This window comes from Rhinoraja longicauda, chromosome 8, assembly GCF_053455715.1.
Source record: "Rhinoraja longicauda isolate Sanriku21f chromosome 8, sRhiLon1.1, whole genome shotgun sequence".
NCBI classification, from domain to species: Eukaryota; Metazoa; Chordata; class Chondrichthyes; order Rajiformes; family Arhynchobatidae; genus Rhinoraja; species Rhinoraja longicauda.
Window position 1 is genome coordinate 38,229,989 of NC_135960.1, and position 144,179 is coordinate 38,374,167.

The following is a 144,179-nucleotide window of genomic DNA, read 5'->3' on the forward strand; positions in this document are numbered from 1 at the left end:
ATAAACTAAACTGAAGGACTGGTAGCATGCAGTCTGTCACTCTAGATGTTTCACAGCCGATGCATGTGAGTGATAGATCCCCAAATTGCCCAACCCCTCCCAAACTCCCCGCAATGTCAAGGCTCCTTAAACTGTTTCTGAACCGATAAGGTAAAGGCATATTCCTGAGGTGGTGCGTACGCGCGGGAGGATGGCTGTCAATGTGACTTCTATTTATTGGTCTGGATATCAAAGGCACATGAAGAGCAGACACTCCATCACCACCAGCTCATTGCTGGCACAAGCTAGGTTTGGTACAGTAGAGCGAATGGCCAATGTTTCAAAGTCCAAACAGCCAACAGCCAAAGGGGCTTCACCTTTCCTGAGTCATTGCTTTGTTCTGTATCTTCCCATACCTCTAGTTTCCTCCTCCCTGACTCTCAGTCTGATGAAGGGTCTCGGCCCGAAACATCACCTATTCCTTTTCTCCAGGGATGCTGCCTGATCCGCTGAGATACTCCAACATTTTGTATCTGTCAACTGTGAGCTCTTGTCGGCTGCAGGTACAGGACACATTTCACCACTCTGCGGACCTCTTCTGGGTCTGAAAGAGCCTGCAGAAACTCCATTGCAGGGAGACCCAGTTGACATCTGCTACAGTTATGGTGAATTTTTTAAAACGTGGGAGCTGATTCTAACATCAGGTCCGATTGTGAAGTCCTGAGTTCATTGCAGAATTTACCACCCAGTTCGGTCAAGGATGTTCTTGTGACGGAGAAAGGGGATCAAAGGTTCACCCGGTCTATTCCTGGGGTAGAGTGTTTGTCAAAGAAGGAGACATTGCCCACACTAGTGATGCATCCCCTTTGGGTTTAGAAGAATGGCATAAACTCATTGAAGTGCGCTAGAATTCTCATGGACTTGACGGGTGAATGCAAGATCGATTCTTCTGCTCATCTGGATGCCTAGAACCAGAGGGTCAGAGTCTTAGAAGAAAGGGTCAGCCATTCACGACAGAGGTGAGAATAAATGTTCACGCGGAGAATGGCAAATCTCTGGAAGTTTCAACCCAAGAATGTTTGGAAGGCTCATTTTAGTATAGTTTTAGTTTAGAGATGCAGTGTGGAAATGGGCCTTTCAGCCCACCGAGTCCACCGACCAGAAATCCCCATTACACAAGCACACACTCTACACTAGGGACAATTTACATTTTACAATTTTTACCAAAGCCAGATGAACCTACAAAAATGTACGTCTTTGGAGTGTGGGAGGAACCTGGAGCACCCGGAAAAAACCCCACACGGTCACGGGGAAAACCTATAAACTCCGTACAGACAGCAACTGCAGACAGGATCAAACGTGGGTCTCTGGCTTTGTAAGGCAGCAACTCTACCACTGCACCACCGTGCCAACTCAGTTGCCGAATGTATTCAAGGCTGAGATAGCTAGATGTTTAGATGTCAAGGGAGTGAAGGGATATGGGTTTGGTGCAGGAGAGTGGAGCTGCAACACGATCTGAATGGTGGCGCAGGCATGAGGGGGTGAATAGCCTACTCCTGCTTCACTTTCTATTATCCATATAACAGACAGGTCATGGTGATAGCCAAGATATTGAAAGAGAGTTCTCTATTGTCAGTGCCAAATACAAGGTGACGAACCAAAAGTAAAATATTCCACATGTTGAAAATCTGAAATAAAAACAGAAACTGTCAAAAGCACTCAGCAGATTAGCCAGCAAACATGGAGAGAGAAACAATTAATGATCTAGTTCTAGATAATGACACTATGCCAGAACCATATTTTGAGTGGAATGCATTTTAAACTCTTAATCAATGGTTATTTGAATTGCATTCGATGTTAGCTCTGGTTTCTGTATTACATCTTTTAATACATAGGGAGTGGAAAGTTTAAAACATGGTTTAATCCAGAAAACTCTATAAGTGGGGTAAATATTATTTTATTGGTTCTCCAACTGTATAAAGAATAAAATGGTAAATTGATCACTTCCAAATTATGGGGTGCCAGACAAGACGTTAGTCTATTGAGAGCAGTTGTGTGGGCACAGCTGTAAAGCTGGTGGAGCCACTGCCTCACAGCTTCAGTAACCCAGGTTCAATCCTGACCTTGGGCATTGTCTGTGTAAAGTTTGCATGTTTTCCCTGTAACCGTGAGGATTCACTCCCACATCCCAAATATGAGTGGTTTGTGGTTGCAGTAAATTACCCCCAGAGGGGAGGATTAGTTATTAATTAATATTCTAACATCACAGGTCATGTATGATTCTATCTCCCTCACCCTCTCTCCCATTTTTGTTTGTCTCGGTCTGTCTCTCTCTGTTTCCCTCTCTCATCCTCTGTTTTCCTCTCTCATGGGAAATAGAACGAGTGGTAGGCAAATAGTTGGGGAAACAGAGTACTCCAAGAACCAGAATTAGTGGACTGAACAGCCTTTTCCGGTTGTAGAAAAATATGAAAAATTTAAAAAACAAGTTTTATATTTTTAAATTAAAAAATGAAAGTTGTCTCAATGGAAAGTAGTTATTTCTCACCACGTTACATTCACACAGCAATTTCTTTAATTTTAGCTTTCATTAAGCTTCTTCGTTGGTGTATTGTCTACATAGAACGCTGTTCACTGACTAATATCGAGAGACCAATCGTTCTCTAAACACAGAGGCACAAAGGGACTGGGTGGAGGGGAGGCCTGAAGCTTGTGGTGAGAGAGCTTGTGGTGCCTTGTGGCCAGCTTTACTGCTACTGTTTTCTCAGTGAGTGGCTCCCAGCGCACCTCACACACGAAACAAACCCAGCCTGCCTGAGACACTAGCAGAAGGCCATGGAAATAATAAAATACTGCTGGAAAATCAAAATAAACACAGAAAATGTTGCAACACAGGTGGAAAGAGAAACGTTTAGTGTTTCAGTTCCAAGATTCTTCATCAGAACTGCGACAGAGAAAAATCAAGTTAGTTTTGGCAGTAGTGATTGGATGGTTAGAACAAAGCAAACCGGACTGATCTGAATTGATGCAGAGCTGCATTTATTGGACCAATTTTAAACTAATCCTTTCCACCTGTTCGTGATCCACATTGCTCCACCCCCTGCCTCAGTATCAACGGGAAGGAAATATCAGCCAGTGTTCCAGTTCTTGATTACTATGGAGTCATACAGTGTGGAAACATGCCCTTCAGCTACTGAATCAGTTCCAGGTGTCAAGCACCCTTTTACCCTGATCTTTCATAAATCTCATTTTATTTTTCCATATTGCATCAATTCCTCCCAGATTCTGCCACTCACCTACACATTATAGGCAATTTCCAGCAGCCAATTAACATGCTGACCCAGGAGTGGGAAGAAACCGGAACACCCAGAGGCAACCCATATGGTCACAGGGGGGACATGCAAACTCCACACAGACATTATCAGAGGTCGGCTTGGAACCTGGGTCTGTGGAACTGTGAGGCAGAGCTGTGCTACTGCATTGTAACAGCTGGATGACTGTGGAAGTGGGGACGAGGTTATGTTTGGTTTTGTTTCAGACAGCTTCTCTCACATTGTCTGGATGAATACAATGATTCAGGCTGTCAGATCTGCTCCGATTCCATTCTCCTGCTAGAATCCATGATTTGTGACCTCAGAAGATCACTGACATGCAGAGCAAGCAGGGATAAATGTTACCCATGCCTTTCACTGCTGAGACCTTTCTCATTGAATTCTTCCCCATAATAGGGGTTCCTTCTTTTGGCTTCACAATTCCAGTGAGTGTGCCCTCCAGTATCGGGACACACTGAATGTATGAGATGATTAGCTATGATGGAAATCAATTATTCAGAACAGCCTCTTGTCGTGGACTTGTAATAATTCACTGTTATATTAATCAAAACCTCTCCAACTAGGTTAGGATTTAAAACCGACTGCAAGATAAATGAAGCCATAATTAAGTCAGTGTTTATTGGATGGGAGTAATTAATTTTACACATGTATGTGACATTATGGTCAATGGAAGAGGCTGTGATTTATAAGTTGGAACGGAGGCTATTGTCAAGCATCATTATAGTTTTAGCTTTCAATATGTTCTAAGCCGCAACCAAGGACCCTTATGTTCCAGCATATGGGCTCCTGCTCTCCACTCCCACATTCAGCATTGACATATAGTTTAGTGAAGGTTGGCAATGCAGGGTCCACTGAGCAGATGGGTTGCAGCAAGCAGTTGGTAGGATTAACCCTGGTGTATTTCTTTCACCAGATTAACACTCTTGTCACAAAAGTTACTTATCCCAATTTGATTGAATGTAAGCAGTACAGGAGAAATAACGAGATGCTGGGGTGGGAGTTGAGAGAGAGAGATGCATTCTGAATATGCCATCACAGTGCAGCACAATGGGTCGAGCTGCTGCCTCACAGTGCCAGAGACCAGGGTTCCATCCTGACGTTGCGTGCACGTTCTCCCTCTGACTGCATGGGTTTCTTCCAGATGCTCAGGTTTCCTCCTACACCCGAAGACGTGGGGGTTCTGTAAAATTGTCCCCTATTATGCAATGTGGATTGAGAAGTGGGATAACATAGAACTTACGTAAATGGGTGATTGATAAGTCAGCATGGACTTGGTGGGCAGAAGGGCCAGTTATCATGCTGTATCTCTATTTATTCAGTGCTGGAGTAAATCAGCAGGTCAGGCAGCATCTCAGGAGAGAAGGAATAGGTGACGGTTCGGATAGGTTCTTCGGCCCACTAAGCCTGTGCTGCACACAAAACCAGGTTAAACTAATCTTTTCTGCCTGTACGGGATCCATATTTCTCCATTCCCTGCCCAATTATGTGTCTTTCTAAAAGCCTTTTTGAAGTCACTATTCGATCTGCATCCATTACCCCTGGCTGCAGATGCCAAGCACACACTACTTCTGTGTAAATAAAAATTGCCCAGCTCATCGTTAAACATTCTCCTTTTCAACTTCAAAACTATGCTCTCCAGTCTATCTATTCTAACTAGGCCTCCCACGGTTTTACAAATGTATCGGATCACCCCTCAGCCTCCAATGCTCCAGAGAAAACAACTCAAGTTTATTGAACCTCTCACCAGTTTCCATTTTGTTGGTCACCAGCTGCTGAAACGCTCATCTATGCTTTCAATCCAGACACACTAGGTAATTCCAGGACTGCCACCTGCTTTACCTGGGGCAGACCTCTGCAGTCCTATATTGGCCTCATCAGAAGCCACCGCACTCGAGTGGAAGTAAATCATCCTTGACCTCAAGGTACTGCCCAAGAAAATATATTGCTGTATACTTTTTGATGCCTCTTTATTTTGAGTGAGCACATCACCGGATGTTAGCAATACTGCTTCAGGGATGAACCTTGCCCCTTCCTTAAAGGCTGGCAATAGTTTATTAGTTTTATTCTCAGTTCTAACATGATCCATTAACAGCAAGAACAATTTCAGAGGAAATATGAATGCACAGTAGTAGAGCTTTATGACAGCCAGACCTGATCAATTCTTACCACCTGGTGTCATATGTGCTCCTCTTGGGCTTGGATTCAAGGGATGCGATAAAGTGAGAGGGGATTTGTAACACACGGGGTAACAGGAGCCACTCTGCTGTCCTCGCACTCATGGGCTGATAGACACAAAAAGCTGGAGTAACCCAGCGGACAGAGAGAAGGAATGGGTGACGTTTTGGGTCGAGACCCTTCTTCAGACACCCGCTGAGCTACTCCAGTTTTTTGTGTCTATCTTCGGATGAAACCAGCGTCTGCAGTTCCTTCCTTCCTTCACTATATGGGCATCTTCTTTGAATACAGGTAATCCTAATGACTTGATATTTCAGGTAAATTGGAAAAAGGCAGAGAAAACATCAGAATTTTACAAAGAATCCAAAAATCAACAACTTTACAGACTAGTCATTGTGCAATACAAATTTAATCACAAGACATAATCTATCAAATCAAATTCCACAGTCAGTACATGATACAGATTATATATATACATCCCACAAATAGCTGTTGTACAGGTTAGACACACTGGCCAATGATGATGTACTTGATGTTAAAGGTGGTGGTATATAACAGTCACTGTACCTTATTGAACCATTGTTGGAGATTGTAAAATACATATTGGTACAGAAATATTCATCATTTGCGAGTACTAACTCTTGGTCAGTTATGAACTAAAACCGTGTTCACTTTGGTCCGGTGCCCAACTCTGAATGAAAGGCTCGCTCTGCAGCAGCCTGGCAGTCTGCAGACCGGACATCCTATGTTGTATTTCGTATGCATCAGCGGCAGGGTTGGCTTCACCAGCTGGCAAGGACGACTCTCACTCTTTCCATCTGGGTTGGATGGACAGAGCCATAACTCATACTGCCATCCTGCCTTGATTTTACTTCTCTTGTGACAACACAAGCGACAGATCCACAGGGGATCAGCTTGAGTGGCCATATGACCAGATCATACTATGGTAATACATAAAGGGAAATGCCACCGTAATATTTAAACAAATGTTTATTCATTTGAAAATAAACACTGGAATAAGTGTAATATGTATTATTGAGGAGCAACAATAATACTCCATGGCTGTGTCCTTTAAAGATTGCCAATACTTTAAGATAAAATAACTATAAGATTACTTTGGATTTAAAAAATCTTGTTATTAAAAGAATCGTGTATAATCAGCCATAATTAATCCCAGGATCAATACATTTCTGGTAAAGGGAATTACTTGGAATTTTTCACTTCCGAGGCCTTCATTGCAATGAAACGGATGATCCCTGTTAATTTCTACAGTACGTTATCAGAAGATGTGAACATTATAAACTGTATTCAAAACAGGTATTAATGTAGGAGTGTACAGGACAGTTACAAGCAGCCAGAGGCTTGACTAGGATTACATGATCAACACTCAGGTTACAGCATGCACAGAACACAACATTTATTGTTTAAGGCTTACTTTCAGGAGATGCCTTTCTGTAATTAGACATGGGAAGGTAGTCATATCAGTGCTAGCCCTGCATTTCCTATGTGCGACTGGAGAGGTTGGCGAGGGTGCTTAGTTTCAGACTGAATTTACTTAAATATGCCTCCTATACCCATCCCCACTCATTCAGTCACGTTTGCTTCACCAGAGACATTTAAAGAATACTTTCCCAGCATCCCTAACTCTTGCTTTTATGCCTTGACCCCCCAAGACAGCCTCCAGTTGCTGCGCTGAGTGGAAGGGGTGGTGTTGGATTATTTATACCCGAGATGGGTCAACTAAAAACACTGAGAACACTTTACTTTGTGTCAAGCTCCTGTGGTTTCAGGATTACTATGGACGGGAAAGGAAAGAGAGAGCTGGGGGAGGGGGAGGGAAAGGGGAGGGGGAAAGGAAGAAAAGGGAGTGGGAATAAAAGAAATATGAGAGTGAGAGGATATGGAGGAGTTGGCATCACATCCAACACAAGTTGTCCTCTTGCGTGTTTAGTGAACAGTAGAAGGTAGAGGTGTGGGAGTCAGTTCAGATGTGTCGGAAGGGACATAGTGATCAGAGACATGGAGACACATTCAAGTACCAGAGCTGCTGCCAACTCGGCTGAAAATCCCCATTAGTCTGAGAGTGAGTCTGAAGCACCCAGGGATGTATTAAGTTGAAGTGCTAGTGCAGGGCAAGCTGTTGTACACTAATTCACAGTCAACATGGTAAAGGGATGAAATACGGTAGGAAGAGACGCATGGAGCTGCTCGTCTCAGAAGCCAGACTCCACGCTGAGGCTCCTCCTGTTGACGTGCTCGACCTTGCCGGTGATGTAGTTGTCAAAGCGGGTCTGGTACTTGGCCAGCATCTTCAGCAGAGGCCGCAGCCTCAGCCACCACTGCTCCTTCGGCAACCGGTGCCTGTCCAACACACACATGCACAATTAAATGGCCCATTCCAGACTGCAACACCCTCCATGCCAACCCTTCCAGTAGACCTCTCACATCCCCATCTCCAGCAACAGTGCCCGTTCCCACTGGTCTGTTCACACCTCAGAGTGCAGCAACCAGGTCGCCAGGTTTCTGGGTAACTCCCGGCCCCAAAACGCACAAGTTGTGGAGTCAAAAGATCCAGCTCAGACTGATGGGTTCCCGCTGGCACTGGGGATTCGTATACGCAAGAACAAATGCAACCTGAGCAGAATTTCACAGGATGAAGGTTAACCTTATGCTAAACTCCTGTCCAATGCCTATATCTGGACCAGTGTCTGGTCCAACGGCATTTGATTGCACCGTTCTGCTTCATCGTTACAGGACCTGAAGGGGAACTGCAAACCCTGGAGGGAGAACTGTGGGGTCAGTGACTGTGAGGGACAGCCTGGCACCACTTGACCTGCATTCTCTGGGAGCATGGCAGCTACACTGGCAATATGGACTGACTTCTCCGGTGACACAAAGCACGGTGCTGAACCAGTGGTACCTCTTGTATTTAATGACCACCCGCTGATCTCTGGTCTGCTAGCCGTGCCTTGACTGCTGAGGAACCAAATCCAGGGACACCCTCTCTCTCTCTCTCTCTCTCTCTCTCTCTCTCTCTCTCTCTCTCTCTCTCTCTCGCACAACCCAGCTTTTTGCCCCAGCCTTTGACAATCTACCCAATGCCTCAGAGTAAAAATGTTGTCTTTTACACTCTTGCAAAATGCATGGATACACTTTTATTATATAAATAAAGACGAGTGTATAATTAATCCAAAGCTGGGATATGACCTCTTTGGTGCCAGGAACCATCCCCTCTTCCTTCAGGAACATCCGTTAAGCTCACCACCGTCCCACGCACTCCACCAACTCAGGCATCACCTATGGTTTCTTGCTTTCGCCCGAAATGTCCTTGAAGTCTCAGCATCCTGACCCCTGAACCCACCCCAAAATCCCCAGCCACTTACTCAAAGTCGGTTTCTCCTTTCAGCTCCGTGACAGGTTGGAACACCAAGGCCTTCCTATTCATTCCCAGGACACAGGCCGTCTCAGGAGAGTTTGCAAAGACTCTACCTATCCAAGAAAAGGCAAGCAGGTTACATAGACAATGATCACAACGTTAATACTATGGAAGCCCCAACCGGCTCGCCCGGGCCGGTGATGGTAATGCTGTCAACTCCCTGTCCCATTCCTGGTCTTCCTTTCCCATTGCCAAGGGGACATTCCGCTGCTCAGGAAGCCCAAAGGGAACATTTTCTAGATTCAGTTTTCTTAAAAGATCTGAAGTGACTCCCAGTTCCAGGAGCACTGCCTACGGTTGCTTGCGACTCCCTCCACGTCTCACGGGGTTCTGTTGGTTGCCTCCCTCTGCTCCGGTTCTACATTCTCACCGCATACCCCCTAAACTGCATGGAAGCCAAGGCTTCTTCACTGCCACTTCTTCAGTGGTTCCCACTGTACAACTGTGCTGTGCCTGACCCAGCCCAGCCTGAAATATTCACCTCCACCACCATCCCCACCCCCCAGCCAGCTCGCGCTACAACACACCTTTCCTGTGGGATTCCTGGAGCCTCTCCGTTAGCCATTGCACAGCTTTCACGCCCAGCTTTGTCCCAAAGTTCCTATCAAATGGGGTAGGTGCTCCTCCCTGTGACACAGAGCAAAGAACATAGAACATGTTGCAAAGGAACAGGCTCTTCATCCTAAATTATTTGTATCAAACATGATCCCAAGACCAACTTTTATCTGCCTGCACATAATCCGTATCCCTGCATATCCATATGCCTGTCCAAAACTCTTAAATATCACTATTGTATCTGCTTCCACCACAGTCTGTGTCTTGAATTTGGAAACATTAGGAGCAGAATGTGTGATTGGGGATTATTGGGAATAGTGTATGTTACTGGGAATCCCAGAGCTTAGACTGGGAGAGGTATTGTCAATTTATTGTCCAATGGTTGTGATGTTGTTCCCTTGCTGAAGCTTTATAGTCTGTGCCCCGAGCCTCACCTGTTGCATGTGGCCCAACACGTTGGTACGACAGTCAAACACGCCCTTCCCTTCAGCAGAGTACAGGTTGTACAAGAATTCCGTGGTGTAGTGTTGGTGGCATTTTTCATTTCTTGAGGAGGAAGAAAGATCATGTCATGTTTATATGGAAACATTAGAGGCGTCATGTCCGATAGCCCAGTGATTGGTGGCGGGGTGCGGTTTGCAGGTGGAAGGGAGGGTACACCATCTTGTTTCACTACCAAGGATGAGATTGGGAGTCACAGGAAGGTAGCTGACTGGCACACACCCTGTATGTGGAGCTCTGACTTCCAGACCTAGGCTCAGGCCCAGTGTGTTGGCCCAGGATGGGGAGGGCCTCTCACAGGCGTATTCAGTAGTACAGGAGCAGAGCAAGGGCAGTACGGGTGGGCAGGAAGGATGGACTCGCTTCCACCCACGACCAGAGCTGCCAATCAGGAAGGTAGGGAAATTTGCCGAGAGGTTAATAACCACAGCAAATCCCCCATCCCCCCATCAAGGTGAATGGCCCTAATATCTGCAGCAGCAACTTTCCCCACAATTGATCATGGGATAAGTTCGGCTCAATCCTCTTGTCAGATTCGAGTCCCCTGAAGGAGGTCGGCTTGAGGGAACAGGAGAGGTGACCTGCTCCATGGCAACCAGCTCAGAGGCCCCACCTGGTGGCCAGCTCGGAGCGGTGCCACTGCTGCAGGGTGGGGAACTCGGCTGAATGTTCAGTGAAGGACTTCTACTGGAGTACATCACTGTTTTGTGGGTCACGCTGACCTGCTCCCCGCAACAAAGGGAGCAAAAAGGCAGAATCAGCTTTCAACGGTGTCTTCGGAGGAGGAGGGCAGAGAGGACACAGACTGTACCTGCATTGTACATGTCACAACTCCTTGACTTCATTGGTTACAACAATGAAATACTCATGTCTGTCTACTGGGCTCACAGCAGCTACAGCCAGCTGTGATCTGTGTGGTGCAAACGGATAAACTGCCGACTAGGACTCCAGAATCACTTCCTGCACCTCAAAAAGTCTGAATATTCCCCATCACATCTCTTCTGAAAGGCATCCCTGATGTCAGAACCATGCTCCCTGAAACACCAGTATCTGGGCCTCTGTGACTGAAGACCATGGGCAGGTGAAAGTGCTGGCAGGTGACCAGCGGGGCAGGTGAAAGGTAAGCACCCTCCTGCGTTTAGCCAGCAGGAAGCATCCAAACTCCACCTCCCCACTCCATCGGCATTTGCCCGCGGAACGCACCTCAGCACCAGTCCTCGCTGCACTGTTGTCTTCATCTTCCCCGTCAGATGCTCCACGTTAGCCTGGGGAAACCCAGTGTCAGAGGGTGAATACCACGGAAAAGAAGCACTCACTCCACACCCCCAGCCCCTCATGACTGACAGCACACATACCCTCCCCCCCCACTCTTCGTGGCCCATCCCAACCCTCACCCTTCACGACCCACACCACCCCTCCCCCATCGACACACATTCCCACCCTCCCCTCGTGGCCCACCCCCTCCCCATCGCAACCCCAACCCCTCCTGGCCCAGCCCTATCCCCTCGTGGCGCACACCCCAGACACAAATGGCCGGTTGTTGATAGAATAACGCCAGAGGAAAGGCTCTCCCAGCAAAAGATTTTCAGAATTGGAGGGCAGAGATTTCAGAGCATCCGGGAAGTGGGAGAGGGAGGAACAGGCAGAAGATCTGAAATGCACGGCCAGAGGGTGGAAGTGGGTTAAGAGAATTGCATGAATAATTGAGAAGGGAGTGATCTGCAGAGAAAAAAGCAAGCCGGTGAACAGTCAGAGCGCTGGCATGGTTATCATAGGCCAAATGACTTTTCTTATACAGTTAGATGTTGGAGACATGGCTGGGGGGGGGGGGGGGGGGGGGGGGAAGAGAACACCATTCATGCCAGGGCTTAGCCTGAAACACAAAGTAATCAAGTTGCCGGTAGGAATGTGTGAAATGGTGGGATGTGATGCCCCAAGCAGTTGATGATCCGTCCGCTGGACACGGTCCCTCGAATCATGACGGCAGATTGCAGCAAGTGAGTGCCATCAGGGCGGGGGTCAGAAGAGACTGAGCACCATGCCTCCTTCACTGGGAGGGAAAGTGCAGAACCCACCGTCAAGTCGTGGATGTTGATCAGGTCTTCGTAGATGTAGGCGGCGTCGGCTCCAACAGCCAGGGCAGTGGCAGAGGCCAGGTAGCCGCAGTAACCCCCCATGGTCTCCACAATGAAGACTCGTCGCTTGGTTCCTGAGGCCGACTGCTTGATGCGGTCACAGGTCTGTGGGGAGGAACATCACAGTCAGTACAGAGTCCGACCCAGCTCACTGGAGAACCGAGCTATCCTGACCCGTCTACCACATCAAATAGAGACCGACTTCTCCATAAAACTGCCAGAGGATCTCACGCAGACCGGAAGGCAGCAACAACTACACCTCACTGACCCCGTGATGAGGGAATCCGAGGGATTTACCTCCCACATCGGTCACAGGGAACTCAGTTAGTTCGACTGTGTCTGCTGTAGGTAAGGGGTAAATCCCCATCAATCTTTCCCTCAACTACTTAACACCAACATCCAGCCTGCCCCCCACAGTCCGCAGGGCAACATTCCACCCCACCAACACCAGGGCCCTAATCATCTTTCCAGTGCGAACTCCTATCCTGGAGGGGTACCTTCTTCAGAGAGACCTGCTAACTACAATTGGATAAACAAGCTCAATGGGCTTTGGTGATTTTTTTTCTAGATGGAATTGATTGAAAGATACAGCACGGAAACAGACTCTTTGGCCCTCCAACACGCTGAACAATCACTCACACTAGTTTTACGTTATCCCACTTTTGCATCCACTCCCTACACAAAAGGGGTAATCTGCAGAGGCCACTTAAACCACAAACCTTGGGGTATGGGAGGAAGTCAGAGCACCCAGAGGAAACCCACCGATCACAGGGAGAACGTACAAACTCCATACAGAGAGCGTTTATGATCAGGATCGAACACGGGTCTTTGGCGATGTGAGGCAGCAGCTCTACCAGCTGCACCACTTTGCCGCCCCATATACATCAATAGGTTAGAGAGGCTGAATGACCATCCATTCTATTCACAAAATGCTGGAGTAACTCAGCAGGTCAGGCAGCATCTCGGGAGAGAAGGAATGGGTGACGTTTCGGGTCGAGACCCTTCTTCAGACTGAAGAAGGGTCTCGACCCGAAACGTCACCCATTCCTTCTCTCCCGAGATGCTGCCTGACCTGCTGAGTTACTCCAGCATTTTGTGAATAAATACCTTTGATTTGTACCACCATCTGCAGTTATTTTCTTATCCATTCTATTAACCTGCTCGCTGGGTTAAATGACCCCCAATTCCTATTAACCAGCTCAACGGGCTGAATGGCCTCCCAGATAGGCCTTCTCAATGGGCCGAATGACCTGCACTGCCCAGTCTTCCCCCGACCGTACCTCCATGGCTGCGTTGACAGCGGTGTCGCAGCCCAGGCTGAAGTCAGTTCCCGGCACGTTGTTGCTGATGGTGGCGGGGATGACACACATGGGGATGCAGAGCTCCTCGTAGAATTCTCGGCCCTCGGTCAGTTGCAGGGCTGCGACAAAGGCCTGCGGTGGGAGAAGCAGTCGCCATTAACCTGTGCATGCCCACCACCAACGCATACAAACCTGGGTGCCCCCTGGACGAGGAGGCCGGCCGCTGGAAACGGAGAGCGACAAGAAGGCAGGAAACCTCTGGGAAAGGAGGGAGGAAGAGAAAGGTGAAGGGCAATGGTAACTGAGACATTTCGCAGGTCATGCAGCATCTGTGGATTTAGAAACAGAAAAAAAGAAAACTTATGCCCAGAAACTCCTCCCCAGTCACAATAGGTCATTTCAGGTCAATGATCTTCCAACAGACCTGGTGAAAGGCCTGAGGAATGGTCTGACCTAAAATATTCTTTGATTTTCTCTCCCGCAGATGCTGCTCGACTCACTGAATTATTCCCAGCTGTTTCAGTCTATTTCAGACATTTCTGTAGTCTTTTCACTTCAAAGTGTGAAAAATGTAGAGAGGTTGGGGACGATTAAAAATTCACTTAATGCCCCTAAAATCTATGGTGGGAAACAATGCGGTAGAGTGGGAAGACGTGTGTGCTCGTCCATGCAGCAAGCACTTGAAGCCATACACAGTGATGCTCACCACCACACATGGCAAAGAGGGCTCTCCCCACCGTGGTGAAATACCCCACCAGTCCATGCTCCAGCTAACCTGGTGTTGTATCACACCGTCTGACCTTTCAGCAGAGGGGTGCGAACCAGGAGAGGGATTAAGAAAATAACCTTTTAAAGTTAGAAGCAACTAATCAATCATATTTCAAAATGCTTAAAGAACTCAGCGGGTCAAGCAGCATCCATGGACGGAATGGATAGGCAAGTCCCGACCCGAAAGGTCACCTGTCCATTCTCTCCACAGATGCTGCCTGACCTGCTGAGTTCCTTCAGCATTTTGTTTTGCTCAAGATTCCCGCATCTGTAGTTTCTGACATCTCCATACTTCATATTTTGAGTTTTTCAGACTGCTTCCAACAAAATTAAAATTCAATTCTGCAGCACTCTAAAAATCATGGCTGCAGTGCCATTACACATCAGCAGATGGCAGTGCTGAAGGCTGGCTGCAAGCAGCTCGAAACCTCCCCCTGGCAGCAGTCTCGTGATACTGCACGAGCATAGAAACATTTGGATGGAGTGAAAATGGCTGGGAGCAGAGCCGTGATTGTCATGAGCCAAGGAAAAGGCGACAGGGAAGCACAAGAATGAGAACGTGCACTCACCTCAAAGCCTCCGACGATCAGGAGAGCGTGGATCTTGTAGTTGCGTATTTGTTGCACAAGCTTTTCCATGCACTTTTCAGGGAGTGTTCTGCAAACAAAACAGATGAAATAAGCCCGATGGAAGTAAGCCGTTGATCAAAAATTAGAAGAGTTAGCACTGTGTGTTAGAATGCAACAGTTACAAGGAGTAATGCTGAAAATTATGAGGAACAAGCTTTGTGCAGCAGGAGGGTCAGGAGGTTTTTAGTTTAGTTTAGAAATACAGCACAGAAATAGGCCGTTCAGCCCACCGAGTCGACCAACGATGCCCGCGCAATAACACTACACTATCCTATGTATACACGAGGGACAATTTACAATTTTTACCGAAGCCAATTAACCTACAAGCCTGCACGTCTTTAGAGTGGGAACTGGGAATAAGGTCAATGCTGGAAGGGACAGTGAGTTGCTGCAATATGAAGCCCACTACCTGAAGCAGATTCAATTGGATAAAGACCATTGAGCCACTGGGAAAAGGACTAATTAGATCTCTCTTTCAGACAGCGTAATGCTGATGGACCGATGACCTGTTACTGTGACCTGATGGACAATTGGGCAACCACTGCCTACTGTGTGTGGCAGGTCAGCCAGAGGAGTTGCTAACTTCAAAGATAGAACTAAGCAGATGTACAACAGGCTTTGGGGCGATCGGCATGGATGCTTGTATACCTCCAATGTCTCTCACTGCCTGAATTCAGTCTACCACATGAATGCAGATGGTCATAGAGCGAAGGACTTGTCTCAGTCAGCAGTCACCCCTCAAACAAAATTACTGTTCGTGGAGGATGCTGTTGTACGCAGCCCACTGATGAAACCAGGATCTCATTCTTAAAGTGGACAGCATGAAGAATCTGGGGTTTTGGCCCTTCCAGATTCCAGAGCACCAATGACTGATGATGAAAGGGAATGGATTTGGAAGGGGGGAGGGGTTTAAGAGTTTAAGAGCAGTGTTCGCCCACCTCCTTCGAGGGCATGGGTGAAAACAGTTTGGACTGAGAACAGACAGTATGAGATTGAATATCCTGCAGATTTGTATTTGGCCAAATTTGTAATTGTACCTGCCAAATTTGATACTAATGGTAAATTGGTGCGATACTGGACAGTGTAGGTTGCCAAACGTTAAAATAGAATACAGTAAATCCTCTCAATAATGGACGACGGGGGGAGGGCATAGGGAGAGGATTGTGTCCGTTATTGTCGATTGTCCGCTATAACTGAGTGAGGGGGGTAACGTTTAACTGAAGGCCAGGAGGGAACAGACGCGGCATCGGGGGGGGGGGGAAAGAGAGGGATTTAAACAATTCCCAGAATTCACAGGCCGGGGAGCCTGACGCCAGCTCATTGGGCAATTGGTGGAAGGGTGGGGGGTGCAACAGGAGCCCTGGTCCATAAGTAACATAAGTGTAAATGGGTTGTTTATGGTGGTTGGAGTGAACAGGGGGCTGTTTCAGCGCTACATCTCTGAGATTCTATGATTTATGTTACCATGAGGGGGTATTGCCATAACCATGACAAACTGATGGAGATTCTGGCTCAATCCTTTCTTACAGACACCACTGCGTTAGAGGCCACTTTGGCCGAGTGATAGTAGCTAATGATTAAACACCACCATTGAAACTAGCAGTATGAGTAATCCCCAAATCAACCACTTCTGTTTTTGAGTTAATGTACAGTCAGATGCTGCAGAGAATAGCATAGCATCCACACAGTCAATATAGATCATCAAGGATTGTGGTGATAACTACCGTTTAGTGCCCAGCAGTGACCCGCCCTGTCCAGTCCAGCCTCCAACATCACGCCAACTCACTTCCTTAATCTGCGGGAGCAAGAGAAGACAATCCCTGGGTTACTTTCATAAGAGTGAAAGCTTATTGGTAATTCCATGCGTTGTACCTCTCTTCTGAGATTAGTCATTACCCCCAAGAAATAGCAATTGATACAGCATATCTATCTCCAGGTAAACATATCCTACCTCCTCCATGATCTCAGAACAGGAGCAATGCCAATGCTGACAAACTCACGTCCACCTGGATAGTTAAATCACTGCTGTGACTCACACAAACAAGATCACGGGAGGGTTGTTGCACTGGACCCAAGAGCCTCTTACCTGTCCTGTGGCAAAGCCTTCCAGCCCATCGCTAACAGTGTAGACCACGTGACCTGCTGATAGCCCAACTCGGACTGCCGAACGTACAGCTGCGTTCATCCCTGCCGCTGGAGCGCCGATATTCACGATGGCCATATTGAAATTACTCTGGAAATGGGAAAGCACAGGTGTCAGAAAGGCATCATTTTAGACACTCACCATTTACTGAGGAGGTAGACACAAAATGCCGGAGTAACTCAGCGGGACAGGCAGCATCTCTGGAGAGAAGGGATAGGTAACGTTTCAGGTCGAGACTCTTCTTCAGACTGATGTCAGGGGAGTGGGCGGGACAGAGATAGAATGTAGTCGGACATAATAAGACTGGTGGGAGAACTGGGAAGGGGATGGAGTGAGAGAAAGCAAGTGCTATTTGAAGTTGGAGAAGTCAATGTTCATACTGCTGGGGTACAAGCTACCCAAGCGAAAAATGAGGTGCTGTTTGCGCTGGGCCTCACTCTAACAATGGAGGAGGCCCAGGACAGAAAGGTCAGATTGGGAATGGGAGGGGGAGTTAAAGTGCTGAGCAACCGGGAGATCAGGTAGGTTAAGATGGAGTGAGCGGTGATGTTCAGCGAAACGATCGCCGTGCCTGCACTTGGTCTCGCCGATATACAGGAGTTAACACCTGGAACAGCAGATACAGTAGATGAGGTTGGAGGAGGTGCAAGTGAACCCCTGCCTCACCTGAAAAGACTGTCAGGGTCCTTGGATGGAGTCGAGGGAGGAGGTAAAGGGACAGGTGTTGCATCTCCTGCGGTTGTTGGGGAAAGTACCTGGGGAGGGGGTGGTTTGGGTGGGAAGGGACAAGTTGACCAGGGAGTTGCGGAGGGAACGGTCTCTGCGGAAAGTAGAAAGGGGTGGAGATGGGACAATGTGGCCAGTAGTGGGATCCCGTTGGAGGTGGCGAAAATGTTGGAGGGTTATATGCTGTATGCAGCGGCTGATGGGGTGGAAGGTGAGGACAAGGGGGACTCTGCCCTTGTTATGAATGGGGGGAGTGGGAGCAAGAGCAGACCTGCGGGATATCGAGGAGACCCTAGCGAGAGCCTAATCTATAATGGAAAGGGGGAACCCCCGCTCCCTAAAGAATGAGGACATCTCCGATGACCTGGTATGGAAAACCATCCTGGGTGCAGCTGCGGCGTAGACGGAGTAAATGGGAGTTGGGGATAAAGTCTTTACAGGAAGCAGGGGGGGAAGAAGTGTAGTCTAGATAGCTATGGAAGTCAGTGGGTTTGTAATAGATGTGTCCAGATTTGCTGAGATTTGGAAATGTACAGGCATAAGACCAGAGGAGATCTCCATATTTCACCAGATTTCAATGATATCATGGTTCTTGATAAGAGATCAGTTCACTCTCTGTAGTAAAGGGGAGGGTACTTGCCAAAACAATAGCTCCACTGTAACAGAGCCCTTTCACATGGTGTTGAAAAGACTGAGATAACTCAGTCACATCAGAACTGGTGACGAATAGCCAGCAACAATCACCACATTAGCTATGCCCACATGCTGGATGTAGCAGAAGAGGAGACCTGTGCTTAAAACCAGATGATGCTCACAAGAAGCTACTAAACCTTTCAAGCATGTTCTGCCATTCAATTAGTTGGCTGATCTGTATCCAACTCCTGTTACACCATAGTTCCATATTTAATATCCAGATGCAATAAAATAAAATTAATCTCACTTCTAATTGACCTCCAGCTCAACAATTTTGGGGACAGTTGGTCAGTTCATTGCCTGTTCAGTAAAAAAAAAAAAAATGCTTCCTGAAGTCTCTCCATTTGGTCAAACCTTCCATTTTGTTATTCCCTCTCTTGTCAGATTCCCCCACAATAGGAAATAGTTTGCTCGAGAAATAAGAACTACAGATGCAGGTTTACACAAAAGAACACAAGGTGCTGGAGCAACTTAGCGGGTCAGGCAATATCTCTGGAGAACATGGATAGTTGATGTTTCAGGTCGGGATCTTTCTTCAGACCGATCATTAGTCTGAAGAAGGATCCCAACCCGAAATGCCACCTATCCATGTTCTCTAGAGATGCTGCCTGTCCTGCCAAAGTTACTCCAGCACTGTGTCCAATAGTTTACCCTACACTATTAAATCCAGTCTTTTCAAGCAGCTCAATTGGACGATTTCATAATCATCTCCTTACAATGAAGCTTAAGCCGAACCAATGCAGCCAATCCACATGAACCCTTTATCCCCAGTTATACTGCAGTGAGTCTGACCTTCACTGCCTGCAAGGTTAACATATCCCTTCAATGGTGCAGGGCCCAGACTTGAAAGGTGTCAGGGGTTATGGGGGATTATTCTCCTGTGGAGAATGGGTTTAGGAGGGAGATAGATCAGCCATGATTGAATGGTGGGGTAGACTTGATGGGCCGAATGGTCTAATTCTGCTCCGATCACATGAACTTGAAAGGAGGACTTTCCTGAAACAGGACAAAAATGTGCATTCAGCAACACTATCTATAATTATTGAATAACAATTCAACAAGTATGTTGTGGATAAAAATAGTCCCTTATGAGATTTAATTCTGCAGTTGGGGGAAGCCACATGTTATCTGCAATCAACCACAGCCCACACATTACTTGCCATCTTAGCACCTACTGGTGACCGAATCCTGTGCAATGCAAGTGCCAACGAACACTGTGGCTTTGCTTGTGGTTCTCCTGATGCTCTAATACAAGAGGTCCTGTATACTTGACGCATTGTGGTCATAAATTTACCTTAGTCCCACAAGGCTTCTGGTGAGCCAGCAGCTTGTAGATATTCCAGTTATTCTCAAAGCTCCTGCAACAAAAGGAATAAGAAAGTGTTCAATTAGGGTTTGGATTCCACCTGGATTGTATTCTAAATCACAGGGCAGGGCTTGAACTTCCATTTTAATTTTAATAGAGAAATAGACCAAGTTGGGCCCAAACCACTTCTGCATTGGTGCAGCACCCTCTCCTCCCCCCACTTACATAAGTAATTGGTCATCTTACATAAGTACCAGATCAACGGAGCCCCAACTGCACATGCGCAGTTTTAAAACTTAAAAATGTGAATAACTTTTCAAATATAACACCGATTTCAATTAATCTTCTTCCATAGGACCACGGGACGACAGTGAGTAAGGTGGGCCTAAATTTGTCGCGCTATTGTGTACCGTTTTGGCTGTAGTTCAGGAACAAGCGAACAAACGAGTTTTGGTATATAGATATTCAAGAAAAGTATTGCTCCATAAACTACACCAAACAAGCAAACCATGTGAAGATCAGTTGGAAAGCTCATCGTACAGCTGCGAAGAATGCATGGTAAACTGGAGCTCCTAAATATCCATGCTGCATTTAATGCAAGTTTAAGCATCTCCAACAAATTGAAAAACACAGCCTTTACTACATTTTCTTGTGGCTGCATAATATTAAGTTCTATTCAGATCCTTTAAACAAAAAGACCATGAGTAAATAACGGTGAATTTTTAAAACTTATTGCCTACAAATTGGATTTCAATCTTACTTGGTCTACTAAACATGTGCTGTCCATAATGCTAATGCTTAACTGAAATAAAAACGTACGAAATTGAGCTGCAATACATTAAAAAAAATGATGTAGTGTTTAAGTCCAAACTGTGTGCCAAAACATGGCTTGTTTGCCATGTTGACCCCTGGGAAGTAAACCAATGCTTAAAGAACTCTCCTCCTGGCTGTCACTATGCAGCATTGGGGCAGGCTGCCATTGAGGGAGGGAAGATGCTGACTTCTCCAGTGTATGTGCATATATGCATCCCCTAATCACACAAGCATTCTCGTGCTTCTAGTGGCCACTTCTGCCTCAGAGCTGTTTAAGGGGACAATGCAGGTCCCAACTGACAGGATAGAGCAGCAGCAATCAATGAAAGGAGCTGCAGCTAAACCCTTTATACAATGCAGATTACTGAACAGTGAGATGCTTTTCCTAGTACATCAATGTGAGAGCTCACAAAATGCTGGAGTAACTCATCGGTACAGGCAGCGTCTCTGGAGAGAAGGAATGGGTGACATTTGGATCGAGACCCTTCTACAGAGGTCCTTTGTACAGAGGTCAACCAAATGCTTTCCCAAAACCTACACTTGACACCTACTGCAGTCCTTTAATCAACCTTCTCTAACACACTGACAGAAAAGCCAACCAGGTTAGTCAAACGTAATTTGCCATTAAAGAGTCCACACTGGCTTGCCAATAGCAACTCAAATCTTTCCAAGTGCCATAGAATGATTCACCAGATTGCCTCCAATAGTAGTTTTTCCCATCTGATCTGCAAGGCAACAGACCCCAAACTGAAGATTACTTGATCCAGACATCTGACAACTGTTCTGTATCTGGGAGGATCCAGAACATTATCACAAGCCCTTCTGTAGCCTTCAATTCACTTCCTTAAACAATTGCATTATATCCAGACCCGGAGACTTGCTAACTTTAACACCCATGTCCTTATCAATCTTCACCTTATCCATGATCTCTCTCTATTATTTCTGTTTCTACATAGATTTTTGCAGCATCATCTTCCTTGGTAAAAAGTGATATGTAATATTTGTTTTGTATTCCAGTCATACCCACTGTCTCTGTGCAAAGAACACCTTCTTTATCCTAATTGATCCCTCTTCTCACATCAATTTATTACTTATCCAATTATAGAATTATTCTAAAGTGCTGGGTATTTATTCCCATTGATGTAATGAACATTTATTCCTCAACCTATATCAATAAAGTAAACCATCTGGTCACCACCACATTAGAGTTGACTGGATCTTGTTGTGCACAAACTTGGCTGCAACATTCTCTCTATCACAACACTGAATATACTTTTAAAAAGTACTCAATTGTTTATAAAGTGATTGCAACATCTGGAGGCCATGAAGGGTGGGATATAAATGGAAGTTTAACCGATAGATTACAACCGAGATCGAGGAGAACAGAAGCAAGGCCTTACCTGCCACGTAGTGTGATGGCTTCATCAAATCTCCTCTCATCCATTGATTTCTGAACATCCTTGGTCTAGAAATGAAGCAAAACGAGGAAAGTAAGTTTCTGGCCTTTGCACAAGTTCAACCAAATTGCCCAATGATGTAAAAATACATTTTCTCCTCAATCTCATCCAAATATGTTGACCATTGTTTGTGTACAGTTCCATGATACCAGCGCTGACTTCAGCAAGTGAGCTACGGAATGCATCATTGTCGCAAGTCTTGCTCTCACCCTTGATGAGTGGGAATGGGAGGCAATTATACGAGTCAAGAGACGAGTGTTTTATTGTCATATGTCCCAGATAGAACAATTAAATTTTTACTTGCTGCAGTACAACAGAATATGTAAACATAGTACACTGTAAACAATATAATAAACTAAACGAAAAAAAAACTTCAATGTGTATATATACACATACTCACAAGTACACACACACATATATATATACACACACATATATATATATATATATATATATATACACACACACGCACACATATATATACACCGATCAGCCAAAACATTATGACCCGATGAGCCAAAACATTACGATCGCCGGCCTAATATGCTGTTGGTCCTCCGTGTACAACCCCATGCGCAGCAGGGTGCGATGCACTGTGTACTGTGACACATTCCTCCCATGACTACCATTAAAATTTTCTGTGACTTGTGCCACAGTAGATCTTCTGTCAGTTTGGACCAGATGGGATAGCCTTCGTTGCCCTCGCACATCGATTAACCTTGGGCGTCCAACACCCTGTCGCCGGTTTGTGGTTTGCCCCTCCTCGGACCACTGTCGGTAGGTACTCACCACTGCTGACCAGGAGCACCCCACAAGCCTTGCCATTTCAGAGATGTTCTGACCCAGTCGTCTGGCCATAACAATTTGGCCCTGGTCAAAATCGCTCAGGTCTTTACTCCTGCCCATTTCTCTTGCATCCAACACATCAACTTCAAGAACTGACTGTTCACTTGCTGCCTAATATATCCCACCCCTTGACAGGTGCCATTGTAACAAGATAATCAATATTATTCACCTTCGCCTGTCAGTGGTCATAATGTTTTGGCTGATCGGTGTATACACACACACACATACACACGAAACAAACAATAGTAGTGCAATAATAATAATAATAATAATCTATTGTAGTTCAGAGCTTATTTGAGATTGTAGTGTTTAATAGCCTGGTGGCTGTAGGGAAGAAGCTGTTCCTGAACCTGGATGTTAGTTTCAGGCTCCTGTACCTTTCTCCCGATGGCAGGGGTGAAATGAGTGTGTGGCCAGGATGGTGTGGGTCTCGGATGAGGCTGGCTGCTGTTTTGAGGTAGTGGCTCTGAGAAATCCCTTCAATGGTGGTGAGGTTAGAGCCGGTGATGGACTGAGCATATATATGATCAGGAAGATATAAAATTTAAACCACGTACAATAACAGCACTATGATATGATGTTTTATGTATCCTTAAGGGAACATGACTAAGATTACGACACAAACCGGGAGGAATATACCTCTGATATTTTTCCTTCATTAGCTCAGAAGCATTGGTCAACAGAGCGCAGCCAAATCGTCAGAGCAGAGGTCTAATGTCAGATCTTGGAAGATTGGTTATTACTATTTTGATCTTAAAATTCCCATCCTTTCATTCCACACTCCAAAGACGTACAGGTATGTAGGTTAATTGGCGGGTAAATGTAAAAATTGTCCCTAGTGGGTGTAGGATAGTGTTAATATCTTATCATATCATATATATTCAGCCGGAAACAGGCCTTTTCGGCCCTCCAAGTCCTTGCCGCCCAGTGATCCCCGCACATTAACACTATTCTACACCCACTAGGGACAATTTTTTGTAATTACATTTTACCCAGCCAATTAACCTACATACCTGTACGTCTTTGGAGTGTGGGAGGAAACCGAAGATCTCGGAGAAAACCCACGCAGGTCACGGGGAGAACGTACAAACTCCTTACAGTGCAGCACCCGTAGTCAGGATCGAACCTGAGTCTCCGGCGCTGCATTCGCCGTACGGGGATCACTGGGCGGCACGGACTTGGAGGGCCGAAAAAGGCCTGTTTCCGGCTGTATATATATGATATGATGATAAATGGAATCTCTACACTACTCTTATTTTGATCTCCTCCATATCCCAGTTTTTCTATGCTCTGCATTGACAGCTGAGTCTTCACCCTCAGTCACCAATTCAGTCTCTAATCCTTTCTGCCTCTCCTGCTCTCTCTCCCCTCTCATTCACGCAGTCAATCTCTTTAAACAACCCTTTGGAAACATTGTCTCTATAAACATTGATCCTTTAATCTTCTACAACATATTAATTAGTTAATTGTTAATTTGTTAACATTCTAGGATCAAGACAATGCAATCTTCAACCATGCGTAAATTAACCCTATCAGCTCAAGTATCACAATGGCAAACATGTATAGATACAAGATTAAAAGGCACACTTGAAGTGCCTAGACCTCTCATCTCCAGAGTCTTGCAAGCCTATATATTTTAGTCTGCTTGAGCTAATTCTACCAATCGCTTTTATGGTTATTAATGATACCTACCACTATGAAAAGGAGAAGATTGTTATTGATGCTTGATGTACAAGTTGATCTCTCACAACAAATTATGCCGTTTGGCCTCATAGTTGCACTTCTGAACAAAATAGCCACATACTGTGCAGCGGTATGGGCCAGTTGCAGTCTGAACAACCTTGTTTTTATACCACTTAAATTCTCAAATATCTCTGCTTTATCCAAGTTTCGAACTGCTCACTCTCTAGAAAGTACTCTGATTTATAGTTCCTTGGGTCCAAACATTGGTGCTTGACATCAGGTGACCAGCTCGGTGAGTTACAAAGCAAAGGAATGAAGGGGACAGCATCAAACTCATAGTTTGGAGCAAGAGACAGGCATTGGCGTAGTCCCTTCAGAATAAATCACAACAGGGAAAGCATCAAGCACCCACCAGCTGCACACACTCCATCAGCGGCAGTCGCAAGGCCTGGTTACCGCAGAGGCTGACGACACAAGACGAAGTCTCTGGCGAGGCATCCAGCAGCGTGAGTACAGCCTCCATGCCCATCTTGCTGCTCTGAGGATGGAGAAAGGAGAAATATCACCAGGCAGCATGAGAAAACAACTAGAGGGAGAAACGATTCAAAAGTTAAGACTGGATAAGATAAACTGGGGTTTGAGCAGTTTCATATAGAGTGCAAATACCATCACAGCCATTTGGGCTGAATTACCCAACTAGTAGCAACATATTAATGGGCAATTGATTGCATACAATGACTATAACATTAATATTTATGAAACCTGGCAACCTTACACCTCAGCTTTAACCAATTCAAATATCAGCAACAAGAGTAAGGCATTTAAAGGACATTGTCTGATCTTCCATACCTTTGGGGATACTCTTGGGAAATAACTGTTCTGACAAACATACAACAGGGGAATTTCCAGCTTCCCAAGGAATATCACATCAGAGTTTTTTTTTCTCCAAACGGTATAAATATCTCTTATTGGTCAGATAACTTCACATTTGTTAATTTTTTTTAGCCATATACCAAAGTACATTTATATCTGTTTTACTGCATCTTTGTAATGAGTGAAATAAATACGGGAGCTTTTCTGAATTTACCTGACTTTATTTTGATTTGCTTTAAAACCAGATCTGAGAAATATTTTATCCAACTATGAAGTATGAAATATGTTATCATCAATGAATAGATACCTTAAATGAGAATGTACAAGGCATGATTAGTAAGTTCGCAGATAACACTAAGCATGTGGTAATGTAGAAAGAGTAGACAGAAACATAGAAAATAGGTGCAGGAGTAGGAGTAGGCAATTTGAGCCAGCACTGCCATTCAATACGATCATGGCTGATCATCTAAAATCAGTACCCCGTTCTAGCTTTTTCCCCATATCCCCTGATTCCCTTAGCCATAAGAGCTAAATCTAACTGTCTCTTGGAAACATCCAGTGAATTGGCCTCCATTGCCATCTGTGGCAGAGACTTCCACAGATTCATAACTCTCTGCGTGAAAACATTTTTCCTCATCTCAGTCCTATCCCTTATTCTTTAACTGTGACCCCTGGTTCTGGACTCCCCCAACATCAGGAACATTTTTCCTGTATCTACCCTGTCAAATCCTCTAAGAATTTTATGTGTTTCTATAAGATCCCCTCTCATCCTTCTAAATTCCAGTGAATGCAAGCCCAGTCGACCCATTCTTTCATCATGCGTTAGTCCCACCATCCTGGGAATTAACCTGGTGAACCTACGCTGCATTTCCTCAATAGCAATAATGTCCAAGATGGTTATCAAATATCACAGCAGATCTTGATCGGCTGGGCAAGTGGGCTGAGGAATGGCTAATGGATTTTAATGCAGATAACTGTGAAGTTTTGCATTTTGGGAAGTCAAACCAGGACAAGACCTTCGCAGTGATGGTAGGGTCTAGGGGTATGTGGTAGAGTAGAGGGAACTAAGAATACAGGTACATGTTTCCTTGAAAGTGGCATCACGGGCAGATAGGGTGGTAAAGAAGGCTCTTGGAACATTAGCCTTCATCAATAAGAGTATTGAGTACAGTAGAGTGTTCTGTTTCTGTTGTGCAAGATTTTGGGGAGGCTGCATTGAAGTATTGTATTCAGTTTTGGTCACAACTAGAAGCATATCATTAAGCTGGAAAGAGTATCGGGAAAATTTACAAGGATGGTGTCAGGACTCAAAGGCATGAGTTATAGGGAGCGATTGGGCAAGCTAAGACTTTATTCTTTGGAGCGCAAAACCAGAGGACATGGGTTTAAGGTGAGAGGTGAAAGATTTAATAGGAACCTAAGGAGCAACCTTTTCACTCAAGGAGTGGTGGGTATATGGAACAAGGTGCCAGATGAGGTAGTTGAGGCAGGTACTATAACAACATTTATCCAACTGCAGTTAGGAAATAGAACTTGAAGTTTCCCAACTAACATGTTCAGGGTGTTTGTAAGAGCCATTTGGGGAAGTCGCCTGGTGAAGGTGTTACTGGCCAATAACACTCAGAATAATTGCATTCACTCACCAGAATTCGATCGAACGCAGAAGGTGTTCCTCCTCGCTGGACATGCCCCAAGACAGTGACCCGTGTGTCAAATCCGAGGCGCTTGGAAACAAGCTGGGTAAAAAAATAAAACAGAAAAACAAAAATTACTTGGAGAGGAAGGGAAGGTGGATCCAAGAACCATGGAAAAGAGAGGTTATCCTCATAGATTACTACAAACTGAATCCATGTGCTAAACATCCATGAACTGGAACCTAATCATGTAGAATCCAGTCTCCACAGTCCTTCAAATAACTTGGCTGTTACCCCAAGAATTATATTAATTCTACAAACAATTCACTGGCCTTGTGTGTCAAGTAGTTAGGATCTGCATTCTTTTTGAAGTCCAATAATTAAAATGGCAAATGTACACAAGGACATTTCCCGGGAACAGTTTATTTTATGAAACCATTTCAATGATGCTCTCAATGCCTCTGATACTCTCATACCTACATCTTTTACATAGTTGGAGCTGATGGGATTTCCATGCCGGTCCATTGCTCCCTCTGCAAGGATGATGATGTTCAGTCTTGAACCTCTACTGCGACTCTGGAGAAAGGACACATTAGTTGGTTAATCAGACTTGGAAATTAGCTGGTATCACCCGTGGCTTAGTTGATAACATTCGCACATTCAAGACCATCATTATTCCAAAGCAGCCTATCAAACTACCAATGTGTCCTCAACAGTTTCTTAAAGTGTGTTCTACTCACATCGAACAACACATGCTAACCTTGGCAGTGATATTCCTGATGTCAGAAATGGATAATAGAACTAATCAATATTCAAACTTGATCAAGGTGTATTATTGGGTTTGTTCCCTGAAAAACAGGGTGGTCATAATTCAGACTTGCAGAAATTGCAAGAGACTCATCATCATCAAATGTCCAACTCTTGCATACCTCTCCAAGTCTCTGACACATAGAATCTTCCCAGCCATCCTCCGGAGGGGCCTCTGGGATGAAGAGCCAGTCGGCACCAGAAGCCAATGCAGACACCAGCGCAAGGTATCTAAAAAAAGATTGTGGCAAACAGTGAATGAAAAACTCTAGCTGATAATGCAACCATTATCACAAAAGCAAGCAGCACAATGAAAGGACATTCTTCTCAAAATGATCAATATATATTCGCTGCTCAACTTGCCTTAAACAGCATACTTTTTTCTCTTTCGTGCAAATCAAGCTTTCTCCTTACAATAGGTTATGCTTTTATGGATATTGCATGTTGTGATAATGAAGGCTACATTTTCAACACCTTGAGAGAATGGTTTCATTTGGTTGGGACAAGCAGATTTAATCTCCCCAACTCATTAATCGGGAACGCACGTCCAATGTTACTCTTTACAAACTTCAAATAAGAACAAAGATCAGAAAACATGTCAACCCATGATGAGTCTCTTGCACTTTGTGTATAACAAACTGGACACTGAGCAGCAGCTCTGCAGTAATAGCTCTTCATAGCTCAGGTCTCTTTGGAGTTCAGCAGATTTACTTGGGGATTGGAGTTAGGGTCAACAATCAGAATGTTTGCACAGGAGAAGACAAAATTACAAGTTATAGCAGTGAAACAAGTCATGAAGCTTACTGATGTACACTGGCAACTTCTTAGCCCATCAGAACTACCTTGTAATTCTTTCTCTCACATTCATTTGACTTCTTATTGAGTCCACATCACATGATTAGAAATTGTTCAGCCAGACCTGAACACACGTCTCGGCATCTGCATACAATGGCGTCTTGCGTTACTTGTGCATAGTGGTGGAAAGATTGGTGGATACAGGGCCGCGACGTGAACGCTTTTTCCTTGACCTCATTCATTTGACTAACCATTGATTAAATGTATTTAGTATTCACCATAACTACTCCTTGTAAATAATTTGTTTCTGCATTGTGTGCCTTACCATGTGTAAAGTGACCATCTCATTTCCTCTATCATAGACAATAGGTGCAGGAGGCCATTCGGCCCTTCGAGCCAGCACCACCATTCAATGTGATCATGGCTGATCATTCTCAATCAGTACTCCGTTCCTGCCTTCTCCCCATACCCCCTGACTTCGCTATCCTTAAGAGCTCTATCTAGCTCTCTCTTGAATGCATTCAGAGAATTGGCCTCCACTGCCTTCTGAGGCAGAGAATTCCACAGATTCACAACTCTCTGACTGAAAACGTTTTCCCTCATCTCCATTCTAAATGGCCTACCCCTTATTCTTAAACTGTGGCCCTTGTTCTGGACTCCCCCAACATTGGGAATATGTTTCCTGCCTCTAACGTGTCCAGCCCCTTAATAATCTTATACGTTTCGATAAGATCCCCTACCGTGGCAATACTTCCAAAGGACTTCGTGAGCTCTTAAATACTTTATGACATTGTTCTGAAAACTTGATGACTTCAATAATATTCTTGAATTATTGACTTTTAGATTGAGTATTGAAACACACAAAAAAATTGCCACTTACCCACAATGCCTGCCCATGACTTCAAGCACAAAGGTTCGTTGGTGACTGTGGAGTGAAAATAACTTTATTAGTGCAATACAAGTTAATTTACCAGTTTGAATCCTGCCTGTCAGGTGCAAGAGTCACGAGTAAAATCATTTCTCTGCCCAGTCATGGGTCAATTAATGCATGTCAAATAAACACATTTCAGCACATTATTAGCAATGTAGCTCAACCACATAAATGGCTATGGTGGGAATGGAGGCAACACACTGTCACATAGTATTGTGACAGTGTGTTGCCTTCATTCCCACCATAGCCATTTATGTGGTTTAAGGCCAATGTCAATTGAGGCCAATAAAGAGAATTTAAGTTCAAATCACAATGTGGAAGCATTTCAAGAAAGTTTGATTATTAGTAAAAACTGCGAAGCTGTTATATAGAAACATAACCTATAGCGAACGAACTGCTGTCCCCATCGGGTCTTGCTTATGCATACCAGTCCCCCAATAATGTGGTTCACTCTTAGGTTCTAAGAGTTCTCTTTCAATCCTGAGCTATCTTCAGCAAGTAATTCTTGAGGACAACAAAGTCATAAATACAGGGTGTCCCAGTTTGCCTGGAATCTAAGGGTGATGATTATTAAGGGGACTGGTATCATGCATTAGCCAGTCATTGGAGTCAATGATTTGTTCCTGCTGCATTATGTTTTTGTCTATGACAATATGACAATGTATCTAATTATTGCGAATGATTTTTTAAAAACACAGGGAGGACATTGCCCGGAAAATGGAAGATTAAGGCGCAATTGTACTAGATTTAAAAAACCCATATTTCCTCGTGAAGACTCAGAAAAATCCGTATACTCTAGTCCTTAGACGATTCCAGGGCTTGGTTTTGCACTGCCAAACTCGAAACAATTATATTCTGTTTGTATTTTCCCAGCTGTTTGAAATCAGCAAAGCCTCACTGCCTGGCTATAGAGAGAGCACTCTTAGACAGCGATGATTAGTATAATTGACCATTCATTTAGGCAGAGGCAAAAGAAAATATGATGATTCGAGTCCAACAATGGATCATTTATAGTTCCATTATATCATTGAGGCCTCAATGAAATCTTCAAATTCCTTCCCATGACCCTTGCTTTATTTGCCTATTACATTTTGATAGGAGATTTTCAAGAAACATGAACAGTAAAAGTTTTTCATTGACAAAGCTTTCACCTTCATTGATACAGAACTGCCCAATTCTGAGGATTTCCCCCATTAAGAATTTTTTTAATGTTTGAAACAGAATTGTAATAATGAATTTATTAATCCCCAACTCTTGCTGTTTATTCTTCAGTCCAAGAAACTTTATTTCTCTCATTCATGTTAACTTTCTGCATATCCTCCAGAATCCATAGAAAAATACAATTGTAGCAGGAACAGGCCATTCAGCTCTTTAAGCCTTCTCATCCATTTAATGCCCCCTTATGCCTGATCTGGTATCTCGATACCATATTCCTGATTTCTCTCCATAGCCTTTGATATCTTTTACATTTCAACATTTATCTTCTTCTTAAATATAACTATAATCAGTGATGATGTTTTTAGCCTCACACCCACAACATTGAACAGCAAGCTACAGTGTTGAAGCTCTGGATCACTGTTGGTAACTACAGAGTAGAAATCTTTATTTTTGAAGCGAGGTGCCGCTCATCAAGAAATCCAGAGTACGAGCAATCCATTTAAGTAACTGGGTCATGTAACATATTCAGTGCAGATGAATCTGCAAAGCAGGATGAGAGGAATTATTGTGCACGATCACTGCTGTACTATGTCATGAGTAAGCATTCGCCTAAACCGAGGATCAAGATTTTTCAGGCTCTGTGGGAGAAGTGTCTCTCATGGAATTCCTCATAGCCCATTTGGACATCGTTAACCTCCTCCATTCAGCTGGGAGGTGTGGTATTAAATGGAAGGGAAAGCTTAAAGAGCCAAATAGCTTGTTCATGGCCTGGGTAATGACTGGAGACAACTCACTGGCAAGCAGCTTCTTCCTTCTAGTCCTTTTACTCCTGCATTCCTTTCAGGTCTACCCCTTGCTCTTCATTCCGGATCTCCTTGCTGTTCTTCATCTGTCACCAACCGTTGGCTATCGTTTGCATGATTGAGCAGGATAAAGTGCCCTACAATGAGTCTCCACACTGCTGGGTGCATGGTGCAAGACACCCCTCTAATTTGCACAGCTAATGGAATTTCACATTGTGGAAATCTGTCTGGTAGGTTTGGAGGGTGCAGTGGTGTAAGCAGCCACAATGAGCAGCACTGGACTCCTGAGATCCATCCATCTGGGTTGTGTTGGCTGCTGAAAACAACCAGCAGTGCAGACCCCAATAGGAGGAGGGAGTCACATGTTCCCTAAAAACATGGCATTCTTCATGAGGAAATCCTCATGATCCACTATCAGCTGCACAATAGGAAGTGAAAGCCTCTTCTGTTGATGAAGTCAGGGCTAACAAGGAAGCGCTATGGGCAGGAGTGCAGTCAATGACTATCTGCACCAGTGTGAAGACAGCACTGCTGGCAAATCCCAGCACAATCTAAGGGAGATTGTTCCATGATGGTTTATATGTGGAGTCCAATTTATTTTGTTATAGTTGCAGAGATTGCACGAATAGTGACATCATTAAGTGTGCATTTGATGCTGGGAAAGTGAGCTGCTGTGAACCTCATTCTTAAACGTCAGACTCAATTTTGCCATTGGTGTGATTTCATATTGAAATTGTCACCAACGTGAGTTATTCCATGTAGAATCGAAATTGTTATGATGTGTTGTTATTTCCCAATGTTACACAGTCCAATTTCCAGGTACACAACTTCTAAGCAACAAATTGAGTATAGGATTATTAATAGGAAGGCGACTTCGCACTTTCAAAGCAGCCACAGCCAGGCATAAAAATAGCCTTTTCCCACGAGTGATAGTTCTACTCAATAACCAAAGTCTGTAGTTTATTTTTTGCTCTGGTTTATTTTCACCCACATGTTTAGACCGTAATGTTGTATCCTTATTGTTTTGATGTGTTTATGCTTTATTCTTAATTGTTAACTGTATGTCTGTGTTGTCATTTGTGAGCGGAGCAAGGCACATTCCTTGTATATGCACATACTTGGCCAATAAACTTATTCATTCATTCATTAAATTCTCAGTGTTTACAAATATATCCCCAATTAATTTCAACCAGCTGATTTATAGAAGCTGCCATAGATTGGCTGCACCAACAATGTTTTATTATTAGTGACAATTAATTTTGAATGTTCCATGCTTGAACTTAACAGAGATGGATTGATATCTGTGACATATAGAAATTAAAATATGGGATATAAAGTATTATACACTAACTCTACTGATCTGTGCTCAGAACCTGTAACCTCCTGGCACAGAGGTAAGGTGTGGGTCCAAGTCACAATGTAGCATGCCAGGGATTGAATGCACAAAATCCTGTCTGATATTTCGGCGCAGAACTGAGTACGTACTGCACTTTCTGAGGTACCACCTTTCAGATAGAATGCTCAGATGGTTGAAGATTTATTCAAAAGATGTCCCAGAAGTATTTGGAAGAACAGCAGGCAAGTTCTCCCCAGTGAACCCCCCAATATTGAAGCTTAACCAACTTCAGTAACATTAGTCATTAGTTATTTGTGAGACTAGGCTATAAGTAAATTGTTTGTTGCTTGTCCTATCTTACATCTGTGATAAACAATATTTAACTATTGTTAACAGATGTGCTGAGATTGCAAAAGCTTTAATAGAAATTCAACTTCTTTCAATACAAATGCAAGGAGGAAAAGGAGAGAGGAATAAAGAATGGAAGAGGCAGGGAGAGACACACATCCATAGAGGGGAGGGGAAAGGAAGAGAGAAAACAGAGAGAGAGAGAGAGGCCAAATATGCAAGTTGGTCAGCATTCCTCTGTTTGGGCCAAAGAGCTGTCTTTTGTGCTGTATAACTCTCCAACTCAACTAGGATCAGGATTTTGTTTGGAGGTACATGTGGGCAGAACTCGCACTCTAAATATTGGTGGGTTCCAGTAAGGAAACATGAACATCGTAGTTAGGGGAGAGTCATTGGAGAAAGCACCAGAAGCACAGTGTGTCTAAAGTTATTTGGCGTCTTCCAACACAAACCTCTGGTTATCACCTGGCTCAATCCTTGTCGGTTTATGGAGATTCACGATTTCCCTTTACTTCAGTGGAGCCTTTTGCCCAAAATAACTGCAGTAACATCAGGCAGATTGTATAGCATACAACTTCCCCCAAACCCTTGCCACTGGACGTGTTCAAAAGACCTACCTCTGTGCCGTGGTGGTTATGGCATCAATCACCTCCATGATCCTGTGAAGGGCAGAGTCTGTACCAATAGTCATGTCCGTTCCGCAGAAGTCATTATCAATTGATCCTACCATCCCAACAATGTTTAAGTGGGAATATTGTTGGGAAACCTCTTCAGTGATTTTACCTGAAAGACAAATAGGAAATACAAATTTATCTGATGCACAAATGTTGCTGTTTACTCATCAGGGACAGAGTTCAAATTTAGCAATTGCTTGGTTCCCAGATAAGGATTATCCTATAATTCAAAGGTATCACCTTTACTGGAAAAATAGAAAAGACAAGAAAATATCAGTCTTGTACATGCACCACAGAACGTTAATGCACAGATATGGCAGATAATTAGGAAGGCAAATGAAATGTTGGGCATTATTAGAAAGGAACTAGAGGACAGAAGTAACATATTGTTCCAGTTTCATGGGAACTTGTTGCAACTGTTGAACTTTATACAATTTTAGTCTGTTTACCAATACATGCTCTAGAGGGAATGATGTAAATATTCACTCCGCAGTTTCTGAGATGATGCACTGAGTAGACTAGTTGTACATTTGAAGGATGATCTGTGATCTCATTAAAACATACAACTTTCTTGGAGAGCTCAGAAGGGTAGAAACTGGCCAAGGAGTTTTGGACCGAGACCTATAATCTCAGAATTAAGAGTTTAATGAAGTACAATGAAGTATGGTGGGGAAAAATGCCTTTATCCAGAGGATTATCATGTTGAGTATATCCCAGGTACAAAACAACAAATGTTTGGATTCTACATGGAAATTAAGGGATGTAGAGGACAAATGGAAAATATATTTCAGTTGAGGTACAAAATGAGCCATAGTCTTAATGAATGGACTAAGGGTATATTTCTACTCTTATCTCATACATTCTTACGAAAAGATTCCTCACAGCAAGGACCTCCTCACTAATCACCAGGTTTCAGTTCAAGCTCAGTGCAACCATGTTGTTGTCACAAGAAAGAGCACAGAGAGAACTGAAGGAATGCAAGAACATAAGTGGGCCATTTCGCAAGGCAACAGGCCTGTTCTGCCATTCATCTAGATCATAGCTAGTCTGTGACCCAATTTGAAATACCTGCCCTTTTCCCATATCCATTAATGCCCTTCATTATCACCAATGTTAATCTCAGATTTAAAATTAACAATTGATCTGGCATCAATTTGTGTGAGGTAGACAGTGCTCCACTCCCCAGCATTTACTAAACATAGCACAAAAAGTAAGGACATTTGTGTTTGGTAGATTATTTCTTTGTTGTAACAATGCTTCTTGGCAATAAATCTTATACCGTTGGAAAGCCTGTTTATTTCCCTTTTAAATGGTGCCACATTTGTAAGGAACATGCATTTGTGGGATGAGCAGCAGAGCTGAGTATGTGGGTTGCGCCCATGAAAAATCTGCCAAATCTTCTCTGCCAATGCCAAACAGCTTATTCTGCCATTGACTCTTGTTCGGTGTTGTTTGGTGGATTGGATGATTGAAGTCTGAAGAAACAAGACATATTGGCAATTTAACAATTTATTCATTTAATAAACAGGAGCCACAGTAGCGTGTGGAAGAACCATACACAGCCATAACAGCCTGGCACCTCCTCCTCATGCTGGTCACCAGCCTGGTCACACACTGTTGTGGGATGGCATCCCATTCTTGTCAGCACCTGGGGGTACCAGAAGCTCAAAACAAGAGTCAATAGCAACAGCAGAATAAGCTGTTTGGCATTGGCAGAGAAGATTTGGCAAATTTTTCAGAAAATTTTCAGCCAGGTTCAAATTGGAAAACAGATGCTGTCTGGGCCTCACAGTACTTTAAATGTACTCAACCTCCAGGTTTTGACATTAGAATGTGAGGCTGGAGCCATGGACTATGTGGGGGGGAGGGGGGGAACTGTAAAATTGTAAATAGGTGCCCCTTCCGAACGGAGACCCGACCTTTGTTTTCTGGGTGTTGTCTCCGTTCCTGCTGCGGCCTACCATCGGCCCAACTCCTGGAGCTGGCGGCCTCCAGGGCTCTGGTTCGCAGAGCCCGCGGACCGGACTTTCCATCAGCGGAGCCGGCCGTCTTCGGAGGCTGCGGGAGCGGCTGCGACTCGCCTTAGGCTCGGGCCGCGTGGATGCCGACATCGGGAGCTCCGGCAGCGGCAGCGTGTTCGCCCGCCCCGGATCGCGGGGCTTGGGCCGCGGACATTTCACCGTCCGGCGCGGCCTAAGATATGCCGCGGGATATTTCTCTGCTGGGCGGGGGCTTCAATGTCGGGAGCCACGACCGCCCCGACGTGCAGCAACAGCGGCAGCGTGTTCGCCCGCCCCGGATCGGAGTTATCATCAGCGGAGCCGGCCGTCTTCGGAGGCTGCGGGAGCGGCTGCGACTCGCCTTAGGCTCGGGCCGCTGCGGACCGTCCGGCGCGGCCTCCAACCACAACAACCTGACTGCGGGAGAAGACGGCAGGAGAAGGGAAAGACATTGTGGCCGTCCATCACAGTGAGAAGAGGACTGGAGGAGACTCACTGTGATGGATGTTTCTTTGATGGATGTTTCTTTTTTTGTGTGTTTTTGGGGTTGTGTAATTTTAATGCCTTTTTATTGTTGGACTGTGGGTGACTGAATTTCGTCCAATATTGGATGACAAATAAAGCTATCTTGAATCTTGAATCTCTTGAACTGAGAAATATTGGTAATTCTGCACGGAATCGCTAGTTAATATTAGAAAAGTCCAGTACATTTTTCAGCTGGCAATTCTTTTTTCAGGTTTTAGGTCAAGATAATAGATTAAGGCACCTACCGTCTTGAACAAGAGTTGCCAGCAGGTCACTCCACTCAGCCCGGAAGATATTGGCCCCAGTTAGACTGCCATCACCCCCAATCACGCACAAGTTGTTGATGCCATGTTGGACTAAGTTGTAGGCTGCTGCCAGGCGTCCTTCTCGGGTGCGGAAACTCTTGCACCGGGCACTGCCAATGATAGTTCCACCCTGTCCACCAGAGAAAGGAAAGATTCTACTGAGAGTTGCCCATGCGCTACTAAGGCTTTGGGTATGAATGTTCATTTACTGAGGATGCATTGAAAGATAACCAGGCTCATTCAGAAGGAAAACAATAGACGTTACAAGCAAGTCTCGGTTATATTAAGCCTAGTCTCTAGTACCTTTTGCAGGATACTGACTACCATCTCAGATTGCCCTACCAATTCTGAAGCCATAATAGCCAGCATGGGGTTTCTGATGGAATAACTGGAAGGCTTGTTCAGTGTGCTTGTGCCTTTTCATTTTCAGAATCCATTTTGAGACAAGTTTCTACATCTACTTTAATTTCCTGAACCTCTTGTCTTCAATAAATGTATATCTTTATGTAAGTACGTATAAAACACATTTATTTATTTAAAAAAAGGATCATCTACCATTGTTTTCTTAATGTGTACATTTTAAGTTTGCTTTTCCCTCTGGAGTCCTCACCCTTTTTCTATGCACCTCCCTCTGTCTGATCTGCCCTTTCAACCCTGGCTTTGCTGTTTTAATTGTTCAGCCTTTAGATCAGGTCACTATCAACAGCTGCATTCCTACTGCATTCCTCCCACCACTGTTCTCGTGTTTAATAATATTGTCAAAGTTCACTCACTGATTGAGCCAACACTCATACTAACACAATATTTTGACTCTCTTAAACAAATCTACATTCTTACGCCATTACTTTTGTTAACACACTGACCATTTCTGACAGTTTAAGTCCATCCATGGAGAGCCTTATTGGGGAGGGTTACTTTGATTCTTCTCGCTGTTGCCAGAAAATTTTCAGCCAGGTTCAAATTGGAAAACAGATGCTGTCTGGGCCTCACAGTACTTTAAATGTACTCAACCTCCAGGTTTTGACATTAGAATGTGAGGCTGGAGCCATGGACTATATTGGCATGATCCTTAAGTGACGGTTATCTTACACTGCCCACCCTCACACTAACTATCACCACCCCACTGCCCCCTTCCCCAAGAATCTTTTCCAGACATGTTGATGCAAGTCTCACAGAGGCAGCTGTTTGGATTGGACAGGCAATGGGGATTGGATATCATTCCACACAGATACATGCTAATTTGTGACACGATGCCCAAAGACAGCAGGACGGCCATTAAAATGGAAATTACGAATTAACTATGATAAACACAATCTGTCCATTATCTCCCGAGCACAACGATTCTTCTGGCCAAGCAACAAATTACAATAAACAGCACTAATGAAATGTATTTTCATGGCAATAACAATTGTGTGAATGGCTTTGGTCATGTTTTTGTTAAATAAAGCACGCTAACTATTCTATATTGAATAGTTTCTAAGATAAAATGATGAGCCATTCATTTGCAGTTAATGGAAGCAGCAGCAGTGGGTTGCAGACACAATCATCATGTTCCACAAGCAGCATTCTTTCTCACAACCCACCCCCAAATCCCTCCTGCACCCGACACCAAACAAACCCCCATTTGCTACAATGTTGCAATGGCACAAGCAACCAATGCCAGAAACAGAACAATCTTACCATTGATGGCACTCCATCACTACAAGTGAAAATGATGAAATTTCACTATGAATGCAACCTGGGGCAGAGATAGATGACAAGATGTACAGAAAGGATACCGATAACATATATGGTTAAAAAAATGTGAACAAGTCATCCAAAAAAATTAAAAAATCCAACTTCTGATTTAAGATTTCAGCTATTCTACCATCAACCATCAACTATTTCTCCCATCCTTTTCATCGTTTAGCTGGGTTAAATTCACCTGAGACCAATTCTCAGGTGGTTTGCTGGGTTAAACCATGCAGACCACCTGACCTGTGAGAACATCAGACCAATCACTTAATGATTTCTGCACTCACAGGTCATTTCACACTGTCCAGTGATTACAGCTTCGGACAGCTACAGTGTCTGTCATAGGTCATGTTATGCGAAAACATTCTGCATGGCTGCCAAAGCTAGCTTATTGGAAAATGGCTAGTAAAACATCCCATCTGGATGGAGTCTAAAGATGGACAGCCACAGCCCTCAGCAGTTTGATTTGAGGCAACAGTGTCTTTGCTCCACAATTTCCTTCCTCAAGATATGCTGCCAATTTAAGCAACTAATGCTGTGTAATTCTGAGAAGTTCCTGGACTCAGTTTGATTGTTGGAGAGAGATCGTCATTTGAAAGGTGTGAATTGCAATCAGGTGGCGATACTAAGAGAGATGTCCACGTATGTACAATCAAATGTACAAAATATGGTCTCCAAGATGTAGCAAAAGTGGATAAGATAGTGCTGGAAAGCTTCGCTGCAACCAAGACTTGTATAATATCTCACAGGAGTAACTCATCCCTTGAATTTGAGTGTGGATTCCTCAGACAAGGATTAGTGTTGTCGCTACAAGTCTGCTCTCTGGTTTACAGTAGAGGTGAAAGTGAACAACAAATATCTAACACAAACTTTAAAGATATTTAACCGCAAGGACTACATTTAACTGTCTTTTCTAAACCAGGATCTTCTCGTGCAAGACTTATGAAACAGAATGAAGAAATGTCTATTACTTACAAGTTGGATGATATTGGAAACGCTGTCCCATTCTGCTAATTTCAAGTATTGCTCACCACCAACAAGCCCTTCGTAACCCTGCAAAGCAAAGGCAAACCTGTTAGAAATTTGAGAATACCCAGGTGTCCTTGCCCCTCCATTGGTAACCATGCTTCCCACTGCAAAGACCCTAAACTCTGGGATTTCTTCCACTTGCCCGCTTGTCTCTCCATTCAAGTAGATTCTTACAAGCCATCTCTTTGACTGAGCTGTCCTATTGTTCCCTGTAGACACGCTGGAGTATCTCAGCAGGACAGGCAGCACCTCTGGAGAGAAGGAATGGGTGACGTTTCGGGTCGAGACCCTTCTTCAGATTGATGTCAGGGGAGTGGGCGGGACAGAGATAGAATGTAGTCGGAGACAGTAAGACTGGTGGGAGAACTGGGAAGGGGGGACTCCATCCAAGGACCCTGACAGTCTTTTCAGGTGAGGCAGAGGTTCACTTGCACCTCCTCCAACCTCATCTACTGCATCCGCTGTTCCAGGTGTCAACTCCTGTACATCGGCGAGACCAAGCACAGGCTCGGCGATCGTTTCGCTGAACACCTCCGCTCAGTCTGCCTTAACCTACCTGATGACCCGGTAGCTCAGCACTTTAACTCCCCCTCCCATTCCCAATCTGACCTCTTCCATTGTCAGAGTGAGGCCCAGCGCAAATTGGAGGAACAGCACCTCATATTTCGCTTGGGCAGCTTACACCCCAGCGATATGTACATAGAAACATAGAAAATAGGTGCAGGAGTAGGCCATTCGGCCCTTCGAGCCCGCACCGCCATTCAATATGATCATGGCTGATCATCCAGCTCAGTAGCCTGTACCTGCCTTCTCTCCATACCCCCTGATCCCTTTAGCAAAAAGGGCCACATCTAACTCCCTCTTAAATATAGCCAATGAACTGGCCTCAACTACCTTCTGTGGCAGAGAATTCCACAGACTCACCACTCTCTGTGTGAAGAAATGTTTTCTCATCTCGGTCCTAAAAGACTTCCCCCTTATCCTTAAGCTGTGACCCCTGGTTCTGGACACCCCCAACATCGGGAACAATCTTCCCGCATCTAGCCTCTCCAACCCCTTAAGAATTTTATATGTTTCTATAAGATCCCCCCTCAGTCTTCTAAATTCCAGCGAGTACAAGCCCAGTCTATCCAGTCTTTCCTCATATGAAATCTGGTGAACCTTCTCTGTACTCCCTCTAAGGCAAGAAAGTTTTTCCTCAGGTTAGGAGACCAAAACTGCACACAATACTCCAGGTGCGGTCTCACCAAGGCCCTGTACAACTGCAGCAGAACCTCCCTGCTCCTAAACTCAAATCCTCTTGCTATGAATGCCAACATACCATTCGCTTTCTTCACTGCCTGCTGCACCTGCATGCTTGCTTTCAATGACTGGTGCACCATGACACCCAGGTCAAGTCAAATTTATCAAGTCAAATTTATTTGTCACATACACGAGGTGCAGTGAAATGAAAGTGGCAATGCCTGCGGGTTGTGCACAAAAAGAATTACAGTTACAGCATATAAATAAAGTTAATAAATTACTATTATTGTCGACAAAAATTTAGTCTCTGGGGTTATAAAAGTTGACAGTCCTGATGGCCTGTGGGAAGAAGCTCCGTCTCATCCTCTCCGTTTTCACAGCGTGACAGCGGAGGCGTTTGCCTGATCGTAGCATCTGGAACAGTCCGTTACTGGGGTAGCAGGGGTCCCTCATGATCTTGCTTGCTCTGGATCTGCACCTCCTGATGTATAGGTCCTGCAGGGGGACGAGTGTAGTTCCCATGGTGCGTTCTGCCGAACGCACTACTCTCTGCAGGGCTATCCTGTCCTGGGCAGAGCTGTTCCCAAACCAGACTGTAATGTTGCCGGACAGGATGCTCTCTACAGCCCCAGAGTAGAAGCAATGAAGGATCCTCTGAGACACTCTGAATTTCCTCAGTTGTCTAAGGTGGTAAAGGCGCTGCTTAGCCTTACCCACCAGTGCGGCAATGTGCGTTGCCCACGTCAGATCCTCTGCGATGCGGACTCCCAAGTATTTGAAACTGCTCACCCTATCCACAATAGACCCATTTATCTCCAGTGGCGTGTACGTCTTTGGATGTTTAGCCTTCTGAAGTCCACAATCAGCTCCTTTGTTTTAGTGACATTCAAGAGGAGGCTATTGTCCTGACACCAGAGTGCCAGATCAGCCACCTCCTCCCGGTAGGCCTTCTCATCGTTGTTGGAGATCCGGCCCACCACCACAGTGTCATCAGCAAACTTGATGATGGAGTTTGAGCTGAACCTGGCCCCACAGTCATGTGTGTACAGGGAGTACAGTAGGGGGCTAAGGACGCAGCCCTGGGGGGATCCTATGTTCAGGGTGAGGGAGCTAGATGTGTGTTCCCCCATCCTGACCACTTGGGGCCTGGCAGTGAGGAAGTCCATGACCCAGGCACACAGAGGGGTGCTAAGCCCCAGTTCCAGCAGCTTCTCAACCAGTCTGCTGGGGACTATTGTGTTGAATGCTGAACTAAAGTCAATGAACAGCATCCTCACATAGCCCCCCTGGCTGTCCAGATGAGAGAGCGGTGTGTAGAACCTGGGAGACCGCATCATCCGTGGACCTGTTCGGACGGTATACGAACTGTAGTGGGTCCATGTTGCGAGGAAGGAGGGCGCAGATGTGCTTCTTGACTAGCCTCTCAAAGCATTTCATGACAACCGAGGTGAGGGCCACCGGTCGGTAGTCATTTAAACACGCTGGAGAGGCATTCTTTGGCACCGGTACAATGATGGATCTTTTGAAGCATGCAGGGACCACGGACTTTGCCAAGGAGAGGTTGAATATTGTGGTGAGCACTGGAGCAAGCTGAGTAGCACAAGACTTTAGTACTCGCCCAGATATACCATCTGGGCCTCCAGCTTTCCTCGTGTTCACACGCGTCAGAGCCCACCTCACCTCATGCTCGGACACCGAGAATGTGTGCACATCCCCGGCGGTGGATCCCCCTCCAGCCTCGCTAGCCAGCGCCCCTTCGGTGCTGTTTTTAGACGGCGAGCTGGTGGTGTTACCCATCTCAAACCGTGCGTAAAAAGAGTTCAGGTCATCAGCTAAGGAGGAGCCGGCACTTCCGGTTGAGGGGGTGCTGGACCTGTAGCTAGTTATAGTCCGTAGCCCCTGCCAAAGGCGCCTGGTGTCCTGCTGCTCCATCTGTGACTCCATCTTGTCCCGGTACCTCTTTTTTGCGTCTTTCACTGCCCTTCGCAGTCGGTATGACTCTCCCTTGTAGTCATCCATGTTGCCGGATGCCAGGCCGGAGTTGTAAGCAGCGGTGCGAGCATTCAAGGCCAAGCGAATAGACCTGTCCACCCAGGATTTTTGGTTAGGGAAGATACTGACCCTTACCATGGAGATGATGGTATCGGCTATTGTGGCAATGAAGTCCGTAACCGCTTCCGCAAACTCATTTACGTCTCTGGAACTTTCTTGGAACATGTTCCAGTCGACTTCGCTCAGTGCATCCTGCAGCATGGCCTCTGAATGGTCAGCCCACCGCTTTACGTCCCTCGTCACTGTCGCTTCCCGTACTATCCGTTGTTTGTACTCCGGCAGCAGGAAAATGGCAGCATGGTCAGATTTCCCAAAAGGAGGGAGAGAAACGTTGCATCTCCCCTTCTCCCAATCGGTCACCATTCAGGTAATACTCTGCTTTCCTGTTCTTGCCGCCAAAGTGGATAACCTCACATTTATCCACATTATATTGCATCTGCCATGCATTTGCCCACTCGCCTAATCTATCCAAGTCACTCTGCAGCCTCCTAGCATCCTCCTCGCAGCTAACACTGCCACCCAGCTTCGTGTCATCCGCAAACTTAGAGATGTTGCATTCAATTCCCTCGTCCAAATCATTAATATACACTGTAAATAACTGGGGTCCCAGCACTGAGCCTTGCGGTACCCCACTAGTCACTGCCTGCCATTCCGAAAAGGACCCGTTTATTCCTACTCTTTGCTTCCTGTCCGCCAACCAATTTTCTATCCACCTCAACACTGAACCCTCAATACCGTGTGCTTTAAGTTTGTACACCAATCTCCTATGTGGGACCTTGTCGAAGGCCTTCTGAAAGTCCAGATATAACACATCGACTGGTTCTCCCTTATCCACTCTACTAGTTACATCCTCAAAATTCTATAAGATTCGTCAGACATGATTTGCCTTTGGTAAATCCATGCTGACTTTGTCCGATGATTTCACCACTTTCCAAATGTGATGCTATCACATCTTTAATAACTGACTCTAGCATTTTCCCCACTACCGATGTTAGGCTAACTGGTCTATAATTCCCCGTTTTCTCTCTCCCTCCCTTTTTAAAAAGGGAGTTGACTTCTCTAACTTCAAATAGCCCTTGCTTTCCCCCTCTCTCCATCCCCTCCCCTTCCCAGTTCTCCCACCAGTCTTTCTGTCTCTGACTACATTCTATCTCTGACCCGCCCACTCGCATGACATCAGTCTGAAGAAGGGTCTCGACCTGAAACACCACCCATTCCTTCTCTCCGGAGATGCTGCCCGTCCTGCTGAGTTACTCCAGCATTTTGTGTCTACCTTCGGTTTAAACCAGCATCTGCAGTTCTTTCCTACACAGGAGATGGGGGTTGGGGAGGAAACTGACCCAACGCTCACCGCCAGTCAGTCTCCGAATTGTCGCTCAACGCCATCTCTCCACCCTTTCTCCTCACCCTCTCCATCTCACTGACCGGTGCAGGGCCTCCCTCCCTCACTAACCGGTGTCGGTCCTCCCTCCCTCCCTCAATGACCGGTGCCGGGCCTCTTTCACTCCCTCCCTGGCCAGTGTCGGGCCTCCCTCCCTCCCTCACTAACTGGTGCCGGGCCTCCCTCCCTCCATCACTGACCGGTGCTGGGCCTCCCTCCCTCCGTCACTGACCGGTGCTGGGCCTCTCTCCCTCCGTCACTGACCGGTGCGGGGCCTGACTCCTTCACTGACCGTGTCTACCTTCGATTTAAACCAGCATCTGCAGTTCTTTCCAACTAATATTCCCTGTGATGCTTGCTGTCAAATTCAATTTGTTAACAATCATGTACACCTCCTCGGGAGGGTTTACTCCTGTAACAAGGGCATATAAATCCTAACTGCTTTTGCCTCACTTTGTGAGATTCAGTGACAGCTCAAGTTCCCACGAGTAACTCCAGAGCTTCATGGCCAAAGAACAAATAAAACTGCTTTCCTTTTCATAGAGAGTTTTCTGGGATGATGCTGAATGCTTGCCCCCTGTTAGTGAAAATAAAAATTCCTAGCCAGATTGCAACCCTCAATTTCTACCAAAAATTGGGAATATAATAGGACTAAATTCAACACAGGATAGGCAAACATGTTATAGAAGATTACCTTTCAAATAATTCAGTTTGTTAAAATCTGTAACAACTTACTCGATAGCAAACCAAGCGTGAACTATTTAAATTGTTCTGAAATTAAGAAAGCGAACAGCTCGTTGAAACTGGGAATAAGGGTATTTGTTTCAAGGGAAGTATCAAGATGAAATGAAGTTTTTAAATTTATGAAGGAATTAGGAACATTAATCCAAGTGAACTGTTGACTGCATGAAAGTTCAGATACCAGGATTGAAAGTTTTAAATCTACATGATTAAAACCAAGGAAGGAAAGTGAAAAAAAAAATTCTATAGCCTGTTCATAAGCACTTCACTCTCAAAACATTACAAGTAAATGTGGCTATAGGTGTACAGATAAACACAAGTACTCATACTCTATTGTTTAAAACTGATATGAGAAAAAAACTTTTTCACCCAGAGAGTTGTGAATTTGTGGAATTCTCTACAACAGAAGGCAGTAGAGGCCAACTCGCTGGATGAATTTAAAAGAGTGTTAGATGGAGCTCCAGGGGTTAGCGGAATCAAGGGAAATGGGGAGAAGGCAGGCACGGGTTACTGATTGTAGATGATCAGCCACGATCACAATGAATGGCGGTGCTGGCTCAAAGGGCCGAATGGCCTCCTCCTGCACCTATTTTCTGTTTGGCAACCTGGCTAGAGAAAAATGTCCGTATAACAACAGGATTAGAGTTGAATATTCTGCCAAGAACACAAGCATTCTGGGCCTATCTTTGAGCTACAGTGCCCTCCGTTATGTTTGGGACAAAGACCATCATTTATTTATTTACCTCTGTACTCCACAATTTGAGATTTGTAATAGAAAAAAAATCACATGTGGTTAAAGTGCACATTGTCAGATTTTATTAAAGGGTATTTTTATACATTTTGGTTTCACCATGTAGAAATTACAGCTGTGTTTATACATAGACCCCCCAATTTCAGGGCACCATAATGTTTGGGACACATGACTTCATGGGTGATTGCAATTGCTCAGGTGTGTTTAAATGCCTCCTTCATGCAGATATAAGAGAGCTCTCAGCCCTTTCCTCCAGTCTTTCCATTATCTTTGGAAACTTTTATTGCTGTTTATCAACATGAGAACCAAAGTTGTGCCAATGAAAGTTAAAGAAGCTATTATGAGACAGAAACAAGAATAAAACTGTTAGAGACTTCACCCAAAGCTTAGGTGTACCAAAATCAACTGTTTGGAACATCATTAAGAAGAAAGAGAGCAATGGTGAGCTTACTAATCGCAAAGGGACTTGAAGGCCAAGGAAGACCTCCACAGCTGATGACAGAAGAATTCTTTCTATAATAAAGAAAAAAACCCCAAACACCTGTCCAACAGACCAGAAACACTCTTCAGGAATCAGGTGTGAATTTGTCAATGACCAATGTCCTCAGAAGACTTCATGAACAGAAATACAGAGGCTACACTGCAAGATGCAAACCACTGGTCAGCCACAAAAATAGGATGGCCAGGTTACAGTTTGCCAAGAAGTAAAATGGAAACATAGACCGAAACATAGAAAATAGGTGCAGGAGGAGGCCATTCGGCCCTTCGAGCCAGCACCGCCATTCATTGTGATCATCCATAATCAGTAACCTGTGCCCAACTTCTCCCCAGTACTTAAGTACTTGAAAGAACAAACACAATTCTGGAAAATGGTCTTGTGGACAGATGAGATGAAGATTAACTTGTATCAGAGTGATTGCAAGGGCAAAGTATGGAGGAAAAAAAGAACTGTCCAAGATCCGAAGCATACCACCTCATCTGTGAAACACGGTGGTGGGGGTGTTATGGCCTGGGCATGCATGGCTGCTGAAGGTACTGGCTCACTTATCTTCATTGATGATACAACTGCTGATGGTAATAGCATAATGAATTCTGAAGTGTAAAGACACATCATATCTGTTCAAATTCAAACAAATGCCTCAAAACTCATTGACTGGCAGTTCATTCTACAGCAAGGCAATGATCCCAAACATACTGCTAAAGCAGCAAAGGAATTTTTCAAAGCTAAAAAATGGTAAATTCTTCAGTGGCCAAGTCAATCATCGGATCTGAACCCAATTGAGCATGCCTTTTATATGCCGAAGAGAAAACTAAAGGGGACAAGCATGCTAAAGATGGCTGTAATACAGGCCTGGCAGAGCATCACCAGAGAAGACACCCAGCAACTGGTGATGTCCATGAATCGCAGACTTCAAGCAGTCATTGCATGCACAAGACATGCAACAAAATACTAAAGATGACTACTTTCATTTACATGACATTGCTATGTCCTAAACATTATGGTGCCCTGAAATGGGGGGATATATGTATAAACACTGCTGTAATTTCTACATGGTGAAACCAAAATGTATAAAAATTACCTTTATTGAAATCTGACAATGTGCAATTTAACCACATGTGATTTTTTCTATTACAAATCTTAAATTGTGGAGTACTGAGACAAAAAAAAAAAATGATGGGTCTTTGTCCCAAACATTATGGAGGGCACTAGTATGTAGTCAAGATGCCAGAGGTATTGGTCACAGTGAAAAGCACTCACTAACTAGTAAACACACATAAGAGGATATGGGGCTAATGTCCTGAAATGCATATCTCGGTTTTAATCTGCCCTTCTTCCTTACATAAATAAAATGTCATGCAAAAGGTTAGAGACCAGGGCCAGAGCACCAAAGTTCAGTGTAAACAAGCGAGTAGCCAAATAAAGCAAGATAATAGGATGGAAACCTTCCTGATGTGGATCAAATCGTCAATATTAGACATGTAGGACAAGAATGACACTAACCTCATAGACAAAATAAACATCAGCACCCACATAGATCCCCATCCGTACTACTGCTCGCACGGCAGCATTCATACCTGTAGATTACAACATGTACAGTTAGACCAGAAAATCTGAAAGGAAGAATTAATAACGGTGCTTAATACAACAAGATATTTAAGACAGAGAAAATATGAAACAATTTACTGGAGTGCAGTAACCAGACTACACAGCTGGCAAAAGGAAGGGGGCAGGGATATCTGGGGAAAAGTGAGATGTTTTTGTAGCAGGAGTTAAGATCTGAAATTCCATACCTAAAGAGATGACAGGAACAAATTTCAGAAAGAGACACAAAGTTCTGGAGTAACTCAGTGTGTCAGCAGCATCTTTGGAGAATATGGAAAGGCGACTTTTGATAAAGTTAATGAAATCAAAGGATTATGCACAGGTGCAGGAGGCAGCTCTGATGCAATAGTGACGTAGTGGAGAAAGACTTGGAGGACAGTGCTGGTGTACGTTTTGTTCAACGTAACCAACATAAATGCAACATATCTGGAGCCCAAGTGAGCGTCCACATTAAAGGTGGGCACCCAAGTGAGTGCACACCTTTAATGAAGAAAGTGAGGGCCTGAATGCAGCGCTGGAGACTCAGGTTCGATCCTGACTACGGGTGCTGTACTGTAAGGAGTTTGTACGTTCTCCCCGTGACCTGCGTGGGTTTTCTCCGAGATCTTCGGTTTCCTCCCACACTCCAAAGACGTACAGGTATGTAGGTTAATTGATTGGGTAAATGTAAAAAAAATTGTCCCTAGTGTGTGTAGGATAGTGTTAATGTGCGGGGATCGCTGGGCGTCGCGGACTTGGTGGGCCGAAAAGGCCTGTTTCCGCGCTGTATCTGAAATATGAAAAAAATATGAAAAATATTAATGGGTTTTATGCAAAATGCTCCTGGACAACTCTAAGTAAATATGTGCTCTCAATTTTATTTCCAGTCCTCTAACATTAAGCTGAAAGTGGGCTATTTTGGGCTTGAGACAGGTGCAAGCTTTTTTCAGTTATTCAGATATGCAAACTATAATAAAAATTTCACACCTCAGGACTCTTTCTTACATTGAAAGGCTACTTACAGAATATTTTCAGAGCTCAACCATAACTGCATTTGTAACCAATGCATTATCCTATATCTAGAATGCCTTTACCGTAGAAAGTATTTAGTTGATTACAAAGTAACAAGAATAATTCAGTTGTGCAGAGATCAATTAAAACTCAGAGCAAAAATAATGCCTTTAACCCGTGTTTCATTAAAATACAATGGATTTGGTCCTTCAGCACTTCCAGTGAGTTTTAACGAGAAGTGAAGCCATTTATAGGGGCATCACTGGAGGGGCTGGTGCCAATGGGAATAATGTGTACAGGGAAAGAAATACACAATGGCATAACATTAAAGTACACATCTGATTTCACCTGGATTTACAACGTCTCTGCACTCTGTACTGGTGTAATCTGGTCCAAAGTATACCTCAATGTCAACCAGATAGCTAAGTTTTGGTTTGTGAGATCCACAAAGTTTAAATTCTTTAAACCCATTGATTTGTGAGGAAGATATTGCAAAGTCAATTCTTTTCAGAAGCTTTGAACAATTTTAATCCTATAATGTGCTTTTCTTTTTATTATCTCTGATGCTACAGAATCATTGACCTCTGTCTCGTAATAGATTATTTCCACTCAACAATTCACTTGTTACTTGAACTTCGTTTCTCAATATTTTTCAAATACTATGATTGAGGTGGGGATAAGGAAAGAAATTGGGGAAGATAAAATTAGTGGAGTTAATGAAAATATCCAGAGTCTTTAAATTTTACTGTTGCCTGTCTTATTGGAAATTAATTGAAAAATAGATAAAGAGTTTGAGTTTATTTTATTTTTATAAGATAAAATTAAGACCCAATTTGTAAAAGTATCAAATTAATAAAAATTACAATTGTTGTTTTGGCCAATTAGAAGGCACTGTGGCATCAAATCTGCCTCTATTTGAGGCACGTAATAAAAACAATGTTCAAGCACCATTGCAAAGACCTGCATGGAATTTAATGCAGTGCTGCGTCAGTACAGAACTGGTCATGGTGGTATTCAGCTGTTACATCTAAACTGTTTATTCTTTCAAAGAGAGAATTCCTCCACAATATCCTGGCCAAATATTGATCCCATGATCAGTCTCCTCTAAAACAGGTGATCTGTTATTTATCACATTGCTGTTTTGTAGGACTTTCTAGCCATTAACAACAATTATATTTCAAAGCTACTTTGTTGCTCTTAACATCATGAAGTTGTGAATGGCATCTCAAAAGTAGGTCATGATGAAATTAACAGATCAGAATTTGATATAAATATTATATTGCATCAATACCCCAACACGTAATTCGTCAATTCCCCCCACAGATGCTGCCAGACCCACTGAGTTCCTCCAGCATGTTATTTTTTGTTCAAGATTCCTGCATCTGCAGTGTCGCATGGTTCAGGGATTTAATATGGGTCTGGCTAAGACAACTGGAAAAGTTTTGGTACAAGGCAAAGGGAAGCTTTCTTTCAGTTTAGTAGGTCATGTGTTATTTATTTGAGATGTTTAAACTATAAAAGTTTTAGCTTAGTTGGTACAGAGACCCTGCTTGCATGAATTAATCCAGTGAGCAAACATTACCCTAAAAAAGAACTCAACTGCTTCAGAATCAATTGGTCTAGAGTGGAAACAGAAGTCACAATTTTACATATCCCAAAAAGGCAGCAAGTAATTGTTTGATTAGAAAATATATCAATTGATGTAAAGAAAAGGTGGAGCAAATGAGCAGTAGATCTGATAATAAAAATATCATAATTTAAACAGAAGGAACCGCAAATGCTGGTTTTCAAAGGTCTCACGTTTTTTTGTATAGGGTTCATTCTATTTCTTGAGACATAATGGAATGTGAATGTCAAGCCCGTATAAACATTCTGAAAATATCTGCTTTGTAGCGACAGCCTAAAAAAAATTGAAAGGATCGATGACATATTGAGAAATGGCATTGAAACTTGTTATTGCAAAAGTAAATCATTTCTATGTAAGAAATTGTTTAAAAGGAAGTGACAGCAGTTGTTGCACGTACAAAAATGTTGGAATGCCGAAAAGATATCCAATAAAATCACCGAGAGCAAAAATGACACTTCACTTATAAGCCCTTGAATAAAACAAACCCTCAGGGCTACTTCATATTCCCCAGCTCAGTACCGATTTACAATGGGGAAAGTGTACCACAGAGATCAAAGTACGGTATGTCTACACCAACAAATTTAAATACTGAAATGGTACAGAACTCGTGTTATAACCATTCATGACAGTACTGAGCCCACATTTGGAGAAATGAAAATAGTTATGTTCTCCTTATTTAAAGAGAGATAGGAGATATTTTTGCATGGAGGCAGGTCAGAGAAGTTTAATGAGTTGAATCTTGGAAAGGTTGGGCTACTGGATTTTAGAAAAATGTGAGGTGATCTCATTGAAACACAAGATTCAAGGAGGCCTCACTCATATGGTTGATGCTGAGAGGATGATTCCCCTCATGGGATAATCTGGAATAATTTCACAATGTGCGGGGTCACCTATTTAAGATGACAATTATCATTTCTTCTCAGAAGGTATAAACTTTTGGAATTATCTACTGGAGAAGGCTGCGGAGTCTGAATCCTGAATAAATTCTCAGCAAAGATGGTGGAACCAAGATGGATATTTTGATCAAAGGAGACTGAAATGTTATGGGGAACGTAATAAGAGCAGGAACAGGCCACCCAGTTTTCAATACAATAATTTATGATCAGACTGTAAATCTGCCTTTGTCAGTTTCATATAGTCCTCAAATGGCCCAACCTCAAATAACTATTAAATACTTCCAATGATCCCGCCTCAATGAACCCAAGGGGTAAAGAATTACAGATTTACCAACCTCCATAAGAAGTTCCTACCCACTTCAGTTTTAAAGAACCAGGTTCCACAAACCATCTTGCAACATGCCCTCACCCACTATTCGCTCATGTGGAATCATCTCCACAATAACCCGGTCATGTCACCTCATCTGCTTAAAAGGATCAGTAGCTCTAAACTACAAAGTATAAATATCTCACATTTTCAGTGGTTCATTACAGTATAGAAGTTGGGAGGCGCGTATGGAAGTTGGGAGGCCATGTTGCAGTTGTATAAGACGTTGGTGAGACCGCATTTAGAATATTAATAATAATAATAATAATACATTTTATTTATATAGCGCTTTTCATATACTCAAAGACGCTTTACAGAGATTTTGAGAACATAGGGGAAATGAATAAATAGATAAATAAGTAAATAAATAAATGAACAGAGAAAGGAGACAGAAGGTGAGGTGACCTTCAGTGGTTGAAGGCAGTACTGAACAGGTGAGACTTCAGCGATGTTTTGAATGTGGTGAGTGTGGGGGAGTCTCTAACGGTTTGGGGTAGTGAGTTCCATAGGGTGGGAGCAGCGATGGAGAAAGCCCTGTCCCCCCAGGATCTGAGTTTAGTCCGGATGTGGGGGGATAGGAGATTGGCAGCGGCAGAGCGGAGGGTGCAGGTGGGAGTGTGCCTGTGGAGGAGGTCGGTCAGGTAGGATGGGGCCAGGTTATGGAGGGCTTTGTAGGTTATGAGGAGGATTTTGTACTGGATTCTCTGGGGGATGGGGAGCCGGTGGAGTTTATAAAGGACGGGGGTGATATGGTCACGGATCAAGGTGTGTGTGAGTAGACGGGCAGCGGAGTTTTGAATGTATTGAAGTTTATTGATGATTTTTGAGGGTGCGCCAGAGAGGAGGCTGTTGCAGTAGTCCAGACGGGAGGTGATGAAGGCGTGGATGAGGGTTTCTGCAGCTGTGGAGGAGAGGGATGGACGGAGACGGGCAATGTTTTTGAGGTGGAAGAAGGCTGTCTTTGTGATGTGTTTGATGTGTTTGTCGAAGGAGAGGGTTTGATCAAGGATGATTCCAAGATTCCGGATGTGAGGTGAGGTGGATACTGGGAGACCATCAATGTTGAGGATGAAGTTTTGGGGGGATTTGGTGAGCATTTTTGGACCAATGATGATGATTTCAGATTTGTTGCAATTGAGTTTGAGGAAGTTTGATTGAAGCCAAGATTTTATTTCAGTAATGCAGTTTGTCAGTGTAGAGTGTGTGGTGGAGGAGATTGACTTGGTGGAGATGAGGAGCTGGATATCATCGGCGAAGCAGTGGAAGTTGAGACCATGACGGCGGATTAATTGACCAAGGGGGAACAGGTAGAGGATGAAGAGGAGGGGGCCAAGGACTGAGCCTTGGGGGACACCTTGGGGGAGGGGAGCGGTGGGGGATTTACAGTTGTTAATGGAGATGAACTGGTGTCTGTCAGAGAGGTAAGATTTGAACCAGGATAGGGCTGTGCCGGTGATGTTAAGGGAGGTTTCAAGTCGGGTGAGGAGAATGGAGTGATTTATGGTGTCAAAGGCGGCGCTGAGGTCAAGTAGGATGAGGATGTTGAGGTTGCCAGCATCGGAGGAGAGGAGAATGTCGTTTGTGATTTTGAGGAGCGCAGTTTCAGTACAGTGGTTTGAGCGGAATCCGGATTGGAAAGTTTCATACAGGTTATTGGTAGAGAGGTGGTATTTGAGTTGGGAAGCTACAGCACGTTCCAAAACTTTGGACAGAAAGGGTAGGTTGGAGATTGGTCTGAAGTTGTTTGGGGTGTCAGGGTTTAGACCAGGTTTTTTCAGAATGGGGGTGACAGCAGCGATTTTGAGGGATGGCGGGACGATGCCAGTGGACAGGTAGGAGTTTATTGTTGCAGTGATAAGTGGAGAGAGAGCAGGAAGGCAGGCCTTGACAAAGCTGGAGGGGATGGGGTCCAGAGAGCAGGTGGCAGTTTTTATTCCTGTGAAGAGGTCAGAGAGGTCGGTGGTGGAGATTGGGGAGAACTGAGGCAGGGGCTGACAGGATAAGGGGGGGCAGGTGGTTTGAGGGGGAGCAGGTGCGTTGGTGGTTAAGGTGCTGTAGATGTTGTCTATTTTGCTTTGGAAGAATGAAAGGAAAGTGGTGCATTTGTCAACTGTGAATGATTGGGAGATGGTGTCCAGGGGGCTGAGTTTGTTTATTGTAGAGAAGAGTGTTTTTGGGTTTCCGGAGCCAGAGTGAATTATTTGAGAGTAGTAGGTGGAGTGGGCATGGGAGAGGGCATCTTTATAGTGCTGTATGTGGTCTTTGTAGGCTTGGGAGTGAATTGTGAGACCTGTGAATTGTGTTCAATTCTGGGCACCGTGTTATAGCAAATATATTGTCAAGCTTGAAAGGGTTCAGAAAAGATTTAGACAAAAGACAATAGGTGCAGGAGTAGGCCATTCGGCCCTTCGAGTCAGCACCACCATTCAATGTGATCATGGCCGATGATTCTCAATCAGTACCCCGTTCCTGCCTTCTCCCCATACCCCCTGACTCCGCTATCCTTAAGAGCTCTATCTAGCTCTCTCTTGAATGCATTCAGAGAATTGGCCTCCACTGCCTTCTGAGGCAGTGAATTCCACAGATTTACAACTCTCTGACTGAAAAAGTTTTTCCTCATCTCCGTTCTAAATGGCCTACCCCTTATTCTTAAACTGTGGCCCCTGGTTCTGGACTCCCCCAACATTGGGAACATGTTTCCTGCCTCTAACGTGTCCAACCCCTTAATAATCTTGTATGTTTCGATAGGATCCCCTCTCATCCTTCTAAATTCCAGTGTATACAAGCCTAGCCGCTCCAGTCTTTCAACATATGACAGTCCCACCATTCCGGGAATTAACCTAGTAAACCTACGCTGCACGTCCTCAATAGCAAGAATATCCTTCCTCAAATTTGGAGACCAGAACTGTACACAGTACTCCAGGTGCGGTCTCACTACGGTTCTATACAACTGCAGAAGGACCTCTTTGCTCCTATACTCAACTCCTCTTGTTATGAAGGCCAACATTTCATTGGCTTTCTTCACTGCCTGCTGTACCTGCATGCTTCCTTTCAGTGACTGATGCACTAGGACACCCAGATCTCGTTGTACGTCCCCTGTTCCTAACTTGACACCATTCAGACAATACTCTGCCTTCCTATTCTTACCACACAACCTGTCCAAGTCACCCTGCAACCTCATAGCATCTTCCTCACAGTTCACACCACCACCCAGCTTTGTATCATCTGCAAATTTGCTAATGGTACTTTTAATCCCTTCATCTAAGTCATTAATATATATTGTAAATAGCTGCGGTCCCAGCACCGAGCCTTGCGGTATCCCACTAGTCACTGCCTGCCATTCTGAAAGGGACCCATTTATCCCCACTCTTTGCTTTCTGTCTGCCAACCAATATTCTATCCATGTCAGTACCCTGCCCCCAATACTATGTGCTCTAATTTTACCCACCAATCTCCTATGTGGGACCCTGTCGAAGGCTTTCTGAAAGTCGAGGTACACCACATCCACCGGCTTTCCCTTGTCAATTTTCCTAGTTACATTCTCAAAAAAATCCAGAATTGATGACGATGTTGCCAGGACTAGAGGGTGTGAGCTATAGGGAGAGGTTGAGTAGGCTAGGTCTCTATTCCATGGATTGCAGGAGGATGAGGGGGGGATCTTATAGAGGTGTACAAAATCATAAGAGGAATAGATCGGGTAGATGCAGTCTCTTGCCCAGAGTAGGGGAATCGAGGACCAGAGGACATAGGTTCAAGGTGAAGGGGAAAAGATTTAATAGGAATCCGAGGGGTAACTTTTTCACACAAAGGGTGGTGGGTATATGGAACAAGCTGCCAGAGGAGGTAGTTGAGGCTGGGACTATTCCATCGTTTAAAAAACATTTAGACAGGTACATGGATAGGACAGGTTTTGGAGGGATATGGACCAAGCGCAGGCAAGTGGGACTAGTGTAGCTGGGACAATGTTGGCCGGTGTGGGCCGAAGGGCCTGTTTCCACATTGTATCTCTATGACTCTCCATGTAACGACAGCCCCCCCCCCCCCATCCCAGGAATAATTAATTTCTGATCTGCCCCAATGCTTGAATATTATCTTTAATAAGGGAACCAAAACGACACAAATTGAATAGAAGCAAAATAATTGATCAGCGTGTTCAGATCAGACGTGGGTTTATTGAATCAAAGGTCATATGTTTTAAGACGTTGCAATGATGTGCTCATTTGTTTCCCCGGACGCTGTCTCTCTCATCAGTGGGGAGCTGTGAGACAAGTAATAACTGGCTACAATTTTTAAAGACGGTAGGAGCAAAATGGCAGGTCTGAACATGCAGCAACCTTGGATGAAATGTTTCGAGGGCAAGCAAAGTGCGCCCCTAGTGCCTTGTTCTCCGCTAATTTGCCAGGAGCTGTTGTGTGCCAGGGACAGCCTGCAGGGAGTCACGTCCGCACCACGTGGTCTACCCTGCCGCGACCGCCATCTTTGATCCTGGCAGCCCGGGGAGCAGCAGTTCGTCCCCTGCAGCCAATTCAAAACTCGCTCGCGCCGAGCAAAGCTTTCCGCCTTCGCGTCTTGACAGAGCACTCGGCTTTTAAATAAACGCACAATCGCAATGTGTGTGTATGTACGTGCGTGCTGCCCGTCCCTATGATGGCGGCCGCGGGGGTCGAGGGAAGTCCGTTAGTGACCGTTGGGAGAGGGGGTGAGGGAGAGAGTGTGAGGGAGAGAGTGTGAGGGAGAGAGTGTGAGGGAGAGAGTGTGAGGGAGAGAGTGTGAGGGAGAGAGTGTGAGGGAGAGAGTGTGAGGGAGAGAGTGTGAGGGAGAGAGTGTGAGGGAGAGAGTGTGAGGGAGAGAGTGTGAGGGAGAGAGTGTGAGGGAGAGAGTGTGAGGGAGAGAGTGTGAGGGAGAGAGTGTGAGGGAGAGAGTGTGAGGGAGAGAGTGTGAGGGAGAGAGTGTGAGGGAGAGAGTGTGAGGGAGAGAGTGTGAGGGAGAGAGTGTGAGGGAGAGAGTGTGAGGGAGAGAGTGTGAGGGAGAGAGTGTGAGGGAGGCCCTGCACCGGTCAGTGAGACGGGAAGAGTGAGGGAGAAAGGGCGGAGAGTTGGCGTTGAGCGACGATTCGGAGACCGACTGACGGCGAGCGGCCGTTGTTGGGTCAGTTTCCCTCCCAACCCCCATCCCCTGCTGTGTGTGAAGGAAGTGCAGATGCTGGTGTAAACCGCAGGTAGACAACATGCTGGAGTAACTCAGCGGGTCAGGCTGCACGTTTATCGCCCACAGCGGCGGTTGGTGCAGGATCAACAAGGACAAGGCCGGGCCGGGCCAGGGGGGGCATCACTGGAGAGAAGGAATGGGTGACGGTGTGGGTCGAGACCCTTCTTCAGACTGATCCCATCTCCTGTCGCCAGGCCGTGCTTCATCCTCCCTCTGATCCCGGCTGGTCGGGGACAGGACTGAGTTTGTTGTGAAGCCACTAATGGACGTTGAGGGCGGCAGACCAACACCCCGACATGGCGGGCTCACCTTGCGCGTCTCCCCCGCTGGTCAACACGGCGATGGACTTGCCGGCGCCCCTGCTCCGTAGCAGCTCGATGTCCAGCTGCGCCATCGTGGCCTCGCTGTGCGGGAAGGAAGGATGGATAACCTCCGTCCGTCCACTTGCTTGCTTGCTTCTCCCGGACTCGTACTCGCCAATGCGCGCCGCCGCTCTCCACGCCCCTCCCCCCTGCACCAAACTCTCTCCCCACCCTCTCACTCTCTCTCCCCACCCTCTCACTCTCTCTCCCCACCCTCTCACTCTCTCCCCCCACCCTCTCTCCCCACCCACTCACTCTCTCTCCCCACCCTCTCACTCTCTCCCCCCACCCTCTCTCCCCACCCTCTCTCCCCACCCACTCACTCTCTCTCCCCACCCTCTCACTCTCTCTCCCCACCCTCTCACTCTCTCTCCCCACCCTCTCACTCTCTCTCCTCACTCTCCCCACCCACTCACTCTCCCCCCACCCTCTCACTCTCTCTCCTCGCTCTCCCCCCACCCTCTCACTCTCTCTCCCCACCCACTCACTCTCTCTCCCCACCCTCTCACTCTCTCTCCCCACTCTCCCCACCCTCTCACTCTCTCCTCACTCTCTCAGCACCCTCCCACTCTCTCCCCACCGACTCACTCACTCTCTCCCCACTCACTCTCCCCACCCACTCACTCTCTCCTCACCCCCTCCCATTCTCTCCCCACCCTCCCATTCTCTCCCCACCCTCCCATTCTCTCCCCACCCACTCATTCTCTCCCCACCCACTCATTCTCTCCCCACCCACTCACTCTCTCCCCACCCACTCACTCTCTCCTCACCCTCTCCCCACCCTCCCATTCTCTCCCCACCCTCCCATTCTCTCCCCACCCACTCATTCTCTCCCCACCCACTCATTCTCTCCCCACCCACTCATTCTCTCCCCACCCACTCACTCTCTCCCCACCCACTCACTCTCTCCCCACCCACTCACTCTCTCCTCACCCCCTCCCCACCCTCTCACTCTCTCCCCTCACTCTCTCCCTCTCTCTCACGCTCTCCCCTCCCTCTCATTCTCTCCCCACTCTCTCCTCACCCGCTCCCCACCCTCACAATCTCTCCCCACCCTCCTGGTGCTCCCCCAGCGAACGCTCACTCTCCCCGCCTTCACTCTCTCACCCTGCCCTCACTTTCTCTCCCTGGCCTCATTCTCTCTCCCCACCCTCGCTCTCTCCCCCCACCCTCACACTCCTCTCTCACCAGGGAATTCTAACATCCCTTCCCCACCCTGCAATAATACCCAGCTGAAAAGAAACTGCTGGTGGAACTTAGCGGGTCAGGCAGCCTCTGTGGAAGAAATGGACAAGACTTTTAGAGTTGCGATCCATCATCAGTCTCAGTTCCTCTAGCAGTTTGTTGCTCAATATTCCAGTATCTTCAGTCTCAAGTCTCCAGTAATATCGGGCTATATTTTCCTTTGACAAAATTGCAGGCTGGGGTTAGGATTGATTGATTTTATTTTTGTTGGGGTGCATTTGTTGTCTTCTATCGTCTTTGTGAATTCCCTGAGAAGCCCTGCTGTTAAACACATTTATGAAGTGCCTTAAGGTCAGGATTGTTTTGCTTTTGCCTCTGTCCTTGAAAGGTCATAATGCCCTAATTTTATTACAGGCATAAGTATTAAGGGCAATTTCATAAATGAAAATATACTGTGCAAATGGATTACTTGCTGTGAGGATAGGATGATCCGATTACTTGCTCTGTGGTAGCTGAACCCATGCACAGTCCAAACCCTTTTTTCAAAAAACAAACTTTATTCAGAATAATAAAAATATATATATACAAAACAGGAAGAGTGCAAAAGCTCTTCTGACATTCTCGGCGTTTATACATTCATTCGTATCTTATTCGGTGTTTAAGATGAATGGAATGTTCTCCTTCGACAAACACATCACAAAGACAGCCTTCTTCCACCTCAAAAACATTGCCCGTCTCCGTCCATGCCTCTCCTCCACAGCTGCAGAAACCCTCATCCACGCCTTCATCACCTCCCGTCTGGACTACTGCAACAGCCTCCTCTATGGCGCACCCTCAAAAATCATCAGTAAACTTCAATACATTCAAAACTCCGCTGCCCGTCTGCTCACCCACACCCCGATCTGTGACTATATAACCCCCGTCCTTTACAAACTCCACTGGCTCCCCATCCCCCAGAGAATCCAGTACAAAATCCTCCTCATGACCTACAAAGCCCTCCATAACCTGGCCCCATCCTACCTGACCGACCTCCACAGGCACACTCCCACCTGCACCCTCTGCTCTGCTACTGCCAATCTCCTATCCCCCCACATCCGGACCAAACTCAGATCCTGGGGGGACAGGGCTTTCTCCATCGCTGCTCCCACCCTATGGAACTCACTACCTCAAACCGTCAGAGACTCCTCCACACTCACCACATTCAAAACATCACTGAAGTCTCACCTATTCAGTACTGCCTTCAACCACTGAAGGTCACCCCACCTTCTGTCTCCTTTCTCTGTTCGTTTACTTATTTATCTATTTATTCACTTCCCTATGTTCTCTAAATCCCTGTAAAGCGTCTTTGAGTATATGAAAAGCGCTATATAAATGTAATGTATTATTATTATTATTATTATTATTGACAATTCTGCTTTGTGGTTGAGTTGTGAAGCAACTTAAGCAAACACTCAAAGCAGAGATTGTATCAAGAAGGGGTAGGAGAAGTAAGAAGTGCACAGGGGAGGGGAAGGACACCAAGGAAGTTTGGAGAAAAAGAGGGAGTGGTAACAAAGGACCGAAGGCTACATGTGGTCTGAGGAAAGAAAGACGTCAGAATTAATAGCCAGGCATAAGATACTACTAGCCTGTTTCACCATTTATTATCATGGCTTCAATTCCACTTTCCTGCCTGATTCCTTTAGGTTCTAGTTCTAATTAATTGTGAAAATCTATCATCTTAGACATGAATATACGAATTAATTTGCATTGACAGCCTCTTGGTGTTAACATTGGCATTCGTGTTTTCTTAAAAGGACATCAAAAACAAAACAGCAAACACTGTAAATCTAAATCAAAAATCAAAGAATTGCTGAAAATACTCAGCAGATCAGGCAATATCTATGGAATGAGAAACCAAGTTAATGCTTTGGTACTGAGGCCCTTCTTCAGAATCGGGAAGAGAAAAACAGGTTAGTTTTATGTTGCAAAGAAGCTGTAACAAGGGTCGGGAATATTTGTTATAGGGTGAGGCTGAGTCAAATGGGTTAATGCTGTAAGATGAATGGTTGGTAGGATTGGAAGAGTTGTAAATGGTCCCTTAAAAGTAGAGAAATGTGTTTCCAGTGGTCCTGGTGGAAATTGTTGAATGTGGATGCTGGTATGGCATATCACAAGGACCTGGAGAACTCTCTCCTAGCTAGAGGAAGAACAGGTGTGGGAAATGGATGAGATGTGGTCATGCTCAGTCCACTGTGGTTGCGGGGACTGAGTTCTTGACTACATTTCATCATTTCTTTGCAAAGGCAACCTTTGGCGGCCGCTTTAATTCACCATCCCACCCCCATACTGACCTATCAGTCAGTGGCCTCCTGCACTGTTAAAGTGAGGCCTAATGCAAGCTTGTGGCCCAAAGCACCTCAGCTTCTGTCTGGGCACATTGTGGTCTTCTACAAGCAGATCAAGTTCTCCAACTTTAGGTTACTTGCTTTCTTTGTCTGTATCACAACTGGCCATTTCTGCTCTAGGTGATCCATCTGTTATGTTGGCTCATTTTCTCTTGCCGTTAGTACAGTCTGACCTGCTAGACATGATTTACAGTCCTGTATTTGGCAACCCATAACATAAACAAGCGTATTTGTCCTCTAATGGTCCCAATTAATCAATTTCATCCATTCTCATCCTGTCACAGATATTCCCCCTGCCCTATCTATCCTGATCCCTCTTTCTCTGCAACTTTAAACCAACTTGTTTGTTCTCTCTTTGTTCAACTTGTTTGTTCTCTCTTTTAATGAAAGGTCTCTGACCTGAAATGTTAACTCTGCTTCACCTGCTGTGTTTACAGCAATTTCTCTGTTTTTAAAATGGACTTTGTTCTCTTTTGCATTTTTCTTCAAGGCGGCAGCATTGACCAACCTTTGTGCATGTTTCTGAGTCATTAAGAAAATACAGATATTTTGGTATGATCATTTCATTAAACCTCATGGCTTTTCTGACAAACAGATTACCTAAGTAATGGCAACAATGCAATATCCGAAATTCATTTCTATCTTGATTTGCAACTACATTGGTCTGAATCATGACTGAAATTGTTTCCTCACAGAACTAAGATTTAATGTTGCAGAAGGCTTAAAAGAAATGTTTTAAAGTGATATAAGTGTATCACCTGTAGTCATAGGTCAAGTGCTGCACAACTTTCTGCCAAGTAAGTTCAAGTATTCAAACCATAACTGGGGTCACTGTCATCAAATCCTCAGGTGTTTTTAGTTTTAGTTTTTAGTTTTATCGTGAAAAATAAGTAGCCAGAAATGCCAGAAGGAATTCTGCAAAACAGAAATATTCCTTGTCCATCAGCTCAGAAGTTAAAATAACCCAGAGAAAGATTCCTGACTGAAGAGGTGGCAATTGAGGAGGAAGTTTCTGGGAGGTGTCCAAGGGTAGGTGTGCAGCCATACGAATGTAAAAGCCATGTTATTGAAATATTGACCGATTTCCAGTGTACTGCTAGAGCACATTTTTAACCTGTAATGCATTAGTGAGAAGCAAGTATTAAAAGGCACAACAGTCACAGCCTGCAAGGAACTGAGGGGGTGAGGGGGTATGGGGAGAAGGCAGGAACGGGGTACTGATTGAGAGTGATCAGCCATGATCGCATTAAATGGCGGTGCTGGCTCGAAGGGCCTATTGTCTATTGTCTATTGAACCCATGGCAAGTCTTCAGAGAATGACGGTGACCTTTATTTCCACAATGAGATCAGTGCAGCCATTGTGTTTGGTTGCTACTTGTCTGGGGAACAAACAGAAATGGCTACACTGCCTCAGATTCACCCTTACTTTCAGAAACCTTGGCTCGTGAACCTTGTAGGATGATCTTTGTGGATACGTGCATGGGATATTTTACCACATGCATTGGGACATGTAGACGCAGGAATTGGTTTGTGATCATAACGCAAAAACCAATGTTGGATAAAAGTATATTTCTGCCTCACAAAAAGTTGTATCTGCACTAGAAAGCTTAACAGTCCAAATAATGAAGAGACAGTCTCTTGGAATGTTTTCCATGAGATAACCTCATTTCAATGGCTCCAAAGCAGAAGCGTCCATGTCGCGGGGCTGGAAACTGGAAGTGTTCTGAGCTAATTCTGCTACCACCATCATCTATTGTACAAGTGATGGCTCCCACAGATTGTCGCAGGAATCTTGCACCCTTTTCAGGATGGAGGATGACAGTGATGTAACATTTGAAACATGGATGATGGACACGAAAGAAGTAGAAGACCTCATTTCACCGGAGATCACAGGATTGTAGCAATCTTTGTGGTAACAGTTACACCCAGAATCAATATCAGGGTACGTCAAGTGACAATACGGATAGAGATATACAGGAAAATATTATCGACTTGTTATCTCCCGATAGGCATCCTGTAGAAAAAATTATAGGTGGTGATGAGATAAAAAGAATTGCAAGCTTGTTTCAGAATAATTAATCTCTGCATTAAACTGGGACTTTGCTCAGTGTCAAAGGCTTAGATGGGCAGAATTTCTTGGGTGTATCCAAGGGGGTTTCTTGAAACGTTATGTAGATAGTCCAATCCAAGAAGGGAACCTACTGGAAATTGTGTTGGGAATGAGTCTGGCCAGATGACTGGTGTTATAGTGGAAATTCATTTTGGGTGTTACAGTGGAAGAGTGATCATGTCCATGTAAATTTTAAGATTGTTTTGAATAAGGAGAAAGTTGGACCTTGCAGGAGGTACTAAATAGGAGTAAGGCAAATTGCAATGTTATTAAGCAGGAGCTCGGTAAGGTACACTAGCAGTGGTTATTGCATCAGTCCACATCTGACATGTAGGAGTCATTTAACGGCCATTTAATTGAAGCTGACTGGCAGGTTCCAGTAAGGAGGGATAAGAATGGAAAAGTAAAGGAACGTTGGATGGCCAAAGAAGCTGTAAATTTGGTCAAAACTAAAAATAAAGGGCATACAAGGTTTAAAAGCATAGAATTAGCCACCTTTCCCTCACCACCATCCAGTTACCAAAACGACAAAGAATCATGTTCATTCAAGACTAATTAAAAAAAATGCGACAATGTTTTTCATGGCTGCTAACCAAAGTTAGATTATTACCAATTGTAACACTTCATGAGAAACAAAGAAATTCATGCAGACATCTTAGGAAATCATTTGAGTTTTATAAATCACTAATGAATAGGTTACATTTTATTCAGTGCTGCCAGAGCCTAATCAAGAGCATTTTATTGTCATATGTATCGAAACAGAACAATGAAATTCTTACTTGTGACAGCACAACAGGTTTGCAAACACAGTACTTAATAGATAATATAATAAACAATATTTTAAAGAGTTTGATAAATTTAAAAAAACCCATATAGTAAAAAAACCAAAACAAGGCCCAAAGTCTCTGGTACAACCAAGGTAGTTCAATTTATTTTGAGTTTGTAGTGTTCAATACCCTGATGGCCATTGGGAAGAAACTTCCTGAAGCTGGATGTTACTATTTTCAGACCCCTATATCTTCTTCTCAGGTGTGCAGTGCTGCCAGAGCTCACCAGAGCGCCGCTCCGGCACCTCTTAAAAAAAAAAAGCCAAAATAAAAGGCGGGGCATTTTAACTAGAGGGGAATTTAACAGTGGCTGCTCTGGTACCAGTGACAGCTCCGGCACCTAAAAAATTAGCACTGCAACACTGCTTCCTCCCAATGGCAGGAATGGAGAGTCTGGCTAGGGTGGTGTGGGTCCTTGATGACGTTAGCTGCCTTTTTGAGGCAGCATCCCCTTTAGATCCCATCGATGATGGGGAGGACGGACGGGACAGTGTTCACCACGTTTTCTAATCTCCTTAGTTTCTGGGCATATGAGTTGCGAAACCAGACAGTGATGCAACCAGACCATATGCACTCTACTGTACACCTGTAGAAGATCAAGAGCATTTGTTGCCACATTGAATTTCTTCAATCTTCTAAGGAGGCATTGATGGGCTCTCTTTATGATTGCATCAGTGTGCAGGGTCCAGGACAGATCTTCAGTGATATGCATGCCTAGGAATCCCAAGTTGTCAACTCTTCACCACTGATCTGTCAATGAGGGCTGGTGCCTTTGCCCGCACTGGGAGATCCGGGGTGTCCAAGATGCCCATCATCTCCCAGTCCACCCAGTTGGCAATTAGTTCTCTTATTCCTGTTATCTCTTCTTGAAGCCAAGCATGCCTCCCAAACTAATCAGAGATTAGTCTATGATTAGCCTATGTCTCCCAAACTAATCAGAGATTCTCAGCATGTTGCGGGGAGATTACATGCACGGACGTCATCGCTGCAGATCGGGATTTCTGTCTGGAATCAGAAAATGAGTGGCTTGCCAGCTTTAATTTATGGTTATAATGATCAACAAGATTTTTGGATTTTGCATCTAAAAAACTGTCTGCTGGTGTGAAGAGAATTTACTGGACTCATGGGGAATTGTTGATCTATATCACCTCCACTCCAGTACCAACTCCATCCATCAACCTGCAGCGACAATGTTTGTGCAGATGCATCTTTGGCAGCCAAGCTACAAATCACCAATATTTTATTAAAACATATACAAGAATGGACCTTGCATTCCTCCACAAACTGAGAGTCCTCAAGCAATTTGTTCCATCTGTACAACATTGCTCCTGTCCCTGCTGTACAATATTACTCCCCTGACTCCTCCAACAATAAAGGTCAACAAGAAGATCCTGGAAAGCATAGATCAGGAATCACCACTCAATGAAGATAAAGATGAACGATGAAATTCACCTTTGCTTCAATGTACCAGCAAATCTTATGGCCACTGAGTAGAAGAAGAATTGAATATCAAGATCTGAGACCCATCGCAAAGCTCCTGATATTGATCTCCAATATACCGTTAGGACAGGAGAAAGGATCTGCATGGCGGAAGGGCTGCGCGTGGAGTGGAGGTATTTTTGACAGCCCACTCCTTGGTGGAGGCCAAGACGATCAGCCTCCCCTCGGCCGACTCGACAAAGGCTTCAATGTGGTGCTGGGTCCTACATACGGACAACACATGGAGTTTCTCCATCAACATAGGCAATTTTCTCTTCTTCCCCAGCTAGCCTCTCCTGCGGGGTTCCACAAGGCTCCATCCTAGGCCCCATTCTCTTCTCTCTGTACATGCTCCCCCTCGGCCAAATCATTCAAAGGCACGGCATTTCTTTCCACTGCTATGTGGATGACACACAGCTTTATCTCCCCCTGAAACCCAGCAACTGGTCAAATTTAATCAGCCTCCTGCACTGCCTTGAGGACATAAAATGTGGGATGGCACAGAACTTCCTTCAACTAAACGAGAGCAAGTCTGAGGTCATCCTATTCGGCCCCCCCGACCATCAAAACGATAACAGGCAGCCTTGGAAGCCTATCCTCCCTAGTCAAACCGCATGTCAAAAACCTTAGCGTGATATTTGACTCTGCATTAAAGTTTGACAAGCAAGTCAGCGCTGTGTTAAAAGCCAGCTTCGTACCATAGCTAAAATCAAACCATTCCTCCAATTTGACGACATTGAAAAAATCATCCACACATTCATTTCCTCCCGCCTACACTACTTCAACTCCCTATACACTGGGATCAGCCAATCATCCCTGTCCCGCCTGCAATTGGTCCAAAACGCCGCAGCGAAACCTGACGGGTACCCGTAAAAGGGACCACATCACCCCGATTCTGGCCTCTCCACTGGCTCCCAGTACGGTACAGGATCAACTTCAAGTTCCTCTTATTCACATACAAAGCCCTAAACGGGCTTGCCCCCCCCCCCCCCCCCCCCCATATCAAAAAACCTCTAACCCACCACTCTATCTCCAGGTCCCTCAGGTCAGCCGACTTGGGGCTACTGACTATCCAGCGACCTAAGCTTAAGCTCAGGGGTGACCGTGTTTTTGTGGTTGCAGCTTCTAGACTGTGGAACAGCATCCCTCTCCCTGTCAGAACTGCCCCCTCCATCGACTCCTTTAAGTCCAGGCTGAAAACCTATTTCTACTCCCTAGCGTTTGAGGCCCTCTGAGGGGGCGCTGTGAACTGTTTATGTATGTGCTGTTATGTTTGTGTCCCATTGTATGTTCGTTCTTAGTACCTGAACTGATGTACGGCACTTTGGTCAACGTGGGTTGTTTTTAAATGTGCTATACAAATAAAATTGACTTGACTTGACAAGGCCAGTAGTCTCTTGCAGGATGGTGTAGCAGTAGAGCTTCTGCCTTACACCGCCAGCGACTCAGGTTAGATCCTGACTACGGGTGCTGTATGTACGGAGTTTGTACGTTCTCCCCGTGACCTGTGTGGGTTTTCTTCAAGATCTTCGGTTTCCTCCCACACTCCAAAGACATACAGATTTGTAGGTTAATTGGCTTTGGTAAATTGTCCCTAGTGTGTGTAGGATAGTGTTAGTATGTGGGGATCACTGATCGGTGCAGACCCTGTTGGCCAATTGGGCCTGTTTCCGTACTGCATCTCTAAACTAAACTATACAAAATTACAGCAGTAATTTGCATGTCGTTGCTATAATCGAGACATGGTCATCTCTGCATCCCTCTCCTGGTGGCGGCGAACGTAGGTAAAAGGATTGGGATGTTACCTACAAGGTCAAATGAAGGAGATACTGTTGGGGCATGGAGACTGAATGGTGGCCAGGTGAGGTGAGGGATGGCAGTTCGCGGGTCGATGTGTCTGGATCGAGGAGTCGGTAGAATGGACCGCTGGAGGCCCTGTAGTAGCCTGGTGGCTCGATTGGATCGGGCGCCACTCCGAGGCTGAGTGTACAGATTGGAAGCAGCCTGACGTGGCACGGAGTGGGAGAAAAACAGTGGTGGACACCGACAACATCATCATCCAAGTCAACCCCCTGTAACGCTGCCATGACAATGGGCCTTTATGGGCAGAAATTCGATATTTATAACAACTTTCAGACTTGAATTGGGAAAAATGGGGCCAAAACATGGTGACCTTTGTGTACTGTCTCAATGTACTATTCCTATACACTCATACTTAACTGAGGTACTTATGTATGGTAATACTTTTACTGAACTGTTTGCAAAGAAGGAATTTCATTGTACCTTGGTTCATGTGACAACAACCATTGAACCATTGAGCTTTGTGGATCCTGGGCCTTCCTCTTTTAAAGCCAACAATCAGTTCCTTGGTTTTACTGACTGAGAGCAAGGTTGTTGTTCTGGAAAATAAATAAAATCATTAGTTCATGTTCAAACCAATGTCCGGCCTTTGGCAAGTTTTTGGAAAAGCATGTTTCCTTGGCAATACACTTTATTAATTGAGTTCAATACATCCGTTTACTGGCTGTTGTTGTGGTCAAAGGTTCTCTCTCTGCTGCATTTCATTAACTGGAGCAGAGAAGATTAAAGAGGGATTGAATAGATTATGAATGGTTTTAACAGATAGAAGCTTGCACCAACACGGAAGTTGATAACCTGAGCAAGCAGGTTTAAAATAATTGACAAGATATCAGAGGAGAAGAAGATAGCATTATTTATAGACAAGGTTGGTATCTAGAATTCCCAAAAGGATAATGAATAGAGATTCAGTAATAATCTACATAAGAAAGTTTGGAAATATTTAAAAATGGAGGGAAAGCCAGATGGTCACATCGCATAGTGAACCGGCACAGACCTACTTGAACTTTATACTGTTTTACAACTGTTTCTAATTTTGTTTCACTGGGTTGTATAAATTTATACTGATTAGCTAATTAATTTATTGCATCATATGGAAGGCGCATTCCCAATCTCGTTGTACAATTCCCCCCAGTACAATGACAATAAAGATATATTATATTGTATTGTATTGTAAAATTGAATAAAAGCAAAGACATATTGGATAATTTTTAGAGTTGACACAGGAATATCCCTTTTCTGTATTTAAAGTTTAAAAGTCATTGAGTTCCATTACTTATTGTAGATCATCATCTGCCCATGTTTTCAATGAGATGATTGGAGATGACTTTTAAATTAAAAAAGGATAATGATTATATTATAGAGGATTTTATTGCCGAACTGTTTGAGGCTTTGGTGGACTTTAATCAGTGGTTAAATAATACAAATATACAAGGGTGATCTGCCCATCCACTATGTCCCCCACCAGACAGTACGGCTGTGACACTTTGATCTGCATTTGTTTTCACTTTGCACAAAAATATTTTGTCAAACAGACCTCCAGATCAAATTTACTGCTGAGAAAGCCAAGAATCAAACCCTTCATTGTTGATTCTAATGAAACACCCCTCTTGCCTACCATGCTTTGTCCTGTCTCTCCTCTCTTCTAGCTTTCTTACCCCCCGCTCCCCCCCACCCCCATCAGTCAGCAGAAAGGTCCCGACTTGAAATGTTACCTATCCATGTTCTCCAGGGATGCTGCCTGACCTGCTGAGTTACTCCAGCACTTTGTAAGCCAGTATCTGCAGTTCCTTGTTTGTACAGAGCCCATGAGCTAAACCTGCTTTTTAATAGATTTGATGGTGGGGCCTCTGTCCACCCTCCCCCCTGCTCCCCGACAGTCCCGCCCCCTCAATCCCCCTGGTCCACTTCCTCTTCCCTTTCTTTGCCAAGCCTGACCATCAAGGCTAAGCAGGTGAGGAAGGAGCTGAGCAGACTCTGCCCAGGCACAGCCACGGGTCCAGATGGTGTCAGCCCTAGGATATGCAAGGCGTGTGCCATCTAGTTGTGTGGAGTGTTACAGCATATCTTCAACCTGAGCCTGAGCCTGAGCCTGGAGAGGGTTCCTGTGATATGGAAGACATCCTGCCTGGTTCCTGTACCAAACAGGATGCGCCCCAGCTCCTCCAATGACTACAAACCAGTGGCACTGACTTCACACATCATGAAGTCCCTGGAGAGGCTGGTGCTCACTCACCTGCGACCCCTGGTTCAACCCTACCTGGATCCCCTGCAGTTTGCATCCAAAGTAAAGATGGGGGGTTGAGGACGCCATCTTTCACTTGCTCCATCGTTCCTATGCTCACCTGGATAAGCCGGGAAGCATTGTGAGAGTCATGTATTTTTACTCCTCCAGTGCTTTTACCACGATCAGTTTGCTCCCTAGCCTGCCCTGCTAGGGAGCAAAGTGAAGTGGATACTCCTTTGGTATCCTGGATCACCAACTACCTGACTGGACGACCACAATATGTCAGGCTACAGAACTGTGTCTCATACATGTTGGTGAGCAACACAGGGGACGGTCCTCTCTCCCTTCCTGTTTACCATCAACACCTCTGGCTTCAGATATAACTCCGCTTCCTGCCTCCAACAGAAGTTTTCATATGACTCTGCAATTGTGGGCTGCATCAGTGAGGGGAGGGAAGCTGAATACAGAGGTGAAGTCAACGACTTGTTGAGGAGTGAGCTGAATAACCTCCAGCTCATCACCAACAAGACTAAGGAGTTGATAGTGGACTTTAGGAGGAGAGGAACACCCCTGTCCACTGTCTCCATCAATGGTGGGGATGTGCAGTTTACCAGGGAGTACAAATACCTGGGAGGGTACCTGGACAGCAAACTGGACTGGTCCAGGAACACTGAGGCCCTGTACAAGAAGGGACAGAGCCACCTGTACTTTTTGAGAAGGCTCCGCTCCTTCAATGTCTGCAGTGAGATGCTGCAGGTGTTCTACCATTCAGTGGTAGCCAGTGGTAGATCTTCTTCGCTGCCGTGTGCTGGGGCAGCAGGGCGAAGGCTGCGGACGCCAATAGGATCAACAAACTCATCAGGAAGGCTGGCTCCATTCTGGGGGGCGGAGTTGGATTCTTGGGATGTGGTCTTGGAGGGGAGGATGCTCCTCAAACTGCAGAGCATCCTGGACACTAGAGCTCACCACCTCCATGACCCATTGGTCAACCTGAGGAGTACCTTCAGCAACAGACTGGTTCCACCAAGTTGCAGGACGGAACACCACAGGAGTTCTTCCCTGTGGCTATCAAACTTTACAACTCCTCCCCCTTCTGTCGTGGGGTAGACAGAGTCTGAGACTGACCCCCCTCCCACCTCAATCTTTGCACATCCCCAAAGCCTTACCACTCATCACTTTATTTTCATGTTTCATGTATTTTGTGTTTTTTTATGACTGTTGGCAAATTAATATCCCTCCTGGGATAAATGGTTCTCTCGTATCGTACATCTTGCCCCTCTGCATTCATCATGGAAACAGAGTTAGTCCCTCAGGTTGATAATATTGGTAGAATGAGGGATATACTGAGCCATGAGGTTAAACATTGAGGTGGTGTATAATCCTGCTGCTGATAGTTTGCAGTATCTTTTGAATGCCCATTTTGATGTGCCAGATATTGGCAGTCTATTCCATTTAGCATGAGTGTAGTACAATACAATGTGATAGAGGAAGGCATCGTGGTGCAACTAGTCGAGCTGCTGAATCACACCATCATAGACCTCGATGGTCTCCATCATATGACCTCCATCATAGTATACAGAAATTGTAGGCAGACGAGGAAAATGGAAATTACTTATGATCATAATAATTGAATTATGTGCTGCAAGTCATAGTTGTGAAATGGCACCATTTATAAAAATATATAAATTAGTCAATAATTCAGCAAAGAAAGACTGATTTTTAGTTCAGGATTTTAATTTTATCTTTCCGAGAGCTACTGACTTTGAATGTGCTCAGGATAGATTTCTACCACAATATATGCTAAAAGCTTAACTGGGCAGACTAGGCATTAACAAGCCAGACATAGCTGATAGTATGACAGTGCTAATTATTTAGGTGACTTCTTCCATGCAGTGGGATAGATACCATATAAAGTAAGTTATTCCCCTTTGACGCTGCCTCTCTCAGCCTCTTGATCTCTGATGTACATGCACAGATGAGCTGAGTCACAATTGCTCCAGTGCTGAACGAGAAGACTGTAAAAATGTGAATGCTTTTTCATTATCAGCACAATGACAGGGTTAAACAGTGATTGTTTACACAAAACGTTGAATGTTTGGAGTATACATGCATCATTTTTCAGGCTCCTAGATACAAGCTTCAATAAACAAGCTTTGGAAATGGTATAGCTAAGATTCGTTATGCTGGTCCGTATTGTTGGATAGTTCTACAAGGAAAGAAAATAATTTATGCTCTCTCAGTTTGAAAGAAGAAAAAGGGTAAATGGAAAAGTCTGCTGATCAAAAACACAAGGTCAAACATGTTACAGTATAAGAGAAATTTAAGGATTTCAAATGGGCTGACTTTTGTATTACATCATTAAATATTATCCTTAACGTCTGAACAAGCTTCTCCGCCAGCAAGCACCAAAAATGGTTGAATCAATAGAGACAGTGAGTGACCCATTTTACCTTCCTGAAATAGAGGCTCATGATTGACAGTTTATTTGCAGATCCATCAGATCCATCAGAATCAGTCCTATGAATAACAGCCTCTAGAATTAAATTACACATATTTGCATCTTTATCATAGAAAGTTTTCAGACCTTGCATCCCTCTTTGGGAATCTGCTTATTTTTTCTCAATGCTTTCTCAATGCTTGCTTACTATTGTCCACCTTCCGAGAATTGAAGTCAACCGAAGCTCCTTGGTCTACACATTTACGGGTATAGAGAGTGTAGAGCAGGAAAATGAACACACAGACCTGTGCCCCTGTGTTGATGGTTATCAAGGAGGAAGTTATGTGCCAATTTGTTCTGTTTGAGGTCTGATGGTGAGGAAGTCAGGGATCTGATTACATAGAGATGAGCAGAGACACAGTTCTTTGAATTTGATAGTAAGTTTGGAGGTGATGTTGGTGTTAAATGCCGAGCTGTGGTCAATGAACAATAGGCTGATGTATATGTTCTTATTGCTCATGTGGTCGAGTGCAGAATGGGGAGCCAATGAGATTGCACCCTCTGTTGATCTATTATGGCGCCAGACGAATTGTAATGGATCCAGGTACTTACTAAGGTAAGAGTTGATGTGAGTCACAATCAAACCAAGTGGTTCACGGCCATGGATGTCACAGGTCGGTAGTCATTATGGCATGTCACCTTACGATTGTTGCAAACTGGTATTATTGATGTCTTTTTAAAGCAGATGGGAACCTCGGACCTTAGCAATGTGAGGTTGGAGATGTCTGCAACCTTACAGTCAGTTGGTCCACTCAAGTTTTAAGAACACAGCTAGATGTGCCAGGGGGAAATTTCTGCAAATTAGGAACAAATATTTTATTTACACAATAGAATTTTGGATTAGTCATAGTCATACAGCACAGAAACAGGCCCTTCGGCCCAATTTGCCCACTCCGACCAAGATGCACCATCTACAGGAGACCCACCTGCCTGTGTTTGGCTTGGATCCCTCTGCAGCGTTCCTATCCATTTACCTGTCCAAATGCTTTTTAAATGTTTTTGTCATACCTCCCTCAACTACCCTCTCTGGCAGCTCGTTCCATATACACACCACCAAAGATGAAGAATAAAGTGCAATATCTTTGGAGCTGAGGGACAAAACAATTACAGGTGATCTAGCATCAAAATACAAAACAAAATCCCAGATCTTGCTGCTCCGATATTATCACAACACACAATGAAATTAACGTGCATCATTTGCATTAACTTGTTTCAATTAACTTTAGGGGTGGCACTGTGGCACAGCTGGTAGACCTGAGTAATTCTCCTATTCTAGCTGCTATTCTATTAACCATGTACTGCTTCCAATGCACTTACATCCTTCCTGAGATATGAAAACCCAATATTGCACACAGCACTTCAGACATGATCACACCAGAAGACTTTGTTGCTAAAGTCCAACTTTTCTCATCTTATATCCAATTTCCCATGCATTAAACAATAACATTTTGGTAGTTTTCCTAATTATTTCTGTACCTGAGAATTCAGCATTTTGTATCTATCTTCGACACAAATGACGGTGGGCTGATTAGTAAGTTTGCAGACAACATAGTGTTGTGAATAGCGAGGATAGTTGTCAAATGATTCAGCAGGCTATAGACCAGTTGGAAATGTGGACAAAGAAGTGGCAGATGGAGTTTAATCTGGACGTGTGAGCTACTGCGCATTGGGAAGTCAAACGTTTGAGGAAAGTACATAGCAGGGTCCTTAGGAGCAGTGATGTACAAAGGGATCTTGGGGAGCAAGTCTATAGCTGCCTGAATAAGGCAACACAGTAGATAGAGTGATAAGAAAACATATGCATGCCCACCTTCACAGGGCAGGGTGTTTGGTATAAAAGTTGGGAAGTCATGTTGCAGCTTTATAAAGTTTTGGTGAGGCTACATTTGGAAAACAGTGTGCATTTGTAGTCATCTTATTATAGTAAGGATGTGGAGGCTTTGGAGAGGGTACAGAAGAGGTTCATTAGGATATTGCCTGGATGAGAGAGTATTATTTATATTAAGAAATTGGACAAACTTGGATTGTTTTCCCTGAAGTGTCAGAGAGTGAGGGGCAACCTTAATAGAGAAATATATAATTATGAAAGGCACAGACAGGGGAGATAGTCTTTTTTTGCAGGGTGAAAATGTCAAATACTAGAGGGCTGAAGTTGAAGGTGAGAGGGGGTTAATTTAAATGGGATTTAAGAGGCAGGTTTTTTTATACAGAAGAGTGGTGGGTGTCTAGAATGTGCTGCCAGGAGAAGCAGTGGAAGATACATTAGCAATGTTTAAGAAGCCTTTGGACAGATATATACATAGAGAGAAAATGGAGGGGTGTAGACTATATGCTGGCAGAAGTGCCTGTCCTGTGCTGTGCTATATGTTCTAACGTCTTTTAAAAGCTCATAATATTTTTGTAATTTCCTGATCTTTGAATAAATACTATTCAGATTTTTGTTCTTTTTTGTTCAAAGGACCTGCTGGTAAGTGGAGGAAATTAGATATGCACGAGAGGCCAAAATAAAAGGAAATTGAATTTCTGGAGGGCAAAAAGAGATTACAGAGCTTGATACTGTTTCCATGACTGTAAAACATGTTCACGTTGGATGATGTGATTGCGATTTACCTTAATTTATTCTTGGCACATAAGGATATAATTCCCAAATTATTTTAATACCATCTATCACCAAAATGTTGTCAATATACCTTTTAAACCCATGTCATTGATATACTGTACCAGCCTGAGTGCAGGGTGGATTCTCAAATGTGGCCTAGTTGGTGAATAAATTGACTGAAATGGAATGGCTTTGCCATGCACACTGAGAAGATTACAAGTCTGAATTTCAATCTAACCTCAATAAGGAAAGCAGAATATGATCTGCAATAAGACTTGAATTTCCTCTGCTATAGAGGGGAACAAATTAATCCAGAATTCTGTTGCTGAATAATTAATCCACCAACCTAATATATCTATGGAAAAGTGTGCCGGTGAAAATGGAATTGGATTCCATCCATATCGGATGACTGCCAATGTTTTAGATTAAAATGGTATACAGCATCTAAGATGGCAACCATTAAACTATATTGGAAATATGTCATACATAGGAAGGAACTGCAGATGCTGGTTTAAACTGAAGCAGGGTCTCGATCCGAAACGTCACCCATCTTTTTGTGTCTATCTTTGGAAATAACTGATGGTCGATATGTGTGTGAGAGCTTAAATACCTGTCTGCATATGGTTTACATTATGGATCAACCACTATCTGTTAAATGTCCACAGGCGTGATTAACACATTGACCATAGTAATATGAAACAATCAATGCGTCAGTGATTAAAGTGAATATGAGCAGTCAGGCTACGATTTGGTTCCAATGACCTGTTTAAGCATTTTAAATCATATCCTGTGAACTAGAGCCTTTGATCTAGGTGACCCAGTGCACGGTTCAGCGTTAATTTATTTGGGAACATTCACACTAATATTACCTCCTAAGTGTTTAACAAATAATAAAAATGTTTCTGAAGTCTAGCCACTGTTATAATCATTGACATTTATGTTATGGAGGTTAACCATTGCATTGTAAACATGCCAACCAAATAAAACTATTTATACTATTCCTACTTTCCGGCTGACTATCAGAGCATTTCAGCAAGGTTCTTCTTCGAGTACTCTTTAAATGTGATGAAGGCGTTTCATTCCCCAGCCTTTTCTGACTGTAAGTACTAGACCCCATTACTCCATGAATGAAAAAGCTGTTCTTTATCACCCACCTAATTATTCTACATGATGGTTTAAATTTATGCCCCCTTCTTATTAATCTGTCTGACAAGGAAAAGAGATCTTTATTTTCATTATATGTCTTTCATAATTTATACATTTAATTTAATCTCCTGTCACCTTCCTTTATTTCAAGGAAAGCAATCCAAGCTTATATCATTTTTCCTCCAACAAAATTTGACTGATCCTGACAATACCATTATAAATCTCCTCTGTGTCTTCTCTAATGCTATCACCTCTTTTGTGTATTGTGACCAGAGTTGTACTCTTGTTGCGCCCTAAGTAATATATGTATTGTACTGGTTTAACCTCTTTGTTCTTTCATTCTCTTCTTCTGTTAGTAAATCTTATAAGCCTTCGTAACCAGCTTATCTAGAGGAGGCTGCACTACCAGTCCCTTTGTTGCTCATCAGCACCCCTGCATATCTCAATATGCTGCCATTTATTGCCCATTTCCTGAAGTTCACAAGCAGTAGTATTCGGCCCATCAGGTCTACTCCGCCATTCATTCATGGCTGATCTCTGACTCCTAATCCCATTTTCCTGCCTTCTCCCTATGACCCTTGACACCCATTCTAATCAAGAATTTGTCTAACTCTGCCTTAAAAATATCCATTGACTTGGCCTCCACAAGTTAGCATTAAGTTGTGAAGGGATTATCAGTGGACCGAAGAAAACATTCAAGAATGTGCTCAAAGTCTCCTTAAAATAAATCTGGCTCATGACCACTCAAAGTAGAGATGGAGCAAATGTGATGGCAATGAGAACATTAGGTCCATGGGCATAGAAGTCCAAAGTGGCAGAAAGCGCACACTATTTTATAAATTACTCAGAGCCAGGTAGCTTGTGCCTTAACTGTGGAAGAATCAGTCATTCCCACATCGGCGCATCAGAATCCAGAAAACCAATGGACGTAAATCATCCTCAATCCTGAGGGTCTATAAGAAAAATATAAATTTTCATAGTTTATGTATTTCCCTCAGCTCTCTAAATCTCCAAATGCATTACCACACAGCCCTTGATTAAAATGTCTATTTCCATGTTATTGTCTACCTGAGAGGTGCATTTATAACTTCCTGCAATCTTTCTCACAATTAGCCTTGATATCATACCACAAAGAGCCTTGGTATCATAAGCAAACCTCTTAATCATGCTCCTTACTTTCAAGCCTAAATTATTGATAGGTATCAAAAAAATCCATGCTCTTAGCACTGAGCCACACTGTATACATCTCACTGGTCACCTGCTACTGACCAGATGGGATACTTTGTCAGTCACTGTTTATTGTATCCATATGGTTTTACTTTTCTGAACAGTTCTTCCAATCTGAACTTTATCAAACCTTTTGGTAAAATTCAACTGACAACTTATATTGCAGTTCAGATTTTTTTCTAATACATTTTCTCCACCTTTAATGTTAGTCTGCAGTTATCAATATCCCCTTTTAGACAACTGCTGAGGAATCCCATCCTTTTTCTGTGTGAAAACATGTTTGATTTTTAAATGAAATGATGGAAAAGTCAAGAAATTTGCGAGCAAGCAAGGTTCCACAAACAACAATGTGCTAAATGACAAGTTATCTAATAGAGCAATAATAGACACAAAATATCGCAATGTTGACTGAGAACCTAATATTGGCCAGGACACTAGGAATGTGGTATTGTAGAGAAGCTACCACAGGTGTGGGTTGAAGGGTAATTATTTCACCTGAGAGATTTCCTCTGAAATAGTGCAGAGGGGTCTTTTGTGTCCATCTGAGAGGCCAGACAGGGGTTGTCATCTCAGTTGAAAGACAGAACCTTTGATAGTACAACACTGTTCAGTCTTGCCTTTTAGCTTTTAGTCTCAGGAGTAGGACTGGAAACCACAACATTCTGAAATAGTCATTGGATGGTACCAACTGAGCAATGGCATTATGGATCTTCCTTGTGATGTTTTAGTTCAGTTCAGTATCATCTGTAGCTGAATCATTGGAAATAAAAGGTGCCACGCAGTACAAATGCATCCGCAGGTTTCAAGTTGTTACCAGATAAATTGTTGGCTGTGGAGTAGTAAGTATAATTTGTCAACCAGATAGCAAACTTTCTTAGTATTTTGCAGCATTCACTTTGTCTTGATCACAGATTTCTACTTTAACGCAGGCAAAACAACCACAATCACCTGTCAATAATTCTTATCATGAATCTCAACATTAACAAAGAACAAAGCTTGACTAAATATTGCTGCAATTTTAAGCATCGATCGTGGGTACTTTAATTAACTTGTAAATCAATCGCCTGACATTTGTGGCTGAGCCTAATGTATTTCATAATGACTTTCTGTAAAGGTCATTGCACAACCTTCACTATTTGATAATGGAATTCCAATTGCTGCATAACACCATAGCATATTGCTGAGATTCTTGTTTAAAGGTAACACATGGTATGAAAGAATATCAGGGTATTTGCCATCCACATTCAATACTGCTGAAGCACAATAATAAGAAAATTAAAATATCATATGAAAATTTAAAGACATGGATTAAATAAAACAACCAAAGCAAAATGGAAGCACAGAAGCAGACCAGTCACAGTGGGAAAGACATGTTGGTAATGTGTTAGGTACGGAGCCCATCCATGCTCCAGCGCAAGCAGTTAATTTGACCAATTCCGCATGCAACAGACAAGCTGCCTCCGAGCCCAGTTTGGGAGCTAGTGTGGAAATGCAATCTAGCTCAACTTCTAACTTCTACCTCCAACAGTTTTACTCCCACTCTAGGTTGTCTGGCATTGCCGTCGTTGCAATATTCCACCATTGGTTTAACAGACTCTTTGCTCAATTGGATGTTTTTTTAAACTCTCAGCTATATAGCCCTTTTCCACTAATTGCAAATGCTTTTATAACTAATGAATGTCCAAAGAAATTGTAACAAAACCAGCTGTTTGGTTAATACTGTTACGATTATGCTCCTGGGTTTCTTAATCTTCAGTTTCTGCTGACTCCTGGGCATTCCTGAAGTGTAGGCAACTGTAGGCTGGCAGCTTGCTTGCTGCATGTAAATAAGGTTTGAGTATTCACACATCCTAAGCCTTACAGAACAAGTAAGGAATAACAAACAGCACATTAATTTAAACGGTGAGCATTTGAAATGGTATTGGTGTTCAGACAGACCTGGGGGTTAATGTATAAATCACTGTTATCAGTCAAGTACAGCAGATAATGTAATTAGGAAGTTAAATGGTATGGCAGCCCACAGCAGCAGTCCTGAGTTACTATCTATCTCATTGGAGGCTCTTGGACTATCTTTGATCGGACTTTACTAGACTTTATCTTGCACTAAAGAGTGAATGAATGAACAATGAAAGAATGGATTGACTGGGCTTAGACTCGACTGGAATTTAGATGGATGAGAGGGGATGTTATAGAAACATATAAAATTCTTAAGGGATTGGACAGGCTAGATGCAGGGAAAATGTTGGGAGAGTCCAGAACCAGGGGTCACAGTTTAAAAATAAGGGGTAGGCCTTCTAGGACTGAGATGAGGAAAAACCTTTCACCCAGAGAGATGTGAATCTGTGGAATTCTCTGCCACAGAAGGCAGTGGAGGCCAACTCACTGGATGTATTCACGAGAGAGTTGGATGTGGCTCTTAGGGCTAATGGAATCAAGGAATATGGGGAGAAAGCAGGAACGGGATACTGATTCTGGATGATCACCAATGATCATATTAAACGGCGGAGCTGGCTCGAAGGTCCAAATGGCCTACTCCTGCTCCTGCCTTCTATGTTTTGATGTTTCTACTAAACGTTATTCATATTATTCCCTTTATCATGTATTTGTACACTGTGGATGGCTCGATTATAATCATGTATTGTCTCTCCGCTGACTGTTAGCACACAACAAAAGCTTTTCACTGTACCTGCACATAGCAATATACGAAAATCAAGCTCAATAAACTAAACTCAAACTTATTGCAAGAGGATTTGAACAGACGGGTCTTGCTCCAATTATAAAAATACTGTACCTGTCATTTTGTTTCAGGCTTTGCAGTCTGTTATACTCTTGAATAACTGAGTATATTCAAGAATGAGATCAATAGGTTAGGACAGGAAAATTAAGCTGCACTGAAAGATCAGTCATGATCTTCATGAACGATAAGGTAGGTAACAAGAGGCTTATTACTGCTTCAATTTCTTATCTTCTTTGACAATTCCAGCAACTGCAGCTTTTGGTTTTAGATGATCTACAGTATTTAGAATCACTAGTAGTGCTGTTCTTAAATGCTAAAATTGCTAGAAACATATTTTGAATGCAGCGTATAACATGCAGATTCTGCTACATTATGTTTTTGCTGCTATTGATAAAATTTCAAGGTAGTGTTAATAAAAACAGAGAACGCTGGAAATGTTAAGCAGGTCGGATAGCATCAGAAACAGATGTTTCAGGTTGATGAACTTTCATCAAACTTTCCAGACGTTCTGATGAAAGGACATTAACCCAAAACATTCCCTATGTCTCTCTCCTCACAGATGCTGCCTCAGCTACCTAATATTTCCAGCATTTTCAGTTTTTGATCCGGTTTTCAACTGTCTGCTTATTATTGGTTTTCCAATCTGGGTATGGTTGTTTTATTGTCTTTAGTTTAGAGATACAATTCGGAAACAGGTCCTTCGGCCCACCGAGTCCATACCGATCAGCGATCCCTGCACATTAACACTATCCTACACACTAGGCACAATTTACATTTATACCAACCCAATTAAGCTACAAACCTGTACGTCTTTGGAGTGTGGGAGGAAACCGAAGATCTCGGAGAAAACCCATGTGGTCACAGGGAGAACGTACAAACTCTGTACGGACAGCAACCGTAGTCAGGATCGAACCTGGGTGTCCGGCGCTGTAAGCGCTGTAAGGCAGCAACTCTACCATTGTGCCACCATGCCGCCCCTTTGCCTTGTCATTTACCTTTGATATTCATTATCCAAGCTCATGGATAAATATGATCCCAGGAATGACACTGGACTGCAGCCATCACTAGTGAAGCAATATCTAGCAAGTAGCATGTGCTTTCACCAAATGCGCAAAAAAATAGGAAAGAGAAACAGAACTCAGCAATACTAATATGGACTATGCCTATACTGCAATTAATAATGAACCTGTAAAACCACTGCATCAAGGGGGCAAGTGCACCATCTAGTGGTTTAACCAGTATTGAATGTATCCCTACTCCCCTGCAAGGCATCCACGATCTAAATATCTGACAAAGGTTGAAGCAGTTTTTCCTTGAGCAGCTTACTGCAATGCAGAAGGAGGCCATTCATCTCATCTGGCACATACTTGCTACCAGGAAGCAATCACATTAGTCCCATTTGATCTCTCCTTATTCCCATGAAGTTCGTGCTCCTCACACATGTCCGATAATTCACCTTTCATTCTTTTGCCACCTGGCGACACAAAGGACTATTTGCAGAGTCAATTAACCTATCAGCATGTCTTTGGGTTGTGGGAGTAAACCAGAGTAAGGATGTGGGAGAAAACCATGCATTCACAGCAAAAATGTGCAAATCCATACAGACGGCAATGGAGGGCAGGATTCTGGAACTGTGGGGCGGCAGCACTGTTGGGTAGGACGTTCCAGGACTGAGACGAGCAGTGACATTTTTCTGAGACAAGATGGTGCTTGACTTGAAGAGATATCATAGAAATGTTAAATCAATTTTCCTTCTGCCCTTGGTCTTATAGGTGATAGGGGACATTGGTGCTGTTGAAGAAGCCTTGGCATATGGTTGCGATCCATTTTGTAGATAGTGCTGAGTTTAATCGCAATTCTAACATGATGGTGGAAAAGCCAAAGGGTGGAAGATTGTTGGGGAAACAATTAGGTACTTTTGTCTTAGATGGCTTCAAACCTCTTGACTGCTGCTGAGGATTCATTCATTAGTGAACTGCTTCGTAACTAAAGAGTTGCAAATGGATTGAACATTGTGCAGTCATCAACAATTATACCCACCTCTGGCCTGATGAAGGGTAGATCAATGATGAAGTAGCTGGAGATGGTTGAGGGTCAGGTGGCGCCCAGAGGAACTGCCACAGCAATATTCTGGGGTGATTTAATTGACCTACCCCCCACCCCCTTCCAACCCAACAACCACAATCTTACATATCCTTTGTGAAAGGTATGACCCCAATGGAGTGCATTCCTTTTGATTCTCATTACTTTCACTTTTATCGAGGCTCTCTGATGACACCTTCTCCTTGTCAAGCGCAGTGATTCACGTCCCTTGTTTGGAATTTAGCTTATTTTGGAACAGTGCAGACTATACATTTTCCACCTTGTTGGGGAGAGGCCTTTGCTAGTACTCGACTGGAACAGCTTAGCTAGAGACACATTTATTTCTGGAGTGTGCCATGACTGGATTGTTGTATTCAGTGCTCTCATCCATTTTCTGAAATCATGAGAATTAGCTAAGGACAGGATTCTGTGTTGTTTGAATCCTCAGTAGGAAGCTGAGATAGATCATTCATTCACTCGTTCTCAATTAAAATGTAAATACTTTAGCTTCAACTTTGACCTACTGGAGAAAGTCAGTCCTTCAAGCAGCATTTGTGGATGGAAATGGACAATTGATATTTTGGAATGAGATCTTTCCACTTAGAGAAGAGGGGAAGAAGTCAATAGTCAAGAGTGCTTCATTGTCATATAAACCACTTGCAGAACAATAAAACTCTTACCTGCTGCAGCTTAACAGGCCTATAAGGGCATAACGCACAGATAGTATGTAATGATCAAAAATACAATCAATTAATAACCCTTATGCTAAGTAATAATATAATAATAATAATAATAATATTCATTTATTGTCATTGCAACGAGTACAACGAAATTAAAAAATAGCCAATCCTGACGGTGCGTACAAACATATATGCAATAAATGCAAAAACAAATAAATACATAAATACAATTAAATACAATTATATTAAGTACAAGATTTTTTAACGGTGTTGCCTAGTGCAAAGGTAGTGTTCAGTTCTCGTATGGCCCTGGGGTAAAAACTGTTCTTAAGTCTGTTTGTTCGGGATTTGATCGACCTGAAACGTCGACCAGAGGGCAGATGAACAAACAGACGGTGGCCGGGGTGGGATGGATCTTTTATTATTTTGCCTGCTCTACTGAGGCAGTGTAGGCTGAACAGGTGCTCCAGGGAGGGCAGTGAGCAGCCGATGATCTTCTGGGCCGTCGTGATGACCCTCTGAAGGGCCTTCCTGTCCTTTTCAGAGCAGCTGGCATACCATGTGGTTATACAGTATGCCAGCACACTCTCGATGGAGCAGCGATAGAAGGACAACATGAGCTTCTCCTGCAGGTTGGTTTTCCTGAGGATCCTCAGGAAGTGGAGTCTCTGCTGTGCCTTCTTTACTGTGGTGATGGTGTTGGTAGACCAGGTAAGATCCTCTGCGATGTGCGTACCCAGGAACCTGAAAGCTGGTACCCTTTCCACACAGACCCCATTGATGTAGAGTGGGTCGTAATCTACACTGGTTTTTCTAAAGTCAATTATAAGTTCCTTTGTTTTGGAGGAGTTCAGGACCAGATTGTTCACTGAACACCATGCTGCCAGCCTTTGGATTTCATCCCTATAGGCTGTCTCATCTCCTTCTGAGATGAGTCCAACCACAGTCGTGTCATCCGCGAACTTGATGATGGTGTTGGTGGGATGGGTGGGGGCGCAGTCGTGAGTGTAGAGGGAGTAAAGGATGGGGCTCAACACACAGCCCTGTGGTGAGCCGGTGCTCAGTGTAATGGTGGAGGAGAGGTGAGGGCCTATTTTGACGGTCTGGGGGCGGTTGGTCAGGAAGTCCTTGATCCATTGGCAGATGGTTTGGGAAAATCCAAGGTCGGAAAGTTTGGTGACCAGTCTGCTCGGGATGACCGTGTTAAAGGCAGAGCTGAAGTCGAGGAAGAGCATCCTCACATAGCTCCCCTGGTGTTCAAGGTGGGTCAGTGCAGTGTGAAGAGCAGTGTCGATGGCATCCCCTGTAGACCTATTTGCTCTGTAGGCAAACTGGTGTGGGTCGAAGGTGGGTGGGAGGCTGGCTTTGATGTGCTGCAGGACCAGTCTCTCGAAGCACTTTGTGATGACCGGTGTGAGTGCTACCGGACGGTAGTCGTTAAGACCGCTGATGACAGACTTTTTCGGCAGTGGGATGATTGTGGCGGACTTCAGGCAGGGAGGGATGGTGGATTTTAAAAGGGACAGGTTGAAGATTTTTGTGAAGACCTCAGATAATTGGTCTGCACATTCCCTCAGCACTCTGCCCGTCACACCATCGGGGCCTGCAGCTTTCCTGGGATTCACTGCTCTGAGCACGCGCTTAACATCATACTCCTGCACAGTGAAGGTGTTGCTGTCAGGTGCTGGAGAGGGTGTTATGTCTGCCACTGTAGCTTTCACCTCGAAACGAGCAAAGAAACAGTTAAGTTCCTCTGCCAGCGAGGCGTCGCCGTCGGCAGTCGTGCGGTTGCTGGTCTTGTAGTTGGTGATGTGCTGGATGCCTTGCCATACCCGCCGTGGGTCATTGTTGGAAAAGTGGTCCTCAATCTTCCTCTTGTAGGACGCTTTGGCATCCTTGATGCCTCTCTTCAGGTTGGTTCTAGCAGCACTGTATAGAGCTCTATCACTAGACCTGAAGGCGGTGTTACGGTCCTTGAGGAGAGACCTGACATCCTTTGTCATCCAGGGTTTTTGATTGGGATACAACCGGATGCGTTTGTCGACGGTGACATTGTCAACACAGTTTTGGATGTAGCAAAGTACAGTTGATGTGTACTCCTCCAAGTCCTGATCCTCAAAAATATCCCAGTTGGTCCTTTCGAAGCAATCCTGCAGCTGCGAGGAAGCTCCTTCAGGCCATGTCTTAACAGTCTTTATGGTGACTGGAGCTTTCCTCCTGAGTGGGGTGTATGCTGGAGTTAGGAATATGGACAGGTGATCTGACTGCCCCAGGTGTGGTAGTGGTGCTGACCTGAAACCCTTCTTAATATTTGAGTAAACCTTGTCTAGTGTGTTTTTCCCCCTGGTAGCACATCTTATGTGTTGTTCAAGTTTCGGGAGAACTGACTTTAGGTCTGCATGGTTGAAGTCCCCGGCTATGATGTGGGCTGCTTCTGGATATGTGCTCTGTTGTGAGTTTATTGCACCGAGCAGGTAGCCTAAAGCTGTGCTAGCGTTAGCATTCGGTGGGATGTAGACTGCTGTTACTATAACCCCTGTAAATTCGCGAGGAAGGTAAAAAGGCCTGCATTTAACTGTTAGGGACTCCAGATCAGGAGAACAGTGGCTATCTATGATTTGGATGTTAGTGCACCAGCTGTTGTGCACGTAAATGCATAACCCCCCCCCCCCTTGCTCTTACCGGAGTCGATGTTTCTGTCCCAACGAAACGCTGTACGCCATGGAGTCAAGGAGTTGTACAGCACGGAAACAGGCTCTTTGGCACAACTTATCCATGCCAATCAAGATGCCTCATCTAAACTGAGCTATGTTGATGGACCGAATGGCCTAATTCTGCTCCTATCACTTATGACCTTATGATCTTATACTCATTAGCCTGTTTGGCCCATATCTCACAAAACTTTTGAAATCCATTTAACTGTCCAAATGTTTTTAAAATATTGTTACTGCACCTGCCTCAACTGCATCCTCTGGCAACTCGCTCTATATACTGACCACCCTAGGCATGAAAAAGTTATCCTTCAGTTTCCTACTAGATCTTTCCACTCTCACCTTAAACATCTGCCTTCTAGTTCTTGATTTCCCTAACCTGGATAAAAGATTCTGTGCATTCACCATATCTGTTCCCCTCATGATTTCATCCATCTCTATAAGATCACCCCTTAACCTCTTGCACTCCATAGAATAGTTCAGTTTTTTGTTTATTATTGTCACGTGTACCGATGTATAGAAAAAAGCTTTTTGTTGCATTCTATCCAGTTAATAAAAAGACTATATATGATTACAATCAAGCCGTCCACAGTGTATAGACACAGGATAAAGGATATAACATTTAGTCCAAGATAAAATCCAAGAAAGTCTGATTAAAGATAGTTTTAATGTCTCCAATGAGGAAGATGGGAGGTCAGACCGCAGTTTAGCTGCTTCAGTTGCCTGATAACAGCTGGGAAGAACCTGTCCCTGAATCTGGAGTTTTGCATTTTCAAACTTCTGTACCTCTTGCCTGATGGGGGAAGGTAGAAGAGGGAGTGACTGGGGTGAGTCTAGTCCTTGATTATGCTAGTGGCCTTGCCGAGGCAGCATCGTGTAGATGGAAGAGTGGTTGGTTTGCGTGATGGTCTGGGCTACGTCCACAAATGCCTGAAATATCTTGCAGTCTGTTCCCAAACCATGCTGTGAATAAAGCCTTAGGTTGCCCAACTTTCTCTCCCTGTATAGCTTAGGCCATCAAGTCCTGGCAACATCCTCATAAATCTTCTCTGCATTCTTTCCAACTTAATGGCATCTTTCCTGTAGCAGGGTGACCAAAACTGAAAACAATACTCCAAGTGAGGCCTCACTAACATATTGTACAACATAAAATCCTAATTTCTATGTTCAATTCCCTGATCGATGAAGGCTAGCGTGCCAAGAGTCTTCTTCACCATCCTATCTATCTGCCATGCCATTTTCAGGGAACTCTGTACTTCTAGATTCTACTGCTCGACAACACTCCCTAGGGGCCTACTATTCACTGTGGAAGTCCTGCCCTGGCTTGACTTCCCAAATACGAATCCTCAAACTTATCTGAATTTAACTCCATTAGCCATTCCTTGGCCCACATGGCTAGGTGATCAAGATGCCGGTGAGGGAAGAGGTGAGCAGCGAGGGAAAAGGGGAATCCAGTGGAAGAAGTGCGTGGGTGAACGTGGGTGATGGTGATGGGTATTGGGGGTGGGGGTGAACATGAAGTTATGTGGAAAGAATAGTGCGTAAGAGAGGACCAGGGTAGATAGGAGGAGAGAAAAAGGGACAGAGGGTTTAGGAGTTACCTGAAATTAGTATTCAATGTTCATGCCATTGCTATCCAGATCGAATATGAGGAGTTGCAAAATGCCCCAAGCAGATTGATTTGTGTTAGATGATGAAATTAATGATAAATGGAACATAGGTAAGCACAGAACAACCTTGGATCTAAGGTAGACACAAAATGCTGGAGTAACACAGCGGGACAGGCAGCATCTCTGGAGAGAAGAAATGGGTGACGTTTTGGGTCGAGGGCTCTCTAGCCCGCTGAGTTACTCCAGTATTTTGTGTCTACCTTTGATATAAACCAGCATCTGCAGTTCTTTCCTACTCAACCCTGGATCTGATTGATCCATGGATACTGATTGAGAAGCCTCTCCCTGTTTCTATGTTCCTAAGGCTTGACCACCTCCTGGAATTCTCCAGCCCTTTTATTCATGCACAGCATCCCATTCTCACTGCAAGAGGAAGACTTTATTGTGTGTAACAAACAATGTTTTCTCAAGTGTGTTTGGTGTCTGGTGAATGCAGTGCCTACACCTCTTTTACACAAACAGATCTTAATCATGTCAACCTTCAAGGTTCCGCAATCTTGTGACATGACCATTTTCCTCAGTGAGGTGAGACTGGACAGCTAAGTATACTTAAAGGAAAAGCTGTGCTTATTGCGAGTCAAGAATTAATCTTTATTATCAGTTGAGGTTAAAATACACTAATGATCTCACTCTCCTCCTGGCATAAGCCAGCCATGCATCATTTTGCTGTAGTTCAGGTATCATCCACATGATGGCTCCCTCGTTCTTCTATTCTCCATGCTTGCTGCCCTGCAGTAAATTAAGATTGCGGTTTGGGAGCAACTTGATTTTTTTTCCAATAGAATCCTACAAAATAATATTTGAAATTAAAATCAGTTGCAGCTGTTTGCAGCAAATCTGTACTTGTGTCTGGCAAAAAAAACGGCACATATATCTGGCACAAAAAAAGATTTCCTCCATTTAAATATACATAACTTGCAGAGATGCTTGTTGATGTTCCCCAACTTTTTTCCCCTTCCAATGTTGAGTTACATGCATGCTCTCACCCCTTCATTGCTAGAAATATATGAACATGAAGAGCCATTTGGCTCCTTGAGTCTGTTCATCATTGAACAAGATCATATGGATAATTTGATAGTTTATACGTTTTGGCTTCTTTACCCTTTACTATATTTAATGGAAAAGACGTCACCTTGCTCAGTTTTGATATGTGAATTTCACCCCCAACCTCAGCAGCCATTTGGGGAGGGAGTTCCTGATTCCCCTCGCCATTTTGTATGAAGCAGTGTTTTAAGAGGTGGCTCTTAGATGGCCAAATGTTAATGTATTTTTGTGGTACTGTGGAAATTTGAAATAAGTAGATAGAACCTTTGAAATGCTCATTAGCTCAGCCAGCACTTCTGAAGAGAGAGGCAGAGTTGAGATCAATGTCTTCACATCGGAAAGGTCTCATCAATTGAAATCTGTTTTATTTCTCACCCTGACCACTGAATATATCGATATATTCTGTTTTTATTTCTGGACACCCTTATCAGAGAAGATAGTTTTTCCTTTATCCTCCCTCCCATATCTCTTAATTGCCATAAATATCACAATTAGAGCACCCCTTGTATCTAAGGATCAGTGAGAGGACAATGATGACAATTCTATTCATTTTCTTCCGTAAAAGGCACCATTCAAGAGATACTGGTATGTGATTGTTTGTTAGAACCCCATTCTGATTTCTGCTTGTACGTTTGCTTCCAGGGCGACATGGTGGTACAGCCAGAGACCCGGGTTCGATCCTGACTATGGATGCTGTCTTCACAGAGTTTGTACATTCTCTCCGTGACCGCATGGGTTTTCTCTGAGATCTTCAGTTTCCTCCCACACTTCAAAGACGAACAAGTTTGTAGGTTAATTGGCTTGGTATAAATGTAAAATTGTCCCTAGTGTGTGTAGGGTAGTGTTAATGTGTGGGGATCGTTGGTTGATGTGGACTCGGTGAGCTGCAGGGCCTGTTTCTGCACTGTATCTCTAAACTAAACTAAACTAAACTCTTCTCTGCCGCTCTTTAAAGGCTGGGTATCGCAAAGTCACAAGTAAAACAAATGGGAGTTTTTTTAAATGTATGCAGTCAATGGAAAGGCTGCACTATCAGGGCATATAAATGGTACCAAGCAGATCTTGCAATGTCTGTTGCCAACATTGGATTGGACAAGCTGGAATTCATTTTAAGGCCTTATTGTGAGCAAAGATGTAAAAAATGTTTTTTATTGTTTAAAATTCTGCAGATCTTTATAAAACAAATCTGACTGCTGCAGGCTTGATGGAACAAAGAATACGTGGTCAACAAGGGGGAAAGTCTTTTAGTGTCCACCCAAAATATCAATGAGAATTTTATTCATTTATTCATTCTGCATGCAATCCATAAAACGCTTCTTTGGCAGCAAGTGCTACTCGTGGTCAACACTTATGCTCTCCCTAAGATCGGCTGCCCACCAAAACTGCAGAGCATGATAGAATCCTTCCACATCAACACGAAGGGGACAGCGCAATGGCAGCTTCTCGGAGCCCTTCGACATCCGCAGTGGCATCAAACAAGGCTGCGTCCTCGCTCCCACACTCTTTGGGATTTTCTTTGCTCTGCTCCTGAAACATGCCTTTGGCACCACAACTGAGGGGATCTACCTGCGTACTAGAACAGACGGCAGGCTCTTCAACCTCACCCGCCTCAGAGCCAAGACAAAGGTATGTGAAGCTCGGCTCCATCATCACCGACAACCTCTCCTTGGACACAGAGATTGACAAGAGGATCGGGAAGGCAGCTACAACTCTCGCTTGCCTCACAACTTGAGTGTGGATCAACCCAAAGCTGACAGTGAAGACAAAGATAGCAGTCTACAATGCCTGCGTCAACAGCACGCTGCTGTACGGCAGTGAGGCATGGACTACATATGCCAGACTGGAAAGAAGACTCAACACCTTCCACCTTAGAAGCATCCGCCGTATCCTAGGTATATCCTGGCAAGACAGAGAGTCCAACGCCAAGATTCTGTCTCGCGCTGGCCTTCCCAGTATGTACACCCTACTCAGGCAGCACAGACTGCAGAGGCTGGGCCATGTTCACTGCATGGAGGATGGCCGTATTCCAAAAGACATCCTCTATGGAGAGCTGACATCTGGGAGGAGAACCATCGGCCGCCCCAGCTACATTACAAGGATGTCTGCAAGAGAGATATGAAGGCGCTCGACATCGATGTGGAGTCCTGGGAGAGCCTTGCAGCTGACCGTACGATGTGGAGAGGTACGCTGAACCAACTTCTCAAAACGGGGGAAGAGAAACTGATGAATGCAGCAGCAGACAAGCGGGAATGCAGAAAGGAGCGCAGCAACTTCAACAGACCAGAGATCACACACAAATGTGACCTTTACGACAGAGACCGCATTGGTCTCTTCAGCCACAAGCGACGCTGCTCTAGCCGAGGTTTGGAGCAAGCAGCCAACAACTAGGATGTATCACCCATGGTCAGCCATGACCGAGGGGGGCCTACTACTATGTAGTTGTGTGTCTTGTTGCTTTTTTTAGTATGACTGTACGGTAAATTGAGTTTTACTGTACCTTAATTGGTACATGTGACAATAAAATACCTTTGAACCTTTGAACCTTTGAACAGATTCTCATGTCCTCCTGATACATTAGTCTTGTTCCTAAGACTTCAATTTTGGTTTCCAGCAATTGTACATTGGCCAGACGGATGCTGGGGGTGGGAGTGTGTGGGACCCAATCTTGGCGCTTTATTCTTATCTGAAGGTCACCCCTGGTGACTATGTTTTCTGGCATAATGGAAGCCTTTCTGATGCTTCCAGGTGCTGTGCTCACATTCAGGAGAGGGGGGGGGAGGCAGGGGGGAGGGCATGAAGATTAGGTCCATTGGGCAATCTTAATGATGGCTAGTGCATTTAAATGCCTTAACAACCCCTATCATACAGCTGTAGATAGAGCTGCATATTTTAGACGTAAAAGGTCAAAATGTGAGCAGACGAATGTTCTCTTGCATGCTGCAAAATGTCTCCTCTCTCTGACCCCATTTCAAATTCCTGGGATTTCCTTCAGAGCTGCTCTGAGAGATCCCTCATGATACGCAGTGTACTATTCCAAGAAGGATGCATCCCTTCAACTTCTCTGGGGAAACTAGGAAAGGGGAATAAATTCTGATCCTGGCAATGGCATTGTCAGATCTAGAATGAATTTATTCACAAAATGCTGGAGTAACTCAGCAGGTCAGGCAGCATCTCAGGAGGGAAGGAATGGGTGATTTCAGTCTGAAGAAGGGTCTCGACACGAAACGTCACCCATTCCTTCTCTCCTGAGATGCTGCCTGACCTGCTGAGTTACTCCAGCATTTTGTTAATAAATACCTTCGATTTGTACCAGCATCTGCAGTTATTTTCCTACACGATCTAGAATGAATAGTCATTGGACAAACTCATGGATTCCACACTGTTAAGAATTGACTCTTTGCATGGGTTGCCTGCTGAATTAGTTTGGAGATACAGATCAGAAATAGGCCCTTTGGACCACAGAGTCCACTCCAACCATCAGTCACCTATTCGCACCAATACAATGTTATCCCATTTTCTCATCCACTCGCTAATCCCTTGGGTCAATATTACAAAGGTCAGTTAACCGACAAACCCGCACGTCTCTGGGATGTGGGAGGAATCCGGAGCAACCAGAAGAAATCTTCACCATCGCAAGGAGAATGTGCAAACTCCACACTGACAGGACCTGAGGCCTGGGTTGAACTGGGGTCTCTGTTGCACTGAGGCAGCAGCTCCATCAGCTGAAACACTGTGCCATCCTCAGTGATGACCAAGTTTTAATGTGAATGTATTGGTGATCATTTCTGACAGCATTGAAAACCTCATGCCAAAGCCCCTGCATTTCAGGAGTCATTTTCACCTGAAAAGTCCATTTGTGGGAAGTGCATCCCGTTGCACCTCCTGACAGATTGTGTGAGAGAACTAGAGATGCTAAAGCTGGACGATCTCAGGATCATCTGCCAGAATGAAAGCATCATAGACATGTTATAATCGGGTGGTTAGACCTAAAGTAAGGGCAGAAAGTGGATGGGTGGTCACCAGGAAAGGAAGTAGGCAGTGATTGCAGGAATTCCCTGTGGAGATTGCTGTGGGAGGGGATGACCATTCAGCAGAGAGCAGCAGCCAGGTCTGTGGTACTGGGCCTGGCTCTGAGACACTGTGGAGTTGGGCGAATTCAACCAGAGCAATTGTGATAGGAGACTCTATAGTTAGGGGTAGGAAAGAACTGCAGATACTGGTTTAAACCGAAGATAGACCGCCTGAAGAAGGGTCTCGACCCGAAACTTCACCCATTCCTTCTCTCCAGAGATGCTGCCTGTCCCGCTGAGTTACTCCAGCATTTTGTGTCTATTTATAGTTAGCTGGACAGACGGAAGATTCTGTGGCAGCAAATGGGAATCCGGGATGGTGTGTTGCTTCCCTGGTACCAGGTACAGATGTCTCAGAGCGGCTGCAGAATATTCTCAAGGGGGAATTGAGGGCTTGAGTTACAAGGAGAGGTTGGGCAGGTTAGGACTTCTTAGAAAATGACACAGATTTCTTGGAGCACAGGAGACTGCGGAGTGGTCTTTTGGAGGTGTATAAAATCCTGAGGGGGTCAGATAAGATTTATATATTGTTTCTTTATCCCAGGTTGGCGAATCAAGAACGAGTGGGTATGGGTTTAAAGCTAGAGTGGAAAGATTAAATAGGAACCCGAAAGGTAGTTTTTTCACACAGAGGGTGGTGGGTGTATGGATTGAGCTTCCAGAGGAAATAGGTGAGGTAGGTACAACCATCATATAGTCATTTAGCATGCAAACAGGCCCTTCTACCCATGCTGACTAAGATGTCTGATCTAAGCTAGCCCCATTTGCATGCGGTTGGCCCATATTCCTTAGAACCTTTCCTCCACATGTATGAGTGTCCTTTAAATGCTCTTCCAGTACCTGCCTCAACTGCCTCCTTACATATACCCACCACCCTCTGAATGAAAACATTGCCCCTCAGGTTCCGATTAAATCTTCCTCTTCTCACTTTAACCCTATGTCGTCTAGTTCTTAATTCCTCTACCTTATGTAAACGACTCTGCATTCACCCTATTTATTCCCCTCAAGATTTTATATCCTTCTATAAAAACAACCACCAGCTTCCTGCACTCCAAGGAATAAAGTCCTAGCCTGCCCAATCTCACCCTGCAGCTCAGGTTCTCAAGTCCTGGCAATATCCTTGTGAATCACTGCATTCTTTCCAGCTCAATGACATCCTTCCGAATAGCAGGGTGGCAAAAATTGAACACAATACTCCACTTGAGCCCTCACCAATGTCTTGCCCAACTGCAACATAACGCCCCAACGTTTATACTTAATACACTGACTGATGAAGGCCAATGTACCAAAAGCCTTATTTACAACCCTTTCTCCCCATGATGCCACTTTCTGGGAACAATGCCATGTATTCATAATTCCCTCTCCTCTACAACAATCCCCAGGGTCCTACCATTCACTTTGAAGGTCCTACCCTGGTTTGATTTCGCAAAATGCAACACCTTGTACTTATCTGTATTAATCTCGATTAACCACCATTCCTCAGCCCACTTTCCCAGCTGATCAGGATCCTGCTGTAATTTTTGATAACTAACTTCCCTCTCAATTATACTTTAGTGTCAATTGCAAACTTACTAATCACACCTTGTACATTCACATCCAAATTGTGATATAAATCACAAACAGCAATTGGCTCAGCACTGATCCATGAGGCACACCACTAATCACAGACCTCCAATCCAAAAAACAACCTTCCACCACTGCCTTCTATTTCCTTCCATGAAGTCATTGCTTTATCCAGTTAGTTACGTCTCACTCAATCCCGTGTGATCTAACATTTTAGAGCAGTTTACCATGCGGAACCTTATCAAAGGCCTCGCTGAAGTCCATAACGACGGTCTAAGGCCTTGCCCTCGTCAACCTTCTTGGTTACTTCTACACCGACATTTAAAATTAATCTGGACAGATACATGGGCATGGGGTGCGGGAACCCAGGAAGGAGATTCCATGGGATGGGAGAATGAAAGTCACAACAACAGATCAAAAGTGAAGAGGGGAGATGGTAGATTGGAGGATTCTAGCCAGGGGGAGGTACCAGAGGATCAAGGTCTCGTAGAGTGTGGGATCTGGAAGACTGAAATAGAAGCATCTCAGTAAATAGTGAGTTGGGTTGCCAGTGCTGGGCTCAGAGGTATTCAGGGAGACCCCCAACAAATTGCACATTTGCCACAGTAGCAGTGCTATTCTGAGACTGCCCACACTTCAGAACATTATGAATTGGTTTCTCCTGGCAATGCTCACATGGATTGATGTTATTAGGTGCACCTCTGACATGGAGAATATGTTATTGAAGTAAGATATACGTTTCTGGAGGGTCCAGCTCGAATTTCCAGAGTGAAGTATTTCAAGCCAGAATCATTGGCACTGATTTCTACTCTGAAAAAAAAACTAGTTAAAAAAACCCTGAAATAAATATTGCAACAGTTCTCAATTTCTTGCCCATAATTTCCCGGCTTTCTTTGATTGTTCTTGGACCAGGACTGCAATCAACTCAAAGCTGGATGGTTGAAATTAAATATTTAGTAGAGATGAGGAATAACATCCAGAATAACTATCCACCTCCAGTTTAAATTCCATTTGAAATATTTTGGAGGACCAAGAACGAAGAACTATGGTTTAATAACTAGAGCCTCTAAAAACTCTAGCTGTTTTGAATACAGTAGAAAATTAAATAAGAAATGTTGATTGATCATTTTTGTTCATCTTTGCTCATAAGACTTCAGTTTTTTTCCTGGTTAAACAAACCTTTCTTAGGGTACTGAGCACTATTAAATGTGCTGGAATAAGTACATCACTTAATTTTTTTAGTGCATTACATCAGTGTAAAGAAATAGAACATAATTTTTGATCATCCTTGACATTAGACATATGCAATCAAGTAACAACCATGTTTGTATCAAGGCACTAAGTTAAAAAAGTAGGATATTCCACTGATAGATTTATGTTGTTGGATATAACTTTGTGTCTGCATGGTTTTATTGGAACTTTAACATTTGCAAAGTCTGTTTTAGCTTTGCTCGCATGAATTAACACCCCTCTCTTGTGTCAGTGCCTGAGGCTCCCAATAGGAGAATAAAATGTGGAAAGATTAACCATCAGCCATAGCAAGAAGTCAACAGTTCCCGACCACACATTCCATGACAATATATAAAACTGTTGAATTGGAATGAATATAGTATGCTTCATTGTATATGTTAGATTCAAATTAACAAATCATTTAAATTATATGTTATCATTATGTGAGGTGCATTCACAGGTGAAGGCCAGGTCATCCTCAACAGTGCAAGGTAGCCTGCTATGATTTCTGCAAAGCTGTCAAGGATGCCAAGAGACATTACTGGGACAAACTTGAGTCCCAATATAATCATTTTGACACACGCAGAATGTGGCAAGGTCTGAATACTATAACTGGCTGCAAAGCGAAGTCAAGCAACATCGCTGGTGATAGTGTGGCCCAACCTGAAACTGAACGCTTTCTATGCTCACTTTGAGCAGATGGCCAAGCAGATGGCAGATGACATCTGTCCCATCAGACTCAAGTGTGCCTCTCCAAGGGTTAGATCGGCCTTCCTGAGGGTGAAGCCACGGAAAGCAACCGGTCCAAACAGAATTCCTGGCCCTGTCCTTAGCAGCTGCACAGACCAGCTAGCGGGAGTATTCGTGGACATCTTTAATCTCTCCCTACACTATCTGAGATACCCAACTGCTTCCAGAAGACCACCATCATCCCGGTGCCGAAAAAATGCAAGATCTCATGCCTCAATGATGGCTGTCCAGTGGCCTTGACATCCACCATCATGAAATACTTTGAGAGGCTAGTTTGATAAGGTTCCACACAGGAGATAGGTGAGCAAAATTAGAGCTCATAATATTGGAGGTAGAGTCTTGACATGGATAGAGAATTGGTTGGCAGACAGGAAGCAAAGAGTAGGAGTAAACGGGTCCTTTTCAGAATGGCAGGAAAAGGCGAGTGGAGTGCTGCAAGGCTCGGTGTTGGGGCCGCAACTACTTACCATATATATTAATGATTTGGAGGAAGGAATTAGAAGTAACACTAGCAAGTTTGCAGATGACACAAAGTTGGGTGGCAGTGTGAACTGTGAAGAGGATGTTAGGAGGTTGCAGGGTGACCTGGACAGGTTGAGTGAGTGAGCAGATGCATGGCAGATGCAGTATAATGTAGATAAATATGAGGTTCTCCATTTTGGCAGCAAAAACAAGGAGGCAGATTATTATCTCAATGGTGTCAGGTTAGGTAAGGGGGCAGTGCAGTGAGACCTGGGTGTCCTTGTACACCAGTCACTGAAAGTTGGTGTGCAGGTACAGCAGGCAGTGAAGAAAGCTAATGGCATGTTGGCCTTCATAACGAGAGGATTTCGGTATAGGAGTAAAGTGGTTCTTCAGCCGTTGTATAGGGCCCTGGTAAGACCACATCTGGAGTATTGTGTACAGTTTTGGTCTCCTAATTTGAGGAAGGACATCCTTGTAATTGAGGCAGTGCAGCGTAGGTTCACGAGATTGATCCCTGGGATGGCGGGACTGGAGTTTAGAAGGATGAGAGGGGATCTTATAGAAACATATAAAATTATAAAAGGACTGGACAAGCTAGATGCAGGAAAAATGTTCCCAATGTTTTCTGTGTCAGTTTCTATGCAAAGTATTGGATGGAGCAGACAGTTCTGTTCCAAGGTGTGATCATGCTTGCGGCTCCCACTGCAGTTAATGACGGTGTTGGACCAATGTCAACATTGGCTGATTAGCTCCATTCATAATTTGGAGCAGTGTTGCCAGGAGGTTGCCATTGTTGCAAAGCTTGTGTGAACTTATCTGCAATGTTCGGAGTTGCATGTCTGATGGTTTAACAATTTAACAGTGCAACTGGAATATCTGTACATTTAAAAAAGCAAATTGAGCAGGAGCAGGAAAGGAAATGCTGTTTCATGTATCTTGTCCTGGGCCTGCAGCACTCCTTGACCCAGCTCAGGATGAAAATCACAGGATTTGTCACAAGCCGTAGGATGGTTACTGATGCCCACGGATCTTGAGTGAAATATCATCTGCAGTGAATATATCGATGGGTCAGGATGTGTAGGAAACAACTGCAGATGCTGGTTTAAATTGAAGGTAGACACAAAATGCTGGAGTTACTCAGCGAGACAGGCGACATCTCTGGAGAGAAGGAATGGGTGACGTTTCGGGTTGAGACCCTTCTTCAGACTGTATAGATGGGTCACCTCTCTTCTTAAGAAATAAACCAGCTAAACATTTGACCATAGCTAGATGGCTGTGCAACCTTGAGATGAATAGCTAGTTAGTTAGTTAGTCACCCTAGCACTTCACCTTCATAACATGAGTAAGATTTGCCATCAATGGTCCAATGCACCCAACGCAAAAAGAGAGGGAAGAAATGTAGAGGGCAAGAATCATGCTTGTGATACGCAAGACTCTGTAGCCTGTTATATTTTGCATTGTATGGGAACAGCTTCTCAGCATAGGAGATAGGAATTTCGGAAGAAGCAGGGCAGGTCTGTTTAGTACTCCCTTGGGAGCCTGCGGGGCTCACAATCCCCATCTCAATTTGTAGCACAGGCTGTATTTACCAAAGCAAGCAGAGCCAAGTTTGTGTAGTTTGTCAGGGGTCAGGACTGAAAACTCCAGCAAAATTGAGCAAGGACGAGGGGGAGAGAACATTCTTTACAGTGAACGTCAGATCAGCTCAGCAGAGATAGCACACGTGTCAAGAAATGCACATTAGTACTTGCTCTGGCGAGTTATCTTACTTGCAACATAAACAATAGGAAAGCTTTTTGTTATGGTTTTGCTAATTTGGCACTCTGTTTTCAGTATTGAAGCAATGTACTTTTACTTATTAGGAATAGTGAGCAGTAAACACATTCCTTTCTGTGCATCTGACATAAGCCAGACAATGGTGATTAGATGAGCTGGGCAGTGAAGGGGAGCTGTGGGCGGGCAGGGGCGGTGGTGGGGAAGAAGCAGGTGACAAGTTATGTTTCTCTGCTGCACATGAATACCACAAGCCTTGTATAAACTTGCATGGCTTAAATAATTCTTGTACTACGTCAACACTAGCCATAAAGGGTTTACCGTTGCTTATTTTAGGCTTTCAAATCTGAAAAAAAAGTAATTGGAGTTGTCTCAACCATGAGAGAATTTGTTAAATGTAGAAATGCCTGTTTGAGACAACTTGACATGTGTGCAGACTTCTGGAAAACCTTAACACTCTGTATCACGACAGTGTAAAATATTTACTCATTCTGTTATTCTTCAATCCTATTTGTTTGCTATTTATCTCTTGGAGGAATTACTAAACTGTCTGTCCCCTAAGGGGTGTGTAAAAATAATCTCATGCACTGTTTTGAAGAAGAATTCTTCCCTGAGTCTCAGCCAATATCCTTCAATTAAGATGACTGAGGGGAATTAGCCCATAATTAAGATTTTATTGCATATCATCATATCATATCATATATATACTGCGCGGAAACAGGCCTTTTCGGCCCACCAAGTGCGCGCCGCCCAGCGATCCCCGTACATTAACACTATCCTACACCCACTAGGGACAATTTTTACATTGTACCCAGTCAATTAACCTACATACCTGTACGTCTTTGGAGAGTGGGAGGAAACCGAAGATCTCGGAGAAAACACACGCAGGTCACGGGGAGAACGTACAAACTCCTTACAGTGCAGCACCCGTAGTCAGGATCGAACCTGAGTCTCCGGCGCTGCATTCGCTGTAAAGCAGCAACTCTAACGCTGCACTACCGTGCCGCCCTGTGGGAGCTTACTGAGTTCAAATTGGGTGCAACGTTTCCTACATTACAACCGTCTGATAATTTTTTTATGGGAAGTACATTTTCGGCTATTGGGCATCGAGCTCGTAGGAAGTTTTTTTATTTCACTCAAAACACATGTGACATATTTATTACCATGCTAAAAATAAATAGTGATTTCTGCTTTTGTGCATGTGCCATCCCTACTTGACACAAAAATGTATCAGAATCTACAGTCACATAATCAAAAATGCTGAGAAATGTGAAGAAGGCTTCAGCATTGAAGGGATTGGTTTTAGTTATATTCTGGCACATTACTGCAAGTAAGTGCCATTGTTATTTCAGGTACCAGATAAATGCAATGTTTAGGCGGTGAATGAAAATCGCTGCACATGCTGGAAATATTCAGCAGCTCTGGCAGCATCTGTGGAGTAAGAAACAGAATAAGAGTTTTATTGTCATATGTCCCAGATAGAACCATGGAATTCTTCCTTGCAGCAGCACAACAGACTCTGTAAACATAGTACACTGTAAACAATATAATTAATGTTTCAGATAAAAGATAAATCATCAAAACTTTGTCTGTCTTTGAATACATGGCTAAGGAGTTGTTGCTGGGGACAGGGATTCAGATTTTGCACCATTAAAATTAAAGGGAAGAAACTAGCATGGCTGGATGGCGGAAGGCAGAGAGTGGCAATAAAGCGGGCCTTTTCTGGTTCGCTGCCAGTGACTGGCAGATTTCCACATGGCTCGGTGCTGGGGCACTGCTCTTCACATTGTATTTAAATGATTTTGATGAGGGGATTGAAGGCTTTGTGGCCAAGTTTGCAGATGATACAAAGATAGGTGGTGGGGCAGGTAGTGTAGAGAAAGCAGGGACTTCAGATGGACTTGGACAGGTTGGGAGAGTGGGCAGAGAAGTGGCAGATGGCAAAGTAAAATTTGGAGTCATGCATTTTGGTAGTAGGAATAAAGGCGTCGACTATTTTCTAAATGGGGAGAGAATTCAGAAATCAGAGGTGCAAAGGGACTTGGGAGTGCTGATGCAGGATTCCCAAAAAGTTAATTTGCAAGTTGAAACGGTAGTAAGGAGGGCAAACGTAATGCTAGCATTTATTTCGAGAGGACGAGAATACAAAAACAGGATTGTAAAGCTGAAGCTCTATAAGGTGCGGGTCAGACTGCACGGAGTATTGAGAGCAATTTTGGGCCCCATGTCTGAGGAAGGATGTGCTGGTGCTGGAAAGAGTCAAGAGGAGGTTTACGAGAATGATAAGTGTTTGACTGTACTGGGCCTCTACACTGGAGGGAGAGTCTAGGATCAGAGGAATAGCCTCAGAATGAAAGGATGTTCCTTTAGGATGATGATGAGGAGTTTCTTTAGTCAGAGGGTAGTGAATCTGTGGAATTCATTGCCACAGAAGGCTGTGGAGGCCAAGTCAATGGATATTTTAACGACAGAAAATAAATAGACAGAGATAGATAGATTCTTGATTAGTACTGGTGTCAGGAGTAATGGGGGAAAGCAGGAGAATGGGGTTTGTAGGGAAAGGTGGATCAGCCATGATTGAATGGTGGAGTAGACTTGATGGGCCAAATGGCCTAATGCTGCTCCCATCACTTATGAAACACTTGTTCAATGGACAGGATAGGCAGGAGCATGGCAGGGAACATGAAAGATTCTGGAACAAATCGCATTTATTTTAATGCGAGAGCCTGTCGGGTAAGGCAGATGAACTCCGGGGATGGACAAGTTAAATGCAATTGGGACATTGTAGCCATTACGGAAACATAGCTAAAAGAGGGACAAGTCTGGCAGTTTACTGTTCCAAGGTACAGATACTACAGAAGAGATAGAGGTGTGGGTAAAAGAGAAGGGAGTGTTGCTTTATTGATTAATGAGAATGTCAGGGATGGTTTGTCCAGTGAGGGCTACATGGCTATTTTGTGGTTGTACGAGCAGAGCAGAGAAATAAAAAGTGGATGACCAGCTTATTGAGAGTGTACTCTAGGTCCCCAAATATTCAATGGGAATTGGAAGGACAAATATGTCAAGAGATTGCCAGCAGGTGCAAGACTAAGAAGGTTGTTCTAGTAGGGGATTTTAACTTTCCCAATAGAGACCGGGACTGTCATTATGCTAAGTGCATAGACTGGGTGGAATTTGTCAAATGTGCTCAGGAAAATGTCCTCAGGAAATATTTAGAGGGCCTCACAAATGCAAGTGACTGAAATATCAATGGGTGAACCTTTTGGGACCAGTGACACTGTTTTTATTAACTTTTAAATAGTTATGGATAAAGACAGGGCAGGTCCACAAATTAAAAATCTAAATTTGCGGCAAAGGCAACTTTTATGGCAAACGACAGGAACTTGCTCGTTAATTAGAGTAAGTTGTTTGTGGCCAAAGGAATGTCCCGATAGTGAGATGGTTTAAAAAGTATGATAACAGGAATTCAGGGCATGCATGCTCCTGTTATGGTGAAGGGCGGGACAGATGGTGTAGGGAAGCTTGGGTGACAAGAGAAATTGAGGCTCTGGTCAGGAAAAAGAAGGAGGCATGGGACAGGTATACGCAGCCAGGATTAAGTATATCCCTGGAGGAGTTTCAGGAACTGTGGAGCATACTTAAGAAGGAAATCAGGAGGGCAAGAAGGGGAAGGAGATAGCTCTGGCAAATAATATTAAGGAAAATCCAACTAGATGTTTGAAGCACATTAAGAGAAAGAGGGTAACTGGAGATAGAATAAAGCCCCTCAGAAACCAAAACGGTCATCTCCGTGCAGAGCTGCAATAGATGGAAAAGGTCCTGAATGAATATTTTCTCTCTGTTTTTACCATGGTGAAAGACATGAAGATTTGGTAATTTAGGAGAGAACAGCAACAGACAGCAACAGAGATGCTGCCTGAGTTACCCCAGAGCTTTGAACCTCAATCCTTTGCTTATTTCCTTGTGACTTATTGTCTTTCACATGCCCATCAACTCCATTTGATTCTTCCACCACTCACACACTCTCAGGGTTACTTACAGTATGTAATTCACCCACCAACTTGGCAAGCCAGTGAGGAACCAGAGCAATTATCTACCCTGGATTTCTGGAGCTGAGGCAGCTGCTTTACCTCTGCACCACCAGGCCAGGCCATGCATGGTGTTTATTCACTGCTTTCACATTCTTTGCTCCCCTGAGCTGGGCAGCTATGCTGACCTGTGGACAATTCCATTTCAGTTCCACTATTTAGGGAACCTTGTAAATGTGACCAGATAATGAAACAAATAATTCAGAATAGATGAGGTAAAGCTGCCTCAAAACTCTACATTGTTATCATGGTAGAGCCTGGAAAGCTCGGGAAAGATGAAAGGAATAAGTTTGCAAAGAAGGGATGGCTAGATGTTGCTGTAGAATGGAGCACCAGGAGAAGTCAAAGCATGGTAAGCCAGTACCACAAACTGCTTAATTACCCCATTAGATTTTAGTGCTCCTTCCAGACCAATAATCCAGAGGCCTGAACAAACCAGCCAGAAACATGAGTTCAATTAATTAAAGAATCAAGAAATAAGAAGAAACAAAACTGATGTAAACAACAATGGCTCAAAAACTATTGTTGATAGTGTCATTGCAAAATATTGCAGGGAATCATCTGACCATCAAGCACCCATTTTTACACATCCTACCCTAATCTATTTGTTTCTCTCCATGTTCCCATCAACCCCCCCCCCTACATTGTATGCTGTATCTACACACTAGGGACCATTTACAGTGGTCAATTAACCTACCAACTTGCACATTTTTGTGATAGAACAATGCAGCATAGAAATAAGCCCTTTGGGTGCACACCATGATGCCAATTCAAATGACACATCTGGCTATACATGATCGATATCTTTCCATTCCCTTCCTGTTTATACATTTTAAATGTCTCTTAAATGTTGCTATTGTATCTGCTTCTACCATTTCTCCTGGCACATGTCCCAGGCATATACTATTCTCTGTGTCAGCTTACCACCTTTACATTTTACCCTTCTCATCTTGAACCCACCCCCTCTAGCATTTGACATTTCCACCCTGGGAAAGACACTCTGACTATCTATCCTTTTTATGTTTCCTCATTATTTTGTACACTTCGATCAGATCACCCATCAGCCTTTAATATTCAAGAGAAAACAATTCAATTATTCCAACCTCACCTTATAACGAATGCTCTCTAATCCAGGCAAAATCCTGGTGATATTCTTCTGTGCCATGTGGCTACCAGAACTGCACACAAAATTCCAAATGTGGTCGAACCAAAGTTTTTTATGGCTGCAGCATCTACTCTTGTTTGTTTGTTTGTTTGTTCCTGAACTACAGCCAAAACGGAACATGATAGCACGGCAATTTTAGGCCCATCTTACTCACCGTCGTTCCTTTGGTGCTAATGGAAGAAGTTTCATTGAAATTGGTGTTATATTTTTAAAGTTATTCACATTTTAAAGTTTAAATCTATCTCCTAGCGAGGGAGGGGAGAGGGAGGGAGGGAGGGGGGGAGGATGATAAGGGGGGTTGAGGGGAATGGTGGGGGAAAGGGGAAGGGAGAGGGGAGGGGGAGGGGGGTTGGAGGGAGGTGGGGAGGGGATGGGGGAGGGCAGGGGAGAGGAGGAAGGGAGGGGGACGGGGGGTGGGGAGGGGGGAAGGGGAGAGGGGAAGGGAGAGGGGGAGGGGATGGGGAGAGGGGAGAGGGGAGGGGGGGTGGGGGGAGGAGAGGGTGCTGCACCAATGCAGGAGAGGTTTGGGCCCAATGGGTCCACTTGGTCTAGTTTATACGAAACTTTCCAACTTTTATACTCGGCATTTTAATGGAAAGCAAGCACGCCATACACCTTCTTTTTTTTACCACTACGTGTGTTGGCACTTTCAGGCAGCTTTGGACTTCAACCCAAGATCCCTCTACAAGACCTAAAGGTCTTGTCATTTACTGTATACATTCCTCTTATATTTGACCTCCCAAAGTGCAAACCTCACACTTGTCCGGATTAATCTCCACCTGCCATACTCTGCCCATATTTCCTACCAGTCCATATCCAGTTGAATCCTTGGACAACTTTCCTCATGATCCACAACTCCACTAACTTTTAATGTCATTTTCAAGCTTACTTTTTTGTCCAAGTCAATTATGTATATCATAAACTACAGAGGTCCCAGCACTGGTCATCATGGAACATCACTGATCTCAGATTTTCAGTCAGAATAATACCCCTTCATTGTTACTTTCTGCCAAGAAAATTTTGAATCCAATCTATTAAATCTTCATGGATCCCATACCCTTAATCTTCTGAATCAGCCTTCTATGAGACACCATGTCAAAAGCTTTACTTAATTTCATGTGTACAGCATCCACAGCCCTTCCCTCAGTAATCACCTTTGTCCCCAGCTCATAAAACTCAAGTAAGTTTAAGACATGATCTCGTTCGCTTAAAGCCATGCTATCCTAAGTAAATCTATGCTTTCCCAGATATGGGTAGATTCTATCTCTACAAATCTTCCCCAATAATTTCCCCACCTCTAATGTAAGACTCACCAACTTGAAAATTCAGAGAAAACCTTTGCAGCATTAGGGAGAAATGTTCAAACTCCACACAGTTAGCACCCGAAGACTGGATTGAACCTTGATACAGCTATCACTGTAACACACTATAAAAATCCTTCTTCATTGATACCCTCCATCATAATCCTTGGGTATATCCTGCTTCCTGAAAAAGTCAGACCCAATAGAAGTGGTACAATGGAGAGTGGTATAGTTGGGAGAGAGTAGCTAGTGAATTTTCACCAATGTACCTGCTCCTATGAGATCTAGTTGCATCAATTCAAACATTGACAAGGATAGCTCTTCATGATTGCCATCTGTTGATAAACGAATGGGCGGCACGGTGGCGCAGCGGTAGAGTTGCTGCCTTACAGTGCTTGCAGCGCAAGAGAGGCGGGTTCCATCCCAACTACAGGAGGTGCCAGAACGGGGAGTTTGTACATACTCCCCGTGACCGCATGGGTTTTGTCCAAGATCTTCAGTTTCATCCCACACTCCAAAGACGTACAGGTTTGTAGGTTAATTGGCTTGGGTTTGGTTTCTTGGTATGTGTAAATTGTCCCTAGTATGTGTAGGATACTGTTAATGTGCTGGTATCGCTGGTCGGCATGGACTCGGTGGGCCGAAGGGCCTATTTCCACACTGTATCTCTAAATTAAACTCAAATAAACAATGCTCCTACATGCCGAATAACATCTGGAACAAGAATTGAAAGCAACAAGGACCCACACTGCACTCTTGATGGGTAACTAGAGTATTGATTACCTCCACTGATTGCACTGACCAAGTTCTCAAGAGTGTAAGTGGCAGATGGTGTGCAAACTATCATGAGGAATAAACCCAAATGATCTTATGCTCACCAATCAACATGTCATAGATGCACCAGTCTATGGCAACACTGGTAGAAATTATCACCACATAGTCCTTCTGAACACAAAGTTCTGTCTTCTCAGCGTAAACTCCCTCAAAAGAAGGAAAAGTGTTTATAGTTCTTATGCTTTCATTTACATAAAGAATTCTTCATTTGTTTAAAGAATTGTTGGATATTAATTAGAGACTGGAAATGCGCCCGTTATTTTGCTCCTCAGTAGTTTAGTGCTGCTACCATCCTGAGGGAGATGAACCAGAATGGAGTGGCAATTGAGCCCTGAAGTCATAGAGTAATGGAGTTATTGAGCACGTAAACAAGCCCTTTGGCCCAACTTGCTCATGCCAACCAAGGTGCTCCATCTACACTAGTTCCACCTGCCAGCGTATGGCCCATATCCCTCTGAAACGTTCCTATCCATGTACCTGTCCAAATGGCTTTTAAATGTTGTTGCAGATTCATCTACCTCCTCTGGCAGCTCATTCCATTTACCCACCATCCTTTGCCAAGGACTAGATCTGAGAATATATCCAATGCACTGGAAAGGATTATAGTCTCAAAATAAGTCTTAATATGATATAATTCAATTTAATTTGGCAGTATATAAAAATTGATGTGCCAAAATAAACTTTTAAAAGTGGTCAGCTACAGTACACCAGAATGCTGAATGTCTATTATATACTCAATTGAAAGGATATGAATGTTTGAAAAATAGTTATATACTCTGAGAAATTATTGCTCTTAGTAATAATTGAGGAATCTCTTTTTCCATTTGGTTTCAAGCAGCCGTTAGTGCTGCTATCTCACAGCTTCAACAGGCCTGATTTGATTCTAATCACCACTGCTGTTTGTATGAAGTATGCATGTTCTCCATGCAACTGTGGGGTTTCCCCTGGGTGTTGTAGTTTCCTCCAACAATCCAAAGACAAGCTGGCTAGGAGATTAATTGGTTGCTGTAAATTACCCGAAGAGTGCAGGTAGTGATTCAGTTTAGTTTTTTAGTTTAGAGATACAGCGTGGAAACAGGCCCTACGGCCCACCGAGTCCGCATCGACCAGCAATCACCGCACATTGACACTATCCTACATGCACTAGGGACTATTTACTCTTATACCAAGCCAATTAACCTACAAACCTGTACGTCTTTGGAGTGTGGGAGGAAACTGAAGATCTCGGAGAAAACCCACGCTGTCGCGGGGAAAATATACAAACTCCGTACAGACAGCACCGGTAGTCGGGATCAAACCCGGGTCTCTGGCACAGCAAGCGCTGTAAGATAACAACTCTATCGCTGCGCCACCGTGCCGCCTGTGGTTGGAGAATCAGAAGGGAGAATAGGTTCTAGGAAAATAATTGGGGGAATGGGATTGGTAGAATAGATCTGAGAGCTGGTGTAGATTGGACAGATTAAAGAGCCTCCTTCTATGTCATATGAAAACACTTTTTCAGGTACATGGGTAGGAAAGGTTTACAGGGATATCGGCCAAATGCAGGCTAATGGTAGCCTCATGCAAGGTGCCTCATCTAAGCTAATGCAGGCTTAGATGAGGCACCTTGGTCGGTATGGATGAGTTGGGCGGAGGGGCCTGTTTCTGTGCTGTGTGACTCTAAATCATGAGAAATAACATGAGAATTAAACTGCCTTAGACTTCGTGTACATGTCTAGGTTTCAGTCCAAAATATCCTGAGATATTCAAAACTGCACAAAATTCATACGTTTTTTTCTTTGGAAGCAGCAGTTACTCGTTTTTATTGGGAATTTTGATTTAATTCTACTCTGTATCACTATTTGAAATGACCATTTTGATATTTTGGAAGGGATGTGCAGTATGTGTCACTCATGCCATCAGAAATGTCTTTCCACTAGCAGTGATCTTCAGCTGGTTGACTTCCTTAGGGCAAAGTTTGTTATGCATAGTTTGTTGTGCATGGGCAGAGTGAAAGTGTGTATTATTATATTTGAAAACGCAGGAGACTCAGGTTCGATCCTGACTATGGGTGCCCTCTGTATGGAGTTTGTACGTTCTCCCTGTGATCTGCATGGGTTTTCTCCGAGATCTTCGGTTTCCTCCCACACTCCAAAGACGTACAGGTAGGTCGGTTAATTGACTGGGTAAATGTAAAAAAGAAATTGTCCCTAGTGTGTGTAGGATAGTGTTAATGTGCGGGGATCGATGGGCGGCGCGGACTCGGTGAGCCGAAGGGCCTGTTTCCGCGCTGTATCTCTAAATCTAATCTAAAAAAAAACACAAGTTTGTGGAAGGCAAATCAAGTTTGATTAAATTGTAAATGTTATTAAAGTCAAGGAGAAGAGGTTTGTATGGCACAGTGGTGCAGCAGTAGCTGCTGCCTTGCAGTGTCAAAGACCCAAGTTCAATCCTGACTATCTGTGCTGTTTGTACGGAGTTTTGACATTCTCCCCGTGACTGTAGGTTTTCTCCGAGTGCTCTGGTTTCCTCCCACATTCCAAAGACGTACAGGTTTGTAGGTTAATGGCTTTGCTAAGATTGTAAATTGTCCCCAGTGTGTAGGATAGTGGTAATGTACATGGGGATCGATGGGCCAAAGGGCCTGTTTCCTGCCTTATCTCTAAAGTCAAAAGGATTGTGTGGTTGATATAGTTTGGTTTCTAAACTGGCATTTGATCAAACACTGCTTAATGAAACCAAGGCCCTTGCAATAATAAGAACCATGTCAACAAAGACTCAACATTGGCCACTTTTCAGATTGAAGAGATATTTAAAATGTTGTTTCCCTGGGCAATAACTTTGGGACCACAGCCTATTTGAATATAAATGTAATGATTTGGTTATCCAGGATATAGTTTTCAAAGGTTTCAAATGCTGAGAGACTCAAGGGAAATGTGGAAAACAGTGCCGTAGATAGCAGCAGATTTTAGGACAGACATACTAATAAAATTGGCTGGATAGGTGGCAGATGAAATTTAAAGCAGCAATGTGTTCAGTAATTCATTCAGCTTAGAGGAAAAAGGAAAAAATATGTAACTTGAATTGTGAGAGGTGGTGATTCAAAGGGGCTATGAGTTGGGATAACTGTTTTCACCATTTTCATGATTAGCAATTAGAAGTATAGTCTTAAAATTTGTGGATAAACCCAACGTGAAAAGAAGTTAATACTTAAGAAAGTGGACAAAAAGCAGTAAGACATTAATATTTTACAGGAGTTGGCTGCGCCTAACGGCTGCGGCTCTCTGGCAGTCTGTTGTCTTTTTTTCTTTTTTTTTTGTTTGTGTCGGTGTTGGGATGGTTTTTGTTTCTGTTTTTGGCTGTGTATGTGTGGTGGGGGTGGGGGGTTGTGGGGTGGGTGGGGGGGGCGGGGGGAAACCTTTCTTTTATTGGGTCTCTTCCCCGGGGCGCGGCTCGGCTGTGGGCCTTAACATCGCAGGCGCGGCTCGGCCGCGGGACATTTCAGTGCCCGGTGCGGCTCGGCCGCTGGACTTAACATCGCCCGGTGTGGCTGCGGGACGTTTCAGTGCCCGGTGCGGCTCGGGTGCGGGACGTTTCAGTGCCCGGTGTGGCTTGGCCGCTGGACTTAACATCGCCCGGTGTGGCTGCGGGACGTTTCAGTGCCCGGTGTGGCTGCGGGACGTTTCAGTGCCCGGTGTGGCTGCGGGACGTTTCAGTGCCCGGTGTGGCTGCGGGACGTTTCAGTGCCCGGTGCGGCTCGGCAGCGGGACGTTTCAGTGCCCGGTGTGGCTGCGGGACGTTTCAGTGCCCGGTGCGGCTCGGCTGCGGGACGTTTCAGTGCCCGGTGTGGCTTGGCCGCTGGACTTAACATCGCCCGGTGCGGCCGCGGGACGTTTCAGTGCCCGGTGCGGCTCGGCCGCTGGACTTAACATCGCCCGGTGTGGCCGCGGGACGTTTCGGTGCCCGGGGTGGCTCGGCCGGGGGGCCTTCCATCCCCTTGCGGGGGCTGTGCGTGTCGTTTGCCTCGGTAGGGGTCGAGCTGCCTGTCCGTGGGTGCGGGGGGAAGAGAGGGGAAGTTTTGTTGCCTCCATCACAGTGAGGGGAGTTTGGAGTCACTGTGATGGATGTTTGTGTTGGGGTCGGGTGTCCTGTGTTCTTTTCTTTTTTGCTGTATTTTGTGTGACTGCTGAAATTTCGCTCGGTGTTGTGCCGAGTGACAATAAAGTGTTGTTATGTTATGTTATGTATGTTATGTAATTGGCAAAGAATCTGTAGGATGTCATATTCAGAAACAAACCATATATACCTGGTGAAATAATTTTACATAATACAGGTAGAAGATAGAAAGGATGGGTGCAGGATTATGAAGGCCATAGCACATGGTTTAGATGCATCGCAAGAGGAAGCGAGATAAACAGAGGAGAAAGGAACAGCAGATTTTATTGAGATAGATGAAGTAGGTTATGGATTTAGATTCAGATCTCAGATTACTTCATTGTCACTAAGGTGTAGTGGAGTTATTTACTCACATGGAACTCATATAGTAAACAGTATAGACACAGTGATGAAAACAGTAAATGCAAAGCTGATTAGGGGGACACAATGGCGCACCGGTAGAGTTGCAGCCTTACAGCGCCAGAGTCCTAGGTTTGATCCTGACTGAAGTAGGCGGCCGGTAGTAAATGGAAACTGGCTGTAGTAGGATTGGTACCCAGGTGATACAACCAACACTTTGAGATGAACTCAAGTGATATACTCTCTGTGTTAGGTTTAAATGATGTTAGCTGGGCACCGTTAAGCCATGTGAATTACATTTGCAGGTTTTTGCTTTTTAATGAGAATGACTGAGAATGTTCCAGAGAATATAAATTACCTCAAGATATACCTCAAAATCCACCTCAGGCTGATATTCAGTTGTTCCCTACTGTGATGTCTTAAATAGAAATAATGCATCAGAAATTCTTGCAGGGAAATACATTTTAAATAATGGTTCTTTGCTGTCAGTGCCACTGCACAGTGAAATTCTTTTGCACAACCCACAAATGCATAGTCAGCATATTTTGGCGCCATTTACAATGAAAAAATAAAAAGTCCAAAGTGCAAAGTCCATATGCCCCCAATCCAGGTGAGCCCATGTAAGTCCCAGGCTGCTGCAGGCGCTCAACCCGACATCCTTTTCCTCAGCTGACCACCTCTGTGTCCCGGGGGATGAGGGCATTGCAGCTGACCTTGAAGGCACTGGAGGCAATACCCGGGTCATTCCCCTACCGGTCCACTCCTCTGTTAATTAGTTGTGTAGCTGTACTGTAGCAGGTTACAGAACGGAAACACACTAACAAAACATGGTGTCAGATCGGGGCCTGCTTCAGGATCAATCGAAAGGACGACAGCAGATGACATTTGTGAGTAATTACTGCTGAGAGACGACTGTGGGGCCTACATTATTTCCATTGATAGAGGGGCGGATTTATCAGGAGAATAGAGCAGCTGAAGCCCCCTAGGCAAATGAATTTTGAGGCAAGGGACCTGCCAATGGAGTGGAGACAATGGAGAGAAGAGTTTGAGCTCTATGTTGATTTGAGCATGGAAGGGAAGGAGGACAAGACAATGAGGAAACTGCTAATGTACCTAGTTGGACCGCAAGGGAGGGAGCTCTACCAAACGCTCGAGACACGGACGCCGGAGGGCAACGTACAAGAAGTTACGCTAGCGCAGGCACTCGATGCTTTCGAAAAGCATTGTCAACCCGTGAGGAACGAGACCGTCGACAGGTATAGATTCTTTATGCGGAGCCAAGAGAGAGGGGAGACTTTTGATTCGTTTTTAAAAGAACTGAAGCTCTTGGCAGCTCATTGCAGTTTCAGAGAGTTGAAGGATTCACTGATACGTGATAGAATAATATGCGGCATAAGGGATGACATGCTGCGGGAAAGACTTCTCCGAGAAACCTCACTTGACTTAGAAAAGTGTGTGAAGGCATGCCAGGCTTCGGTGCTGGCCAAGGCCAGAGTTGATGTCCTGGTAGGGGACCAGCGACAAGATGTCTGTGCAGTGAGACATGAGGGGAAACGATACCAGCCAACCATACAGTGCAAATACTGTGGATACAAACATGAGAGAAAGAAGGAGAAATGTCCGGCATATGGCAGGGAGTGTTTCAAATGCCATCAGAAAGATAATTTCGCCTCACAATGCACGGAAAAGCAGGGGCAGCAGAAGAAAGAAAAGAAAGGGAAAAAACCTGTGCATGCAGTGGTGCAAGTGGAGAGTTCCAGAGATGAGTATGATGACAGTCAAGAGGTTGATGAAATTCACACAATGGAACTGCAACCAGAAGCAGAAAAAGCAGAAAGTGTGCACAGGGTTGAGGAAACTCAATTCCCAAAGAAAAACTTTGCGACCATGATGCTGAAAGGGAAGGAAGTAAAATTCCAGGTGGACAGTGGAGCCACATGTAACATCATTCCCAAGATGTATGCGAAGGATGTGGATGAAACCAAGCAAGTATTGTCCATGTACAACAATACGACAGTGGTGCCTCTTGGGAAAAGCACGATGAGACTGGTGAACCCGAAGAATGGAAGGAAATACAAAGTAGAGTTTGTAGTCCTGGAGGAAGACTGCATTCCAAACCTGTGTAGCAGGGCAGCCCAGCAGATGGGGCTCATCTCAGTGTGTAAAGAGAACATAATGACACTGAGTGGCAGTGAAATCCCTCTGACCAAGGAAAGATTGATAGCGGAGTATGCTGATGCGTTTGAAGGGACAGGTAAATTTGAGGGCAAGTACCATCTGCTGGTAGCTGACAGCATAACGCCGGTGATCCACCCACCACGAAGAATCCCTGTAGCCTTACGGAGTAAGCTGAAAGAGGAGTTAGGCAGACTGACAGAAGCGGAAATAATTGCCCCAGTAGAGACCCACACACCATGGGTATCCAGCCTCGTGTGTGTAGAAAAGCCCAATGGGAAGTTGAGAGTGTGTTTAGACCCGAGGGATCTGAACAAGGGGCTTAAAAGAAGTCATTACCCAATGACGACGATCGAAGATGTCCTCACTGACCTGAATGATGCCACGGTCTTTAGCACGTTTGATGCCAAGAATGGGTTTTGGCATGTGGAACTGGATGATGGGAGTTCTCAGCTTACGACATTTAACACACCATATGGTAGATATAGGTGGAGACGCATGCCGTTTGGTCTGTCCACGGCCCCTGAGGAGTTCCAGTGACGACAGAACCAAGTGCTGGAGGGCCTGGAAGGAGTGAGGTCTGTTGCTGACGACATCCTAGTGTTTGGGAAAGGAAAAACGGCAGAGGAAGCAGAAAGAGACCATGACAGGAAGGTTAAAGCTCTGATGGAGAGATGTCGTGACCGTCACCTGAAGCTGAACATAGAGAAGGCAAAGCTGAAGGTGAAGGAAGTCTCTTTCATAGGACATAGAGTCTCTGCTGCAGGACTGAAACCAGATCCAGGGAAGGTAGAAGCCATGCTACATATGCCTAACCCAACGGATGTCCAAGGAGTTCAGCGATTTATTGGCTTTGTTAACTACTTGAGCAAATTCCTTCCTGGATTAAGCGGTCTATGTGAACCGCTACGCAAGCTGACACAGAAGGATGTAGTTTGGTGGTGGGCATAGGTGCATGACAGGGCGGTGATGGACATAAAGAAGCTAGTAACTGCCGAGCCAGTACTCAGATACTATGATCCATCCAAGGAGCTGACAGTACAGGCCGACGCATCAGAAACTGGACTTGGTGCGGCGCTGATGCAGGAGGGCCATCCAGTTGCCTATGCCAGCAGGGCCCTGACGGATGCAGAGACCAGATATGCACAAATAGAAAAAGAATTGCTGGCAGTGATGTTTGGTCTAGAGAGGTTCCATGTGTACACATATGGAAGGCCAGTGAATGTGCAGTCAGACCATAAGCCACTGGAGATAATCGCCACAAAACCACTTCATCGGGCACCAAAGAGATTGCAGAGGATGCTGGTGAGGATGCAGACCTATGATGTGACAATAAGATACAGACCAGGGAAGGAGATGCACCTTGCAGACATGCTGAGCAGAGCATATATTCAGACTGGCAAGACTGACAAGACCATGAGAGAACTGGAGACTGTAAACCTGGCAAGGCACATCCCAATAGCACAGCCTCTGCTAAATGGCATAAGGGATGCAACAGGAGAAGATGAGACTATGCAGAAACTGCAAGAGGTGATCAAACGAGGCTGGCCAGAGAACAAGAAGGATGTTGACCCAGAGCTCATCTCCTATTTCCATGTGAGGGATGAGCTGAGTGTTGGAGATGGTCTCATATTTAGGGGAGAGAGAGTAATCATCCCTAAAGCCAGGAGACGCGACATGCTCACAAGAGTACATGATTCCCACATTGGTGTGAATGGCTGTCTAAGAAGGGCAAGAGAATGTCTGCACTGGCCCGGAATGAGTGCAGAAATCAAGGACTTCATTCAAAAATGTGAGACATGTCAAGCTCAAGGGAAAGAGCAACCAAAAGAAACGCTGCATTCCCATGAAATTCCAGAGAGTCCATGGGCGAAGGTGGGTGCAGATTTGTTCCACTTGGATGGAAGGAACTATTTGATCACTGTGGACTATTTCTCAGGATATTGGGAAATAGACTATCTAGAGAAAACACTGGCAGTGAATGTCATCCATAAAATGAAAGGCCAGTTCGCAAGATATGGAATACCAGATCAGCTCATCACAGATAATGGGCCACAGTTCACAGCTGAGGAGTTCAAGAGTTTTACCAAGGTGGCTGTTTGAACATACGAACACATCACCCTATTATCCACAGAGTAATGGAAAGGCGGAGAGCAGTGTGAAAGTTGCGGTCATTGCTGAGGAAGGCTAAGGCTGCCGGAGCTGACCCTTACCTGAGCCTACTAGCTTTTCGCAACACACCAACACCTGGCATGAGTAGCAGTCCAGTTCAAAGATTGATGAACAGACATACCAGGACCATTCTACTGACTACTCAGAGGCTGCTCAAACCTGAAATTCCAAAAAAAAGTAAGAGATGAGTTGAGAGCAGCTAGAGACAGACAAGCAGACTACTACAACAGAGGATCTCAAGATCTGATTCCCCTGAAAGCTGGCGATCCAGTTCGAGTGAAGCCGACCGATAATCGACATCAGTCCTGGAGGAAGGCTGTGGTTGTAGGCCGTGTTGCGCAACCCAGATCTTATGAAGTCAGAACCGAGGACGGCATCATCTATCGTCGGAATCGGCGCCATCTGAGGAAGACCAACGAGCCATTTCATCGCGTTGATGTTGACCTAGATGACCTGGTGACGTTGCCTGAACCGGAGCGAGAAAATCGACCTATGAGCCGACCACCGGTCACCAGGGAGCATCAAACCCTGACAACAAGATCTGGTAGATGCGTTCGAAAACCACGCTATCTGCAGGATTATGTGCCCACATAAGGATAGGGCTTGTACATGTAGTTAAATATAGATGTAAAGGCTATTAGGTTATGTTTAAAAAGTTAATGTTATATTTTCGGTTATAGTTTGATATGCATTGTTTTATGTAATGGCTAATAAAACTAAATAAATAAACAAACAAATTAATAGATAAAATGGGAAAGGGAATGAGGAACCAGACATGTGTTGTTCAAAGTTTAGATAATTCCGAGCACTGAACTGTCGCAGATCCAAGGGAGGAAAAGTTGGAAGCTACCACGGAAATGGATTGTCAAAGGCATGTTGGAAAATGGACTGTGGGAGACATGTTGGACTCAGTGAAATAAGATACCATGGAAGAATTTAATTTATGGCTATACATGTAAAGTTCCTGTACATATCTGTTTTGTATATAAAGGGGGATGTTATGGGAATAGCGCACCCGGTGGTGCAGTACCGGGGATATATTACCCATGAGGCTGTAGCCAGAGTGAACCTGAATTAAAATGGCTGAACCCAAGACTGGAGTGTAAAGCCTCTGTTAATTAGTTGTGTAGCTGTACTGTAGCAGGTTACAGAAAGGAAACACACTAACAAAACAAATGCATCAGAAATTCTTGCAGGGAAATACATTTTAAATAATGGTTCTTTGCTGTCAGTGCCACTGCACAGTGAAATTCTTTTGCACAACCCACGAATGCATAGTCAGCATATTTTGGCGCCATTTACAATGAAAAAATAAAAAGTCCAAAGTGCAAAGTCCATATGCCCCCAATCCATATGAGCCCATGTAAGTCCCAGGCTGCTGCAGGCCCTCAACCCGACATCCCTTTCCTCAGCCGACCACCTCTGTGTCCCGGGGGATGAGGGCATTGCAGCTGACCTTGAAGGCACTGGAGGCAATACCCGGGTCATTCCCCTACCGGTCCACTCCTCTTGTCCGTCGTCACCAATGGCTCGCTCCCTCCTTGGCTCTCTGGTCTTTGGGGCGGCAAACCTGGCCTGCGACCGCTCATGGCTGATCTGCTGGGGCTTCGTTCTCAGCGGCTGCCGGATGTTCGCAGTGGCTGTCGGGACTCTTATACATCGGCAACACCAGACGTAAACTGGGCGACCGTTTCGCTGAACACTTCGCTCAGTCCACCTGAACCTACCTGATCTCCCGGTTGCTGGACACTTTAATTCTCCCTCCCATTCCCACCCAGACCTTTCTGTCCTAGGTCTCCTCCATTGTCAGAGCGAGGCTAAATGCAGATTGGAGGAAGAGCATCCCATATTTCGCTTGGGCAGCTTACAGCCCACTGGTATGAAAATTGATTTCTCTCACTTCAAGTAACCCCAGCATTCCCTCGCTCTCTATCCCTCTCCCACCCAAGTCGCATCAGCTTCTCATTCTCTCCAAACAAACAGCTAACAATGGCCTATTTCCTTTATCATCGTTACTTTTTTGCATATCTTTCATTCAATGTCCTTTGTCTCTGGTCCTGCTAAGCCGGATGGTCACATCGCACAGTGAACCGGCACAGATCTACTTGCACTTTATTCTGTTTTAAAACTGTTCCAATTTGTTTCATTGGGTTGTTTAAATTAATGCTGACTAGCTAATTAATTTATTGTATAGGAGGCGCATTCCCAATCTCGTTGTACCTCTGTACAATGACAATAAAGATATATTGTATTGTATTGTATTGTATCACCGTTTATATATCTCGTTTCCCTTTCCTGTGACTTTCAGTCTGAAGAAGGGTCTCGGCCCGAAACATCTCCCATTCCCCTCTCTGGAGATGCTGCCTGTCCTGGTGAATTACTCCAGTATTTTGCATCTATCTTGGGTCCATTCATGTTCTCATGGGGGCACTGGATGTTTGCGGCAGATGTTGCCTCATACTGAACACCTCATCAGCAATTATCATTACCACAGGCTACATTTCTTGAAAGGTCATCTTATATACTAAAACTCTCGTTTGTTGTTTGTTTGTTTGTTTGTTTGTTCCTGAACTACAGCCAAAATGGTACACGATTGCATGACAATTTTAGGCCCACCTTACTCACCGTCATCCCTTTGGTGCTAATGGAAGAAGTTTCATTGAAATCGTTGTTATATTTTTAAAGTTATTCACATTTTAAAGCTTAAATCTATCTCCTAGGGAGGTAGAGGGGAGTGAGGGAGGGAGGGAGGGGGTGGAGGGAGGGTTGGAGGGAGGGAGGGAGGAGGGAGGAGGAGGGGTTGAGGGGTATGGAGTGGGGGGGAGGGGAAGCGGGGAAGGGGGAAGGGGAGGGGGAGGGGGAGGGGGAGGGGGAGGGGGAGGGGGAGGGGGAGGGGGAGGGGGAGGGGGAGGGGGAGGGGGAGGAGGGAGAGGAGGAGGGAGGGGGAGGGGAGGAGGGAGGGGGAGGGGAGGAGGGAGGGGGAGAGGGGAAGGAGGGAGGGGGAGAGGGGAAGGAGCGGGGGGAGGAGAGGATGTTGCACCAATGCAGCAGAGGTTTGGGCCCAATGGATCCACTTGGTCAATTTTCGTTATACAAATGCAGAGAGGAAGACTGAACCACAGGCTCTTCATTTGGGTACAGCCATTTTTAATGTTTGCCTCTTGGTATTTAATGTCCTTTCCCCTCTGCTATTTATTAGCTTTTCATTACAATTTTTGTAGCACACTTTCTACTTTGTGGATTTGGTCATTTAGTTTAGAGATGCAGGGTGCAAACGGGGCCTTTGGCTCACCAAGTCCGTGCTGTCCAGTTGTCACCCATAGACTAGTTCTATCCAACACACTAGGGACAATTTACCGATGCCAATTAACCTAAAAACTTGCACGCCTTTCGAATGTGGGGGGAAACCGGAGCAGGAAAGCCCATGCGGTCAAAGAATGTACAAACTCTGTATAGACAGCATCTGAGGTCTGGTTTGAACCCGTCTCTGGTGATATAAGGCAACAACTCTACCACTGTGCCACTGTGCTGTCCTTGATTACTGTAAAAGAACATAGGACCAGAAGAAAGTTGTACATATCCCAAGCCATTTAAGTGGGTCATAATTGATCTATGTGTTAATTCTATTTTGCCACATCTATATACTAAAACTCTCGTTTGCTTGTTTGTTTGTGGGGAGGGGGGAGGGGAGGAGAGGGTGTTGCACCAATGCAGGAGAGGTTTGGGCCCACTTGGTCACGTATTACTGAATTGTCTTCCCTACAAAACATCCATCGATTTTTAGATATCCATTTACCATATTAACAATAGACAATAGGTGCAGAAGTAGGCCATTCGGCCCTTCAAGCCAGCACGGCCATTCAATGTGATCATGGCTGATCAGTACCCTGTTCCTGCCTTCTCCCCATACCCCCTGACTCCGCTATCTTTAAAAGCTCTATCCAGCTCTCTCTTGAAAGCATCCAGAGAATTGGCCTACACTGCCTTCTGAGGCAGAGAATTCCACAGACATTCCTCTGAATTTCTAGTTTAACATCAACTCCTAAAATAAGCAATCTTGCCAATGTTGGCTTAGAAAACCTCTGTTGAAATCAGTTCACTGTTAAAATATTTTTGAGAAAAGAACAGTAGAGAACAGGAAAATGGTTTCAAGCCAGGAAACTGAACTGTAACATTAAAAGAACAAAAGTTTGGAATTGAATTACATTCATCCAGTTTCTGCATCCTGTTGCTTCTGGTCTACATTTTGGTCAATGCTTGTTTTGGCTGGTTGCAAACTGTGGATTCGTGCTTTGTTTACCATACCTTATTGCCTTTTTTTTCCACGGAAGTCAAAGCACAGACAGGGAGTAAAGCAGATTGCTATTACCCAAAACTCAGCTCTTCACCATGTATAATGTGAAAAATTTCCCGTTTAAACCTTGTGACGGCAGATCTGAATGAGTACTACTCCACTGGAGATATCTTCTTTTGGATGAGGTGTAAAATGGAAATCATATCCTTTCTCTCTCAACCGGGTGATCCTATTGCACAATTTAGCAAGGAAACAGGGGACACTCCCTGGTGTCCACCATTTACCACTCAACAATCATAATTAAATAGTATTTTCAGTCCTTGGGATCTTGCAAAGTGGTGTCTGCTTTTGTTACACTACAACTCTTCAAAATTGAATGTGAAACATTCTGGGATAGTGTGAGGCTTGGACCAATTTATTATATAATAATGTGACAGCACCCTCTCCATTGGATGCCACTCTGATCCCTACCACTGGCTTACAGATCAGGAGATGCCAATTCCCAGCATCATTGATAACACTGGGTCCAAGTAGCTGATATTGGTTGGCCACTTGAACCTTGTCAGCCTATGTCCTATAATACCCAAACATTCTAGCCCGAGAGAAGAAGGAAGAGAAAGTGGAGATGCCTCCTGCTGGCTGTGCTCCCCTGTTGCAGCTTTGAGGAAGACTGAGCCACTGGGACAAACCCAAGACCACCAACACCACTGTGTGGTGAAGACTGGGCTGCTGGGAAGAAGCCAATGGCATCCAGTGCCTCTACCTGAGGCTACGACTGAGTGGCTGGGGTAAGCCTGAGATGCCAGATGCTGATGGACATTGAGAGACTGCCAGAATCACCTCTTCAAGCACAAAGCTGAGCTGCCTGAATAAACTTGAGATCACCAGGACTGAGCTGCCAGGATAGGTTTGAGATCACCAGCACCACTGTACATGCACCCTGATGATGAGGGACAATGCGTCACCATGCAGTCTTGGACTTTCTTACCAATAAATAAAATATATACACGAGTTCACCCTGCTGAGAGTGTCAGTGTGGTCACTACTGAACCTGGCATCATCCCTGACGCCACAATATATACAATTAACTTTTTCCTTCTTAAAGAATTCCCCTATGCTATCTGGTTTGTATCTCTACATTATTACCATTGGTCCTTCAGGGCCCCTGACAGGTGTTTAATTAGTTCGGATTAGTTTTGTTAATTTAGTTTATTGTCATAAACGTTGGGGTGCAATGAAATTCCTTGTTCATATTCAGTTCACAGTGTAAATGGTACATCAATACAATTCCCATGGCATGGGGTGTGAAAGAAGACATTGGTTCAACAATGGGGAAGAAGTTGTTCTCTATTTCTGGATGTCTGAGCTTTCAAGCTCCTGTACCTTCTCCAGAATGTAGAAGGGAGAAAAGGGAATGACCGGGATGTCTGGCGTCCTTGGCGATACACCCAGCCCTCCTGATGCAATGCACCTTGAAGATGAACTGGATAGAAGGAAGTGAAGATCCAGTGATGGACTTGGCTGTGTTCACCACTCTCTGAAGGTTTATGTGGTCATGTGTGGAGTTGTTACCATACCAGCAAAAAGCTGTCTGCTGTGCATCTGTGGAAGTTTGAAAGAATCCTTGTGGACATGACAAATTTTCTCAGACGGCTATGAAAATAAATACACTGATACACCACCTTGATCATTACATCAGTGTGAAGGGACCAGGTTAGCTTTCTGCTGATATGGGTACCTAGGAATTTAATGTGTAGGAAAGAATTGCAGGTGATGGTTTAAATTGAACCAGCACAAAATGCTGGAGTAACTTAGCGGGACAAACAGCATTTCTGGAGAGAAGGAATGGGTGATGTTTTGGGTCGAGACCCTTCTTCAGGCTGATGAGGACAGGGTTGTTTTCCTTTTTTGCTTCTTTAGGTCAACAACCAATTATTTTGGCTTGCGGGCAACAAAGATAAGGTTGTTATCATGACCATGACACAAGGTTCTTGGACTCTTTCCCTTTTTTTGTGTCATTGTTGTTGGTTATCCAGCTGATAGCAGTTGTCGGCAAACTTCAAGATCGCGTTTGAAGGGGTTGTTTATTTATTTTCTGACATGTTCCACATTGAGTTAGTCAGAGAATATCCAAAACTATGGTTGATATAAACACGCATACTGTGGGTTTTCTTGATCCAGTTCTGGCCGGGAGGATTTGCAAACGGTGCTCCTTCTGCAACTCAAGAAAGGAAAAGAAAATGGATAGTGAGCGATCATGAAGCTTTCCCGGCAGAGAGTTTGTGAATGCCTCTGGTTACCAGACATAATAATAATAATAATAATAATAATGCATTACATTTATATAGCGCTTTTCATATACTCAAAGACGCTTTACAGGGATTTAGAGAACATAGGGAAGTGAATAAATAGATAAATAAGTAAATAAGTAAACGAACAGAGAAAGGAGACAGAAGGTGAGGTGACCTTCAGTGGTTGAAGGCAGTACTGAAGAGGTGAGACTTCAGTGATGTTTTGAATGTGGTGAGTGTGGAGGAGTCTCTGACGGTTTGGGGTAGTGAGTTCCAGAGTGTGGGAGCAGCGATGGAGAAAGCCCTGTCCCCCCAGGATCTGAGTTTGGTCCGGATGGGGGGGGACAGGAGATTGGGTGTTACACGGGCAATTCTGGGATCTAAAGATATCATTTTGCAGGAAAAGTAGCAAAGATGGTAGTGTGGGTGGTAAAGCCTTAGAGATTCATTTTTGAATCAATGAAGAGAGAGGGCATAATGAGAAAGAAGAAAGAGGTGAAGACATTTTGAATGAAAACTCAGAAAATAGTTAGACGTCAGTTGGCTCTGTGTGAAGGCACATGGTGACGACTGTGATTGGCAGAATCCGTACACACAGCGATGGAATGGTGTTTTAAATAAAAGCCTACAAACACAGGGAAATAGGTGCAGGAGGAGGTCATTTGGCCCTTCAAGTCTGCTCCACCATTCAATACAACCATGGCTGATCCTTTATCTCACTATCTTCCCATAGATAGACACAGTGTTGGAGTAATTCAGCTGGTCAGGCAGCATCCTGACCCGCTGAATTACACCAGCACTTTGTATTTGTCTTTGGTGTAAACCACCATCTGAAGTTCTTTGTTTCTACATCATATTCCCATTCCATATCCATTAGTTTTGATACCTTCAAGTGGCTGATATTAATTTGTATGCATTTTGGAAGAATAGACGAATTGTTATGTGGAAGGAGACATATATCTTGGAACTGTTCTGGTCAGTTTGAAGCAATATTTCCCAGAACTACCATGGCAATGTGCCATATTAGAGTTTGGAATGGGTAATGAATCAGATATGATTAACAACATATGTTCATGAACGCTAATTTAATTGCAATCATAATGTGATTAAGTTTAATGCACTGTCCCTACGGGAGGATGTGAAAGTGACCCAAGGATGTTACGTCAAGAAGCTGCAGGTGGTGGATTCTGGAGCATAAAAAGAAGAGCTGCTAGAGGAACTGAGCCAGGCAGGCAGAAGAGCTGCTGGAGTGAAATGGACAGGCGGGTCATTTTGGGTCAAGATAGTTGGGCGGCACAGTGGCGCAGCGGTAGAGTTACTGCCCTACAGCACTTGCCGGAGACCCGGATTCGATCCCGACTACAGATCCTGTTTGTATGGAGTTTGTACATTCTCCCCGTGACCATGTCCAAGATCTTTGGTTTCCTCCCACACTCCAAAGACGTAGAGGCTTGTAGGTTAATTGGCTTGGTTTAAGTGCAAATTGTCCCTAGTGTGTGTAGGACAGCGTTAATGTGCGGGGATCACTAGTCGGTGCAGACTCGGTGGGCCGAAGGGCCTGTTTCTGCGCTGTATCTCTAAACCAAACTAAAAAACTAAACCCTTCACCCGGTCTGAAAAAGTGGAGCAAAGATAGGGGGAGAGGGATTGATCAAGGAGGGAGAGGGGAATGGGTGAAGACCTGTGCAAGTGATAGCTGGATACAGGTTGGGACAGATCGAATAACAGATAGGGAAGGGTGGAGATAGCCACAGAATCTACAAGGTGATAAGTGGAGACAAAGGGCTGCAGATTCTGGAATATAATAAGAAGGGAAGGTGAAAAGGGAATCCTAATAGTGGTGGATGAGGACAACAGAGGGAGGAGAGAAGAGGGGTTTAGTGGGGCGGGATCCAGTGGGAGGACTTCTCCAGATAGAGGGTCTCAATCCAAAACGTCAGCTGTCCATTTCCCTCCGCAGATGCTGCCGGAACCTTTCAGTTCCTCCAGCTACTCTCCTTTTTCAGCCAGAGATGTTAGATTTGGGTAAGGCTGATTTCAATGCAGTGAGTCAGATTCTACTCAGAACTATCTTGGTAAATGACCGTGTGATGTCCACAGAAGAAAATGTTATCTGATAAGTAACTTATTCTTGAGAATAAGAGGTCTACTCATCGACAAGGCCTAGATAAATTAGGAGATAAGGGCAGAAATAAAACTGAAAGGGAAAACGGCTCAAAGGCAGCATATGGTGCAGATCCCAGTGACTGAGAGAAAAAACTAAATGAAATAATGAATACCCTGTAAATATAAATGCACTTAATAGACAATAGACAATAGACAATAGGTGCAGGAGTAGGCCATTCAGCCCTTCGAGCCAGCACCGCCATTCAATGCGATCATGGCTGATCACTCTCAATCAGTACCCCGTTCCTGCCTTCTCCCCATAAATGAATGTCCAGGACTAGATGGTTTATTCCCAGGACTTTAACTGGAAATAAAGCAGATGTTTTAACTGGCATTCTTCAGAGTTCTTTTGATTCTGGAATCATTCCATTAGATCGAAAAGTAACACATCGTCCTACTGTTTGAGAACGATGTGAGAAGGAAACAACAAATTAGCCTGACATCTGTTGCTGGGAAATTGCTAAAATCCACAATTAAAAAAATATAGACTGAGTAAACACCGTAAAATGTTTCAGCTTATTACAGAGAACCAGTATTGGTTTGGAGAAGGTAATGAACCCATTGAATATTGAAGAGGCGATTAAGGTAGTGGATGGGGAAATGTTCAGGTAGGTTTTTTACAAGGACTTTCAGAATAAATTTGGTGAAGTGGTTCATACAAAAACAATTAACTTAAATCAAAGGAGATGGGGTGGAAGGAGAATTATTGTCCTGGCTACAAAGTAGGTTGAGCCAAAGAACAGAAAGTTTAAAATAATGGCAGATGCTCAAATTGGCAGGATGTAACCAGCGGTTTCCAGCAAAACATTAAATTAGATCCACAGCTATTGACCACATTCATTAACATCTCATATGGGAAAGCCATTATTCCAAATATGTAAATGATGCCAAGAAAGGCTGCATTCCAAATGGCATTGATTGAAGAAATAAATTAGAAGTTGGTCATGGCTTGATCATTAAAGTGGTATTAATTTATATAATGTAGATAATGCTTAGGTGGGCAGAATCGCAGAATGGTTAGAGTCTGAAAAGAAACCACTCCACTCATTAAATCTGCCCCAACTCTGCTTAAGAGAAATCCAAGTGGTCCCTTTTTCTCGCCTGCAATTTCTTTCTTCTCAGGTATTTATTCAGGTTCATTTTAAATTGTACAATTGAGTCTCCCATCTCTACCAATCCAGGCACTGCATTCCAGACCTGAATCACTCACTGCATTAAAGAAAGGTTTGGTACTCCCGATGTGGCCTCCTTTACATGGGCGAGATCAAGCATAGACCATATGACCATTTCACTGAACACTTGCACTGGGTCTGCCAAGGCCTAGTGGATCTCCAGGTTGCTAACCATTTTAACTCACCATCCCATTTCCACACCGATCTTTCTGTCCTGGGCCTCCATTACCAAAGTGAGACCACACGCAAACTGGAGGAACAGCACCTCATATTCTGCTTGGGTAGCTTCCAACCCATCGGTATGAACATTGAATTATCCAATTTTAAGTAACTAATGAACACTCTTACTTTTTTCTCTTTTCCTTGTGCCCCATCTTGATTTGCATCTATTTCCCCCACAACAATGCTCCCCTTTCCAATCCGTCTGTCCCCTTCCACCCATATCCCTTCCTCTGGCTACACATTTCACCACTTCATCTTATCGTACACCCTTTCATCTCCTATAGCCTTTGCCCACCCGTTTACCAGTCAATCCCTTTCAACTGTATTCACCTATCACTTGCCTTGTTTTGTCCCACCCTCTACCTCCCTTCTAGCTTTCTTCCCCTTTTACAATTAGACTGAAGAAGGGTCCCGACCCGAAATGTCACCTATCTATGTTATCCGGAGTTGCTGCCTGACTCGTGGAGTTACTCAAGCATGTTGTGTTTTTTTGCAAAATAAAGATGTGCCTTCATTCTCTGTCTACTGGTTTGTGACCTCTCCATATATGGGAACAAGTTCTTTCCATCTATTCTCTCTGTACCTTTCACTATTTTAATACCCCCACCAGGATTCCTCACAACCTCTTCTGTTCCAAGGAGAACAACCTCAATATGTCTCTTCTAACTAAAATGCCCTCAATCATTCTAGTAAATCTCTCTTGTTCCTACCTAAAGCCTTCACATCTGTCCTAATGTGTACAATACTCTCATGTTCTATGTAGGTGTATCATGTCATCCTTGCTCACGTACTCTCTGCCTCTGTTTATTAGTCATGAGTCCTGTATGCTTTAATAAACACTGTCTCAGTCAGCACTGCCATTTTAAAATATTTTTTGCACATATATCTCTGAACTTCTACCCCTTTTATGCACATAGTTTAGTTTCCCCTTCTCATACTTCCTACCAAATTGTAACACTTCATATTTCTCAACATTACATTTCACCTGTCACCTTTCTTCCTATTGCACATCTCTTTATCATCATGATTTTTACTATCCTCCTGATAATTCAATATGCCTCTAGGTTTTATGTTATCATGAAGAATCTTTGAAAAATAAAACTCTTGGTTAGTTACATACTACCAATTTGAGTATCTTATCATTATTCCTGTTCACTATCTTAACCTGGTCAATATTTTCCCTTCGATATTATGTTTCTCCTTTATCCACAGGCTCTTGGAATATTGGTGGAATTCCATATCTATAACATCTACATTGTCTTTTGCCTCAATCACATTTTCGCAAAAAAAACTACACTCGGGTAAGAATGACCCCCCTTTTAGTGACTCTCAGTGAACTGAAACGTTTCACTAATATATGGTCACTCCATCCTCAATTAAAGCAGTTAGTAATTTCTCAGCAATAGATGCTATGCAGTCTAATCTTTATTTCCCTTGCCATCTTCTCTTACCTTAGTTAGACATTGTAGTGACATGCAAAATTTATCTGAATGAAATGTTCTAAAATCAAGAGAAATTTGGAAGATTAGGGTAAGAATAACTGCAATTGTCTTATTAACTTCCATTAAAACCTTTGAATATAAACCACCTGGTTCTACGGATTTGACACATTGTCCATTTATGTTTCATTGCTGTTATTTTGCTTACAGTTTGAGAAGTTAGGGGGAGGAAGCACAGTGGCACAGCTGGTAGAGCTTGTGCCTCAGTGCCAGAGATCCAGGTTCGATCTTGACTACAGGTGCTGTTTCTGTAGTCTGCATGTGTGTAGTTTGCACATTCTCCCTGTGACCGTGTGGGTTTCCTCTTGAGTGCTCTGGTTTCTTCCCACATGCCAAATATGTGCGGGTTTGTAGGTTAATTTGCTTCTGTAAATTGCTCCTAAAACGTGCAGGAAGTGGATGAGAAAGTGGGATAACATAGAAGAAGTGTGAACGGATGATCGATGGTTGGCATGCATTCCATCGGGCAAAGGACCTGTTTCCATGCTATATTTCTGAAATAAACTAAAATGGCCCGGTCCTGGGGATAATGTTTGGTTAGGATGTCCAGGATGTTACTAAATATTAATAATGCAAAGTGTCCATCTCATTTCCTCATTTCCACTTGCATTATCACTGTTATTCATTGACCTCTCATCTACCGCATTGGAGATCTTTGAACTTCAATCAGACTTTACACTAAATTTTGTACCCTTTATCCTTTATCTTTACATGGTGGACAGCTTCATTGCATTCATGTAGTCTTTTTTTTAACTGGATAGCGTGCAAAAAAAAGCTTTTGCTGTACCTCAGTACATGTGACACGAATAAACGAAACTACTTTCTAGCATAGTTATAAACGATTTTTGCATTGATTTTAAAATATCTGGAAATTTCATTGAGATTCCTATTTTTGTAGCCCTCACTATCAGTTTAATTCCATTTCATTGTTCCTCTTTTTCAGTCATCAGGTACTATATCAGCTTTGATTCTGTGTTGACCTTTTTGTGTTGGAAGGAACTGCTGATGCTGGTTCAAACCGAAGATAGGCAAAAAAAGCTGGAGTAACTCAGCGGGACCGGCAGTATCTCTGGAGAGAAGGAATGGGTGACGTTTCGGGTCAAGACCTTTCTTCAGACTGGTTAGGGATAAGGGAAACGAGAGATATGGCCTTCCTTTATCATGGTTACATTTTGCATATCTTTTATTCATTGTTCTTTATCTCTCCACATCACCGTCTATATCTCTCGACCCAAAACGTCATCTATTCCTTCTCTCCAGGGATGCTGCCTGTCCCGCTAAGTTACTTCAGCTTTTTGTGTTGACCTTTATGTTGTTCCTTATCCAGTTATTCACACATGGCTGTTCTTGTTTTGGCAAATAGAGCGTTGTCTCTTTACGGATCAGCCAGCGTAAATAAATGGCCCAGCCTTGTTCCTTTGTTTCTCTGTTCCCTCCTGTGTTCCAATGGCAGAGACCAGGGAACATATCACCCACTCATCTTTTTCTCCAAACATCTGCTCCTTGCAATGGGCCAATTCCTGAGAACTGCTCCTCAATAAACTTGGATTCTTGGCATGTTAGTAAGCAAAGGAACCAAACACACAATTCAATCTGATTCATTAATCAAGTAAAATAAAATTATAAGGTGCAAAAACATATGAAAAAGATTAAATCAAATAGAACATTGAACAGGAGTAATCAATTTTGTTGCGACTCACAAATATATCAAAAATAGCTATTTCTGCATTTATCCTATTAGCAAATGCTGCATAATATGCATAAATCAATGGTCTAGTTATTTGGTTTAGACCTTACTGCTGCTATTTCTGACAATGGTTTCACCTTGTTTATATGAAATAGGTTATTTTCCTTAAGAAAAAGAATGAACAGCTACAATGGACTGCACAACAATGTGACAGGTAGTGCTCTTGCCTCCCAACTCCAATGATTTGGTTTGATCCTGAGCTTCGGTGCTGTTCGTGTGGAGTCGGCATGTTCTCCTGTGTCCGTGCGAGTTATGCCCTGGTGTTCCCGTTTCCTCCCAGCTCCCAAAGACAGAGTGGTTGGTTGGTTCATTGGTGACTGTAGTGTCAGTGGGTGGAGGAGAATTAGTGGGGAATTGAGGAGGGTGTAGGAGAGAAAGGTCACAGGAAATATGTAGGATTGTATTGGCGGGGTGTTCTGATTGCTAGCATGGACTCAATGAGTTCAATGATTTCCTTCTGTGTCATAAGAAAATCGTATTAATTTTAATTTCACTTTTTGGTCAGGAGCCATCAGGTTGCATTCCTGTTGTACCCTTGTGCATTAAGCACTTTCCCAAAGCCCTTTAAATATCCTGTACACTTCACCCATTGCATACCTCACCTTATGTTTTCAATGCAATAAAACACTGATAATCCAGCATCCAATTGTTCAGAAATCCTGGTGGTTCAACAACTGCCTCACTCATTGGCTTGGAATGTGAGCAGCGGGTGCAGAGTGCTAGTGGGGAGTAAGGCCAGACCCCCGTGTCCAGGGTGTGGATGGGGCTGGTGCCCAGACTGAATCCAGGGTGTTCGTTAGAGCCAGAATTGGGGTCTGGAAGACCACGGGTGGACATGTTAAGTCCAGAGTGCTTGTATATTTTCCACTACCTTTAAACTCACGAGGTTCACAGATAGAAAAAAAACTATTGCGTAACATGTATAGAAAAGTGAAATTAAAAATGTGTTTGACTATTAATAGAATATCCCCCAATAATCCAAATATAGACGGATAAGTGCAGTTGTATTGTGCATCCCATGCATTAAATACCCTCTGCATTTCTATTTGTCTTACTTCGTGCTCAGTTGTGAGGTGCTCTGCTTTTTACACACCATATGGAGCAATTGAAGTTTTTAAACACAATTAACCCACAACAGTTTGACCTATTGCAGGTCTCTCATAAACCGCATGTTCTCACCTCGTTATCATGGTTGCGGCAGCTGCCCAAGGCCAATCGGTTGTCTATAGTTTTAAAGCATATCGTAAGGTATAATTTTTATGAATGACTGGCGCCTTTAGCTGATGATGATCACAAACATACCTTGACTTCTTAAAGTGGCAGCACCCATTTCTACCAACCTCTGCTGAAAGTCATTGAAAATCTTGGAAAACCTGCCAACAGCATGGCAGTAGACACAAAATGCTGGAGTAACTCAGCGGGACAGGCAGCATATCTGTAGAGAAGGAATGGGTGACATTTCGGGTCGAGACCCTTCTTCAGACTATTGTGTCTATCTTTGGTTTATACCAGTATCTGCAGTTCCTTCATAGATGGTGTGGCAGAACCAGGCAGAGTATAAGCATCCGGCACACAGGTTTGGACACCTTGGCTCAAGGAGATGGAGGGGAGTGAGGTCTTGTTTGCTCAGGGGTCCTGAAAGCCAGCTCGATCCAGTATAGATTGCTGATGAGGTGCGGGGGAAGACTCAGGTCCCACATGCTGGAGAATGTTTAATAACCGCACGTAGGAAAGGTTTGTGAAGACATCAGCAAATCCAATCTTCCACCAACTGCATCACTCACCAGACACGCTGCTCCACACTCTACACATCCCCATTCCCTACCTAACAATCATAACCTATCCAACACTCATGTCTGCAGAGGGATCCTCACACATTCACCATCAGTCTCACACCTATAAGTATTTTGCTACCATTCTGGCATCACTCACAAGCCCAGCATTTACTAGCCATCCTTCTTTGTTCTTGAGGAGGCAGTGGTGAGCCATTGGCTTGAATGTAGTCCATGTGGCTTGGCTTAACAAGTGGCGTGCTCAGCCATTTCAGTGTTAAGACTGCTTTGGGACTAGATTCATGGATGGGCCACATCTGGTAAAGATGTAGTTAACCAAAAGTGCTTTTATAGGAATCTAGTATTTTCATAGCCATCATCCACGATCCTAGCGTTTTAAGTGACAAATTATTTAATTAAGTGAATTTCAATTCAGCAGTTATTTAGGTGGTGTTTGAAAATATCTCTGGATCTTTAGCTGAGTCTCTGGATTGCTCACCCAGTAATTAAGTCATAAACAATATTCTAGCACAGCCCTCCCAGCTATTCAGCCATGGCAGGCATATCACCCAGCTACCCTGCAGCACAGTCACTAATGCACCCATCAGAGGGAGTTGGCAGGGATCAATGCCCTGTGCTCATTCACATTGAGTGGATGGAGCTGGTGAGTGAGCACAATGAGGTGCTTGCTTCCTGCCTGGAAATCTGCATTATGTGAAGCAGCATGAGGACGTCCAGCTGCATCCTGCGGATGGCATTGCATAGACCCTGGAACCCATCCTGTCCAACTTGGAGCTCATGGCCAGCTCCATTTGCTGTCCCAACCACCATGCAAGGTCTAATTTATGAGGTCCACAATGAACCACAATGAAAATCAAGACAAAAACTGCAGATGCTGGAAATTTGAAAGAAGAGCAGAAAATTGTGAAAACACCTATCAGGTAGATATGCTGCCTGAACCGCTGAGTTACTCCAGCGGGATAGACATTTTGTGTCTATTTGCCATGCTGTTGGCAGGTTTTTGAAGATTTTCAATGACTTTCAGCAGAGGTCAGGCAGCATCCATTTTTTTTAGAGAAGCCAATTAACTTACAAACCAGTACGTCTTTGGAGTGTGGGAGGAAACAGGAGGAAACAGGAGCACCTGGAGAAATCCCATGCAGTCACGGGGAGAACGTATAAACTCCGCACAGACAGCACCTGTAGTCAGGATCAAACCTGGGTCTCTGACACTGTAAGGAAGCAACTCTACTGCTGCACCACTGTGCCGGCCTAATAGATCAGTAGAAGGCTGAGGTGCCCACAATCATCACCCCTATTTCCCCAGATATCCTCACACCATAAGAGGGTATCAGTAGCAGTCCATCATTTGTTGCCTTTCAGAAGATGATGTGATTACACCCCTGATGTGGCTTGTCGATGGTGGAAAGGCTCTGGGAGCCAGGAGATGTCTCTCCCCAGGCTCTGTCCTATGTTTCACCATACCTGGCCAAGTCGATGGTCATCTCCAGATGTTGAGGCAAGAGATTTGGCAATGATAGTGCTATCAAATATCAAGAAAATGAAATTGGTTGTTGTCTGACACCTACACGACAAAGATGTTAGTTGTTAAGGGCAGTACAATAGTGCAGCAGTAGAGTTTCTGCCAGAGACCCGGGTTCAATCCTGACTCCAGGTGCTGGCTGTACGGAGTTTGTACATTCTCCCTGTGACTGTGTGGGTTTTCTCTGGGTGCTCCGATTTCTTTCCACACTCCAAAGATATACAGGTTTGTAGGTTAATTGGCTTCTGTAAATTGTAAATTGTCCCCAGTGTGTAAGATAGTACATGGGGTGATTCATGGTCGGCACAGACTCGGTGAGCCAACTGGCCTGTTTCCACGCAGTATCTCTACAGCCTTTAAAGCCTCTACTATTAGCCCAAAGCCGAATGGTGGCATGGTCTTACTGTATATGTGCATGCACTGCCTCATTCTCTGAGCCAACTGAAGAGGATTCTTAGACTCCTTACTAAAAAGAGTGATTGACTGGGTCCTTACACCAGATTGAGAGCCTCTCACCATCACATCTTACACTGAGCCTTGTCCTCTTGTCCACTTCCACTCTTCTTTCCTCTTCCAGCTGCAGAGTGCGAGTAAGAGACGTCAGCATAAAGGTGAAGTGGTACACAGCAAGCAGGCTCAATTAAATGGACTGTACTCATTTCCTCCAACAAGGTGAGGTGATAGTGACCTGTCAATTGTCCAGTAATTGTGAACGGACACAACAGGATCCTGGAGAATCTGTGAGGAGTAGGGTCATTACCATGCCTTCCTTTGTTGCTCTCAGCTGGCAGTTCCTTTGCTGCCATTTGCTCTGCCTCTCCATCCTCTTCCTCTTCCCCAGACTCTTCTAACCTCACCATCTGCCTCAGGCAAAGGCAGTGTCCTCCTAATGGCGAGGTTATGGAGGACACAGCATGCAATCCAACCCTCATCGTGGAGCACTTCAAGGTGGGTGAAGCACTGGAATCTCATCTTGAAAGTGTTGTCCACCAGGATCCTACACCAATTGTCTGATGGCACTTGCTGGAGCATGGGTAGGATTCAGAAAATGAAGAGGGAGGTAAAATATTAGCACAAATGGTGAAGTAAGATCATTCCTGCTTCTTGCTACCTGCCTATACATGTATCCCACTGGAAGTAGGTCTATCCCTACTTCCATTTGTTATGTTCTTCATAGAGTTGTTCGATTTACATAGATATCCACAGTCTGAGCACCAAATGGTACAGGAGTGAACTCTAGATCTCTCTGGATCTCAGGGAAAACTGCTTTCTTCTTGGTCTTTGCAGAAAGGAAGGGGAAGTCTCCTTTCCCAGAGCAGAGTCGACCAGTGACCTTTTTTACTGTTGCGTGTACAGCGTACCAGGATATAAGGCATCTACCAGTTGCAGCTGCCCCGCGTGATTGTAAAACTGGGAAATTTAATGTGAGTTAGTCTCTGTGGCCAGGTTCAGGTAAAGCAGAATGTAGGAAGGAATGCAGCTGCTGGTTTAAATTGAAGATAGACGCAAAATGCTGGAGTAACTCAGCATGACAGGCAGCATCTCTGGAGAAAAGGAATGGGTGTCGTTTAGGGTCGAGACCCTTCTTCAGACTGTCCCACTGAGTTACTCCAGCATTTTGTGTCCAACCAGGTAAAGAAGCATTGGTGGGGCTCTGAGGATCACAGATCTCTGCCAGCACGAGGTGGAGGTACAAGAACCAGAGCACGTGGGCTCCCCATACACTCATGCAGCAAAGGGCCCACAGGCATGAGTGTCTTCAGTCCTGTCCTGTCTCCCCTCCTGTCTTGGGGACCCAAGCACATTTTCACTGTCTCCAACATTTGGTACATGGGAATGTGGGGAGAATAAACTTGAATTAGTGTTGGATTGCTGCAAATTGGAGTTTGGTGGTTGGCACGGACACAATGGTCCGAAGGGCCCATTTCCTCGCTGTATAAACTGTAAGACCATTTCATACCACTTCTTCCATGTTCCCCATTTATTTTTCAATCCTTTAATCTCATTGGTTGAACAATTAGAGAGCAGATCCCACCATTGGTTATTGTTCCAGAGCCCCAGTTTCCCTGTGATCAGACGTCTCTTCCAGCAAGAGAAGGCTTTTAGTCTTCTAATTAATGAATTGGAACATTGGACACCATTCCAATGAATACCATTAGACATATGATGTTTAATCTGCACTATGCTTTTTCTGTGGTCGTATTTTTATTAAAAAAGGTATAACATTTGAATAATTTGATTTCCAATTTCTAATTTAGTCCATAAGTAACATTCTCTCTCCAGAACGGAGACGCGACCTTTGTTTCTGTGTCGTGTCTCCGTTCCCGCTGCGGCCTACCACTGGCCATGCACCTGGGACCACCTGGGTCTCTGGTTCGCAGAGCCCGCGGTCCGGACTCACCACCTGCGGCGCTGGCTGCCTGCGAATGCTGCGGGAACGGCTGCGACTCGTCTCCGGAGGCTCCGGCGCGGGCCGCGTGGACGTCGGAAGCCCGCAGGCCCCTGGATGGGGGCCGACATCGGGAGCTCTGGCAGCGGCAGAGGCAACGTGTTCGCCCGCCCCGAATCGCGGGGCTTGGGTTGGCCCGCTGCGGACCTTTCACCGTCCGGCGCGGCCTGAAATAGGCCGCGGGATTTTTTTTCACCGCCCAGCGGGGGCTTCAATATCGGGAGCCCCGACGTGGCAACTCCAACAGCCTGACCGCGGGACAAGACGGCAGGGAAGAGAAAAAGACATTCTGGCCTTCCATCACAGTGAGGAGGGACTGGAGGAGACTCACTGTGATGGATGTTTCTTTTTGTTTGGTGTTAGTTGTGATTGTATGTGTTATTGCATTTTTATTGATTAATCTTATTGGTCTTATTGTTCAACTGCGGGTAATGTTTCATTTTACTACACATTTATGTGTATGTAACAAATAAACGACTATTGACTATTGACTATTGAAGTAGGTATCACACGGAACCTTGTTGCCAAGAACCATGACACAGGAAATTAAGTGTCACTGGATTAAAAAGGATGATATGAGCCATTTGGATTCAGTGCCACATGTCCTTATCTCACCTCTGCATTAATGCAATTGGGCTGCTTCGCTGAATCCGGTTTCAAATCAGCCCCAGTTCTCTCCAAGATCTGCGGAGACATCATCTTTAACCTTTGCCAAACATTGCGGATCTTCCTACTGGCTTTTCACCTTTAACCAATTTAATTTAAACAGATGATTTGGTCATTATCGTGTTGTCATTTCCAGAATCTTCCTCTGCAAAAATCCCCCAATGCTTCCCTTGCAATATTGATTGCATTTCAAAATTACTTCGTGAATAATAAAGAACTTTAGGACTACCTGATGTCATGAGGGTTGTTATGCAAATGTAGATATTTCATTTCATAGAATCACATCATTTAGTGGTGTTGAACTATCCAATATTACCTGTAGTGCTGAACAAAAATCTGTAATTAAAATTGTACAATAACCATCCCAGATTTTGCCGTGAATTAACATACGAAGCCTCAGTCACTAGTGTTTGGTTACTTGCTAAAATCCAGTTTCCAGCAACTTATCTATAAACACTCATTTGCAGAGAAGCCCTGGAAAACATTTTCAGTAAGACAGAGGCTTTACAAGTAATGGCTGATTTTGTAGCATGGAATACAGTCATAATTTGGGTAGATAGTGTTGAGAACCAAATAGTTGACAGGCAGCATGTTAATGCAGGGAATTAGAGATGTCTGAACCTCCAAGAATCATTGCAATTCCCTCATCAATCCTATTTTGTTTGGAGTTCTGACAACTGACACCATTTATCGGAATATTGCCCACCAACACCTTAAGCTGGACTAGTAAACTGAGCTCTGATGGCTTAAATTGTTCACTTGGCTTTATGGAAGGCAAAAGCATAAGCAAAAAAAAATTTCCACATGGAAAACCAGACAGCAGTCTGAAGAAAACAGATTACTAGGACTTTCCAGCACACAGCAGCCAAGAAACATCAACCAAGCTCCACGTGAAGTAGATAAAGTGATTACATCACTGATACCTCAATATCCATTTATAATAACCACAACGAACAGGGAAGAAGCTACATATTTCACAGCACCTAGAAATAAATTCACTATTTTGTAGTAATGTTGACAACCATCCATTAGAGAAAATAAGTTTCTGATACGGGGCAAACATACATTCTGGATGCCAAGGATATTAGTCTACTTAGAATAAAGTTCTGGACATTATTTTAGAAATAGTGCTTTTGAAATCTGTGCTGCCCCAATTATGTCAATTACTGCTTTTCTGACTGTCTTGACTTAGTGTAAGACTAATATTGCCAATGCTGTTACGAGGCATTTCCGAGCTTTCATAACATGACCTCCCTCCAGTCATCCTACTGAGTTAAGCAAGCTTTATTTCTCATCACCATTATACATTTTACAAAATTAATAGCCAAAAGGCTTCAAAATAATGAAATAAAACTTAATATTGTTGTAATGGGTCAATGATTGTACTTCTGGTAAAAGCCACAGCAGCATTTAAGAGTTGAATGGAAATCCTAATTCTTTTACAGCATTCCAACTTAGATCTAACTGATCATAGAGCTGTAGTCATACAACACAGAACTAGGTCCTTTGACCCAACTTGCCCATGCCCAACAAAATGCCTCCTCTACGCTGATCCCACCTACCTGCATTTGGCCATTATCCCTTGAGACCTTTACTATTCATTTACCTGTCCAAAATGCAACACCTCTCCCTTATCTACATTAAACTCCATTTAACATTCCTCAGCATACATGCTCAGCTGATTAAGATCCTGCTGGAATTTTTGATTAAGATCCTGCTGGAATCTTCACCATCTACGATAGGACCCACTTTAGTGTCATCTGCAAACTTACTAGTCATGCCTTGCACACTCTTCTCCAAATTCTCTAAATTCTCCAAATATACTCCACAAACAGCAATGGCCCCAGTACTGATCCCTGAAGAACATCACTAGTTACAGGCCAACAGTCCAAAAAACAATTTTCCACCATCACCCGCTGCTTTTTTCCATGAAGCCAATAGACAATGTCTATGGCTTTGCCCACATTTTTGATTACTTCCTCAAAAAATGTAATCAGATTTGTAAGACATGATCTCCCATGTGTAAAACCATGCTGACTATCCCTAATCAGCCCCTGTGTATCCAAATCCATAGATATCTTATCCCCCAGAAACCTCTCCAGTAATTTGCCGCAGATGTTAGGCTCACTGGTCTATAGTTTTCAGCCCTTCTTAAACAACATTGGCCACCCTCCAGTCTTCTGGTACCACACCCGTCTATTGATGATTCTTATATCTCAGCCAGGACTACTGCAATTTCTTCTCTAGATTCCCACAGTGTCCTCAGATATACCTGATCAGGCCCAAGAGATTTAGCTATCTTCATACACCGCGGTAGGTGCAGCATCTCTTTGGACTGTAATACGGACTGTCCTCAAGCCATCTCCATTAGCTGTCCGAAGTTACCCAGTATTCATGTCTTTCTCCATGCTAAAAACAGAAATACTTATTATAAGCCTTGCTCATCTCCTGCAGCTCCACGCTTTGGTTTCTGATGGGCTCTATTCTCTCACTAGTTGCCCCCTTTCTCTTAACATATTTATAAAATCGCTGAATATTTGTTAATATTATTTGCCAGAGCTATCTTCTGCCCTCTTTTTGCCCTTCGGAAAGTATGCTTCTCAGTCCTCAAAACACCTCCAAGAATACAGTTAAACCCAGCAGCCCATACCTATCCCGCGCCTCCTTTTTCCTGACCAGAGACTCAATTTCTCGTCAACCAGGCTTCCTTATTCCCACCTGTCTTGCCTTTCACTCTAACAGGATCATGGATTTTCAGAACTTTGTCATTACACTTTTAAAAGCATCCTACTTTTTGGACATTCCTCTGTTTGCAAACAACCTACTCCCAAACTTTAGCAAGTTCCTGCCCAATACCATCAAAGTTGGCATTGCCCCACTTCAGAATTTTAACTTGTGGGCCTGCCTGTTTTATTCATAATTATTTAAAAATAATTATTTAAATTATTTTAGTAGAACAGTGGTTACCGGTCCGAAAAAGCTTGTCCATAGACAATTCAATCACTTTCCCCTCCCAAATTTCTAAGTAGATCAATTGTTGCTCTCTCATCTTACCTGAGGAAACTTTCCTGAACGCATTTGAAAAATTCCACCCTGTCTAAAACCTAGGGACTATGAGGGTCCCAGTATAAATTGGAAAAATTATGACAACGCTTTTAGTCTTGCAGATGTCTGCAATCTGGTGGCATATTTCCAACATACAACATAGACCAGTATAGCACAGGAATGGGCCCTTCACCCTATAATGTTGTGCCGAACATGTTGCCTAACTGAACTAATCTCATTTGCCTGCCCATGATCCATATTCCTCTATTCCCTGCACTTTCATGTGCCTTTCTAAAAGCCTCTTAAATGCTACTACCATATCTGCCTCCACCACCATCCTTGGCAATGTGTTTCAAGCCTCCACCACCCTCTGTGTAAAAGAGTTGCCACGCACATCTCCACTAAACTTTTCCTCTCTCACCTTATAGCTATGCCTTCTAGTGTTGGCCATTTCCACCCTGGGAAACAGGTTCTGACCGTCTACCCTAATATCTATGCCTTGGATGACACAAAATGCTGGAGTAACTCAACAGGTCAGGCAGCATCTCTGCATAATTTTATATACTTCTATCAAGTCTCCCCTCAAACTCCAATGCTCCAGAGAAAACAATCTGTCTATCCATCCTCTCCTTGTAGCTGAAACTCTCTAATCCAGGCAGCATTCTGGTAAACATCCAATGCACCCTCTTAAAAGCTTCCACATCTTTCCTGTAATGGGGCGAGCAGAACTGCACACAATACTCTAAATGTGGCCTGCATCATGACTTCCTGACTTATTTTCAATGCCCCTAGCAATAATGGGATGCATATCATATGTCTTCTTTACTACCTTATCTACTTGTGCTGCCACCTTTAGTGCGCTATGAACATGGACTCCAAGATCCCTCTGCACATCAATGCTGTTAAGGGTCTTGCCATTAACTGTATACTCTCTCCTTACATTCAATCTCCCAAACTGCAACACCTTGCACTTCCTTGAGTTAAATTCTAGGGATTTGTTCCTTGTTGACTATTTGGGAGCCTACAGTACACTCTCAAACAATGATCATCCCCTTTTTATTTCTCATCTCGAACACAAAAAGTAAGGAAATTTGTGTTTGGTAGATTATTTCTTTGTTGTAACAATGCTTCTTGGCAATAAATCTTATACCGTTGGAAAGCCTGTTTATTTCCCTTTTAAATGGTGCCACATTTGTAAGGAACATTCATTTGTGGGATGAGCAGCAGAGCTGAGTATATGGATTGCGCCCATGAAAAATTTCCCAAATCTTCTCTGCCAATGCATCCCCAGAAGACGACACCCGAAGAAGACCGTTTCCTCACCCTGTCAGCACTTAGGAACCGTAGGCTGTCTTCTACAGATTTGCAGTCAAGGTTTGCAGGACGATATGGCCGACGGCTCTCTGCCCAGACAATTCGGAACAGACTACACGCAGCCGATCTCCGGTCTCATAGGGCTGCCAGGAGGCCTGCCATGACTGCCCTTCACCATCAGGCCCGTTTGCGCTGGTGTCAGCAACACGTGCACTGGAACCTGAACATGTGGAGGAACGTTATGTTCAGCGATGAGTCCAGATTCTGCCTACGGCAGTTGGATCATAAGGTCAAAGTGTGGAGAAGACGTGGAGAACGCTATGCTGATTGCTGCACCGATAGAGTAACATCTTTTGGTGGAGGCAGTGTGATGGTGTGGGGCGGCATCTCCCTCACTGGAAAAACGAGGCTTGTCATCATTGGAGGCAATCTCAATGCAGAGAGATATCGAGATGAGATTCTGCAGCCAGTGGCAATCCCATATCTCCACAGTCTGGGACCGAACTCTATCCTCCAAGATGACAATGCTCGCCCCCACAGAGCAGGGTTTCTCAGAGACTACCTCCAGAATTTGGGAGTGGAGAGGATGGAATGGCCTGCCAGCAGTCCTGACCTCAACCCCATTGAACACTTGTGGGATCAGCTTGGGCGTGCTGTTCGTACCAGAGTGACCAACACAACCACGTTGGCTGACTTGCGACAAATGCTGGTTGAAGAATGGGATGCCATCCCACAACAGTGTGTGACCAGGCTGGTGACCAGCATGAGGAGGAGGTGCCAGGCTGTTGTGGCTGTGTATGGTTCTTCCACACGCTACTGAGGCTCCTATTTATTAAATGAATAAATTGTTAAATTGCCAATATGTCTTGTTTCTTCAGACTTCAATCATCCAATCCACCAAACAACACCGAACAAGAGTCAATGGCAGAATAAGCTGTTTGGCATTGGCAGAGAAGATTTGGCAGATTTTTCATGGGCGCAACCCACATACTCAGCTCTGCTGCTCGTCCCACAAATGCATGTTCCTTACAAATGTGGCACCATTTAAAAGGGAAATAAACAGGCTTTCCAACGGTATAAGATTTATTGCCAAGAAGCATTGTTACAACAAAGAAATAATCTACCATGCACAAATTTCCTTACTTTTTGTGCTATGTTTAGCTTTATTGGAGGAACCATCAGTCTTTGATTATGTTGGCTGCTTTTCCAAGACAATGTGAAGTGTAGATGGAATCAATGGCAGTGAATCTGCTCTGTGTAATCGATTGAGCTACTTTTTTTTTGTGGTATGACCAAAGCTGTTTCCAAATCAAGTGGTGATACAACCTGACAGCATGATTTCTGTGATGCATCTGTAGATCTTTGTAGGAGTTATTGGAGCCATGCCAAATTTCCTCAGTCTCCTGGGAAGTAGAGGCATGGGAAGTGGTGTGGTTTTTCTTGGTTGTCGCATCAATGTGGTTATTCCATGACTGATTGTTGGTAATATTAACACCAAGGAACTTGAAGCTCTCAAGCATTTCCACTTTGACACCATTGATGCCGATTAGGACATGTACTCCACCGTGCCTCCTGAAGTCATTGACAACTTCCTCTGTCTTACTGACATTAAGGGAGAAGTTATTTCATGACACCATGTTATTAGGTTCTCTATCTCTTTACTGTAATCCGTCTCGTCATTGTTTATGATCCAGCTCACCACAATGGTGTCATCTGACAATTGTAGATGGAGTTAGAACCAAATTTGGCCGCGCAGTAATAAGTGAATAGGAAGTATACTAGGGGACTGAGAACGTATTCTTGTGAGGCACCTGTGTTGAGAATTATTGGGGAGGTATTGTCCCCTGTCCTGACTGATTGTGGTCTGTGGTTCAGAAAGTCAAGGATCCAGTGGCAGAGGGAGGTTCTGAATCCCGGTTCCAAGAATTTGGAGATACGTTTGAAACACAAAGAAACATAGAAACATAGAAACATAGAAAATAGGTGCAGGAGGAGGCCATTCAGCCCTTCGAGCCAGCACCGCCATTCATTGTGATCATGGTTGTGGGTGTTTGATGTGTACAGATTGGCTGCTGTGTTTCCACATTGCAACACTGACATAATAGAGAACATAACAATTGTGAATATCTTTGGATCTCCCTGAGGTGATGAAAGTTGCTTCGAAAATACGTCATTTTTTTCAGTTGAATTATTCAGCATAGTCAACTCTGTCGGTTTCTCCAGCTTTCTCTCTCCCTTAAGACACATGTCCTGAAGTGGGGTTTCAGTGCTGATGCCTGTGAGCTGAGGGGCTCTGGTGATGCACCAGCTGCATGCTCACAGCTGGACATAGACTGCAGCAGGCAAAGGCCAGGGGAGGCCTGCTCAATGCAGATGACAACATTTACTTCAGCTCAACTCACTCCCCTGAGTGCATTCCCATCTTGTAGCCTGTTCCCTACCAACACAGGTGATTATTTGTTTTGTAAATGAATTGTATTGTCATGGTGTTTATTTCCACTTTTTTCACAGTTTTGAGGACATCCCAGGAGCAACATTGAGAGAAGGCCTATGCCACACTCTCCATAGTTATTACAACAGAGAAAGAAACTTTCTCAGTGGCAGTTCAAGGCAAGCTGACAGTGCAACACCTGACTGAGCTCAATACAAACCCATACCTCAACAGTGCCTGTGCTCAGCACAGCTCAGCCTGCAGTTCAATACATGGCTGAGTCAAAACAAACCACTATGGAACATGCATCAGCTTAGCATAAGCCCACAGAGCAACATGTGCCTGAGATCAGCACAAGCTCCCAATGCAACATGTGTCCGAGTTCAGCACAAGCCCACAGAGCAACATGTGCCCGAGTTCAGCACAAGCCCACAGAGCAACATGTGGCCGAGTTCAGCACAAGCTCACAGTGCAACATGTGCCAGATTTCAACATAAGCCCATGCAACACAAGCCTGAGTCAGCACAAGCCCACAGTGCAACACGTGCCTGAGTTCAACACAAACTTGCAGAGAAACACATGCCTAAGATCAGTCAAATCCTGCAGTTTGCAGCATCTGTACTACAGTTTAGCATTTGCCTGGGTTTAGCACAAACCTGCAATTCAACACAGGTCTGACCTATCCTCACACCTGCACTTCAATATATGCCTTTGAGTGAATGTGCATCTGTTGAACATGTTTATCACAGCTTGTGGTCATTGTTTGTCTGTGTTTCAATATGTACTTGAGTTGAAACAAGCCTATAGTTAAATGTGTCCTGACACATTTGTTGTGTGTTTTTGCCAATCAGCAAAGCAATGTGCCCGAGCGTACAGTGGTGACACAGCACTTACATTATCAGCCAAGTCATCCAGAGATCTGAATGAATGATCCAGAGATTTGAATTTAACTCCCACCTTGGCAGCTATGGAATTTTAAAATTGTTGATAATGTGGAATTTGTAAAAAAGATCATTCATCAGTAATGAGGATCGCAGAACTAACAGACTGTCAAAACATCCCATCTGGTTCACTAGTGTCCTTTAGGAGAGGCAACTCACCATCATTACCTGCACCAATGCATATGTGACATCAACAAGGTTGGCTCTCAAATAGTTATTCATTAGCACTATAAATGTTATATTGAAGCAGAGAATGAATGAAACCAGGCACCACTCCAGGCAGCGAATTCAGACACAGCAAAGTCAAGAGTCAAGAGTGTTTTATTGTCATATGTCCCAGATAGAACAATGACATTCTTACTTGCTGCAGTATAACAGAATATGTAGACATAGTACACTGTAAACAATATGATAAACGAGAGAAAATAAAGTTCAGTGTGTATATATACACATACTCACAAGTACACATACATATATTATATACACTGATGAGCCAAAAAAATCATTATGTGATCATAGGCACTTTGATCATAGGCTACGCAGCCCCATACGCAGCAGGGTGCGATGCACTGTGTATTGTGACACATTCCTCCCGTGACCACCATTAAAATTTTCTGTGACTTGTGCCACAGTAGACCTACTGTCAGTTTGGACCAGATGGGATAGCCTTCGTTGCCCTCGCGCATCGATGAACCTTGGGCGCCTAAGACCCTGTCGCCGGTTTGTGGTTTGTCCCTCCTCGGACCACTGTCGGTAGGTACTCACCACTGCTGACCAGGAGCACCCCACAAGCCTTGCCGTTTCAGAGATGCTCTGACCCAGTCATCTGGCCATAACAATTTGGCCCTTGTCAAAGTCGCTCAGGTCTTTACTCCTGCCCATTTCTCCTGCATCCAACACATCAACTTCAAGAACTGATTGTTCACTTGCTGCTTAATATATCCCACCCCTTGACAGGTGCCATTGAAACAAGATAATCAATGTTATTCACTTCACCAGTCAGTGGTCATAATGTTTTAGCTATATATATATATATATATATACATATGACACATGCACATACCCGCATACTCAGAAAACAAACAAAAGTCATACCCAGCCCATTTGATCTTGCAGACACTTCCTTGCAAGCATCTGGGAAGTGGTGTCTAATGTGGGAGAGATGTACTACAGATAAATCATGACCAAAGTGCTGGAAGGTACTGTTGAAAGTGTTATCAAGAAGAACTTACCGAACAATAAGCTGCTCGCAGTTGTCCTGCTTGGGCTTTGCCAGGGCCACTTTAGTTCCAGATCTCATCACAGCCTGAGTCCAAACATGGGATAGGGAACTGAATTTGAGAAATCAGGTGACAGTCCCTCACTTGACATTATGGAAACATTTGACCCAATGCCATCAAGCCACCTTGGTCAATGGTCAATGGGTATCAAAGAAAAAAGACATTAATAGTTGGAGTTATACTTCACGTGAAGGAAGGTGGCGGTCAATCATCCCAGCCCCAGGGTATGTTACAGGTTTCCCTCAGGGCAGTACCCTAGGGGCCTACAATTCTAAAGCTGATTTACCAGTGAGCATTCTTCAATCATGAGGTCAGAAGAGAAGACAAATGTAGGTCCCTTACAATCAGAGATAGGTGAATTTAGAATGGGAAACAATTATAAGCCAGGACTAGAAGCTGGGTCCCTATTCCATGGAGCGCAGGAGGATGAGGGGTGATCTTGTAGAGGTGTACAAAATCATGAGAAGAATAGATCGGGCAGATACACAGAGTCTCTTGCCCAGAGTCGGGGAATCGAGGACCAGAGGACAAAGGTTCAAGGTGAAGGGGAAAAGATTTAATAGGAATCCGAGGGGTAACGTTTTCACACAAAGGGTGGTGGGTGTATGGAACAAGCTGCCAGAGGAGGTAGTTGAGGCTGGGACTGTCCCATTGTTTAAGAAACACCTAGACAGGTATATGGAGAGGATAGGTTTGGAGGGATATGGACCAAGTGCAGGCAAGTGGGACTAGTGTAGCTGGGGCATTGTTGGCCAGTGTGGGCAAGTTGGGCCAAAGGGCCTGTTTCCACACAGTATCACTCTATGGCTCTATGACTCTAAAGAAATGGCAGAACAGTTAAAAGAGTACTTTGGTTCTCAATACAACAATCTCCCAGAAATACTAGGGGACTGAGGATCTAGTGGGAGGGAGGAACTGAAGGGAATCCACATTAGTCAGGAAATTGTGTTAGGTAAACTGTTGGGACTGAAGGCAGATAAATCCCCAGGGCCTGGTGGTCTGCATCCTAGAGTACTCAAGGAGGTGGCCCTAGAAATCGTGGATGCATTGGTGATCATTTTCCTATATTCTCTCGACTCTAGATCAGTTTCTGTGGACTGGAGGGTAGCCAATGTAACCCCACTTTTTAAGAAAGGAGGGAGTGAGAAAACGGGGAATTATAGACCAGTTAGCCTTATATCGGTAGTGAGGAATATGCTTGAGTCGATTATTAAAGATGTTATAGCAAGCATTTGGAAAGCAGCAAAGTCAGCATGGATTTATGATGGGGAAAGCATTCTTGACTAAACTTCTGGAATTTTTTGAGGATGCAACAAGTAGAATGGATAAGGGAGAGCCAGTGGATGTGGTGTATCTGGACTTTCAAAAAGCCTTTGACAAGGTCCCACACAAGAGATTAGTGTGCAAAATTGGAGCACATGGTATTGGGGGTAGTGTATTGACATGGATAGAGAACTGGTTGGCAGACAGGAAGCAAAGAGTAGGAATTAACGGGTCCTTTTCAGAATGGCAGGCAGTGACTAGTGGGATGCCGTAAGGCTCGGTGCTGGGACTCCAGTTATTTACGACATATATATTAACGAATTAGATGAGGGAATTAAATGGGACATCTCCAAGTTTGCTGATGACACAAAGCTGGGTGGCAGTGTGA

General features: G+C 44.2%; 1 protein-coding gene across 1 annotated transcript; it reads right to left on the reverse strand.

The window, feature by feature from the left end:
* Nucleotides 1-5,876: 5,876 nt before the first annotated feature.
* LOC144595867 (ATP-dependent 6-phosphofructokinase, liver type-like) lies at nt 5,877-57,284 on the reverse strand. Its single transcript, XM_078403673.1, has 22 exons — nt 57,099-57,284; nt 47,600-47,673; nt 39,377-39,454; nt 36,608-36,797; nt 33,781-33,946; nt 29,468-29,512; nt 27,915-28,023; nt 27,466-27,561; nt 26,995-27,087; nt 24,891-25,016; nt 21,893-21,957; nt 19,668-19,731; nt 16,898-17,044; nt 16,536-16,606; nt 14,752-14,839; nt 13,394-13,546; nt 12,054-12,218; nt 11,182-11,243; nt 9,912-10,023; nt 9,450-9,549; nt 8,870-8,975; nt 5,877-7,847 (listed from the first exon to the last, which is right to left on the reverse strand). The coding sequence occupies exons 1-22, from the start codon at nt 57,181-57,183 to the stop codon at nt 7,700-7,702; spliced, it is 2,343 nt and encodes a 780-aa protein (XP_078259799.1). The 5' UTR covers nt 57,184-57,284; the 3' UTR covers nt 5,877-7,699.
* Between the last annotated feature and the right edge of the window lie 86,895 nt (nt 57,285-144,179).

Coding starts and splice junctions, on each gene's coding strand:
- LOC144595867 (XM_078403673.1), bottom strand. CDS start 57,183: ATGGCGCAGCTGGACATCGAGCTGCTACGGAGCAGGGGCGCCGGCAAG. Junction 27,562..27,914: donor TGTGTCAGAGACTTGGAGAG/GTATGCAAGAGT, acceptor TCCTTTCTCCAG/AGTCGCAGTAGAGGTTCAAG. Junction 10,024..11,181: donor CAGCGAGGACTGGTGCTGAG/GTGCGTTCCGCG, acceptor TTCCTCCTCAAG/AAATGAAAAATGCCACCAAC.